Source organism: Ranitomeya imitator, chromosome 9 (genome assembly GCF_032444005.1).
Source record: "Ranitomeya imitator isolate aRanImi1 chromosome 9, aRanImi1.pri, whole genome shotgun sequence".
Lineage (NCBI taxonomy): Eukaryota > Metazoa > Chordata > Amphibia > Anura > Dendrobatidae > Ranitomeya > Ranitomeya imitator.
Genome location: NC_091290.1, coordinates 67724251 through 67868429, shown reverse-complemented (window position 1 = coordinate 67868429; position 144179 = coordinate 67724251). Strand labels below are relative to the sequence as shown.

General features: G+C 45.2%; 1 protein-coding gene across 1 annotated transcript; it reads left to right on the top strand.

The window, feature by feature from the left end:
• The first annotated feature begins 24565 nt into the window (after nt 1-24565).
• LGR4 (leucine rich repeat containing G protein-coupled receptor 4) lies at nt 24566-134076 on the top strand. Its single transcript, XM_069739704.1, has 18 exons — nt 24566-25006; nt 68240-68311; nt 100482-100553; nt 101171-101242; nt 111116-111331; nt 113188-113259; nt 118172-118240; nt 118325-118396; nt 119641-119712; nt 121354-121422; nt 125130-125201; nt 125284-125349; nt 125464-125535; nt 126377-126448; nt 126875-127000; nt 128439-128560; nt 128945-129022; nt 129834-134076. The coding sequence occupies exons 1-18, from the start codon at nt 24801-24803 to the stop codon at nt 131108-131110; spliced, it is 2877 nt and encodes a 958-aa protein (XP_069595805.1). The 5' UTR covers nt 24566-24800; the 3' UTR covers nt 131111-134076.
• The last annotated feature ends 10103 nt before the right edge of the window (nt 134077-144179 follow it).

The window sequence follows — 144179 nt, the reverse complement described above, 5'->3', positions numbered from 1 at the left end:
ATCATCCGAGAAGACCAAAATATCATCCAAGTATACAATCAGGAATTTATCCAGGTACTCTGGGAAGATGTCATGCATAAAGGACTGAAACACCGATGGAGCATTGGCAAGTCCGAAAGGCATAACTAGGTACTCAAAATGGCCCTCGGGCGTATTAAATGCAGTTTTCCATTCATCGCCCCGCTTAATACGCACAAGATTATACGCACCACGAAGATCTATCTTGGTGAACCAACTAGCCCCCTTGATCCGAGCAAACAAATCAGATAGCAGCGGCAAGGGGTACTGAAATTTGACCGTGATTTTATTTAGAAGGCGGTAATCTATACAAGGTCTCAGCGAACCATCCTTCTTGGCCACAAAAAAGAACCCCGCTCCCAATGGCGACGATGACGGGCGAATATGACCCTTCTCCAAGGACTCCTTCACGTAACTCCGCATAGCGGCGTGCTCAGGTACAGATAAATTAAACAGTCGACCTTTAGGAAACTTACTACCAGGAATCAAATCGATAGCACAATCACAATCCCTATGCGGAGGTAGGGCATTGGACTTGGGCTCATCAAATACATCCCGGTAATCAGACAAGAACTCTGGGACCTCAGAAGGGGTGGATGACGAAATAGACAGAAATGAGACATCACCATGTACCCCCTGACAACCCCAGCTGGACACAGACATTGATTTCCAATCTAATACTGGGTTATGGACTTGTAGCCATGGCAACCCCAACACGACCACATCATGCAGATTATGCAACACCAGAAAGCGAATATCCTCCTGATGTGCAGGAGCCATGCACATGGTCAGCTGGGTCCAGTACTGAGGCTTATTCTTGGCCAAAGGCGTAGCATCAATTCCTCTCAATGGAATAGGACACTGCAAGGGCTCCAAGAAAAACCCACAGCGCCTAGCATACTCCAAGTCCATCAAATTCAGGGCAGCGCCTGAATCCACAAATGCCATGACAGAATAAGATGACAAAGAGCAGATCAAAGTAACGGACAAAAGAAATTTTGACTGTACCGTACCAATAGTGGCAGACCTAGCGAACCGCTTAGTGCGCTTAGGACAATCGGAGATAGCATGAGTGTAATCACCACAGTAGAAACACAGCCCATTCTGACGTCTGTGTTCTTGCCGTTCAACTCTGGTCAAAGTCCTATCACACTGCATGGGCTCAGGTTTATGCTCGGATAATACCGCCAAATGGTGCACAGATTTACGCTTACGCAAGCGTCGACCGATCTGAATGGCTAAAGACATAGACTCATTCAGACCAGCAGGCATGGGAAATCCCACCATGACATCCTTAAGGGCTTCAGAGAGACCCTTTCTGAAGATAGCTGCCAGCGCTCCTTCATTCCATTGAGTGAGCACGGACCACTTTCTAAACTTCTGACAATAAATCTCTATCTCATCCTGACCCTGACACAGAGCCAGCAAATTTTTCTCTGCCTGATCCACCGAATTAGGTTCATCGTACAGCAATCCGAGCGCCAGGAAAAACGCATCAATATTACATAATGCAGGATCTCCTGGCGCAAGGGAAAATGCCCAGTCTTGAGGGTCGCCACGTAATAAAGATATAATGATCTTAACTTGTTGAACTGGGTCACCAGAGGAGCGAGGTTTCAAAGCCAGAAACAGTTTACAATTATTTTTAAAACTCAGAAATTTTGCTCTATCTCCATAAAACAAATCAGGAATAGGAATTCTTGGTTCTAACAAAGAATTCTGAGCCAGAAAGTCTTGAATATTTTGTACTCTTGCAGTGAGATGATCCACACATGAAGACAGACCTTTAATGTCCATCACTACACTTGTGTCCTGAACTACCCAAATGTCTAGGGGAAAAAAAAGGCAAAACACAGTGCAAAGAAAAAAAAATGGTCTCAGAACTTCTTTTTTCCCTCTATTGAGAAGCATTAGTACTTTGGGCCTCCAGTACTGTTATGATTAGGTAATGCAGAACCACAATGGACCTTGAAGTTCAGAACACACAAGTGACCTGACAAAACCCACAAACAACCACGCAGAGGGGCAAAAAGACCCTCCGCACCGACTAACGGTACGGAGGTGCTCCCTCTGCGTCTCAGAGCTTCCAGCAAGCAAGCAAAACCCAAAAAGCAAGCTGGACAGAAAACATAGCAACAAAATAAACACAAGCAGAACTTAGCTTATGCAGAGCAGACGGCCACAGGAATGATCTAGGAGGAAGCAAGACCAATACTAGAACATTGACTGGAGGCCAGGAGCAAAGCACTAGGTGGAGTTAAATAGAGCAGCACCTAACGACTTCACCACATCACCTGAGGAAGGAAACTCAGAAGTCGCAGTACCACTTGTGACCACAGGAGGGAGCTCTGCCACAGAATTCACAACACCCACACACCCCAGCAAACACACACACAGCCCCGCACACCCCAGCAGACACACAGATACACAAACACCCGCACACCCCAGCAGACACACACAGCCTCCCACACCCCAGCAGACACACACACCCCAGCAGACACACACAGACACACACAGCCCTGCACATGCCAGAAGACACACACAGCCCCGCACACCCCAGCAGACACACACAGCCCCGCACACCCCAGCAGACACATACACCCCAGCAGACACACACAGCCCTGCACACGCCAGCAGACACACACAGCCCCGCACACCCCAGCAGACATACACAGCCCCGCACACCCCAGCAGACACATACACCCCAGCAGACACACACACAGACACTCAATGGTTCTCAAAAACCTGAAAAATCTGATCTACAGTAGCTGGGGTATATTCTGACCTGGAGGGGTATAAACTGGACTAGTCCAATTTGTACCCCGGGGTATAGTTTGGGCTAGGCCAGAATATACCCGGGGTATAATCTGGCCCAGAGGGGTATAAACTGGACTAGTCCAATTTATACCCAGGGGTATAGGTTGGGCTAGGCCAGAATATACCCGGGGTATAATCTGGCCTGAGCCACTTTTAATCCCAGGTATATTCTGGGTGGGGGGTTAATCTGACCTGTTACACCGGGTCCCCCTCTGCGGTTTAAAGGGTCCGTATTTCGTCCTTGGGGGACACGTGCACCACGCCTTCTGAGGTTGGTTGGCTTGGGGGCGTCTATGGGCTGGGCCGCATCTGCGGCTGCAGCTGATCGTGACACACACAGACACACAGAGCCCCGCACACCCCAGCAGACACACACAGCCACGGGAGACTAGAAGCTGCCATAATCCAATCGGCTCTGCTACATACAGGCGATGATCTGATCGCCTGTATGTAGCAGACTTGCTCACTTGCTGTAGATAAGCCTCTGATGCCGGTGGCCTTAGCTCATATACAATTTTTGGGGTGACAGATTCCCTTTAAGAATGATAGAATTAATTTAATCATATAATCTACTGAGAAATAGGAATAAAGATCCAAGTGAGGTGGAACCAGGGCCGGACTAGCTATCTGGCAATTCTGGCAAATGCCAGAAGGGCCTGTCTGGTTATGGGCTGCCTTGTCTGCTACGTTGTTAATAGAATCAGTGTTCTCAAGATACCCATATTGTTAAGAGTTACCCCAGCAGGCCACGGGTATCATTAGAAATATTGGTCTTGTAGAAAATCTTCCTTTCCTCCATCCAGGGTAATATTAGTAATATATCCCATCTGGTTCATGGGGACGGGGACAACATGGGTCTGTGTGATTTCAAATGCCAGGCCGGAATTTCAGCCCCAGTCCATACCTGGGTGGAACAATGGGGAAAAAAATGCAATTTCAGCTTTGTTTAGGGGTTTTGCTTTACTGCATATCAGTAAAAATGATCTGACAACTGATTCTTCAGGTCAGTTAGATTACGACTAGAGAATAGCGAACATGAAATTAAAAGTTCGGACTTTGTACAGGACAGCTAGTGTCCGGTGTTAAATGACGAACACAGACTTCTTCCAGAAAGCAATTGCAATGTTCGGAGCTCTGGTGTAACAGGCCAAATTACACCCCGTCCAGATTAAACCCGGTTATAGTTTGGCCCAGGCCAGAGTATGCCCGGGGGATAAACTGTCCTAGGCCAAACTATACCTAAGGGTATAAAATAGCCTAGGCCAAAATATACCTCTCTAGGCTACAATATACTCCACCGGGGATAAACTGTGCTATTCCAAACTATACCTGTTGGTGTAAAATACCCCAGGCCAAACTATTCCCCTCCAGGCTACAATATATTTTAGGAGTCCTTGTAAATGAGATAGATTTTTAGATGCCATTTTTTTTACAACTTAAAGGGACTCTGTCACCTCCAAAATCGTATATGAGCTAAGCCCACAGGCATCAGGGGCTTAGGCTTCTATCACACTTCCGTTGTTTGGCCAACGTCGCAATGAGTCGTTTTGGAGAAAAAAAGCATCCTGCAAAGTTCCCCGCAGGATGTGTTTTTTCTCCATAGAGTTGCATTAGTGACGTATGGCCACACGTCGCATCTGTCGTGCAACGGATGCATCATGTTTTTGCAGTCCGTTGTGATGAAAAAACGTTCAATGTAACGTTTTTTCGTCCGTCGGAACCACCATTTCCGACCACGCATGCGCAGCCGGAACTCCGCCCCGGACTTCATAATGAGCAGGGGATGCGTCGGACAACTGCATCCGCTGCCCACGTTGTGCACAATTTTGCACAACGTCTGTCGGTACGTCGGGCCAACGGTTTGCGACGGCCCCGTACCGACGGAAATGTGAAAGAGGCCTTATCTACAGCATTCTTGAATTCTGTAGATAAGCCCCTGATGTATCCTTAGAGATGAGAAAAAGAGGTTAGATTATACTCACCTAGGGGCGGTCCCACTGCGGTCCGGGTCCAATGGGCATCGCGGTCCGGGGCCTCCTATCTTCTTATGATGACGTCCTCTTCTTGTCTTCATGCTGCTGCTCCGACGCAGGAATACTGTCTGCCCTGTTGAGGGCAGAGCAAATTACTGCAGTGCGCAGGCGCCGAGAAAGGTCAGAGAGCCCCGGCGCCTGCGCACTGCAGTACTTTGCTCTGCCCTCATCAGGGCAGACAAAGTACGCCTGCGCCAGAGCTGCAGCATAAGACAAGAAGAGGACATCATCGAATGAAGATAGGAGGCGCCGGACCGCGACCGCGACACCCATCGGACCGGACCGCAGCAGGACCGCCCCTGGATGAGTATAATCTAACCTCTTTTTCTCATCTTTCAGGATACATCGGGGGCTTATCTACAGCTTTACAGAATGCTGTAGATAAGCCCCTGATGTATCCTTAGAGCTTAGCTTATGTACGATTTTGGGGGTGGCAGGTTCCCTTTAAAAATGATGAACACGTAATTTATACCCCGGAGTATAAATTGGCTTAAACCATAATATATAATCAAACCTAGGCCGCTTTAACCCCGGTTTTAGTCTGGACTTGGGGTATGTTATGCCCTGTTACACCAGGGGAAGTCGAGAGAGAGAAAATGTTTTTCCAGATACAAAGTTTGGTTCTCCATTGTTTTCAATGGGGTTTGAGATCTGATTAATGTTCGGATACAGTTCTGGTACCCGAACCGAACTTTGGACTAAAATTCTTGTGTATATCACTCAATGCTTCTGATATCAAAAGGGGTATGAAATGGCCTAGGCCAATTTATAACTCTGAGTAAACTTAAAGTCCATGAGCAAGCGCTAGACCGAAATGCTGATATGGACTTCCTTATTCCAGGAAAAAAAGACCCAGCTGATCGCACTACTGACTACGTTCTAAGACATTTACCATTGGTACCAGCACCACCTCCAATTTCCCACACAGATGCACCTGCAAGGCAAGGGATGTCACCATCTACTACTGACAAGAACAAACAAAAACTGGACATAAGTAATCATGTATGTACAAAGTTATGAAATGCTGTGCACATCATTGTGTCTGAGGGCAACATATATGTCACCCTACATCTGTTACCCTACATCAATTTTGTGCTCTCCCCAGATTATCATTCTTTCTTCTTTATAGTCTGTTTTTATCATGTTTTCCATATTAAATCACTGTTTTTACTCATGTAGGCACCCTGTTGCATGCAGTGCCCACAATTGCCACCCGTTGTTACAATGAAGATGTTTATAATATTTCTGCCCATACCCATTCTTTGACTATTGTTTGATGTTCTCTTCTTGGCTTTCTTTCTACTACTGAAAGGTAACTTCCAGTGTTAATCCAAAATTTAGGCCACAACCAGCAGACCCTCTAGGGACTAAACCACAGCTAACCCTCATGCCGCATCATTATGTCCTGATACGTCTCAGTCATATAAGCCAGAGAACTTACATTCCCCAGTGATACCACAAGTTAATCCTGCAACTATAATCGGGAGATCGGACATGTCTGACTTTGCCAGATACATGACTCGTAGGGAGTTCATAAACATCAGTCTCTCAAGGTTTGATGATCGTGCCAAGAACTATAGAGGCTGGTGTCACGGCCACTCCTTCCGCTCATTCTTACCCGCTGTGGCGCGCTCCTCCTGCAGGCGCGCATCCTCTCCTTCATTCTTCTCCGCTCCCTGGTTCTCGTCGGGTGCGTGTGCGCACCGCCCACTCCAGCACTTCCTCTTTCTGATTTACAGGCGCTCTGTATCTCCTCTCTATGATCCTGGAGGACCGTGACCCGGAGGTCCTCCATCACGCCATGTATATAAGGCGATTCCTTCCTCTGTTAGTCTGGTGTCTCTGTCCTGTCCTGCTTCCTTTGTGGCTTCCCCCTCGCAGTGCTCCTTTGGTCTCGCCTGTACTCAGCTCTTACCTAACTGTACTTCATCTTACCCCGCTCTGTCCATCCTATGCCTAGCTTCTCTATTTTGTACCTCCTACTACCTGTCTCCGGGTTCCAGCTTCTGCGGCAATAGTCTCCCTTGGGTCTGCCCCTAAAGGTACCTTCACACTGAACAACTTAACAACGATATCGCTAGCGATCCGTGACGTTGCAGTGTCCTGGATAGCGATATCGTTGTGTTTGACACGCAGCAGCGATCAGAATCCTGCTGTGACATCGTTGGTCGGAGCAGAAAGGCCAGAACTTTATTTCGTCGCTGGATCTCCCGCAGACATCGCTGAATCGGCGTGTGTGACGCCGATTCAGCGATGTCTTCACTGGTAACCAGGGTAAACATCGGGTTACTAAGCACAGGGCCGCGCTTAGTAACCCGATGTTTACCCTGGTTACCATTGTAAATGTAAAAAAAAAAAACAGTACATACTTAGGCTACTTTCACACTAGCGTCGGAATCTCCCCGTCGCAATGCGTCGGGCAGAGATTCCGACGCTAGCGTTTAACACACTGCACAACGGAGGCAGCGGATGCATTTCTCCGGCGCATCCGCTGCCCCATTGTGAGGTGCGGGGAGGTGGGGGCGGAGTTCCGGCCGCGCATGCGCGGTCGGAAAAAGCGGTCCGTCAGGAGCAAAAAACATTACATGTAGCGTTTTTTGCTCCCGACGGTCCGCCAAAGCACGACGCATCCGTTGCACGACGGATGCGACGTGTGGTAATCCGTCGCAATGCGTCGTCAATACAAGTCTATGGGGAAAAAACGCATCCTGCAAGCACTTTTGCAGGATGCGTTTTTTCTGCAAAACGACGCATTGTGACGGATTGCAGAAAACGCTAGTGTGAAAGTAGCCTTACATTCCGGTGTCTGTCCCCTCGCCGTCAGCTTCCTGCACTGACTGTGAGCGCTGGCCGGCCGTAAAGCACAGCGGTGATGTCACCGCTGTGCTTTCCGGCCGGTGCTGACACAATGCAGGGAAGCAGACGCCAGGGCACAGACACCGGAATGTAAGTATGTAGTGTTTGGTTTTTTTTACATTTACAATGGTAACCAGGGTAAACATTGGGTTACTAATATTACTAATTATTGAAAGAATATGACTGGCAGACTACATTCTCTTTGGCATCTATAGATGTTGTCAGCTTATATACTCGGATTCCTCAGAAGTCAGGTATTGAAGCCATAGAGAAGGTTTTAAATTTCAACAATATTGATCAGAGTTTGACCTCTTTTATTTTGGAAGGTTTACAGTTTGTACTATCGCATAATACCTTTAAATTTCTTGAAAAGTGGTACATCCAAAAGACCGGTACCGCTATGGGTACGCCGGTCGCATGCGTTTTTGCCAACTTGTTCCTTGCGGTCTTCGAGCACAAATATGTTTACAGCTCCGAAAATCCTTTTCTCAAACACATACGTTGTTTTTTAAGATATGTCGATGACATATTTATTATTTGGGATGGTTCAAAAGAAGGATTTGAAGAGTTTGTAAAGTATTTAAATTGTTCTAATATGGATAATATGCGGTTTACATCTTGTTTTGGAGGAAACAGTTTGGTATTTTTAGATGTAAAAATTGACGTCGTAGATGGACACATTAATACAAGTGTACACAAAAAATTAACAGCCACAAACAGTATGTTGAGCTTTGAGAGTGCCCATCCTTTTCATACCAAACGGGGGTTGCCTTATAGCCAAATGCTCCGTTATCGGAAGATCACAAGCACTGATGGGGTATTTAAGGAACAATTAAAAGATTTGAAGTCCAGTTTTCTGGAGCTAGGTTATCCAAAATCATTACTTGATGAAGCTAAAAAACGAACACAACAGGTCACACAGATTGATCTTCTTAACAAGCAGAAAAGCAGGGCTAAGTTCAGAAGTACTCAGCAGACAAGGACTGACCAAAAAGTGATTTTTAATTTTAAACATAGTTCAATGGACAGAGCTATTCACACAGTCATTAGAAAAAACTGGCATATTTTGCACTCAGATTGGGATTTAACCAGAATGAATATTGGTAATCCCCTATTTGCGTACAAACGCACGAAAAATCTGGGAGATATACTGCTGCAGAATCGTTTAGCACTGGAGGAAAAAAATTGGTTAAAAACCACCTCTAGGTCTGGAAATTATAGGTGCGGAAATTGTAACTATTGCCAGTTTCATCTTACACACAGTCCATTAAGAATAGGTCCGTTACTCCATATTACTAAAGACTTTATCTCTTGCAGGAGTAAATATGTTGTGTATATCCTCTTTTGTCCTTGCCATTTCTATTATATAGGGAAAACTATTCGCCCATTATGTACAAGATTCAGGGAACATTTCAGTTCTATTTCTTCAGGAAAAGGCTGTTTACGTTTGATTAATCATATGCATGATAAACACAATGCCAATCCTAGATTATTGAGTTTTGCTGGACTGGAAATAGTTAAACAGCCCCAAAAAGGAGGAAATCACAACAAGCTTCTCCTTCAGCAGGAACCAAAATGGATCCTGAGGGTTAATGCCCAAGGTCCAATGGGGCTTAATGATAAATTAGATATGTCGGTCTTTTTATAAAAATAAGATTGTTTATAGCATTATATGATTGTATGTTGCTCTGCAATTTTAATGTGATTGTGTTTTTAATTTTGTGTCACTATTTAGGTGGTTACTAATTGTTGATGTTACACAGCTGTTTTTTTTTTTTTCTGTGTTTGTTATTTAAACATTGGCGTTGTATCCCAATCACATACCTGGACCCGTTGAAGCGCAGTCCGTGCGAAACGGCCGTCGTCTGGTTCCCTCCTCGCACCCTCTCGTTTGTACTGCAGCCCTACAGGCATGTCCGCATCCCATTGTATGGATAAATAAAGGACTTTTCTACTTTCATCGCTGGGTGAGTGCCAACTTTTTTCTCTCTGGACGCCCTTATATCAATGTTTCTTCTTCCAAGTCTCCCTTCTTTATCGTCTAAGGGCAACATCCTGGTATTCCTCTGCCGGTACTTCTTGTCTCGGGTGTGCCGGCGGCCGATCTTCTGTCCGAGGAGTTCTCCAGGGTCTGGCGGGAGACCAAAATCGCGTTAGAACAGGCACAGGCCAAGACTAAGAGATATGCTGATAAGAGACGCCTGGATCCTCCGTTATTTCAGCCTGGTGATAAAGTGTTGTTGTCTTCCAAGTTTATTCGTCTTAAAATCCCCTCGTATAAACTGGGTCCATGCTACGTAGGTCCTTTCGAAGTTTTGTCTCGTATCAATGATGTTGCCTACAAATTGAAATTGCCCACCTCACTTCGCATTCCAAACTCTTTTCATGTCTCCCTTCTAAAACCGTCATTTTCAATCAGGTCCATGTTTCTCCTTCTCAAACTCCTTTACCTGTCTCCAACCCAGATGTCTTTGAGGTTAAGGACGTTCTTGCCATGAAAAAGTCTCGAGGTAAAACTCTCTTTTTGGTTGATTCGGGTTTTGGTCCCGAAGAGAGGTCTTGGGAGCCCCGTGAGAACATACAAGCTCCACAGATTTTATCCAGGTTTCTGTCTGGTCTTAGAAAGGAGGGGGGTAAGGGCAGGGGTACTGTCACGGCCACTCCTTCCGCTCATTCTTACCCGCTGCTGTGCGCTCCTCCTGTAGGCGCGCGTCCTCTCCTTCATTCTTCTCCGCTCCCGGGTTCTCGTCGGGTGCGCGTGCGCACCGCCCACTCCAGCACTTCCTCTTTCTGATTTACAGGCGCTCTGTATCTCCTGTCTGTGATCCTGGAGGACCGTGACCCGGAAGTTCTCCAGCACTCCATGTATATAAGGTGATTCCTTCCTCTGCTCCTTGCCTGTCTGTCATTTGTGCTTCTGTGACTCAGGTTCACCTTTGTCTTTGCACTGCCTGTTTTGAGTCTCTGCTCTGTCCAGCCAGTTCAGCTTTTCTGTGTCTCCAAGGCTTCCTTGTCTCCTCGTCCAGTCCAGTCCTCCCGGTGTCCTCTCCGTACTCTGTTAGTCTGGTGTCTCTGTCCTGTCCTGCTTCCTTTGTGTCTTCCCCTTCCCAGTGCTTCTTTGGTCTCGCCTGTACCCAGCTCTTACCTAACTGCTTCTATATTTTGTACCTCCTACTACCTGTCTCCGGGTTCCAGCTTCTGCGGCAATAGTCTCCCTTGCGTCTGCCCCTAACGCTCCCTGTATAGGGGGTGGTCTACCTGGTCAGCTCACCCTTGGGAGGTTCATTGTCGTGGATCTGCGGGTCCACCCCAGGTATTCCAATAGGACTGCACTCGGATGACATCTGAGTGCAGTCTGATTCTCACAGCTGGAAGTCGACCTTTCAAGCGGTAATCCAAGACCTTAACCTCACCGTCAAGAAACAGTTGTATTTGCTTGTTAGCTGTTAGGTCCAGAATCAGCAGAGCACATCAAGACAATAAGAGCAGCTCATGTGGACCATTCATATTCAGGCCTGATTGGAGCATGGGAGAGACTGGAGCAAACCTACGGCAGCTCAGAAGCCATAGAGTGTGTCTTATTTAAGAGATTGCAAACCTTCCTAAAGATCATTAACAAGGATAATCGGAAACTTCAAGATCTTAGCGACCTGCTAAAGGAAATAGAGTTGAAAAAATTAGATTCACATCTTTCAAGACTGAGTTACCTTGACTCTGCTCATGGCGGCAATCCAGTGGTGTCCAAGTTGCCATACAGCAAGCAGGAGAAATAGGCAGACCATGGCTCATGGTAAAAAAGACAGCAGGATGTGTCCTTTCCTCACTTTTCATAATTTTCCAGGTTCATCACTGATCAAGCTAGGAAGAAGAATGATCCCTGCTTTGACTTCACTGAACCTACTCTACCAGCTTCATCATCATCTACAAGTATGATAACTAGTGATGAGCGAGTACACTCGTTGCTCGAGATTTCCCGAGCATGCTGGGGGGTCTCTGAGTATTTTTTAGCGCTCGGAGATTTAGTTTTTGTTGCCGCAGCTGAATGATTTGCATCTGTTAGCCAGCATAAGTACATGTGGGGGTTGCCTGGTTGCTAGGGAATCCCCACATGTAATCAAGCTGGCTAACAGTTGTAAATCATTCAGCTGCGGCGATGAAAATTAAATCTCCGAGCACTAAAAAACACTCGGAGGACGCCCAGCATGCTCGGGAAATCTCGAGTAACGAGTATACTCGCTCATCACTAATGATAACATTACTACCAAACGTAAAGCGTTAAGGGGCACAGTATCCGTGAGAAAGACTGACATTCTACTTACTGCACCTTCCTTCACTAAACCAAGTGCTGTTGCTCCTAAAGTTATAAAGTAGCAAAGCAACTGTATGTGCCATATCCACAAAAGACCTCACCCACTTAAAAAAGTTGTGAACTCAGGGCAAACAGTTTGCAGAAGCGTAGAGATGCTCTCAAGGAGCTTGGGATTGTCATGATCCAGGTCGGGGTTTGCTTCCTGCTTTTCCTTCCTCGGCCTGGCTATGGTGGGGTTAATATTTCCTGCCTCTCTTTGGTTCATGGGTGGCTATTTATTGGTGCTACTCCTGGTAGCATTTGTCATTGATAGTTCCAGTCCCTGGCTTCAGCAGCTGACCCGTATACCCTAGTGATCCTTCTGCCTCTGACTACCTGTATTTGTGCCTGACCCGTTCCTTATCCCTGACTTAGTGTGTGTTTGCTGGTTTCCTACAGTGTGTGACTCAGCTTGAATTCTGAACGCTGCCTCCTGCTTTCCATGTCTGTTACTACGTTTCCCTTCTGGCTTTGACTCTTTGGCTTGCATCTGACTCCGATTTCTGATTTGTCTCTGACCACGTGCATTGCTGTGACTTCTGGTACTTCGTCTTCCTATTTGTTGCTGTCTGGCCTGTCTGACTACTCTGCCGCCTCCTGGTGGCGGCAGAGTACTTTGCACTGTGGTGCTACACGGTGAGTGCTACATTTTCCCCCTTACCTGCACCCCCTGGTGGAGGTTGCGTGCAACTGCCTTGCAGTTACATTACATTATCACTGACCCAAATTATTTAATGGGGATTTTGCACTTTTTTTTCCTTTCTCTGGTATGGATCCGCTCTGTACTCTGGCGGATCAAGTGGCTAACCTTACTCAAATGATGCAGGAGTTATCTGTGGAGCACAGGGCTTTGGTTGCTAAGGCTACTTTCACACTAGCGTCGGACTCAGCTCGTCGCAGTGCGTCGGGCCGAGGTTCCGACGCTAGCAGTGAAATGGAGGCACAACGGAGGCAGCGGATGCATTTTTCCTGCGCATCTGCTGCCCCATTGTAAGGTGCGGGGAGGTGGGGGGTTACATGTAACGTTTTTTGCTCCCGGCGGTCCGCCACAACACGGCGCAACCGTCGCACGACGTTTGCGACGTGTGTCAATGCGTCGCAATGCGTCGCTAATGTTAATCTATGGGGCAAAAACGCATCCTGCAAACAACTTTGCAGGATGCGTTTTTTCCCCTAAACGACGCATTGTGACATATTGAAAAAAACGCCAGTGTGAAAGTAGCCTTACCAGAAGCAGGTGCAGAGTGAGATGGCTGAGACTGTTAAGATAGCCCGGGGGACTCCCTGCGTCAGTAAGTCTGGTGAGATGACTGACGTGTCTCTGCACTCTCCTGAACCGTCGGTGAAACTCCCTGACACCTTCTCTGGTAAGAAGGGTAAGTTTCACATGTTCAGGAAGGGTTGCAAATCACTATTTTCAATTAGACCCCAATCTTCAGGGGATGAGAGTCAGCGTGTGGGGATAATTATATCTTTATTGAGGGAGGGTCCACGGTCTTTGGCTTTTTCCTTCTGGGTAACTATCCTTAAAGTACTGTTAAAAGTGGAACTTGGTGTTCAGAACTGTTTACTCCTACTTTGGCTTTTGTGGACTGTGGGTCATTCCTGAACCTGATTGACTTTAAACTGGTGGCCAACTGTAAGTTAGGGACAGTTAGGTTGGAGACTCCCATAAAGATTGTGGCCATTGATTCTACACCCCTCACCAAGGACCGTGTCAATTTTATTTCTGAAGAATTCATCCTCAAAGTGGGGGCCCTATACCAGGAGCGTATGTCTTGTTTTGTCTTGGATAATCTCCATGCTGGTCTGGTGTTGTGGTTTCCTTGGTTACTACTGCATATTATTGTTACTACCGATTATTGACTGGGGGTCCTGAGATATTGTTAAGTGGGTACCTAATTGTTCTGAAAATTGCCTTACTACTATGTCTATGCTATCCGTCAGTGTGGAGTAGGAATCTGGCTATTAGGAGCAGTGCCTAGTAAAAAGGCTATAAAGGCACAGATGATTGGCCTCGGGGAGACCAAAACATCCAACACCGCGGAGACACCATCACGTGTTTCTCAACGCAGTGATTCCAGAACACTGCCCCCATCCCTTATGGGAAATATGCAGATGCAAGTAAAGAAGCTGCGGAGACACCATCACGTGTTTCTCGACGCAAGCAGTGAATAGTCAGGCACTGCTCCTAATAGCCAGATTCCTACTCCACACTGATGAGGGGCAAAAACCCCGAAACAGCTGTCTGTGGATGGATACCATGCTTGGCATAGGTGGCTTTCCTTCATAGGATGCTGCCCTTCCCGTGGTTGTTCCTTCCCGGGGAAAGGCCTGGCTATTCACTGCTTGCGTCGAGAAACACGTGATGGTGTCTCCGCAGCTTCTTTACTTGCATCTGCATATTTCCCATAAGGGATGGGGGCAGTGTTCTGGAATCACTGCGTTGAGAAACACGTGATGGTGTCTCCGCGGTGTTGGATGTTTTGGTCTCCCCGAGGCCAATCATCTGTGCCTTTATAGCCTTTTTACTAGGCACTGCTCCTAATAGCCAGATTCCTACTCCACACTGATGAGGGGCAAAAACCCCGAAACAGCTGTCTGTGGATGGATACCATGCTTGGCATAGGTGGCTTTCCTTCATAGGATGCTGCCCTTCCCGTGGTTGTTCCTTCCCGGGGAAAGGCCTGGCTATTCACTGCTTGCGTCGAGAAACACGTGATGGTGTCTCCGCAGCTTCTTTACTTGCATCTGCATATTTCCCATAAGGGATGGGGGCAGTGTTCTGGAATCACTGCGTTGAGAAACACGTGATGGTGTCTCCGCGGTGTTGGATGTTTTGGTCTCCCCGAGGCCAATCATCTGTGCCTTTATAGCCTTTTTACTAGGCACTGCTCCTAATAGCCAGATTCCTACTCCACACTGATGAGGGGCAAAAACCCCGAAACAGCTGTCTGTGGATGGATACCATGCTTGGCATAGGTGGCTTTCCTTCATAGGATGCTGCCCTTCCCGTGGTTGTTCCTTCCCGGGGAAAGGCCTGGCTATTCACTGCTTGCGTCGAGAAACACGTGATGGTGTCTCCGCAGCTTCTTTACTTGCATCTGCATATTTCCCATAAGGGATGGGGGCAGTGTTCTGGAATCACTGCGTTGAGAAACACGTGATGGTGTCTCCGCGGTGTTGGATGTTTTGGTCTCCCCGAGGCCAATCATCTGTGCCTTTATAGCCTTTTTACTAGGCACTGCTCCTAATAGCCAGATTTCTACTCCACACTGATGAGGGGCAAAAACCCCAAAACAGCTGTCTGTGGATGGATACCATGCTTGGCATAGGTGGCTTTCCTTCATAGGATGCTGCCCTTCCCGTGGTTGTTCCTTCCCGGGGAAAGGCCGGGCTATTCACTGCTTGCGTCGAGAAACACGTGATGGTGTCTCCGCAGCTTCTTTACTTGCATCTGCATATTTCCCATAAGGGATGGGGGCAGTGTTCTGGAATCACTGCGTTGAGAAACACGTGATGGTGTCTCCGCGGTGTTGGATGTTTTGGTCTCCCCGAGGCCAATCATCTGTGCCTTTATAGCCTTTTTACTAGGCACTGCTCCTAATAGCCAGATTCCTACTCCACACTGATGAGGGGCAAAAACCCCGAAACAGCTGTCTGTGGATGGATACCATGCTTGGCATAGGTGGCTTTCCTTCATAGGATGCTGCCCTTCCCGTGGTTGTTCCTTCCCGGGGAAAGGCCTGGCTATTCACTGCTTGCGTCGAGAAACACGTGATGGTGTCTCCGCAGCTTCTTTACTTGCATCTGCATATTTCCCATAAGGGATGGGGGCAGTGTTCTGGAATCACTGCGTTGAGAAACACGTGATGGTGTCTCCGCGGTGTTGGATGTTTTGGTCTCCCCGAGGCCAATCATCTGTGCCTTTATAGCCTTTTTACTAGGCACTGCTCCTAATAGCCAGATTCCTACTCCACACTGATGAGGGGCAAAAACCCCGAAACAGCTGTCTGTGGATGGATACCATGCTCGGCATAGGTGGCTTTCCTTCATAGGATGCTGCCCTTCCCGTGGTTGTTCCTTCCCGGGGAAAGGCCTGGCTATTCACTGCTTGCGTCGAGAAACACGTGATGGTGTCTCCGCAGCTTCTTTACTTTCATCTGCATATTTCCCATAAGGGATGGGGGCAGTGTTCTGGAATCACTGCGTTGAGAAACACGTGATGGTGTCTCCGCGGTGTTGGATGTTTTGGTCTCCCCGAGGCCAATCATCTGTGCCTTTATAGCCTTTTTACTAGGCACTGCTCCTAATAGCCAGATTCCTACTCCACACTGATGAGGGGCAAAAACCCCGAAACAGCTGTCTGTGGATGGATACCATGCTTGGCATAGGTGGCTTTCCTTCATAGGATGCTGCCCTTCCCGTGGTTGTTCCTTCCCGGGGAAAGGCCTGGCTATTCACTGCTTGCGTCGAGAAACACGTGATGGTGTCTCCGCAGCTTCTTTACTTGCATCTGCATATTTCCCATAAGGGATGGGGGCAGTGTTCTGGAATCACTGCGTTGAGAAACACATGATGGTGTCTCCGCGGTGTTGGATGTTTTGGTCTCCCCGAGGCCAATCATCTGTGCCTTTATATGCTATCCGTCAGTCTGGAGGGTGTTCCGGAGTACCTGAAGGACGTTGACGATGTGTTCTCCGAAAGATAGGCTGAGATTTTACCACCACACCGCCTATTTGATTGTACTGTTGACCTTATTCCCGATGCTAAATTGCCCAAAGCCCACTTGTATAATCTGTCTTGTCTTGAGCGAGTCGCCATGAAAGAATACATCTCTGAGAGTCTCCGAAAAGGGCATCTTCGCCCCTCAGTGTTTCCTGTGGCAGCTGAGTTTTAAAACAAAAAAAAAAGATGATGGTTTGTGTCCATGTCTCAATTTCCGAGAGTTAAATAAAATAACTGTGAGGAATACTTACCCCCTCCCACTTATCCCTGATTTATATAACCAATTGTCTAGGACCAAGTGGTTTTCCAAATTATATCTCTGAGGGGCATACAATCTTATCCGTATACGGGAGGAGGATGAGTGGAAAACCGCATTCCTCACCTCTGAAGGGTTGTTAGAAAATTTGGTTATGCCTTTTGGTCTGACTAATGCGCCAGTTTTCCAGCATTTTATCAACCATGTATTTTCTGATTTTATTGGGCGCTTCATGATAGTTTATCTTGATGACATCCTGGTGTACTTTGCGGAGAAGCAGGTCCACATAAGTCACCTGCGTGCTGTTCTCCAGAGGCTCCAGGAAAACTGTCCTTTTGCTAAACCAGTGAAATGTTTGTTTTTGGTACAGGAATTGTCCTTTCTGAGCTTCATCTTGTCTGCTGAGGGGTTTTGTATGGACCCCAGAAAGGTTCAAGCCATTGTGGACTGGGTGCAACCCAGAGATCTTAAAGGCCTTCAGTGGTTCTTAGGGTTCACTAATTATTGTAGGAAATTTATAAGGGGGTTTTCTCAAATTGTCAAACCCCTCACTGATTTGACCCAAAAGGGGTGTGATATCAAGAGCTGGCCTGCTCCTGCCGCAGCGGCATTTTCGGTGCTAAAGAAATGTTTTATGTCTGCCCCTGTATTGATTCAACCAGATCCATCTGAACCGTTTATTGTGGAGGTGGACGCCTCGAAGGTGGGGGTGAGGGCAATATTGTCCCAGGGACCTACCACTTTAACCAATTTGACTTTGTGCCTTCTTGAAGAAATTCTCTTCTGCAGAAAAGAACTATGATGTAGGTAACAGAGAGTTACTAGCCATTAAACTGGCGTTTGAAGAATGGAGGCATTTTTTGGACGGAGCGGTCCATCAAATCACTGTAATTACAGATCTTAAGAATCTGGTGTACATCAAGTCTGCTAAAAGGTTGACACCCAGACAGGCAAGATGGTCACTTTTCTTCTCACGGTTTCAATTCTCTATTGCCTTTCGACCCGGTTCTAAAAATGTCAAGGCTGATGCCTTGTCTCGTAGTCTGGACCCGATATCACCTCCTGAACCTTCTTCCTCCATTCTTCAACACGGTGTAGTTGTGGCTGGGGTATCTTCAGTATTGGAGCAGGAGATTCGTGAGGCCCAATTTCTTGCCCATCCATCATTGCTGGGTAATAAGCTCTTTGTGCCCATTCAATTTTATCTCAGGATACTCCGGGAGTTTCATGATTCAGCCCTGAGTGGGCATCCTGGAATCTTGGCTACCGTAAAGCTGTCTCTAGGTTGTTTTGGTGGTTCTCGTTGGCCTCGGATGTGGTGAAGTTCACATCCTGTGATGTATGTGCTTAGGCCAAGAATTAACATAGCCGGCCCTAGGAATTGGTGCCATTGCCAATTCCTGATCCATGGACTCATCTGTCCATGGATTTTATCACCGATCTTCTTCCTTCTAGTGGTAAGATGGTCATTAGGGTGGTGTGGACAGATTTAGCAAGCAGGCGCATTTTGTACCTTTAACAGGTCTGCCTAATGCAGAGACGTTAGCTAAATTGTTTGTCGAACATGTGGTGCTGTTGCATGGGCGGCCTGTGAGTATGGTTTCAGACAAGGGAGTGCAGTTTGTATCCAAGTTTTGGAGGGCTTTTTGCAAAAGGTTGGGTATCTGACCTTTTCTTCTGCATATCATCCTGAGACTAATGGTCAGGCAGAGAGGACCAATCAGTCCCTGTAACAAATCTTGCGATATCTGACCACAGCTCGGCAGGACGATTGGTGTTCCTCTTTGCCTGTGGCTGAATTTACTTTTAATAATCACATTAATCAGTCCACAGGCACCTCCCATTTCTTCTGGAATTATGGGTTTCACCCTCATTTTGGGGAATTTTCCCGACTGGATTCAGGGTGTCCTTGGGCTGAACTAGCTGTTCAACAGTTGGGGAGGTGTGCCAGGTGGTCCAGAGGAACATTGGGGAGGCTCAGGGGAGGTATAAATTCTTTGCTGACCAAAGACAATCTGTGGGGCCAGTATTCTGGGTTGGGGATAAGGTCTGGTTGTCCACTAGGAATATTAAGCTTAAAGTTCCTTCAGCTAAGTTGGGGACCAAGTTCATTGGCCCTTATGAGATTATGGAGGTAATCAATCCTGTGGCCTTCCGTTTGCGCCTCTCCCCTTCACTACGGATCCCCAACGTGTTCCATAAAGCTCTTTTATATATGCAAGGGAAAAAGGAAGGGGAAATATTCAGCTCACCAGTCTGAAGCAGAAGTCCTTGTGTGCAAACTTGCACAGGAACAAAAGTCTATATTGACTCAGAATGAAATTCAGGCACGGAGGTGCCTGGATCAGAGGCGTTGTCCACAACAGAAGAAAAAAGGAAGTAAATCCCCAGCGTGAAACTTGGATAAAAGTTCAATTTATTTAGACAAATCCATTAAAATCCTTGTTTCATAGTGGTACAGAAAATGGTAGAGTACATGATGCGACCAATGCGTTTCGACCTGTTAAGGTCTTAATCATGGTATGGTATATGGTCAGAGAAACAAAACATATATAGAAAAAATTAAACACACAACAGGTGCAACCATTAGAATCAGGAAAAAGAGAAGGGAAAAAAAAGGAAAAAAGCAGGTGCACTAATTAAAAGTCCCAACATTGGAACACAAGCAACTGAAATACAATGATTCACAGAAAAATGCAGTAATAGCAGTATGGCACTGTATACAGAATTCCAGATGAAATTAACAATGGAGATAAATATTACCACTGAAGTACATACAGAGGATAATATATAGAGGTATACAAGAAGAACATTCTTTTAATCATATTGTAAAATTAAATCTTGCGTTTGTTCAGACCCAACGGGGTTCTAGTTTGTAATTTAAAAATCCAACAGGATTCACGGTTCAAGACCTTGCGTCTGAAGTCCCCACCTCCACTGGGTTTAAAGACCTTTTCAATGCCCATAACACTAAGTATTAGTTTTCCCAGCATGAAATTGTCTGCAATGATAAGATACCGCAGAAATGTTATGAGCATTAGCGTTGTCGAGTAGTCGAGGGGTTCAAGAGAGGCCTGGATGTCTTCCTGGAGCAGAACAATATTGTATCATACAATTATTAGGTTCTGTAGAAGGACGTAGATCTGGGTATTTATTTATTATGATGGAATATAGGCTGAACTGGATGGACAAATGTCTTTTTTCGGCCTTACTAACTATGTTACTATGTTTGGAGGCCTGGGCAGGTAAGGATCTCTGCCACCTGGTATGTCCTGAAGAAGAGGTTGCAAAAAACCTTGAAACACGTAGAATAAACCACTGTCAAACTTTAATAACTTTCTGTAATTTCATCATTTGGGCAGCGCTGACACAATCCACGTATTCCTTTTGCAGAGTTCTGCTTCATGCAGTCGGTGACCGACTTGTGGATCTGCGGCAGCCCTTATCTACACACGCTTTGAATACCTAATACCAAGTGAGCAGTTTTCTGTCAAACCGCTTACTCTGTTTGTGGGATAAGACGCTATTTTGCGCTTGTGTCTCCCTCTTTCCTCACAATACTAGCATAACAATAAATACACATCAAAACAGATACCAAGAGGAATGAGGGCCCTGCTCGCAAGCTTACAATCTATGAGGTAAAATGGAGACACGAGAGGTGGATGATAACAATTGCTTTAGTTAGTCGGACCGGCCATAGTGTAAGGCTCGGGTGTTCATGTAAAGCTGCATGAACCAGTTAACTGCCTAAGTACAGGTCCTTCTCAAAAAATTAGCATATAGTGTTAAATTTCATTATTTACCATAATGTAATGATTACAATTAAACTTTCATATATTATAGATTCATTATCCACCAACTGAAATTTGTCAGGTCTTTTATTGTTTTAATACTGATGATTTTGGCATACAACTCCTGATAACCCAAAAAACCTGTCTCAATAAATTAGCATATCAAGAAAAGGTTCTCTAAACGACCTATTACCCTAATCTTCTGAATCAACTAATTAACTCTAAACACATGCAAAAGATACCTGAGGCTTATATAAACTCCCTGCCTGGTTCATTACTCAAAACCCCCATCATGGGTAAGACTAGCGACCTGACAGATGTCAAGAAGGCCATCATTGACACCCTCAAGCAAGAGGGTAAGACCCAGAAAGAAATTTCTCAATAGGCTGTTCCCAGAGTGCTGTATCAAGGCACCTCAATGGTAAGTCTGTTGGAAGGAAACAATGTGGCAGAAAACGCTGTACAACGAGAAGAGGAGACCGGACCCTGAGGAAGATTGTGGAGAAGGACCGATTCCAGACCTTGGGGAACCTGAGGAAGCAGTGGACTGGGTCTGGTGTGGAAACATCCAGAGCCACCGTGCACAGGCGTGTGCAGGAAATGGGCTACAGGTGCCGCATTCCCCAGGTAAAGCCACTTTTGAACCATAAACAGCGGCAGAGGCGCCTGACCTGGGCTACAGAGAAGCAGCACTGGACTGTTGCTAAGTGGTCCCAAGTACTTTTTTCTGATAAAAGCAAATTTTGCATGTCATTCGGAAATCAAGGTGCCAGAGTCTGGAGGAAGACTGGGGAGAAGGAAATGCCAAAATGCCTGAAGTCCAGTGTCAAGTACCCACAGTCAGTGATGGTGTGGGGTGCCATGTCAGCTGCTGGTGTTGGTCCACTGTGTTTCATCAAGGACAGGGTCAATGCTTTATGGAGATGAAGATTTCATTTTTTCAGCACGACCTGGCACCTGCTCACAGTGCCAAAACCACTGGTAAATGGTTTACTGACCATGGTATTACTGTGCTCAATTGGCCTGCCAACTCTCCTGACCTGAACCCCATAGAGAATCTGTGGGATATTGTGAAGAGAAAGTTGAGAGACGCAAGACCCAACACTCTGGTTGAGCTTAAGGCCGCTATTGAAGCATCCTGGGCCTCCATAACATCTCAGCAGTGTCACAGGCTGATTGCCTCCATGCCACGCCGCATTGAAGCAGTCATTTCTGCCAAAGGATTCCCGACCAAGTATTGAGTGCATAACTGAACATTATTATTTGATGGTTTTTTGTTTGTTATTAAAAAACACTTTTATTTGATTGGATGGGTGAAATATGCTAATTTATTGAGACAGGTTTTTTGGGTTATCAGGAGTTGTATGCCAAAATCATCAGTATTAAAACAATAAAAGACCTGACAAATTTCAGTTGGTGGATAATGAATCTATAATATATGAAAGTTTAATTGTAATCATTACATTATGGTAAATAATGAAATTTAACACTATATGCTAATTTTTTGAGAAGGACCTGTATGTAGCAGTACAGACACAGAGGGCTAATACTGCATAAAGTGTATGAGAACATGTTGCGAGGAACCTGATTATGGTTTAAGTTTTTTGAATGGGTCACACAGGGATAGTTAGGTTAATGCGTTGAGGCGGTAGGCGGGTCTGAACAAATGTGTTTTTAGGGCATGCTTAAAACTGATTGATCGTATTAACCTGGGTAGTGCATTCCAAAGAATTTGCGCAGCATGTGAAAAGTCTTGGAGACAGGAGTGGGAGGTTCTGATTATTGAGGATTCTAACCTCAGGTCATTAGCAGAGCGGAGGGCACGGGTAGGGTGGTAGACTGAGACCAGAGAGGAGATGTAGGGTGGTGCTGAGCCATGGAGTGCTTTGTGGATGAGGGTAGTAGTTTTGTGCTGGATTCTGGAGTGGATGGGTAACCAGTGTAATGACTGGCACAAGGTAGAGGCATCGGTGTAATGGTTGGTGAGGAATATGATCCTGGCTGCAGCATTCAGGACAGATTGGAGCGGGGAGAGTTTGGTAAGAGGGAGGCCAATTAGTAGTGAGTTACAATAGTCCAGAGAGAATGAATAAGAGAAACAGTAAGGTTATGTGCACACGTTGCGAATTTGTGTGCGGATTTTTCCACACCGTTTTTTAAAAATCTGTGGATTTTCCATGGATTTCCTGTGCGTATTTTACCTGCGGTTTTACACATGCGGATTCCTATTGAGAAGCAGGTGTAAAACGCTGCGGAATCCGCACAGAATTGACATGCTGCGGAAAATACAACGCAGCGTTTCCGTGCGGTATTTTCCGCACCATGGGCACAGCGGATTTGGTTTTCCATGGGTTTACATGGTACTGTAAACCTGATGGAAAACTGCTGCGAATCCGCAGCGGCCAATCCGCTGCCCATCCGCAGGCAAATCTGCAATGTGTGCACATAGCCTTAAGAGTTTTTGCAGAGTCAAAAGTAAGAAAATGTGGAATTCTAGCAATGTTTTCAGATGCAGATAAGAAGAACGAGTCAGTGATCGGATGGGGAGGGGGGGGGGGGGGGGGGGGGAAAGCACGGAATCAAGTATGACCCCAAGGCAGCGGGCATGTTGCTTGGGAGTAATGGTGGAACCGCACACGGAGATGGCAATGTCAGGCAAAGGCAGATAGATCTTTGAATCGTAAGGTGACATCAAGCCGGCTTAGTAATGGAGAGGTGTCAATAAGACACCTATCTATTACTAATCCTAAAGATGTTATAGGGTTAAAAAAAGACAGCCAAAAAAAAAAGAATTTTCATTAAATAACACGCCACACAGTTTTGCCATCTTAATGTTCTGCCAATCCATGCGACCGCCTCAATCTCCTGGAAAAAAAAGAAAAAATAGTAAACCAACACAAATATTCCCTGGTCCAACGCAGTCCATTTAATAACGAGTGTCCCACAACGATCTCCCCTATAGAGCTGTCACATCATGAGATGTGACTGCTCTATAGGCCACAATGGCTCCTGCAGGGTTATCACTGAGGGTTCAATGGGCTCCAACTTTACGGCACTGCTGCGTGAGAATTTTCCCACCAGCGGTGGCACAAGTGACAGCAACCTCTGATGGCGGAGGGTACAGTGCGGAGGATACTTGCTGGCATGGTATCACTGGAGCCCCTGGAGAGCGGTCACATCTGCCACAGCTTAATCAGGGTTACCTGGATAGGGGCCCACTCCGGAGTTTTGCCCCCCTGAAACGAACCCCAAGCTATGCCTCTGGGTACAGCATTGTAAACGGTGCATAAACCGCACAACAACACTACAGGCAGTGTGCACACCTTCTATGCTATGTGTGGGACACCAGCACTTATACTCTGCGTCATCCTCACTACAGCCGGGATGGTCAGGCCGGCCCGGGGGATGGTCAGGCCGGCCGGGGGATGGTCAGGCCGGCCGGGGGATGGTCAGGCCGGCCGGGGGATGGTCAGGCCGGCCGGGGGATGGTCAGGCCGGCCGGGGTACGGCCATCGTGTGACCGGCCGCAGCAGTCAGAGCTCGGTGCACACAGTGCGGCGCCGGGAGTCACCAGTGAGCTGCAGGCAGACATCGGGCCAGCAGCCTGGCCCCTCCTCGTCCCACGGCTCCGCCCCTCGCCGTAAGCCAATCAGGACGCGGGCTGTTGTGTCTGCGCTGGAATTTGCATATGAAAGCGTAGCAGCCAATCGGAGCGGCCGTCCTTATTAGCATGCACCTTGGCTCATTAGCATGAGGAGCAGGCAGCGCGCGGTGGCGGCAGGAGGGAGCGGAATGGCTGCAGCGGTTACATTGTGTCCGGGGGCTCAGTGATCGGCGCTGCTGCTGCTGGCGGAGGCTCTTGTTTGTTAGCGGCCGCCTGAGAGACACAAGTGCGGACTCCGGGAAGCGGGATTGTCGGACGGGACGAGGGGCTCCGGCTGCTGCTGCGGAGGATGACGAGCCGTCCCGGGGGGCTCTGGGCGCCGGGCGCCTTTCTGCTGCTGCTGCTGATCTGCCGCTCCTCAGGTGGGCCCAGCGGGGTCTCCTCACCGCCCCCCTGCCCAGTGCCATGTCGCTGCAACGCGGACAGAGGAGTGGATTGTTCCGGGAGAGGGCTGGTGGCCGTGCCCGAGGGGCTGAGCGTGTTCACCAACATGCTGTAAGTACGGCAGCGGGAGAGGTGATGGCTGGTGCCCCCGTACATTGGTGTGATCACTGGTGCCCCCCGAACACTGGTGCCCCCGTACATTGGTGTGCTCTCTGGTGCCCCCGTACATTGGTGTGATCACTGGTGCCCCCCGAACACTGGTGTGATCACTGGTGCCCCCCGAACACTGGTGCCCCCGTACATTGGTGTGATCACTGGTGCCCCCCGAACACTGGTGCCCCCGTACATTGGTGTGATCACTGGTGCCCCCCGAACACTGGTGCCCCCGTACATTGGTGTGCTCTCTGGTGCCCCCGTACATTGGTGTGCTCTCTGGTGCCCCCCGTACATTGGTGTGATCACTGGTGCCCCCTGTACATTGGTGTGCTCTCTGGTGCCCCCGTACATTGGTGTGCTCTCTGGTGCCCCCCGAACACTGGTGCCCCCGTACATTGGTGTGCTCTCTGGTGCCCCCCGTACATTGGTGTGATCACTGGTGCCCCCGTACATTGGTGTGCTCTCTGGTGCCCCCGTACATTGGTGTGCTCTCTGGTGCCCCCGTACATTGGTGTGCTCTCTGGTGCCCCCGTACATTGGTGTGATCACTGGTGCCCCCGTACATTGGTGTGCTCTCTGGTGCCCCCGTACATTGGTGTGCTCTCTGGTGCCCCCGTACATTGGTGTGATCACTGGTGCCCCCCAAACACTGGTGTGATCACTGGTGCCCCCCGAACACTGGTGCCCCCGTACATTGGTGTGATCACTGGTGCCCCCCGAACACTGGTGCCCCCGTACATTGGTGTGATCACTGGTGCCCCCCGAACACTGGTGCCCCCGTACATTGGTGTGCTCTCTGGTGCCCCCGTACATTGGTGTGCTCTCTGGTGCCCCCCGTACATTGGTGTGATCACTGGTGCCCCCTGTACATTGGTGTGCTCTCTGGTGCCCCCGTACATTGGTGTGCTCTCTGGTGCCCCCCGAACACTGGTGCCCCCGTACATTGGTGTGCTCTCTGGTGCCCCCCGTACATTGGTGTGATCACTGGTGCCCCCGTACATTGGTGTGCTCTCTGGTGCCCCCGTACATTGGTGTGCTCTCTGGTGCCCCCGTACATTGGTGTGCTCTCTGGTGCCCCCGTACATTGGTGTGATCACTGGTGCCCCCGTACATTGGTGTGCTCTCTGGTGCCCCCGTACATTGGTGTGCTCTCTGGTGCCCCCGTACATTGGTGTGATCACTGGTGCCCCCCGAACACTGGTGTGATCACTGGTGCCCCCCGAACACTGGTGCCCCCGTACATTGGTGTGATCACTGGTGCCCCCCGAACACTGGTGCCCCCGTACATTGGTGTGATCACTGGTGCCCCCCGAACACTGGTGCCCCCGTACATTGGTGTGCTCTCTGGTGCCCCCCGTACATTGGTGTGCTCTCTGGTGCCCCCGTACATTGGTGTGCTCTCTGGTGCCCCCCGTACATTGGTGTGATCACTGGTGCCCCCTGTACATTGGTGTGCTCTCTGGTGCCCCCGTACATTGGTGTGCTCTCTGGTGCCCCCCGAACACTGGTGCCCCCGTACATTGGTGTGCTCTCTGGTGCCCCCCGTACATTGGTGTGATCACTGGTGCCCCCGTACATTGGTGTGCTCTCTGGTGCCCCCGTACATTGGTGTGCTCTCTGGTGCCCCCGTACATTGGTGTGATCACTGGTGCCCCCGTACATTGGTGTGCTCTCTGGTGCCCCCGTACATTGGTGTGCTCTCTGGTGCCCCCGTACATTGGTGTGATCACTGGTGCCCCCGTACATTGGTGTGCTCTCTGGTGCCCCCGTACATTGGTGTGCTCTCTGGTGCCCCCGTACATTGGTGTGCTCTCTGGTGCCCCCGTACATTGGTGTGCTCTCTGGTGCCCCCGTACATTGGTGTGCTCTCTGGTGCCCCCGTACATTGGTGTGCTCTCTGGTGCCCCCGTACATTGGTGTGATCACTGGTGCCCCCGTACATTGGTGTGCTCTCTGGTGCCCCCGTACATTGGTGTGCTCTCTGGTGCCCCCGTACATTGGTGTGCTCTCTGGTGCCCCCCGTACGTTGGTGTGATCACTGGTGCCCCCCGTACATTGGTGTGATCACTGGTGCCCCCGTACATTGGTGTGATCACTGGTGCCCCCGTACATTGGTGTGATCACTGGTGCCCCCGTACATTGGTGTGCTCTCTGGTGCCCCCCATGTGCATTGGTGTGCTCTCTGGTGCCCCCCATGTACATTGGTGCGATCTCTGGTGCCCCTCATGTACATTGGTGCGATCTCTGGTGCCCCCCATGTACATTGGTGCGATCTCTGGTGCCCCCCATGTGCATTGGTGCGATCTCTGGTGCCCCCCATATGCTGATGTGGTCACTGGTGCCCCTGGAACAATGGCACACTTTTTGGTGCCCCCTGTACGCTGGGGCAATTTCTGATCCCCGCCCCCCATTCTTTGGTGCGCCCGTATGCTGGTACATTCGTCACTCTTGTCGAGCTGATTGTGGCACATGGACATGTAGGGTTGTGACGTGTGCCCCAGTTGGATCATCTTTTTTGTGTGGCGATTTCTCCAATAAACAATGCCCAATTACTAATGATCAATTGTTTTGATTTGTGTTGGGGCAAACGTTGTCAGGTGGACCCCCGGCATGAAGGAGGCCCCCTGCTGGGCACTGTGCGGCTTCTTTGGTTTGGCTGCTCCATATCCCTAATGGACCTCGGACGGAGGGTTGTGGCGTCCGGCTGACCAGCCGTGTGTCAGACACAACCATCAGGCCGGAGCGCTCACCAGCTCTGTGATTGGCTGCTCATCACTGACCTCTGTGGTTTCAACCAACAATACTGGGGAAAAATCCCACGGACAGATTGCCCAGTTGGCCGGCAGTAGTTTGCCACCTGCTGCCGCCTCTGATTGCTGGCGTATAATTTACAAATGTTTGGTTAAAACGGGTCATTTCCTCCAGCTTTATCTCATGGGCAGCTTCTGCTGTCGCTGGATGGCATCTGCCGCACACAAGGTGAGGTCCATCAGTCATGGTCTTTAGGACCACATTGGTACAACCAGACATTGGCACCTCTGTCTTCTCCTAGAGAAGTCAGATGGAACTTCTACCAGCCTAATGTTGTCATTGACGTTCCCCTGGGGACAGAAGCCATTCGTCCCAGTTGTGGAACTCTTGCTTTGTACCATGGGGGTTCGTCACCATCCCACCCAGCTGGACCTTGGCTGACCTACTGTACCATCCTGGTGACCCGTCCTTGTCTCTGATTGTCTCCTGCTTTGTCTACCTGCTCATCATTGGGTAAAATATCGCATAATTTATGCTACTACAACTCCCAGCAGGTTCTCGCATCCCTATTGGCTTGCAACAAATGGACTTTGACAATTGATCACAAAGCTGAAAAACTCCCAATATTTGTATGTGAATGTCCGGCGAAGTGATATGGGCTCTGGCGGGGGTCCCAGTATTGGCAATGAGTTACTGGGGGATGTTACTTATTCCTCTCTAGCACTGTACATGGCGGCATTACAATAGGTTGGCAGTATAAAATCTCTGTTCACTACATGGTATAACGTATCGCTACGGTGATGTGTCTGATTAATCGGGGGCTCCAATCCTTGGGATAAAGGTACTGTCACAGTAGACGATATCGCTAGCGATCCGTGACGTTGCAGCGTCCTCGCTAGCGATATCGTCCAGTGTGACAGGCAGCAGCGATCAGGCCCCTGCTGGGAGATCGCTGGTCGGGGAAGAAAGTCCAGAACTTTATTTCGTCTGCCCGGCGCTCACAGCCAGACCAGAGAAGCAGAGCGCCGAGGACAGACAGCGGAAGGTAAGTATGTAGCGTTTGTTTTTTTACTTTTTAGGATGGTAACCAGGGTAAACATCGGGTTACTAAGCGCGGCCCTGCGCTTAGTTACCCGATGTTTACCCTGGTTACCGGGGACCTCGGGATCGTTGGTCGCTGGAGAGCTGTCTGTGTGACAGCTCTCCAGCGACCAAACAGCGACGCTGCAGCGATCCGGATCGTTGTCGGTATCGCTGCAGCGTTGCTATGTGTGATGGTACCTTAAGATGGGAACTGTCTTATTGGGGATTTTCTTTCCTGTTCATCAGAAAGTTGGATGATGATCCGTATCCTCCTGGGGTAGTTAACAAGTGGCTAAAGCAGAAATATATATATTATATGTCTCCATTTGTGGCTTCTATTTAAAGCTTCCGCTGTCATCTCCCCCTTACCGGAGTTCCTCTGACTAGTTGGGTGACGGCTGCTGTGCCAGCGGTAATGGAGGGAAGCGTCAGGTTGTTGATGGTCTCTTTGGTAGGTTCTGTGATGGTATGTTATACACACAGTACCTGGTGCAGTCTGAGGGGTTTCATGTAGCTAGTAGTACACCATTCTGCAGTAGTTGAGAGCTGTGCCTTTAAGAAGACGCTGCGGAGATTGAGACGTGAGGAGGCTTTCTGTAGAACACAATATTGTTGAAGTCATTCTGCAATTACCCCCGGTGACCCTGCATCCCACCCAGTTGCTGAGCAGGTGGCTACTTCAGCCAAGCCCTGCAGACCCCCGTAGATACAACGCTGTGGAGGTTGAACCCTGATAAAAGCCCACGGCCAGTCGTTGAGAGCTATTATAGCCTGTGATCAGTAATAGCACAAATAGGTAGTAGACCTCAGGGCACGTTGGTTGGGGGTCCTTGAATTTGTCATATTTTCTGATTCTTGGAGAATTACCACGACGTATCATATCAAATACTCATGTGCTGCGCTTCGCTCGTTACAGTCTGATCATTTCTTGTTAAGGTTTTGTGTTGTAACTCGCATCGTGGATCTATAACTTTGGGTGATGTTCTGCTCTTGTTTCTTCTAGTATTAAGTTATTGCCAATTTTTTGCTCCTGTATCTGTGTAGTGCTGTATCTGTGTAGTTCAGCAGATACTATTTATTCCCCATGTAGGAATCTGTGTCCAGACAAACCTCTCCATTTTGACACTTGGGCTCACACTCATCTGCGTTTAGAAAATCGCTCCGATCTTGGTCCGAAAAGTCAAACGAGTGTCCTGCGTGTACAATGTGATTTATTTATTTTCTTTCTTACCTGGCATCCATATGACATCCGTATGAAAGGTGTTTTTAATATCAGCTTTTACATACAGAAATGCTGTCCTTTCAAGCTAATTTACTAGTTTCAAGCTTTATACATATCTGTATATAGCTATACAAATATGGATGGATGCATAGATGTATTTGAGATACATGATCAGTGCAACTTAATGTACAGGTAGTTAGCTTATAATTAAATACATAAAAAAAAAGTCATGTGGTCCCCTGAATTTTTAATAACCAGTTGAGCGAAAATGGACAGCTGGGGGCTGATGTTTATAGCCTGGGAAGGGGGTAATGAACATGAAGGTTCCCAGGCTATTACTATTAGCTTACAGCTCTCTACTTAGCCTTTAAAAATAAAAAAAGAAAAGGAAAAAAGAACGGCACTGAGTAGCGTTCTTGACTCACTGTTGTGGTAGAGTAGTCTCTGAATCACAGGCATCAAAGCAGGAACACAGTTCACGGTATTGATGGTGCATGCCATGAAATGCACATGAGGAAATCCAATAGAAGAGAAAAAAAATGCAGCAACACTTCAAAATCCAGTGATGAGAAAACCTTAGTCCTTTATTTCAAACGAAATGCATGGACAAGGTAAAGCAAGCAGGTACAGGGCAGATGATACAGGCAGAGAAACAGGACGACAGTCGTTTCGCGTTATGGAAGCGTGCATAACACGAAACGGCCGTCCTGTTTCTCTGCCTGTATCATCTGCCCTGAACCTGCTTGCTTTACCTTGTCCATGCATTTCGTTTGAAATAAAGGACTAAGGTTTTCTCATCACTGGATTTTGAAGTGTTGCTGCATTTTTTTTTTTTCTCTTCTATTGGATTTATTCTACTTAGCCTTTACTTGTTATTAAAATGAAGGGGGGCAAAACCATGACGTGCGGTTCCCCCTAAAATGAAATAACTAGCAAAGGCTTAGCGTAGTTTTAAGTGCAGGAGTTGGTGCATTTTATGGATTCACCATTTCTAGTGCTGCTGAGGACTGATACTCTATAACAACGCTCAGAGAAAAACATGAGTCCCATGTAATACCAATTACTGTCAGATTGACTAAATGTATATTCCCATGTATTTAAAGGACTAGTAAGTATATACTCCTGCAATACTATTTAACACAAGAAAAGAATGGAGTTCCATACACATAGAAATGTAATAAAAAATACATAACCGTTATTGAAAAATGCAAGAAACATAAGACAATATAAATAGAAATAAAAAGGACGAACAACCTAGTAGGGACGCAAGTAAAGCCTCAGCACAGCCAATAAGTATACGTGCACTCTCGCCAAGACCTACAATGTATGCTGCTCTATAATGACCATGTAACATCCAGTTAGTATATAACAGTGTGTATGCAGATCACTGGATGCCCATATATATATATATATATGCCCTAATATTAGTCACAGTGACCAGCACACAGAGAAAGGAATAGAGCAGTCTTACTTAGTATAGTAGAATTGTCTTACCCATGGTGGAGGAAAATGAGGTGCCAAATCGACCCCCCCCCCTCGATTAGGGGGGTCGATTTGGCACCTCATTTTCCTCCACCATGGGTAAGACAATTCTATACTAAGACTGCTCTATTCATTTCTCTGTGTGCTGGTCACTGTGACTAATATTAGGGCATATATATATATATATATGGGCATCCAGTGATCTGCATACACACTGTTATATACTAACTGGATGTTACATGGTCATTATAGAGCAGCATACATTGTAGGTCTTGGCGAGAGTGCACGTATACTTATTGGCTGTGCTGAGGCTTTACTTGCGTCCCTACTAGGTTGTTCGTCCTTTTTATTTCTATTTATATTGTCTTATGTTTCTTGCATTTTTCAATAAAGTTTATCTATTTTTTTTATTACATTTCTATGTGTATGGAACTCCATTATTTTCTTGTGTTAAATGAGGACTGATATTCTTAGTCTGGGAGAAGGCCAATATCCATGGCCCCTTCCTAGCCTATTAATATCAGCCCAAAACTGTCTGCCTAGCCTTTTATGGTATTTAATTATAGGGGAACACTGCGTCCTTTTTTTTTTTTTTTTTTTTGTGGAAGTGGGCACAATTTTAATAACCAGTAAAGTCTAAGAGCACAGCATTGATCTTATATTAATAGCCTGGGAAGCTCCTTGTTTATTACCCCCTTCCCAGGCTATAAACATCAGGTCCCAGCTGTCAACTTTCCCTCAGCTGGTTATTAAATACTAGATGGTGGCCCGATTCTAACGCATCGGGTATTCTAGAATATGCATGTCCACGTAGTATATTGCCCAGGCACGTATGTAACAGGTTAAAGAGATAAAATAAAAAATAAACATATACTCACCTTCCGAGGGAGCCCTTGTAGTCCTGTCACCTGTGTGCGGTGCACACGGCAGCTTCCGGTCCCAGGGTTGGTATGAGCGCAGGACCTGTGATGACATCGCGGTCACATGACCGTGACGTCAGGGAAGGTCCTTCTCGCATACCATCCTTGGCCCCAGAACCTGCCACTTGCACTGCCGAGGAGAGGGCGCAACGACGGAGGGTGAGAATAGCAGGGTTTTTTTTATTTATTTTTTTTAACTATTGATGCTGCATAGGCAACATCAATAGTAAGAAGTTGGACACACAGGGTTAATAGCGGTTACAGAGTGCGTTACCCACGGCATAATGCGGTCCGTTACCGCTGGCATTAACCCTGTGTGAGCGGTGACCGGAGGGGAGTATGCGGGCGCCTGGCACTGTCTGCGGGGAGTAAGGAGCAGCCATTTTCTTCCGGACTGTACCCGTCGCTGATTGGTCACGGCAAAACACCCAATCAGCGATTTGGATTTCCATGACAGACAGAGGCCGCAACCAATGAATATCCGTGACAGAAAGAAAGACAGAAAGACGGAAGTTACCCTTAGACAATTATATAGTAGATTTGGGGAATTACATGCCGTTTTTCTTTTTAATTTATTGCATTATTAGCTAAATACATGAGCATTAAGCTACACACCCAGTGCAATAATTATATATGGCACTGAGCGCTTGCTTTATCTACTCTATTTTTACAGGTCACGCTGTGAGTTTACTGTACTCGGCTTATGAAATGTCAGGCTTTCTATATGGGTGCCTCACAATTGGATAGCACATGCATAGTCCGTGTGCTGTGTGTTTTTTTTTTTTTTTTTGGGGGGGGGATTGCACTCAACTGATTGTAAAGCAGTATGAGCCCTAAGGGTACCGTCTCACAGTGGCACTTTGGTCGCTACGACGGCACGATCCGTGACGTTCCAGCGATATACTTACGATCTCGCTGTGTCTGACACGCTCCTGCGATCAGGGACCCCGCTGAGAATCGTACGTCGTTGCAGATCGTTTGAAACTTTCTTTCGTCGTCTAGTGTCCCGCTGTGGCGGCATGATCGCATGGTGTAACAAAGGTGTGCAGGATATTGTATACGATGTGCGCATAGTAACCAACGGCTTCTACATCGCACATACGTCATGAAGTTATCGCTCCAGCGCCGTGCATTGCAAAGTGTGACCGCAGTCTACGACGCTGGAGCGATAATGGAGCGATGCTGGAGCGTCACGGATTGTGCCGTCGTAGCAACCAAAGTGCCACTGTGAGACGGTTCCTTAAGGGTATGTGCACACGCTGCGGATTTTGCTGCGGGTCTGCAGCAGCGGGTACGCAGCGGTTTCCCATGCATTTACAGTATAATGTAAACCTATGGGAAACGAAATCCGCAGTGCACATGCTGCGGAAAGAAACGCGCGGAAACGCAGCGGTTTACATTCCGCAGCATGTCAATTCTTTGTGCGGGTTTACACCTGCTCCAATAGAAAACTGCAGGTGTAAACCCGCAGCGGAATCCGCAAGAAAAATCCGCAGCCCTCACAGATACGTGTGCGCATCCCCTTACTTATCAGCCTGCCCCTTAGAAGTCCATGTCAAGTTCACTTTTCTTTTTGCCATACACATGTGAATGTTCGGCTTCGCATACAAGTAAATGTTGTTGATTTTCATGGACTGAATCTTCCCGACATCCAGGTTCTATCACATCGCAGTCTGGTCTCGCACGTCCTTTCTTCTTTTTTTACTTATGAGAAATAAAACCCCGGTTCTTGTTCCAGCCCATTCTAGTTTGCTGTAGTGTTAATTTTTCTAATTCTTGTTGCATCCATGTTTTACATACTGGTAATATATGAACAGCACACGGGCGACACATGGCGCTACCCACAACGAGAATCACAGTAGGACATGTGTTTTTGTTAATTTAAATTTTTTTTTTTTTTCATCTGTCACCTCCGTACTCAAAAAAATAGGACACGTGGAAAGGCATATTCCTTGTAATGTTTCCCTGATCTATTAATAAAATGTTCTATCACATTCATATCAAAGTCTACAGCTATACACCATGCACTAAGATATATACAGACACATCCGATCTGATGGGTAAGGGGTCCTGCCAGACAAAGGAACATCTTGACGTGGCTTGTGGACACTTGTGAATTTGTGCACCCAGTGCTTAATTTTAGAGGTATATTCTATATGGCAGTTTATGTTCAGACTTTTGGTGAGTTTTTGATGTTGCAGTATTTCTGTACCTATTATGTAAACTGGGTTACTTAAATTTTTGCAGTGGTTTTTTTTAATTTATTTATTTTTTTTAATCTGGTTTTTGAGTATGTATTTTACGCTGCTTGTTGGTGTCGTTATTTAAATAAAGCTGCTTTGTTTTTGACACTTCCTGGTATCTTTGTTTGACAGTCATGTGGATAGTGTTTTTTTTTTTTTTTTTTTATTATGCGCTTCCATTGCGGAAAAACTTAGAACGCACATGCCTTTTTTTTTAATCCTGCTCCGATTGGATCGTGATTGAACAGTAGAAAAATCACAGCATTCTGGAATTGCAAGCCAAATTTGCATCATCCTCACCCATCTACAGGTGCTTCTCACAAAATTAGAACATCATCAAAAAGTTGATTTATTTCAGTTCTTCAGTACAAAAAGTGAAACTCTTATATTATACAGTCATTAGTGATCTATTTCATGTGTTTATTTCTGTTAATGTTGATGATTATGGCTTACAGCCAATGAGAACCCAAAAGTCATTATCACAGTAAATTAGGATACTTTGTAACACCAGCTTGAAAAATGATTTTAAAATCCAAAATGTTGGCCTACTGAAATGTATGTTCAGTAAATGCACTCCATTCTTGATCAGGGCTCCTTTTGGCATCAATTACTGCATCAGTCTGGTGTGGCATGGAGGCGGTCAGCCTGTGCACTGCTGAGGTGTTATGGAAGCCCAGGTTGCTTTGATAGCAGCGTTCAGCTCGTCTGCATTGTTGGGTCTGGTGTCTCTCATCTTCCTCTTGACATCTACTCCATAGATTCACAGGAGGCTGTGGAGTATCCCACGGTTTAGGCATAACTGTAAAATCACAGACCAGGCAGTTATTTTCCTGTATATAGTAATATAGTCAATTTCTCGCCCCCCCCCCCCCCCCCCAGAAAAAAAAAAAGTATAATCTGCCTGTCCTAAATGGCAACTTGTTTGGCATAGGCCGTGTCTGTGGAACATGTCCATTTGTCAAGAATAATGAGTACACACTGGAATGCATCAACTAAACGTAGAGCCAGTACAGGATGGGAACAGACCTAACATGTCTGGGAGACCTCCTGATTGCCCCCGTAAATGGATGTCACATTTCATCTTGCCTGGACCATGTTCATGGTGTCCCCTTCTTATGTTAGCATGCATGTTGATGTCTGGAGCACAGCTCCACCGTCCGGTGTATGGCCTGTTGTGGCCCTGTAGGGTGGGCCGTGTAACTTGCGGCTGTCCCCTTGACTGACTAAGGTACTGTGAAATGTTCCATGACTGCTGTTGAACCACAGGGGTCTGTGAAGGAACTCTGGAAGTTGATTTATTGCTGTGAGGCTTTCTTGAGGCTCGTGTATCTCCTGTGTCAGTTCACTTCCTCCAAGTGGTGTGAACAAGCAGCTATAAAAGCTTCACTTTGTGTCTGTAGCAGACGGTATTCTCACTGTTTCTGGTGTTGGCACTCCCTGTCTGCTCCTGGTGGCATGGTATTAAGACTGGAATCATAAGGGGCTCAGGGACGTCGCATCATGGAAAATGTCAATTCTTCACCTGAAGATTCTTGTCAGGTCTTTTTTATTCTGTACTTTTGTATCTCCATGTTTAATGTTAATCTGTAGGGGCATCTAAAGGGAGAACTGGATAACACTGTAGCCTCCTACCTGTATGATCCACTACTAGCACTATGTCTGAGGCCTGCTGTCCGTAAGGTGCTGGAGTCCACAAATCTAGTACTGGAGTCCCTAAGTGTTAGGGCAAACTATAGACCAGTCGCTGGAAATGGAGACATGGCAAAGCGGCTCTAAACTGTTCTGGTGTCTGACCTCACTAGTGTGTATGACTAACCAGAAAAAAAATGAACTGGAGTAGAAGTTGGTATGCATGCAAAATATAGGAGCATGTTCACACTGGCCATTAAACGGACAAAACCTAAGACAGAAACAAAATAAAGAGGCAATGGTGCATATAAATAAATTGGATACCTAGTTTTTGATTAAAAAAACAAAAAAAACAAAACACGAAAGCCATTCCACCAGCGTCAAGATGTACCTAACTTGAACTGGTCCTAACCTCAACTACTAAAACCTTACCATGCATCATAGGGACATCTGTGTGAATAAGGGCTGAGCAGGATTGTGTACTGAACATGGAGGCTTCCCATTTTCTAGGTGTTCATGTTTGGGACCCGGTCCTACTCTTCCCTTATTCACACGGATGTCCGTTTGATGCTTGGTAAGGTTTCAGTACCAGAGATTAGGACCATCCCAAATGTGGGTACTCCTTGACGATGGTGAGATTGTTATATGCTTTTTTTTACTACTTTTGTCTATTGTGGACTGCAATATAATGAGGCCATCATACATATAGGAGGAATATTGGCCAGCCATTAAGACATCTGTGTAGGAAGGGTCTTTTTTTTTTTTTTTTTCAGTATTCCTAGCCCTTTGTTCTCGGGAGATAAGCCGCAGTTAGAGGGGTCTGTCAGCAGTGTGTGTTGGGGTGGGCGGAGAAGGAGCATTGAGCTGACAGCTATCTGAACTGTGCCCATCTTCATGGTTTAAGTGTACATGCAATTAATAATGCACTGTTTCTAGTTATAAATAGAGAACTCCTTGGGGTATGAGCACTAAACTTCTTCTAGACACCAGTATACAAGCCAACTTTCTCAAGCAGAAGCCACCTGGAGAATGGTAACACTTGCTGTGTTTAGAAACTTGAAGTGGTTAAGAAAACAAAAAACTCAACTTGTCCTTGCTATGATCAGGCTTTTATTTTTGCAGTGCGTATGTTCATTCTTTTTAGCATTTTTCAGGTGGGTGGTGGGTTATGGAGCGGACCCACTTGAAAGAAGTTCTGCACACCTGCTGTAAAGGAGTGGTCTCTTTCCTTACCTTGAGGGTCATATTAAGTTCTCAGAGATGGTTGCCACATCCAGCCGGGCCACCGTCATCCACTCGTTGTCAAAGACAGCCCTGACTACCGATATAATAACGACCAAATGGTCCCTGCAGAAAGCACCTTGTGCCACCCTCCGCTGTTGGCAGTATACTTACATCTAGGGGTTCACACTTTACCCCCATTCAGAATTCGCCCATGAATCACTCCCACCCAACTGTCACACCCAACACCCCTCTAACTAATATCTTCCTTGCCCCAGTTTATCATATTTGTGTCAATATTTATGCTGGGGACCCCTGCTCTAAAGGATTATGCAGACGTCTGTGGACCTCAGGCCATAATGCTTGGACTGGCCGGATCATGAATGTGTCCTGTGGCTGTGATTCTCCGGTCGGGAAAGCCACGGCCAGTCTGTGCAGAGTGCAAATTAGTTTGATCTTGGATCACTGACGTCTGGATGAGCCCTTCCTAGGCTAAATTCGTAGGTTCATGCCCTGTCCAGGCACCCATTTGCTGTCCGGTTACATCCCGGACCCGTTCATATGTATCCTGTCTGTAAATTGTACTAAACTCGGACCCCTATGTGTGTTTTTTAGATGGTTGCTATGAATGAGCCTATAAGCTAGCGTATGCTATCAGATTGAGGAACCTGTGTAAATGGGGCCTTCGTTATAGCAGGGTTGTTTTGTAGGAGCAGGGTATGACGTGCCTACCTTTTGTGTCCGGCCTCTGCATTATAGGGCACGATACGTCCCGTGGCTCCCCCGAGGACCCTGCAGAGCTTGCATTCTCGTGGCCAGAAGTCTTCTACACCCGATCGTTGCTATAAATGACTTCAATTTGAGTTTTGTTCTTTACTCCAGATGCGATACAGGTCGACAGCTTGGCAGCCGGGTGATTTATTCTTTTTCTTTCCCTTTGCTTTCCATTACTAGCAGTCCTCTTAATTCTCCTGTGGTATTTGCTCTTTCCATTTCTATGGGTCTCTGCAGCCCAGAAATGCAAGTTCAGACTCTGTTCAATAAAAACCTGAATTACTTTACTATCTTTTAACGAAGCTATGGATTTATCTGCACAAAAGACGCTTATATTAAACCTACAATTAGGCGGAAAGTCATCTGGTGATATTATTGGCTGGTCTTATATGGGATTTAATATCTACACGCGACCTCAATACACAGATCTATGGTATATTGTGTGTTATCATGAAATCTCCATGACGACGTTTGATTAGAGTCCAAAACTTGGTGATTGGAATCCATATGTAGATGGATGGCCCCCCTGACCATCGGTAATGACTGTAGATGTGTGGCCTATTGTTCCTTGTGTGTGTATGGGGGTGCCGGCTGGCCATCGGTAATGACTGTGGATGTGTGGCCTATTGTTCCTTGTGTGTGTGTGTGTATGGGGGTGCCGGCTGGCCATCGGTAATGACTGTAGATGTGTGGCCTATTGTTCCTTGTGTGTGTATGGGGGTGCCGGCTGGCCATCGGTAATGACTGTAGATGTGTGGCCTATTGTTCCTTGTGTGTGTGTGTGTATGGGGGTGCCGGCTGGCCATCGGTAATGACTGTAGATGTGTGGCCTATTGTTCCTTGTGTGTGTATGGGGGTGCCGGCTGGCCATCGGTAATGACTGTAGATGTGTGGCCTATTGTTCCTTGTGTGTGTGTGTATGGGGGTGCCGGCTGGCCATCGGTAATGACGGTGGCTGTGTGGCCTATTCCTCCTGGCCAAGTGTGTATGGGGCGACTGCTGACTGATGGTCTGGATAAATGTCGCTCGTGCATGTCTGATTTTTGGATTGGCGATCGCATTGTTCATCCCACTGGTTGACGTGTCAGTCGGCGGCTCTCTCGTGGAGTGCTTGGCTGAGCGAGTACTCCGGTGTATGGGAGAGAGTCAGGGGAGATGGATCTGAACATCAGCCGAGTGCGGTCTAATGTGTACGGCCGCCCTGAAGGGCAACGCTTAATGGGAAAAATATGCAAACGTTCTCTTCTGGAAATGAAACGTTCTAGTGCGAGCTAATGGAGAGCGCCACCTTGTAAAACCGTTAATAACAGTATGTGCATATGGTCAGCATTTACAGCAGGTTTTTCTGCGCTAAGTTTGCAGGAAAAATGCTCTGTAAAATACACAGATTACTTTTGTTTTGTTTTTTTGCTCCCATTCGTTTGCAAGGGTGAAAAAGAATTGACCTTCTGCAGATTTGGGAAAAAAAATGGTTTTGTTCATAATCCGTAAGGAAAACGTAAGCAGCGTGTGCACGAGAGTTCAGAAAAGTGAAAGGGATTTCTAAAAATTCCTGCAGTGTTTGACAAATTTGCTCAGACAAAAAGCGGTAATGTTAGCAAGTGAAGAGGACACCAGGGAGTCACTGTTTAATATCTAGGCTATGTGAGGCCTCCTGTTCCTGTAAGCGGTGTCCGTACATCTTGGGTCCAACCTTGTATTTATCCTGCTCATTCCGTACATCTTATTCTTCACCTTGCTGTGTGTGGTCTTGGCTTTAATTCTTGAAATCTGCCATATTGATTCCTCCTCTGCACTTCATATACAATGGCTGTGGCTTTAGCTTCAGGAATTTTCGGGCTTTCTTAAAAGCCTCAGCAACAAAAGGCCGGTGCACGGAGACCTTATGTACTCGGGTGCTACTACTGCTGTATATCTTGGCGATCTCTCTGACTTGGTGGATCACTATTGTAGCAGAGGAATTTCTAGGTAAACAAGCAAGCAGCGACAAGTCGGCCACTCGTAAGCGCTCCACACGCTCATCAGCGCGCGCTCGCCTGGATACTTCACCTCCTGCTTTCATCTTCTCTACTGCGTTCTTGTGTCTTTAGTTACCAGGATCACGCTATACAACTCTCACGGGTTCAGTTGTGCAAGAAATTTTGTTTTCCATTTTTTTTTTTTTCCACCTTTTCTATAGAAATCTTTTATCCCTTTCTGCCAGGGAGAAGCTGCAGTCGGGGACCTGCCTCGGACTAGTCATTGTGAATTGTAAAGTGCTGTATAGCTACTATTATTGTCTGAGATGCCTTGTTAAACTACTTTCACACTAGTGTTTTTTTTAATACGTCGCAATGCGTCGTTTAGGGGAAAAAACGCATCCTGCAAAGTTGTTTGCAGGATGCGTTTTTGCCCCATAGACTAACATTACTGACGTATTGACACACGGCGCGACTGTTGTGGCGGACCGCCGGGAGCAAAAAACGTTGAATGTAACGTTTTTTGTTGCCGACGGACCGCTTTTTCTGACCGCGCATGCGCGGCCGGAACTCCGCCCCCACCTCCCCGCACCTCACAACGGGGCAGCGGATGCGCCGGAGAAATGCATCCGCTGCACCCGTTGTGCGGCGCATCAAACGCTAGCGTCGGAATCTCGGCCCGACGCAATGCGACGGGCCGAATCCGACGCTAGTGTGAAAGTGGCCTTACTTATCGGGCTGTAATAACGCTGCCTGTGGACCGGGTAGCGCAAATCGCCAGACAGGTTCCCTTAAAGTTCTGAATGGCTGATTGTCAAATCGTACAGAAATATAGAACGATCTAAGCTATACTTCTATACCATAAAGAGTTTTAGATTTTTTTTTTTTTTGACTGTCAGGTAATCCAGCATATTAGATAATCTGACACATAGCGGAATTCTTCATTGTGTTCAAGAATATAGACTATGGGTAGCGTTCATTGTTTTAGGGTTGTTTTGTTTTTGTTTTGTTTTTTTGATTTTACTCATTTTTCATTTATTTTTTTTATAGAAATCTTGTGATGTTTATTGCACCATACGACTCATGAATTTTTCACGAATGAAAACTTTTTTTCTTTCTCCCATCTTTAACCAGTATCGTAACTTTTTGCTCTAAAATGTTGTTGCACATTTTGCTCAAAGACTTCTGGTGGGCATAAGATAATTCTGGGGGTGGGATAGAGGGCATTTTGGAAAGTCGTAAATGATGAATCTGCTGGAAGCTCCAAACCTCACCCACACTGGTGAACTAAAATCCGAGACCGTCAAACACAAATCGGTGATGCAATAATGCAATAAAAAAAAGTGTAAATCGGCCAAAAACCAGGCATTAAGACAATGCTGGTTCTGGTCCTAAATATTTTATTATTGTCCTCCTCCGCTACACAGATACAAGGTTACTTAATCCAATGATGCACTGAAAGAAAAATACTGATTTGTCTCACACAAGGATACAAATTGACAATTGTCTGCAAATGAGTCTTGTTGCATCACCTTCCTTTAGAGAGGAAAGGAAACAATGGGGCACAAGGTGCCATGAAATGCAGCTACTACTGTGCCAGAGGCGAACGTGCCACCCAAGTGTTACCTCCTGTGTGGCACAGCTTGGCTTTAGCATCTCACATCGGTCTCCTACCTTCTCCGCCTGTATGGGTCTACTAAGCGTGGCCCTGCACTTAGTAACCCGATGTTTACCCTGGTTACCCAGGGACTTCGGCATCGTTGGTCGCTGGAGAGCGGTCTGTGTGACGGCTCTCCAGCGACCACACAGCGACGCTGCAGCGTCACTAAATGTGACGGTACCTTTATGTGTATGTCTGATCGGGGGGGATTGTAAACCCTTTGAATTAAGCGGTTGTTGGGTTTTGTGAGCAGCTCTGTGTCACAGTAAATTGTCGCTTTTAATCTTTTTTTTTTTTTTTTTTTTTTTTTTTTAAGTTGTCTATGCCAGGTGGGGATGAGCTGTGATCAGGGAAGGTTCGGGCACCTTGGCACATGGGTGGCTTGGGGGGGGGGGAGGGGGTGGTATAAGCTTCATTATTCTAAAGCCTTCCCAAAAGCCACGGCCACTGCAGACTTTCGATAAGCAAAAAAAGAAGAAAAGCCAGCTCACCGTTTCCAACGGAGCACGGAGCTTGGTCCTGACGAGACGTATGGCAATAAAAAAAAACATGATGTTCCAGCTCGAACTTGATAAAAATGAAAAAACTTTAATGAAAAACATTAAAAACAAATTGCACAAATGCTCCTTTAGACAACACCATGACCCAAGTGAGTGAAGCAACTCGTTTCGACCGTACTGCGGTCTTTGTCAAAGCTTTGTTTTTTTCTACTGCAGACTTTCCACAGCAGATCACACATTCAGTGTCCATATTAATGCTCAGCTGATCGTCTGCGCACAAATCCAGACTGTGGGAACGTACCCTGAACTGTGCCTTTGAGGCCTGTACTGATGACACTGCACCCACCACCACCGACCGGCTTCATTGCTTACCAGGCACCGCGCTCTGCACCTTGTAGTGGCTGGACCTGACCTTTTTGGCTTCAGTCTCCTCTACTTAAATGGGACTAGACTGCAAAGGGCTGCAGTACAAGATGCGACCATTATGCCGTGCACGAGTTTCTCCTGAGATGCAATTTACAGTTTTTTCTTGTTCCTTTCATTATCATCTTGGTTACACATGGCTGTCCTGACCCAGGCCCTCAGTAGGAGGCTTATGTGGCTTTGCATTCATTTAGATGTCTTATTTGCAAAGCAAACACATGGGATATTTCACTGCTGTCCGTCCTGGCAGAGTGTGGGGCTGGGCGGGAAGGCGGGCAGCACTCTATTACAAGTGGTTATTAATGTGCCAAGGACTTGGGTACAAAGAGCACTGGGCTGCAGATGCCACAGTCTGAATTCACACACCAGTTTGTTATACATACTGCATTGGCGATTTTATTACATACAAGGGTTTCATTGGGATTTTTTAATGGCTCAGTGGCAGTACCACTCTATGCCCTCCCCCCCCCCCCCCCTCTTTTTTTTTTTTTTTAACTCCTATATTATCACTGGAGGAAAGCCATAGAAATCCATATTCCGGATTCTCCCCTATTATTGAGAGCTTAAAACAAATGCAAAAAGTCATATTTTGTTCCGGAAGGCCTGTGTGGCACATGGACTGCCCATTGATGTGAATGAGGCCTATGTAAGGCTTTTGCTTCCCCAGCGGTGGTACTACAGGGAAAATGAACACTTGCCGCTGGGTCCCATCTACAGATTGCAGGTGATCACTGGGGTGTCAGCAGAAGAATCTGCTTATTGTTGGGAACACTTTCAAAGGCGCCGTATGTGCGTGTCGGCGTGTGTGCAACACAACTGGATTTTTTTTTTTTAAATTCACTGACTCGGCAGTGAATCGGTTAAAAACAACTAGTCAGACTTTGGCATACTAAAGTCTGTCATTAATATGTCATCCATTTTATACAGATCCCCTTTGGATGGACTTTAGAAATGTTGTCCAGGCTTTTCACAAGTCTGCAGTCATAATGTGTGCTGAGAGAACTCTCCATTGCCGGCGCCCGGTGGTGAGACCTTTTAGTTATGTGACTGCGAGTACGCGATATGCATGCTCCCCGTCACAATCTGACTACACTGTGTTCCAAATTATTATGCAAATAATATTTCCTCATATTTTCTCTAAATTACCTATCTGAATTGCAGTCATTGTTGTTTTCCAGTCATCTACTATTCTAGTATAATTGCAATGTTTTGGAACAAACTGCCTATGAAAACAGTATCTTTAAAAAAAATAAAAAATAAATAAACACTCAAAATGCATGTTCCAAATTATTATGCACAGAGTTTTCAACCTTTTTTTATTTTTGAACAAAAAAATGGTCAATTGTGAAGTTATAAGCATTATCAGCTTATTACAAAATGAAATCAAACAGTTTTCAAGTGAAAACTTTATTCTAGGTGATGTTACATTTGCACATAGGACCCCTTGTTCGAAAGAAGCTTCTGAACTCTCTCGTCCATTGAATTTGTCAGTTTCTGCTTCAATTGTTTTGCATGTGGACAGAATACCCTCCCAGAGCTGTGGCTTAGATGTGAACTGCCTCCCACCATCATAGACACTCCTTTTGATGATGCTCCAGAGGTTCTCAATGGGGTTGAGGTCAGGGGAAGATGGTGGCCACACCATAAGTTTGTCCTCTTTTATGCCCATAGCAACCAGAGATGCAGATGTTTTTTGCAGCATGAGACGGTGCATTATCATGCATGAAAATGATCTTGTTGCGGAAAGCACGGTTCTTCCTCTTGAACCATGGCAGGAAGTGTTGTTTTAGAAACTCCACATAGATTATGGAGTTCATCTTTACCCCTTCAGGGATCATAAAGGGGCCGACAATCTCTCTCCCCATGATTCCAGCCCAAAACATTACTCCACCTCCTCCTTGGTGGCGCCTTAGCCGTGTCTTCATGGGGTGTCCATCAACCAGCCATTCCCCAATCCATCCATCTGGACCATCGAGCGTTGCACGGCACTCATCGGTGAACAAAACAGTTTGGAAGTCAGTCTTCATGTATCGTTTGGCCCACTGGAGCCGTTTCTGCTTGTGTGCAGTGGATAGAGATGGTCGTCAGGATGGCTTACGCACAGCTGCAAACCTCTGAAGGACCCTGCATCTTGTTGTTCTGGGGACATTGTAGTCACCAGCAGCTTCAAAAACTTGTCTGCTGCTATGACAAGGCATTTTTGCAGCTGCTCTTTTAACCTTGCGCAATTGCCTGTTGGAAAGTGTCCTCAATTTTTCCTTATCGGCACGCACGTGTGTGCTGGGAATCGGCTACATACTTCTTGATGCGATGATCACAATGAAGTGTCTTGGCAATGTTGATTGTAGTCATGCCTTGATCTAAATACTCCACAATTTGTTGCTTCTCAGCAGCCGACACATCCTTTTTCTTTCCCATTTTGGCCAAAAATGTAGGCTGCTTAATAATGTGGAACAGCCTTCTTAAGTAGTTTTGCCTTTTCTTTGGACACAACTGCCAAACTAATTTGCACAGGTATCTGCAATTGCTTTCAGTGATATAAAGAGCCCTGACACACATCACCGTCAATGAGTTTAAATGACAAAAAAAATTCTAACCTTATCACTCCTAAACTTTGTGCATAATAATTTGGAACACCGTGTAGACGTGTGCTTAATGCAAGTGTATTGAGGAAGGTTGCAGACGTCTAGTCGGAATGTGGCCATGAGAATGTAGGTCACATGCTTGTGGTTGCAGGACTGCTCAGTCTCGTCGCCACCACTGGAGAAGCCTCTCGATGCATGATGTTTGATTCACAAATCTGCAATCGCATAATGGCTGCAGACTTTTTTGTGAAATGCCTTAAATGACAGTGTGATTCGCAAAACAGGACTTGAGTTTCATGCACCCGAGACACTGATCTGTGTTTAATTCTGATGTGTATGGATGAATGAAACTATGGATAAGAAAAAAAGGACCGCACACGGATGTGTGAATGTAGCCTAGCAGAAAAAATACATTTGAAAGCCGATGACCTCTTTAACAATCTTCCAGATGGTGTGTTAAGGGGAGGTTTCCTAGAAGCTGAAGTGATCCAATGTTGTCACTGTTCTGGTGGATTTCCTTGCTAGTGATGACTTAATGTCTGGGCATTTTCCAGTTGGACCATGTGTCCAGGACTCCTTTTATTGCAGTCCCCTCCCTGCAGCCCACCAATTAGTGCCTTGAATTTTAGAGCTGTATACAGCTATTAGGATTGTCAGATTGTGTCAATGTCAAGTACGTTGTCAGCGAAGTATGGTATTTCTGCTTTGGGAAGGGCAGCACAGGGAACACTGCTGTTTGCTCTGTGCACAATGTGTTCAGCAGCCTGTTAATATTTTACCTAAGTTGTGTAGGACAAGTGTATTGTGACCTTCCTCAGTCTCCCAGTGTGCGGTGTGTGCAGACTTTATTTTTTTTTCACAAGATTGTAGTTACTTGTTATTAATTTGCTAGTGTCTATATCCTCCTGCAAGTCAGAAGCTTTCTTCCAGAAGCCTTGTCAAGGATAGCTCCGTGTGCTGCCAGAACGGTGGCCAACCCACCAGCTCCCAATACAAGGCAGTGGGTGCCATTGGCATCTGTTATGATGGGTCTGACATTGCATTGTTATGACGGACTACACACACTTTGTAGTGCGCCTGCGGTTGTCCATGGGCATGACCGCACTAGTCACGTCACCAAGATCTTGTCCTCGCATATAGAGGTCAGTCCCACCTGGGGCACATGATAAATTGTCTTGAGGGAGCCAAAGTTCCCAGACGAACCCCACTCAACCTGAGGATAGCCTAAAAATAAGACCTGTAGATGGTGTAATTTAGTCAAATTCAAACCCATCGCAGTAGGACAACAGGAAGAGCCACAGAGTCACCGTCCTGCACTGTGGACTTCACTTTTCCAAACTGTCTGCAAGATACTGTCCTGTGTTGCTCTTATCATTCAGTGTGTCATCTTTCTGGTGCAGTCTGGGAGTTGTAAGCTGAATATCAATTGGTTGTTGTAGACTAAGGAAGTTTGGAGTCGGTTTTGGTGAACATGGCCGTGTAATGGGCCACATGTACACTTTTCAGTATTTGGCCAGTATTTTACCTCCTGTATTTTTACCCTCTCCTGGTTTTGGCTTGCAAATACGAAGTGGTGACGTTTTTCTGTTATACTTTTCCTCTGATTGTTCCTCTCCTGGTTTTGGCTTTCAAATACTGAGGTAAAATACTGACCAAATACGGAGCGTGTTAATGTGGCCTCTAGCTGAGGCCAAATGTTCTCCTTGCCAGGCAGCATTTCCCTTTCTAGCCCCCATTACAATCACATCTCCTCTACTCCACGGCTTACTGAGAGATTTCCTCACCATAATTACCTTCCCTGCCCTTTGGCCTTTGTAACATTTGTTTGGAGAAACTTTGTTGCTCGGTGAGCATTTCCAAACAAGGCAGCGCCTCAAGCCGTCCTGAGACGTGATTTATGCCTCTCACAAAGTGTGCTGGGCCTCACTGCCTCTCACACGTTCTGCACTGGCTTGTAAACTTCCCTTTGTGAATAGGCCACAAGCAAATCAATTTTTGTCAAATATCTACCAAAAGCAAATAAATGGTGTCATCGGCCTCATGAGGCAATTGTTTTCCCGAATGTTTTGCTTCCTGAAAATCTTGTTTGAGGCCAATCAAGTTTTTGTGGCTGATGACCAGAGATAAAAAAAAAATTAGTTTTAGCTCACCCCATGCCTAATAAAGCTATTTATACAGTAAGGCTGGATGCACACTAGTGAATTTCACGGTCCATAGAGGGAGAGCAAAATGCTCAGGCCGACCCCAGGTCTCTCAACCTGAAATTGCAGCCCCATAGACACAGTCCATATAAGCACCATGAAATGCGCTCATGTGTACCCAGCCGTAAGCTGCGGCACCTAGCCACACATGGCTTGGCCCTATGGAACGGGGCTAATGTGCAAATCCATAGCCGTGCAAACCTGTACATGTCCAGGGTCAGGTCTGACTTTCTGGCTTCTCTTGCTGGTTCTGTACAGGCTGTGTAGGCGTTGCAGAACTGGTGTCCATCTTTTTGAATTTTACAGTGAACGTTTGCATTGGAGGTATCCCGATAAGTCCTGACACTGTAATTTATCATGGACACCTCTGTTTCGATTAACATGCCCAGATTAGTCTAGCTGGTACATGATCATCTGAAGTCTCTCTGCCATTTTTGATATTTCATGTTTGAGCGATGATCTAGAAGTTCTCTTGCTCTGTGGTGCATTTTGTTGTCTTGGCCACCACCTGCTGTTGTAAGCTTTTGCTCATCTACTGGGGTCATTGCTTGCCCTAGATTAAATGTATTGCTTTCAAGTAAAACCCCATTTAGTTTTTAGTGTGATTGTGGGTCTTCTATGTCTTGTCCCGGTACAACCTTCATCTAAAATATTGATGTAATTCCGGTGTTTGGCAAGTTTTGTGTACACAAGTCTATGTCGTCTTTTGGCTCCAATCACACCATGGACCATATGCTGTCCATCGTGTTATTTATTTTTTTTCCTTTTGTTTCATCGGTCAGTACACGAACCCATAGTTTTTTATGGATTTGTACACAGCCATAAATCCATAAGACTCACAGGACCTTTTCTTACCGATGTTTGGCTACAGAAGTCATTGGGAACCCGTGAAGCATGGATGCAAATCTGAATGGCTTTGTTTTACTTCCACGTTTCACGGATCAGTTGCTGGGTGATGATTTTTGACTCCTTTCAGGGGTCTTTCTATTGGTTTGGGAGCAATCCTCTTCTTTTTCGGTGAGGGGAAAAAAACTGATGCAACTAGGAAGACACCTGAGGTTATGTGCACATGGTGCGGATTTTGCTGTGGACCTGCAGCAGTTTTCCATGAGTTTACAGTACCATCTAAACCTGTGGAAAACAAATCCGCAGTGCACATGCTGCGGGAAAAAAACGTGCGGAAACACCGTGGTTTACATTCCGCAGCATGTCAATTCTTTGTGCGGATTCCACTGCGGTTTACACCTGCTCCATAATAGGAATCCGCGCAAAAATCTCGGTAATTCCGCAGTGAATCCGCAGGTAAACCGCACTGTGGTTTACCTGCGGATTTACAAAAACAGGTGTGAAAAAATCCGCAGACATCCCACCTACGTGTGCACATACCCCAAGTGGTCAGTTGCATTGGCTGTACATCCCTATATATTCTGAAGTTCTCTCTAAGCTGCCATTGACGGTTGTTGTTGAGATTTTTATTCTTTTTTTAACCATGTTTTTTATCAAGTGCTGTCAATTGTAATAGCTGAAAGCTTCAGCACTGAGCTGTGAGAAATGTGACTTCTTACACTATAATTAGCGTGTTTGTGGGTTCTTATAAAACCAAGAAACCTTATAAGGGTCAATCCGGGCTAAATTGTTTCTTGCTCACATACCCTGGTTCCAGTCCAAGTATTTCTGGGTAGCAGCGAGTCATCAAGGTGTTTGTTCCAGTTTTCTGGAGCAAAATACCTTGAAATGTTGGCAAAATTTTTTAGGAACTCTGAAGTTTCACCAAAAAATTTGACTTCTGGAAGGTGTTTATTTTTTTTGTTGTTTTTGTTTTTTTATGGCCTGGTCAAACTCCATCAAATGCATCAATGTATGCCAACGGGAGTAAGACTTAAGGTGGAAGTGCACAGCAATTGTAAGATGCCCCTTTTAATGCGGTGCCATCAGTAAGGCTGGAGTGCACACCAGCCTATCTTAATGAATGGACCTACGTGTTGTGAAATGGGAAAGGCAGCCATATTATGGGCTAAAGCAGATTCAGATGTGTGCAGATGGCCAATTTCAGCAACTTCCTCAGGGCGCGATGACGAGCGGTTTTGTTAAATCCAAGGGTAGTGCTATGTTGATAAATCCAGACTTAATATTTTTGCTCCTTTGTTTTGTTTTCCCTCCGTTTTGGCAAGGATCTAAAAATCTGTTTGCACTCGTACCCTTTTGACTTTTCGGTAACCCTCCTTGAGAGTACGTTTCTGAGCGTCATGTGGATAAATGGACGATCAAGTGGTGTTAAGTGCACATGTGTATTCAGGCAGAAGTTCACAAGGTGTGCCGTGCATCCAGGCATTTCTGGCATCTGCTCTGCTGGTTATTGATGAACTTTCTGCTTATCTAAGGGTAGATTTGTAACCCTGCTTCATTAGGACGCTGTCCATATCTCCAGGAGACCTTCTTTAGAACAAATGTTTGTTTGTTTGTTTTTTTTCAGATTTTTTTTTTTTTTTTTTAACTTCCATAACGAACAGGTCAAATGATGAGAAAGTCACGGACATGTGAACACATTAGCCACCTGTAACTTGTAGATCAAACCCGAAACTCCATGCTAGATCAGCTACTGAGAAGGATCTGAATCCTATTTTTCAGAGACAAACCCTGATGCTGGTCTGGATCTGACTGTACGCAGCTCTACTCCAGAGCTATGTGTCCCCATGCCAACAGACTCCAAGCAACGTGTAAACAAAATAATCAGACTTTAGTTGTAATTATAGAGGCAATAAAAGTGGTTGCCAAACTGCACATACCCTTTTTGCACTGATACTACTGTTTTTAGCCACCTGTGCGGTCAGTGTTCCCCGGAAGCCCGTCATCCGGTGCCACAGATTGCAGCGATGTTGGCCGCCTTGTTCCCAAGCTTAGCCTTGGTTTGAGCTCATTAGCTGCAGAGAGGTGTTACTCACTCTACTTCCCAGTCATACATACATCAGGAATGATTGACACTGGAGGTGACATGTCCCCCAGTGATGGCCGAGAGCAGTTTATGCTGTGATTTATGTGCGTTGTCTTTGAATAAAGAAACCTAACCCCAACATTGCTGTAATCTGAGACTATCTTCTTGACTTTTTCACATAGCCATCACAAAGTGGGTGCGGAAAGCCTTTATCTGATGGTGGAGCCCGCAGTATAATGTCGTAGCCTGTGGCAATGGATCTGTTCAGGAGCGTCATGGTAAAAGTAGTACATCTGAAGTCCTCACACGAGCGCTTGCACTTGGTGGTCTGTATCTTGCCTGTCAACGCTTTGTCAGTGTGTTAGGAGTTAATTAATGGGGTTGTCCAGGATTAGAAACACATGGCCACTTTCAGAACCAGCACCACTCCTGACTAAGGCTTGTCTGGTATTACAGCCTGGCACAAATGCAGGGAATCAAGCTGACCCATGGTCAAGGGTGGTGCTGTTGTTGGAAAAGTGGACATGTTCTTCTAGTTTTGGACAGCCTCATTAAGTGTCAAAAGAAAAGGTTTTACTTTGTGCGTTTTAAGGCAGGGCTGTGGAGTCGGTCGGAGCTCATTTTGGTGGAGTCTATGTCTTGGAAACTGAGGAGTCTGGGGTTTGGCTTACCCGCGGCCATTTTCCTGAAGCCCCGTGCAGCAGAGCACTCCATCTGCGCACGCGCGGCCTCAGGAAGATGGCCGCCCCCACCGATGACAAGGCTAATAGCACGCTTTTACTTCACCTGTGCGCAGTGGATTCGGCACTTGGACATGCGCACACCACTACGCCACCAACGGAAAGCTGGGGAAGAAACAGCGATGTCACCACGCCCACCTGACCTGACCAGCCTGATTGACAGGCGAAAACGGCGACTTTGGTAATGTATTTCACAGCATAGGTGGGGAATCGGGGTACACTACATACACTATTGTAACGCACAGCGCAGGCCCTATTTAACAGTATTTTTATCTCAATCTGAAAAAACGGGGTGACAGGTTCCCTTTAAAATGTCAGTTATTCCAATGGAAAAAAAATCCAACAAATGTTGATTAATAAAGAGCTAAAACCCCGCTACAATGAGGAGGTTTCCCATCGAGCCTAGAGAAGGCATACCATCAGGGATGTAGAATAACCTCCCCTAATCAGAAGTACTACCTGACTGGGAGGATGGCGTCCCCACCTCATTGGAGCCTCTCCCTGCGAAATCCTGGACTGCCTAGTTAGATGCTCATAGTGATGCACAGGAGATGCCTCTTCCAGAGCCGAGACTTTAAGGCTGTGTGCACTGATGTGGAATTTGTGCAGATCCGCAGCGGATTTTTCCGCGCAGAAACGCAGTTCCGCACAGTGATTTGCAGTACAATGTAAATTGAGGAAAAAAAAACCCTGTGCGAATGGTGCGGAAAAAATCCACATGAAAACCGCTGCGGAACAAAAGAAGTAGCATGCTACTTTTGTGCGCAACTGCAGCGTTTCTGACCCCTTCCATTATAGAAATCCGCAGGGGTAAAAACCGCAGAAAATCCGTGGCAAATCCGCACCTGCGGTTTCTGCCAGGAGATGCGGATTTTGTGTGGAAAATTCTGCACCCCAACCCGCAAGGTGTGCACATAGCCTAAATGTCGCACAGAAGCCCAGATAGAAATTCCCAAATAATCTGAATGTCTAATCTGAACACAGAACCTGCAGCAGATACATTAGATGAATCCTACTAGTGCCTAGGTTTCTTTCTGACAACGTAGGCTGGCACCCTAAAGATAGACGCAAGTGGCATACTCCTCCAACATAGTCTGTTCCTGCTGAGCCCTATAAAACCTAAAAATAAAGGTGCTTTCATGTGTAAGGCACAATAAGCCCATTATTAGCCATAATCAAGCAGAGGGACATAGGATGCGCCCTAGACTAAATGTGTAAAGCCAAAAATATCTGTATACAGATTGGTTAATGGATATGCTATGTAATCTATAGGTGCACTGCTGCGGAGTGGAGATGTCAGACCACTTCAGACCTCACCCCTGTGGCTATACAAGTGTGCGTGTCCCTGCTGCCGCCGGCAGGACGAGTATGCGTGTCCCTGTGGTCGCCGGCTATATAAGGGTGTGTCCCTGCTGCCGCCGGCTGGACGAGTGTGCGTGTCCTTATGGTCGCTGGCTATACGTGTGTGTGTGTGTGTGTGTCCTTGCTGCCGCCAGCTGGACAAGTGTGTGTGTGTCCCTGCTGCTGCCACCGGCTGGACGAGCGTGCGTGTCTGTGGTCCGCTGGCTGGACGAGCGTGCGTGTCCCTGCGGCCGCCGGCTGGACGGGCATGCGTGTTCCTATGATTGGTGGCTTCAGCAGTCACATCTGCGCAAACTGCTGGAGCACTGACCACAGGGGTGAATGCGAGTTCTTGTATTTTTAACCCCATGGCGCCTACTGCTGCTGAATTTACACTGATCAGAGACCCCCCCCCCCCCCCCTCACAATTCCCCCCTATTCCTAAACATTAGATCTTATTTCTCTAGTCACCTTCCACGACAGTCACCTTGGAGGATGTCTCCCCTCCCTAATGGGGGACAGGAACACAAGGCGGTTAAATAACCCTCCCCTTCCTGCTGTCTCCAGTGGTTTTCCTGTCCCCCAGTGGGGCATGAAGAGGTCCTGCAGGTGCTGTCGTGGCCGGTGAACGGAGCACCTGGATTTGCTTACCGCCAGGCAGTCGAGATCGGGCGGTGATCCTCCACCTCCACGGTGACGTGCTCTCGGGGTCCTCGCTGAGCTCCCCGGTGTCCTCCCTCTCCAGTGTCTGTGGAGTTCCAGGTTCGCGCGTGCCAGATGTGATGTCATCGCACTTCCGATTTGCGGCCTGGGGCTCTGCACTGGAACGCACGCTGTCTTTGGTGTTCCATGAGGTCGGTGGCCACCGGGGGGATTCGCCGACAGGATAGGGTCGTTTCAAGCCTCCCTATGGACCGAAGGGGGAGGAGCAGATATCGCTGGGGACCTCGATACCTTCATATCCTGGTCTGGGCCTCCAGGTAAGACGCTGTTCACTGTCTCTCTGACTGTATACAGCATGACCATGGACGGCGACAAAGCCTCTGCCTTATCTGCAGATCCCAGCGTTCACCCTCCTGCCGTGAGTAGCTGGGCTGGTCCCTTTACTGTTCAGGCATGTTTTGAATGGGTTACTTAGTATACCTCTCTCTTTTAGGGAGAAAAGGTCTCTGCCCCAAAGCGTAAACCTAGCTGCAAGTGGTGTTTGTGGCTCCCGGCTACCCTCCGCCTATAAGAAGACCCTGTGTCAACCTTGTACGTATGACCTATTACGTGCTGAACAGCCCTCCCTCTTGGACAGCATTAAAAGCTTGATTAAACAGGAGGTACAATCTTCCATGGCGGCCTTCTCCCAACCTCAAGTGTCGCATCCCCCCCCCCCCCCCCCCCCTTCCTAAAAAGAGGAAGATGGCCCCAGTTGATACTCATTCTGACTCGGGTGAGGTCCATTCTTCTGAGTCAGGAGATGATTGGGGGAATGAGGGCTCCACATCCACCCCTAAAGCGGATGGGGAAAAAATATTACTTTTCCTCTGAAGATATGGATGAGCAAGTCTCCATAGGAAGAAGCACCATGGGGGTTGAGAAAGTGGAGGAAAAACATTCCGTACAGGATGCAATTTTTGGGGGCCTGAAACCCAAGTCTAAAAAACTGTTCCCTATACATGAAAATGTTCAAAATCTCATTTTTCAAAAGTGGGCTTCCCCAGAGAAGGGCCTTGGTGTCCCTTCAGACTCTAAAAACCGGTTTCCCTTAGAGGGTGATAATTCTATTTGGGAGGTTTCCAAAGTGGGCGTTCAGGTCTCTAAAGTCACCAAAAAGATGTCCCTCCCATTTGAGGACTCTTCTCAATTAAAAGATCCAATGGATCGAAAGATCGAGAGCCACCTAAAGAAGTCCTGGGAGTCCTCTACAAATCTTCTTAAGGTAAATATTGCTTCTACTTGCGTCACCAAGGCCCTGGTCTTCTGGCTTCGCAAATTAGAGGAACATCTCTCCCAGGGTACTTCCAGAGAGGAAATCCTGTTCCCCCTTCTTCAAAAGGCTCCGGGATTCTTAGCCAATGCTTCAGGAGAGTCTGTTCGTGTGGCCGCATGGTCCCTAGTTCTCTCGAATTCAGCCAGGAGAGCTCTTTGGCTGAAATCTTGTGGAGGCGACATTACCTCTAAGACAAAACTCTGCACCATCCCCTTTCAGGGTCACCATGTGTTCGAGCCAATACTGGATGATATCCTGGATAAGGACTCTGATAGAAAGAAATCGCTTCCTGAACAAAAGGTTACTAGGAAGCGTTTTTTTTGTCTCCCTCGTGACCATTCCTCCCAGAAGGACTTTAGGGGAAAAGGTAAAGCGGGTCGTTGGAGCTACCCAACAGGGGTTAGAGGCAGGAATATCCTCGTTCCTCAACAGCAACAGACTCAGGACAAATGGTGACTCTTCGGTCAGGGGCCGGCTCTCACGGTTTCTCACCCAATGGCAGTCCATATCCACGAACCAGTGGATCCTCCACACGTTACAATTCAGACTAAAATTGGAATTCGAGATCTCCCCCCATTGCCTGAGAATTACCCCGGAACAAGCCGCAGACCTCCTCGACTCCTTTCTCACTCAAATCCAGGAACTTCTGTATCTGAGGTTCAAGATGGAGTCAGTCAAGACCGCAATCCCGCCTATTGGGCAAAACTGGGTGATGGCAACGGTAGACCTAAGGGACGCCTATTGTCACGTTCCAATCCATCCAGATCACAGGAAGTTCCTCAGGTTCGCAATCTCCCACAACCACAAGATCACTCACTACCAGTTCAATGTCCTTCCCTTCGGAGTATCCTCGGCCCCGATGGTATTCTCGAAAATCATGAGAGAAGCAGTTATCTTCCTTGTTCATCAGGGAATCTGCCTGGTCCCTTACCTAGACGATCTTCTTATTATGGCTCCTTCAACATCTCAGCTAAACCAAGATGTATCAAAAACTCTAGATATTCTCGAGTCCCTGGGCTGGATCCCGAATCTCCTAAAGTTGGACCTACAGCCTTCCACGAGGAAGAAATTCCTGGGGTTTCTCTTAGATTCAGAGAAAAGGATGTCCTTCCTTCCCGAAGATCGTTAGCACGACCTTTGCCAAAGATTCTCAAGATTCAAGCAACAAAGATCCCCAACCCTGAGGGAATCCATGTCCATTCTAGGATCCCTAACTTTGTGCATTCAGGCAGTATCCTGGGCCCAGGCACACACAGGCCCTCCAGACTCACGTTCTCCTACATTCTCGGAAGTATCAGAACACCCTGTCCAGGAGAATCCCTCTTCCCGGACATGTGAAGTCAACCCTGTCATGGTGGCTAAAAGGCCGGAACCTTCGGCGACCGGTAAGCTGGGATCAGCTCCCTCTGAAAGTGCTTCACAAAGATGCCAGCCGAAGAGGTTGGGGTGCCGTGGTGGATCAAACATATTTTCAGGGTCTATGGCCCACAGACATAAGTTTCAGATCCTCCAACCTGAGGGAACTAAAGGCAGTAGAGGAAGCTCTGTTAGCTTCCTCATCTCTAGTCCAAGGGCACCATATTCGTGTCTACTCATACAACGTGACGACTGTGGCTTATCATCTTCATCAAGGGGGCACGAAGTATACCAGTCTGAAGCTACTTGCAGCACGGATATTTCTCTGGGCGGAGAAACACCTCCTTTCAATCTCCGCGGTACATCTGAAGGGTTCAGACAACACCAAAGCGCACTTCCTCAGCAGGAAAGACATATATCCGGGAGAATGGTGCCTGAACCAGGAGGTTTTCCTAACCTTAACCTCGAGATGGGGAACCCCGGAGGTCAACTTGTTTGGGAATGCTCAAAACGCAAAGTCAGAAACATATTTCTCCCTCAGCCTTGTGCAGGGGGCTCTGGGAATGGATGCTCATTCATCCATGGACCTTCAACTTGGCTTACGCCTTTCCACCAATTCTGATGTTGTCAAAGACACTGCAGAAAATCCGGTCAGACAGAGTCACAACAATCCTGATTGCCCCATTGTGGCCAGGGCGGAGCTGGTACAGCACCTTAAGGGGAATGACCAAGGAAGGTCCCATTCTTCTTCCTCAAAGATCCGATCTCCTCTTCCAAGGTCCCCTCCTTTATCCGGATCTCAAAAAATTGAATCTAGCTGCCTGGCTACGGAGACCAACATTCTAAAAGCCAGAGGTCTCTCCGATAGGGTTATCTAAACTCTCCAAAAGAGTAGGAAACCGGTGAGTAATGCCATCTGTAACAAAGTATGGAAGGAGTTCTCTTCCTGGTGTCTTCCCAGTGTCCCTGATCCCTTCCACCCCAACATTTCTCAAATCTTAGACTTCCTCCAGAAGGGGTTAGATCTTGGGCTGTCCCCGAGTACTCTAAAAGTTCAGGTATCGGCCCTTAGTTCCTTTTTTGACCAAGATCTAGCTGGCCACCGCTGGATCAAAAGATTCAGCAAGTAGACTACGTCCTAGTCTCCCTAGTTGGGTCCCTCTTTGGGACCTAAATTTAGTACTCAATAGTTTAACTCCACCACCTTTTTGAGCCCTTGTCTTCTCTACCCCTTAAAATCCTAACACTTAAAATGGTGTTACTAGTCGCAATTACCACAGCTAGGCGTGTAGGAGAATTGCAGGCCTTGTCAATTCAAGAACCCTTCCTATCCATAAACTCGGATAGCATAATCCTACGACTAGACCCTGCCTTTATGCCCAAAGTCATTTCAGATTTTCATAGGGGTCAGGATGTGGTTTTGCCCTCATTTTGAAAACTTCCATACCCTGGATGTCCGCAGGGTAGTTCTCCATTACCTGGAGCAGTCCAAGACTTGGAGGGTCGACCAGAATCTAACCAGTTCTCAGGACAGAATAAAGGGGGGAAAAAAGTGGCTAAAAGCACGATTGCAAGCTGGATAAAACAAGCCATCTGGGTTGCATATTCGGCCAAAGATCTCCCTCCACCGATCTCTCTGAAGGCCCATTCTACCCAGTCGGTTTCCACGTCATGGGCAGCAAGAGGAAACGCCTCATCAGAACAGATATGCAGAGCCGCCACATGGTCTTCTGTTCATACCTTCACCAGACATTACAGGCTAAATTTCGACAGGGATCTGACCTTCAGCAGACGTGTTCTACAGGCCGTGGTCCCTCCCTAAAGAAATTAACGTTGGTATATCTCCAAGGTGACTGTCGTGGAAGATGACTAGAGAAAATAGAATTAAACTTAACGGTAATTCGTTTTCTAGGAACCTTCCACGAGCGGACGAATTTCCCTACCTATCTGATATTTCACTGGATGATTCCTGCACTTTAGTGGTAACTATTCACGCTGCTATGGCAAGAAAAAACACTGGAGATAGAGGTTAAATAACCCTCCCCTTCCTGCTTTGTGTTCCTGTCCCCCATTAGGGCGGGGAGACATCCTCCAAAGTGACTGTCGTGGAAGGTTCCTAAAAGCTGAATTACCGGTAAGTCGAATTCTATTTTTTCAGATCCATCACAGTTGCTTATTGTATTATTATGTTTATCAACGTAGCTTAATTTTTTATGAAACTCACCTGACTATAAAATGGGCTTATTAGTTTCCTCACTACATAAATACTGATTTATAACTGGAGCCTGTCATATATTGCTGTTTGTTTACATTTTTTTATTTATAAAGAATTTTGTTACCATACTCTAAAATGTATGTGTATAAAATACTGCATATGCCCCCTGATTTTTAGAGACCCTTGTGATTTTTCTCCCCTTAAACTTAAATTCAGCAAACAGGCGTGTAATTGGTCATTGAACAGAGCCAGTGGGGGGCTTTGTGTGCCCCTTAATTAAGGGCTTTGTATGCCTCCACAAAAGAGGCTAAAGAAAGTCTGATTCCAGCTCATTGTTGGCTGTCCCTATGGGCCTGGTGCGCTGGCCCGCGATCGGTGCCCTGTGAGCTTTCTGCACATAACTGACACTTTTGTTTGTGGGTAACGGAGGTGAAAAAAGCCAATTATTGGCGCTTTTTTTGTGAAAGGCAGCTGCAGTGGGATGGGAAACAGGAAAATATTCTGGGATCTGTGATTTGGGCTGAACTTTATGTATTTTCATGCTTTTTGTTTTTTAAACTGAAGAATTATGTTCTATATTTTGAGCCTTGTAGATCTAGAATTGGTGGTTGTATTAGTTTGTCAAACCAGACAAATGGGGGGCTTGTACACACTGGCAAGGTGGGCATACAAGCCTTCCATACTGCTTCATCTAAATACTATTTTAGGTTTTCTCATTATCCTCAGTGAAGAACTTAACATTTTTGAATAAAGTCAGGCTTGTAATAAGAAAAAGATGACAGAATATGCTCACAGCATTATTCAGGTGAGCGAGGACCGCTAGCCATTAGTAGGACCCACAAGCTTTCAATAAAATAGGACGTCCACTTTTACGTCTGGATTTTGAGGGGAAAATATGCGAGATCAAGAGCTTACAGACTTACAGGGATTTGTGTGTGTGTGTATGGATATGCATATATTTATAAATTATTGTTATTATTAGTACAGGCATGGCCAAAAGTGTTGGCACTCATAAAATTGTTTAAAAAAAATGAGTGTTCTCCCAGAAAATTGTTGTATTTACACAAGCTTTGTTATACACACATTTATTTCCTTTGTGTGTATTGGAACAATACAAAAAAGAGAAGGGGGGGGGGGGAGGCAAATTTGGATATAGTATCGCACATGACCCCAAAAATTACCAGACAATTGTTGGCACCTTTCCAAAATTGTGGGTATGATTCTGTGAGGCTCGTTCAAGCTCACCTGTGGCAAGTAACAGGTGTGGGCAATATAAAAAATCACACCTGAAACTAGATAAAAAGGGAGACGTTGACTTAATCTTTGCATTGTGTGTCTCTCCTGCTCTAACAAAACATTGGTAGCTAACCCAGCTTTTTATATGGAAGTGACTTTTCTTATTGTTCAGTGTGACGGTACCTTATCGCTAGCGATCCGTGACGTTGCAGCGTCCTGGCTAGCGATATCGTTCAGTTTGACAGGCAGCAGCGATCTGGATCCTGCTGTGCCATCGTTGGTCGGAGCAGAAAGTCCAGCACTTTATTTCGTCGCTGGATCTCCGGCAGACATCGATTCAGCGATGTCTTCACTGGTAACCAGGGTAAACACCGGGTTACTAAGCGCAGGGCCGCGCTTAGTAACCCGATGTTTACCCTGGTTACCAGCGTAAACGTAAAATAAAACCAAACACTACATACTTACATTCCGGTTTCTGTCCCCCAGCGCTGTGCTTTCCTGCACTGGCTGTGAGCGCTGGCCAGCCGTAAAGCACAGCGGTGACGTCACCGCACTGCTTTACGGCTGGCCGGCGCTGACAGTTCAGGAAAGCACAGCGCCGGAGGACAGACACCGGAATGTAAGTATGTAGTGTTTGTTTTTACGTTTACGCTGGTAACCAGGGTAAACATCGGGTTACTAAGCGCGGCCTTGCGCTTAGTAACCCGATGTTTACCCTGGTTACCAGGGGACAGGCATCGTTGGTCGCTGGAGAGCTGTCTGTGTGACAGCTCTCCAGCGACGCTGCAGCGATCGGGATCGTAGTCTAGATCGCTGCAGCGTCACTTAATGTGACGGTACCTTTACCTCTGCTCCTAAATCCCTTACCCCAAATCCAGTAAATTAAAAACCCTCTCTGCAATGTATTGTTACTGGGGCAGACTTCCTGAGACTTGAAAATTATTGAGGCCAGGCACATCTGTGACACATACCTGGCATACAGGACTCCTGCTTTCTTATTAAATCATTTATATAATATACTTTGCACAAAAAGGAAAAAGGGGCATGAACCGCACGTCCAAAAACCATAAGGTGATCTAAAACCGGTAGGCAAAAATTTATATAACTGAATGAGGTTTTCAGTTTAACATTCTGACCAGAGTGTATAAAGCCCACTGCCACGTCACGGCAAACCTCGTAGTGGGTCCTACCGCCCTAATGGAGCGGAGCCGTGCGGCGACCACCGCCACAGCGGCCATGCACCAGCAGGGCGGACGGCCTGTTGCCCCACAGCACCCATGCTGTGAGACTGGGCTTCATACAGTCTGATCAGAATGTTAAACTGAAAACCTCATATTCGGTTATATAAATTTTTACCTAGCGGCTTTAGATCAACTTATGATTTTTGGAGGTGCGGTTCATGTGTGTTTTTTTTTTTTTTTTTTTTTTTTTTTTTTCCTATTTATATAATATATCCTCCAACGGGTCTTGCAGCAGCCAGTGCCCACCTCAGAGCACTGGCTGAAAGTTGCTAGTGTATTTGGGACTCCCCAAATTGGATACTGTGTGTGTGTGTGTGTGTGTGTGTGTGTGTATATATATATAGATATAGAGATAGCTAGATATATGTATAATTTTTTTTTTATTGTTCATACAAAACTGTGCTTTGGTATTCAAGTCTTCAGTGAAGGGGAAAGACTCTTTTAATACTGTTGCCCATGTCTGATTTTCAGCTACAGCTTTAAAGCTGTGCAGAAGCAGTGACCACACAACCTCCTACATGGCTCGTGCACCCAGTAACCTACCTCTTGGAGCAAAGTTTTGTGTGTTTTTTTTTTTTTTTTTTTTTTTTTTTTTACATTTATTTATTGCTGTCACTGGTCAATCTGAAATGAAAGGTGGCCCTTGAAGTGGTCTTAACTGTGACACTGTGCGTTTTTTATTTTAGAAAAATTGATGCCAAAGGTATGTGGCAGCCTTCTGTCGTCTGTCCTCCTTAAAATGAAACTTTCCTAATGGGACAATTGGCTTTCTTTTGTTTGTTTTGTCAATATACCTTCCTTAAAAAAAAAAAAAAAAAAAAAAAAAAAAAAAAAATTCACTTCTGCAGTGTAGAAAAATGACTGAGTAAATGTCCTCTTACATTGTATTTCGTGGATTTTTTTTTTTTTTTTGCCTGTGGGGGCGTCCCTCTCGGTAGGATAGGTTTGATATGAACTATAACCAAGCTGCTGCTTTCTGCATTGGCTATACATCTCCTGTCCGTGAGACTTCTCGTGTCTGCAGTCACATTTAACATCATATAGAATTAATTTTAGTGCCCATTTGCTTTCTGAATGCAAAAGTGAATTGGATTTAAGAATTCAGCTTGAACTTTAGCGGAAAAAAAATGTCTGCGTGTTTTGGTACATGGCCTTATTTATCCGCACATACTGACTAATTTTTCACACTGACCATTCACAGCGTGGCGTTTTAGTACGGCCCTCTGGACCCGGCCTCACTCTTGATCTGGTCAGTGTTTGGTATCGCTGCTTGGTCCTATACACTTGAATGGGGAAGAGATGTAAACAAGAGAAATAAATAAGTGTTATGTTTGTTTTTTTGGCAAAACTCTTTTTCTATAGAACATGTTTGTAGACCACCTAATATATTTACACGTTGCGGGTTTTTTTTTTTTCCCCACCTAGGCAAAACCTGCTCTCTTGGCAGTAAAGAAGCTGCTAACAAAGATCCGGTTTTGTTGTCTCTTGTGAATGTTGATAAAGTTTAGTGGCGCAAACAAAAGCCTGATTTAACTTCCTTTAGGTTTTTGCACCAAAAAAAGCAGCAAAACCTGATAAATGCGTTTTTGCACTTATCCATTGTTTCCTATGGATGAAAAAAAAGCTGAAAAGTGACACGCTGGAGTTCACAAAAACGCAGCAGTTTTCCAAATCCCAGGAAAATAAAACCAAGGTGTGTGCATGAGATTTCTGAAATCTTAAGAGTTTGGTGTTGTAAAGTGCAGCTTAAGGCTTATGTATGAACGTTGCATTTTTGCTGTGTTTTTTTATAATGCAAATTTTAAGCTGCGTTTTACGGTACGTCATATCTGAGAAGTAGATAGAAAAGAATCCGGCACTCTGACAGGTGGTTTTAAGCAGAAATAATCTAAATGTGGTCCAAACTCAGTGTATATAAGTGAGGTTTCGGGCATTTAGACCTTTATCCAACACACACTGAAGTGTGGGACCACGACGGTAGATGCAGATAAACTGCGCAGGAATAAGTGCGACTGATTTGTGACGAGGTAAACGCATGGCCACACTTTCTCCAGCGCGGTCTCTCTGCATCTAGCGCCACGGTCCTGCACGTTAGTGTGTGTTTGATAAAGGTCTAAATGCCTGAGACATCTTATACCACATTATTAAAGATATTTTCTGCTTACAATCCCCAGCGAGTGCCTGATTCTTTCCTTCTGAAACCAAAACCAAGCATCCACTGTAATCAGGAGTGCCATACTCTCCATTAATAGCCAATAAATATTCATATCCATTATTTTTGGTGGGGTATCTGTGTTAGGCTTCTTTCACACTAGCGTCGGAATCTCTCCGTCGGGGAGAGATTCCGACGCTAGCGTTCAGCGCATTGCACAATGGAGGCAGCGGATGCATTTCTTCGGCGCATCCGCTGTCCCATTGTAAGGTGCGGGGAGGTGGGGGCGGAGTTCTGGCCCCGCATGCGTGGTCGGAAAAAGCGGTCCGTCAGGAGCAAAAAACGTTACATGTAGCGTTTTTTGCTCCCGACTGTCCGCAGAAGCACGACGCATCCGTCGCTCGACGGATGCGACGTGTGGCAATCCGTCGCAAATGCGTCGTTAATACAAGTCTATGGGGAAAAAACGCATCCTGCAAGCACTTTCGCAGGATGCGTTTTTTCTGCAAAACGACGCATTGTGACGGATTGCAGAAAACGCTAGTGTGAAAGTAGCCTTAGAATTGCTGTTGGTGACTCGGTAGTGGATCTTTTATTTGTGGAGTCTTCTCCTCCAGCAGTCTTGCAGAAGAGACCTTTGTCACCAGGGAAGCTGTAGAGAATCATTTGTAATAATCTGCTGTCTTCTCTTTTTTCCTCTGGGGCTATTTACTGTTTTTCTTCTCCCTCTCTTGCTAGTCTAGTAATGTGAGTCTTATCTTAAATACCTGACCCCTGAATTCATTATCTCCAACCTTTGCAGTGTGAATGGAATACATTCAGTGTGCGGCTGGGGGGTAATGGATCGGGGTGGAGCCCTCCCTTTCACATCAATGGGCATTTAACCCTTGTGTAACCAGATGGAAAACTATGGGAACCAGTTGTCACTTTTTTTTTTTTTTTTTTTTATATTTTCCCTTTGCATGCAACATTTAAAAATCCAATTTGTTCTTGTAAACTAGCTTTATCCACACCATGTTCTCCAGTAGGCTACCAATACAAACTTTCTATACAAGTACCTAATGCTTCAGCATCAGATCTGGTATCTGTGATATAGGAGCCTCTCACAGGGGTTGGTCCGCACCTCCTCCACTTTATTATGTACCGTACTTATTTTTTCTTATCTTTTGTATTGAAGGCTCTAACAGAAGCGTTGCATAATCGCGCAAATTCTTTTAGTAAAGCTCTATTAGAGTAGGTGCACACTAGGTTTTAACATGTGTGGATTTGAATTCTGTCTGCGTTTGTGGATCCTGTGTTATCAGCGGGGTATAGAGGTGGTGTAACCAGGGCTGTGGAGTCAGCACGCCAAATCACCAACTCAGACATCTCAATTTCCCTGACCTCTGACTCCACAGCACTGCATCACTAGTAATAGTAGGAGCAGCAGCAGCAGCAGCTTTTTGCACACATTATCATCGTTGTCCCCAATGGGGCTCACAATCTAAATTCCGTATCTGTAGGTCTTTGGAATGAGCATGTACATAAAGTGCAGCATAGATTCATCTAAACTAAAAGCTTAGATCCGGAACACACCTTTTATAGGACATTTCAGAATTTTCCCAAATTCTTATGAAAACATTTACAGCACGTCCTGCATTTTAACTGTACCCAATTTATTCTATATTTTCAGGCCGGCGTCACACTACCGTGTTTTACGGACGTAAGAGAGGTGCTGAAAATGCGGCTTGCATACGGTACAATGCTTCTCTATGCCCCAGCTCCTATCTGCTGTATTTTACTGATCCGTATTATACGGTCTTCTACGGCTGTAGAAAATCGCAGCATGCAGTTTGTCACCGTATCGCGCAAAAAATACGCCAATGAAAGTCTATGGGGGCAAGAAAAATACGGATTACACACGGACCAGCAGTGTGACTTGCGAGAAATACGCAGCGGTGTTCTATAGAAAAGCCGGTAATTCAGTGCGGTGTACAGTAAAATCACACTGACAGGTTAGAATAGAATAGGTAGAATAAATGTCTATATGTGTGTATATATGTGTATGTATGTATAGGTGTGTGTGTGTGTGTGTATCTATCTACCTATCTATATGTATCTATCTATCGGTCTGTCTGTCTGTATCTATCTATATGTATCTATCTATATGTATCTATCTATATGTATCTATCTATATGTATCTATCTATATGTATCTATCTATATGTATCTATCTATATGTATCTATCTATATGTATCTATCTATATGTATCTATCTATATGTATCTATCTATATGTATCTATCTATATGTATCTATCTATATGTATCTATCTATATGTATCTATCTATATGTATCTATCTATATGTATCTATCTATATGTATCTATCTATATGTATCTATCTATATGTATCTATCTATATGTATCTATCTATATGTATCTATCTATATGTATCTATCTATATGTATCTATCTATATGTATCTATCTATATGTATCTATCTATATGTATCTATCTATATGTATCTATCTATATGTATCTATCTATATGTATCTATCTATATGTATCTATCTATATGTATCTATCTATATGTATCTATCTATATGTATCTATCTATATGTATCTATCTATATGTATCTGTCTGTCTGTCTCTATCTATATGTATATATCTATATATATAATCTATATTTACACACTAGATGGTGGCCCGATTCTAACACATTGGGGATTCTAGAATATGCATGTCCACGTAGTGTATTGCACAGCGACTGAGTATACAGCACAGAGCCACGTAGTATAGAGACTTAAAAAAATAAAAATAAACACATACTCACCTTCCGAAGGCCTGAGATTACCTCAGCACATCAACTGCTGGAATGCCAAAGGTCTGCAATGCTGGAATTGCTGCAAAGGGAGCACTCTGCCGAAAGCAAAGTTTGAAGGAGAAAATTATGATTTCAAGTAAAAATCTTCTTTTTCTAAAACCTTGTCAATGTCTGGACTAGATTTTCAATTAATTTGGCAACTCATTTGATTAATAAAAAGTATGAGCATTCATGGAAAACACAAAATTGTCTGGGTGACCCTAAACTTTGGAACTATAGTGTACAACTCTTATATACAGCCGTAATAATTTCCTTTTTACTCTTGCTTTGTTTTTGTAGGAAGACTCTCTTCCTTTGTCTGTCCATGTATGAACAATCTGGTATCCTATGGACAGTGTGCAGCAAAAATAATCTTGTATCCTAAAAACTGCGACATTGGTCAAGAACATTCTGACTATAGGACCGTGGCCACCACAAACCGTAACTTTAAAGCCCATTGATCATCTATATTTTTAGGGTTATCGGGCTCTGGGGTGTATGGTTTAGTGTTCTACATTTTTTTTTTTTTTTTTTTTTTTAATGTTAAGTATGAATCGTACACTTCATCTTTATTCGTCTGGTAGACAGTGAAGATGAGAAAAATTGAGATCCAGAAGATATAATTAATTTGTTTTTTTTAAATCAAACCAGCCATGTAGGTTTGCACATGGAACATTCAGGGTCAAGGATTGTTGCTGCCCTTAAAAAAAAATTAGCTAAAAAATGAAATAATTTAAATTGTCCAGTCTCCTACATAACTGAACTTATTCAATCAATTTGGAGCTTTTTCTAGGGTGTCCTCTGAATTTGTAAGTGTAGTGTTAGGTTGATCACGGCCATCTGTTTAATGCTACCAGTAGTATATGGCATAATGTCAACCCATTATAGCATGTAACCAAACCCATTATGTTTTTTTTTTTTTTTCTTCTAAATGATATTGGGCATGCTTTAGCTGAGAGGGTGAAAGGGATACGGCTTAGCCTGAAGGGATGTACATACCCCTCCTATGCGCTCCTGACTTATCAAGTCAGTTTGAAGTTTAAATCTCACTTTGTGCTTCTGTGCACTTTTTTGCTCCTGTCTGACCAATATTATTTTTATTTTTTTTTTAATATTCTGCTTTCTACATCAGTGCAGCTGCATGTGTGGTTTTACATAATTAACTGGTTGTATCAGAGCTCACTCCTCGGCAGTGCAGAACTGTTTGTTGCCTGCAACTGACAGATCAGTGATGTGAAACTGTAAATGCTGCTCTATTGATGCATACAGCAGAAGATAATCCTCTGCAATGTGCATCAATGGAGCAGCATTTCCAATCATGTTTTTCTCCGCAGCAGGCGGCAAACATGACTCAACTTCAGCCACTGTGCACAACCAATCCTGAAGTATATCCTCATTCTTTTCAGTCCACTCTATGTACAGCCTCATTCAACAGTATATCACCACTCTTGGTTACCAGCTCTCAAGCACACCACTGCTTTATGGGATGGGTGCCGTCCTGTAATGGAGGCTCTGCCTTTTCATGTGACAGATTTTTATAGTAGAAAAATAATCTTGTTCCAGAAACAGTAATGCTGACAAAAAGCAGCTGAGGGTGTCTGTATTGTACACTATCAACCAGGACCACTGGAGCTACAGGTCCGTTCCAATGGAAACTGGAGGGTAAACAGCCTGAAGGTGCACCCTTTGGGGGTGGTATATGCAAAACAAGCAGATAAAATAAAAAAAATTGCCATGTTGGCACAAGTAAATACAAATAACACTTTGTTATTTGGGAATAACTCTTTAAATGTTTTGCTGGAAATGATGAAAGTTCTGACTTGGCACCATTCTGCTGCTTATGTGGAAACCCAAAATACCAACACATTTAGGTTTTCACAGCACTAAATTCAACACGGCAGCCCTATATTTACTTGCACTATAAATCATAACTGGATACTAATTTAAGATCCAGAACACATGTTTGTCCACAGCTGACCCTGTTCTTATGTTATGGGTTTTTTTTTTTTTTTTCACGGTCCGTAGATTGCTGACATCTAGACTTTGTGTTTTTGGAATGAAAACCTATTTTTAAAATTGTTGTGTTGGCACTTTTTAAATGCTATCTTTCAAAATTAGATTTACTCTTTACCAGTATGTAAATGTCTGAGGAATTGCCGTCTGCGCTGGTACACTAGGAGTTTGCTGTGGGGTTTGTCCCTTTTGGCGGCCTGGATGCAGAACTGTTCTTCTCGTCTAATCAGTGGTGACTTCCATCTACTTTTCTTATAGATTTGCATCTTTTTTTTTTTTGTTTAATCTCACTTTAAGGAATTGTCTTGCTTGTGTAAAACACAAAATAGATGTACAACGGGGTCATCCTTTTGCCATTGCTAGTGATTGTTCTGTGTATATATTTGTTTCTTGATTATCGTAATAGAAATCGCTGCACAGCTTGTGTTTTTTAAAATGTTTAAATATTTAGATCCTAATACATTTTTTTTTTTTTGTCCCGTTTATTTTAGGGATATCAGCATGAACAACATAACAAAGTTGCCAGAAGGTGCATTTAAAGGCTTACCCTATCTTGTAGAATTGTAAGTATGTTCTTCATTAGATCAGAATTTTTTTTAAATAAATAAATATATATTATTATTATTATTATTATTTATAGATGTAAATTGTGGAAGAGTTCCAAAGTTTGGCAATACATGAAGTTCCTCCTGAACTATAGTCTCTATCTGTAGGCTCTTAATGTACCATACATATACCGTAGTTAGAAATTAAAGTCAAGGATTCCAACTGTGTAGCCCTTAACAAGGACCATCCTCTTGGTCCAGCATTAGTTCTTCTAAGATAGGGTTTGCATATTAAGTCGTTTAAACTGTAATTCTTCGAAATATTGACCCTAAAGGCAACGAATCAGAGCATTGGGTTAATGGCTGTTGGGTGAACTATTCTTTGGGCGACCGTCTTCTCAGCCGAGGTTCAAATACACAGGACCGCTTGCTTGCCCAAGTGCTTCTCTGTGCTCTATGAGAAAGCCATCTACTGACAGATCGACCGTCAGTCTGAAATCTGACATACACTATCAACTTCTCTCCCGACAGTTGGCCACACGTCGCCCAAATACAATGTTGTCAAACCCATCGATATTGGTGGGTTCAGCCTACATTTGTTTGTCTATGGGGGCTTTTGGACTAACATCAGCTGAAACAATCGATATCGGTGGAATTGGTTGATCATCTAATGTTCCTTGGAGGCCTCAGTACTCTCCCTTGATGGATGTTGAATGGGAAGATAAATGCCATGTCTGATTTTGGCAAGCCAGAGTATTGTCAGCTGCACTTTCATGGAGAACATGAGTGCTCAACAGAGTGAGTGCTCCTCTGTATGGAGGACCTGGGAGAAATGGCTGCTGTCGAAAGTTGGTTCTTCAGCTATCCGTTTGTATAGTGAACGTTTTATACTTGGTGCTTATAAGCAGCGTAGTCAAGTTTGAGGCAGGCAAAAACATTGGACCTGATTTCTCAAAGTAGTGGTAGTAGACCTCCATGGATTTTCAACATTAAAGCTGGAACCTTTTTTTTTTTTTTTGTTTCATAAACGAGTAATACAATTTCTCCATATGTATCGGCAACCGGATGTACTGAGCCGTAAAACGTTCTATGTTGGGCCAATTCTGATTGTTTTGTATTTGTCCATGTGTGTTCAAAATGGCATAAAGTGAAGGTAATTGGTGTTTACGTGATCTAAGTGGGTGGGGGCGTTCTCAATGCAGGCTGTGTATATGGAAGAGTTTGCAAGATTGCTTTTCCAACTGATTCCAATTAGCCCGTCGTCCTGCCATTGTATTTATGCGATGAGAATGTTGCTTCATTCTGTCAAAATCAGATGAAAAATTAGCTTCTTTGATATTTACACAGTGGATAAGGAAGCACGTTCTAATTAGTGCCGCACAAATGGCTAAAATGTGATTTTTTCTGTTTTTCTATCCTTTTAAGGACGAGCGCCTTCTCGGCCATGGATGGTGTTAATTTAAGCTGGACTGGCGTGACCTAGTTAGAGCATTTGGAAATATCACACAAGTTGTGAGAAATCCACTCTCATGCATAACAAAGGGTGTGACGAGGGTGGAATTTTTAATTAGCACCTATTAGTGGAACAAATCTCCTAGCACGTCGAGTAGTTGGGAAAAGGAAAAGATGCACTGTACTGGTTATTATATTAAAGGGGAGGTCTAGCGTAGAAAACCCAACTTATACCGTACATCTTATTAAGGAGTTGTCCCCTTTTTAAAGGGAACCTGTCGTCTGATACAAACTGTGGGCAGCATTAATTAGATCCTGGCTACATAATTGCAGCCCGGTATCTATCTACCTACAATTATATTATTATTAAGTGTGAAACAACTGGAATGATGTCTTATATTCTAGGTTCTTCAAAGTAGCCACCTTTTGCTTTGATGACTGCTTTGCACACTCTTGGCATTCTCTTGATGAGCTTCAAGAGGTAGTCACTGGGAATGGTTTTCACTTCACAGGTGTGCCCTGTCAGGTTTACTAAGTGGGATTTCTTGCCTTATAAATGGGGTTGGGACCATCAGTTGTGTTGAGCAGAAGTCTGGTGGATACACAGCCGATAGTCCTACTGAATAGACTGTTAGAATTTGTATTATGGCAAGAAAAAAGCAGCTACGTAAGGAAAAACGAGTGGCCATCATTACTTTTAAGAAATGAAGGTCAGTCAGTCCGAAAAAATGGGAAAACTTTGAAAGTGTCCCCAAGTGCAGTTGCAAAAACCATCAAGCGCTACAAAGAAACTGGCTCACATGAGGACCGCCCAGGAAAGGAAGACCAAGAGTCACCTCTGCTTCTGAGGAGAAGTTTATCCGAGTCACCAGCCTCAGAAATCGCAGGTTAAAAGCTCAGATTAGAGACCAGGTCAATGCCACACAGAGTTCTAGCAGCAGACACATCTCTACAACAACTGTTAAGAGGAGACTTTTGTGCAGCAGGCCTTCATAGTAAAATAGCTGCTAGGAAACCACTGCTAAGGACAGGCAACAAGCAGAAGAGACTTGTTTGGGCTAAAGAACACAAGGAATGGACATTAGACCAGTGGAAATCTGTGCTTTGGTCTGATGAGTCCAAATTTGAGATCTTTGGTTCCAACCACCGTGTCTTTGTGCGACGCAGAAAAGGTGAACGGATGGACTCTACATGTCTGGATGAGGCGTGATGGTGTGGGGGTGCTTTCATGGTGACACTGTTGGGGATTTATTCAAAATTGGAGGCATACTGACCCAGCGTGGCTACCACAACATCTTGCAGCGGCATGCTATTCCATCCGGTTTGTGTTTAGTTGGACCATCATTTATTTTTCAACAGGACAATAGCCCCAAACACAACTCCAGGCTGTGTAAGTGCTATTTGACTAAGAAGGAGAGTGATGGGGTGCTATGTCGGATGACCTGGCCTCCAGTCACCAGACCTGAACCCAATCGAGATGGTTTGGGATGAGCTGGACCGCAGAGTGAAGGCAAAAGAGCCAACAAGTGCTAAGCATCTCTGGGAACTCCTTCAAGATTGTTGGATGACCATTCCTGGTGACTACCTCTTGAAGCTCATCAAGAGAATGCCAAGAGTGTGCAAAGCAGTCATCAAAGCAAAAGGTGGCTACTTTGAAGAACCTAGAATATAATACATATTTCCATTACGTCCCTCAGGACAGCACCATGGGGGACATCCTTCCTTGACCTATAGCGGGACAGGATCATAGAGATCCCACCTCCACCCTCCAGTGTTTTTCCTGTTCCTACAGGGACGGTTATATGAGAGGTTGCTCCTAGAGCGAAGATAGCCTGTGGATTCTCTTCCCCCTGTCAAGTGGTCTGTGGCCGACACCTCACTGGGTAGAGGTCCCTCAGCTATCAGTGCTGTACCAGATATAATCAGAGTTCGGGGGTCTCAGCCTTCCCTTTCCCCGGTCAGATGGACCGTGGCCGACTCCTCTTTGAGAGGTTCCTCGGCCAACAGTCAGCCTGTGCAATGGGCTTAGGGGGATCGTGCGGCAGGTCCAATCCTTCCCCCATCAAGTAGCCCAGGGTGGAAACTCCCCAGTGGGGAGTCCCTCAGCCCCAGAGACCAGTCAAGCGAACGGGCTCCTGGGTAGAGCCGCTTTCTCACGGTGGGGGGCTCTCGGCTCAGATGCCGACCGGAAAAACACCGCTACTTCCGAAAGTCGTGTGGTGAAGGCCGTTGCGCTTCCGGTGATGTCAGAGAGGGGCGCCGGCACATACGATCAGCATGCGTTCCGCGATGGAACACGGAAGGGGGCACAGGAGAGGAAATCATTGACCGTAATGCCGAATTCCTGACAAGACGACGCTTCCTTCCATGGTAGGCTCTCGGCGTTACCAGCTCCCCTTGTCTTCTAGCAGGTATGGAGCCAGCACAGGTGAGTGCATGGTTTAATGTTGCACTGATGGCCTGGGCCTCTGGGCTGACTAGTCTCAGGCCTTTGTGCCAAAGCTGTACCTGGAACTCATTTGCAGCTAGGCCTTGGACCTCTAGGCTATGATAGGGCCATATGTCCAGGCTACATCTCATGACTGGACTTCAGTTAGTTGCAGGTCTTGTCTGCACAGAGCCTTACGATTGGGCTTCAGAGTGACTTTTTGGAAGCATGCTTTCAATTTTCTGGTTCAATAAACAAGTGTTTCACTTTTCTTTGCAACTTAACTACCCCATCCATAGGAGGACACAAGGTGTTAATTCAGCACATTGTCCCCATGAAGACTGTCCTCCAGCTGCTGCTCATTAATTAGCTCCTTCTGGTGGAGTCAGTCTGACAAATGAGATGTACTGTTCATAGTGGAGATTTATCTGGAACTCTGATAGATTCCTCTTTTGCTTTAAAGTGTAAGTCTGGTCTCTTGTTTGGCACCTTCAAGCATGGCCTAGTCATACTGTGCATCATAGTGCCTCTATGCATCATATTGAGTGCCTCCATGCATAATACTGCATCATAGTGCCTCCGTGCATCATACTGCTTCTATGCATCATATTAAGTGCCTCTGTGCATGATACTGGAACATAGTGCCTCTATGCATCATATTGAGTGCCTCTGTGGCACCATACTGTTTCATAGGGACTTTGTGCATCATATTGCTTCATAGTTCCTATATGCATCATGGCGCTTCATAGTTACTTCATGTATCATATTGCATCATATTGCTTCATGGTTCCTATATGCATCATACAGGAAAGATATATATCTTGGCACCGTGTTAGCCAGTAGATAGAAAAATAACAACAAGGATGAACTCTCATCGCCATACAATAAGAGAAAAAAGAATGGATCTACCTGTGGCAATACATTTGTCTCCCAAATCATAACATTATGGACATGAAATTACTTGTGTTAAAAGGTAGCTTCAAATCTCAGACAGAAGAGTCTGGGAATATAGACTGATGACGACCTTTGACAGTCTTAATGCAGGAATGAATGTGTCACACGGATTTACCGTATATACTCGAGTATAAGCCAAGATTTTCAGCCCAAATTTTTGGGCTGAAAGTGCCCCTCTCAGCTTATACTCGAGTCCTGATCGGCGGTGGGGTCGGCGGGTGAGGGGGAGAGAGGCGGACGCATACTCACCTAGTCCTGGCGCTCCCCCAGCCATCCCACGGTCTTCGGTGCCGCAGCTCTTCCCCTGTTCAGCGGTCACGTGGGACCGATCATTAAAGTTGTGAATATGGACTCCACTCCCATAGGGGTGGAGCCGCATATTCATTCCTCTAATGAGCGGTAACGGTGACCGCTGACAGAGGAAGAGGCTGCAGCACCCGGAGACCAGCTGTCCGGGATAAGGAGCCAGGGACGCCGGGAGCAGGTAAGTATGTCAGTTACCTGTCCACGTTCCACCCGCCGGGCGCCGCTCCGTCTTCCGCGTCCTCTTGCCCTGACTGTTCAGGTCAGAGGGCGCGATGACGTACTAGTGTGCGCCGCCCTCTTCCTGAACAGTCAGTGCGGAAAGACGCCGAGACGGGACGCTGAGGAGCTGCAAGCAAGAGAGGTGAGTATGTCATTTTATTTTTTTCTTTATTGCAGCAGCAGCATTATATATTGCACAGATTTATATGGAGCATCTATGGGGCCATACTGAACAGTGCAGAGCATTATATATGGCACAGCTTTATGTGGAGCATCTATGGGGCCATAATGAACAGTGCAGAGCATACAGTTAGGGCCAGAAATATTTGGACAGCGACACAAGTTTTGTTATTTTAGCTGTTTACAAATACATGTTCAGAAATACAATTATATATATAATATGTGCTGAAAGTGCACACTCCCAGCTGCAATATGATAGTTTCCACATCCAAATCGGAGAAAGGGTTTAGGAATCATAGCTCTGTAATGCATAGCGTCCTCTTTTTCAAGGGACCAAAAGTAATTGGACAATGGACTCTAAGGGCTGCAATTAACTCTGAAGGCGTCTCCCTCGTTAACCTGTAATCAATGAAGTAGTTAAAAGGTCAGGGGTGGATTCCAGGTGTGTGGTTTTGCATTTGGAAGCTGTTGCTGTGAGCAGACAACATGCGGTCAAAGAAACTCTCAATTGAGGTGAAGCAGAACATCCTGAGGCTGAAAAAAAAGAAAAAATCCATCAGAGAGATAGCAGACGTGCTTGGAGTAGCAAAATCAACAGTTGGGTACATTCTGCGAAAAAAGGAATTGACTGGTGAGCTTGGGAACTCAAAAAGGCCTGGGCGTCCACGGATGACAACAGTGGTGGATGATCGCCGCATACTTAATTTGGTGAAGAAGAACCCGTTCACAACATCAACTGAAGTCCAGAACACTCTCAGTGAAGTAGGTGTATCTGTCTCTAAGTCAACAGTAAAGAGAAGACTCCATGACAGTAAATACAAAGGGTTCACATCTAGATGCAAACCATTCATCAATAACAAAAATAGACAGGCCAGAGTTAAATTTGCAGAAAAACACCTCAAGAAGCCAGCTCAGTTCTGGAAAAGTATTCTATGGACAGATGAGACAAAGATCAACCTGTACCAGAATGATGGGAAGAAAAAAGTTTGGAGAAGAAAGGGAACGGCACATGATCCAAGGCACACCACATCCTCTGTAAAACATGGTGGAGGCAACGTGATGGCATGGGCATGCATGGCTTTCAATGGCACTGGGTCACTTGTGTTTATTGATGACATAAGAGCAGACAAGAGTAGCCGGATGAATTCTGAAGTGTACCGGGATATACTTTCAGCCCAGATTCAGCCAAATGCTGCAAAGTTGATTGGACGGCGCTTCATAGTACAGATGGACAATGACCCCAAGCATACATCCAAAGCTACCCAGGAGTTCATGAGTGCCAAAAAGTGGCACATTCTGCAATGGCCAAGTCCATCTCCAGATCTAAACCCAATTGAGCATGCATTTCACTTGCTCAAATCCAGACTTAAGACGGAAAGACCCACAAACAAGCAAGACCTGAAGGCTGCGGCTGTAAATGCCTGGCAAAGCATTAAGAAGGAGGAAACCCAGCGTTTGGTGATGTCCATGGGTTCCAGACTTAAGGCAGTGATTGCCTCCAAAGGATTTGCAACAAAATATTGAAAATAAAAATATTTTGTTTGGGTTATGTTTTTGTCCAATTACTTTTGACCTCCTAAAATGTGGAGTGTTTGTAAAGAAATGTGTACAATTCCTACATTTTCTATCAGATATTTTTGTTCAACCCTTCAAATTAAACGTTACAATCTGCACTTGAATTCTGTTGTAGAGGTTTCATTTCAAATCCAATGTGGTGGCATGCAGAGCCCAACTCGCGAAAATTGTGTCACTGTCCAAATATTTCTGGCCCTAACTGTATATGGCACAGCTTTATGAGGAGCATCTATGGGGCCATAATGAACAGTGCAGAGCATTATATGTGGCACAGCTTTATATGGAGCATCTATGGAGCAATAATGAACGGTATAGAGCATCTATTTTTATTTTTGAAATTCACCGGTAGCTGCTGCATTTTCCACCCTAGGCTTATACTCGAGTCAAGTTTTCCCAGTTTTTTGTGGCAAAATTAGGGAGGTTGGCTTGTACTCGGGTTGGCTTATACTCGAGTATATACGGTATGTCTTTTTACATCAACTAAGGAACTTGCCCCTCAGACTGAGGGGTCATCACAACAGAGACTCTAATCAGAGGACAATAAAACATTCCTTATCTAAGAACTGGCCCAATATTTATGGACATAACTGTTTATCACTGATGGTAATTCTGCTTCATGTCACCTGTCTTATCCATGGTTTTTCCCCTTTTTTTTTCTGTGCTATGTTGTGCATAAATATGTGATTCTTCAGAATTTGTTTTAGTCTTTGCCTGGTGAAGAGACCTGTGTAGTCTCGAAAGCTTGCAATTTGTTACTATCTTTTCAGTTAGCCATTAAAAGGTATCAACCACCGAGGACTCTCAATTCTAAATATTTTTATATGCATCATAGTGCTCATATTGCCTTTGTGCATCATATTGCATCTTATTGCTCCATGGTTCCTATATGCATCATAGCGCTTCATATTGTCTTTGTGCATTATATTACAGCATATTGCTTCATAGTTCCTATATGCATCATATTGCTTCATTGCTCCTATATGCGTCATAGCGCTTCATAGTTACTTCATGCATCGTATTGAATCAGATTACTTAATAGTGCCTTTGGACATCATATTGCATTATATTGCTTCATAGTTCCTATATGCATCATATTGCATCATAGGGTTCCGGTGCCCTTTGCCTCAGGGGGTATCATTAGTGTGCCGGGCTTGGTGCCTTTTTCGCCTCTGGCTGTGAGCCACTGGGTTAGACCTTCTGTCTGGTGCCTTGTCGTGTGGCCGCACATTGTATCATCGGCCTACCACTTCACATTTTGTCTTGGGCCTTAACTCTGGGTATCGAGTCCTTGTGTTTTTGGACCCAGATCCAGCTTCTGTTACTTCATTCTTTACAACAGGGCTTAGTCAAGCAAACCGATATGCTTGAATTGGCTTAGTAAAATTTGCATTTCTTCTGTTTGGAACAGATTTCTCAGGTACGTTCTACCTTGAGTGCTAAAGGCAAGTCTATTACATATTTAGCTTTAAAGGGAACCTGTCACCCTGAAATTCGCGGGTGAGGTAAGCCCACCGACATCATGGGCTTATCTGCAGCATTCTGTAATGCTGTAGATAAGCCCCCGATGTTACCTGAAAGAGGAGAAAAAGACGTTATATTATACTCACCCAGGGGCGGTCCCGCTGCTGGTCAAGTCGGATGGGTGTCTCCGGTCCGCTGTGGCGCCTCCCATCTTCATTACAAGACGTCCTCTTCTGATCTTCAGCCACGGCTCCGGCGCAGGCGTACTTTGCTCTGCCCTGTTGAGGGCAGGCAAAGTACTGCAGTGCGCAGGCGCCGGGCCTCTGACCTTTCCGGCGCCTGCGCACTGCAGTACGATCCTCTGCCCTCAACAGTACGCCTGCGCCGGAGCTGTGGCTGAAGATCAGAAGAGGACGTCTTGTAATGAAGATGGGAGGCGCCGCAGCGGACCGGAGACACCCATCCGACCTGACCAGCAGCGGGACCGCCCCTGGGTGAGTATAATATAACGTCTTTTTCTCCTCTTTCAGGTAACATCAGGGGCTTATCTACAGCATTACAGAATGCTGCAGATAAGCCCCTGATGCCGGTGGGCTTACCTCACCCGCGATTTTCGGGGTGACAGGTTCCCTTTAAAAGATGACATACTTCTTTTTGGTACATCCTTTTTGGCAGAGGATCCCATTCTCGCGGCTCCTAAGATAAATGAAACTGGATCCAGGGCTCTTAGGCCATGTGCACACGTACAGTATTTTTCATGGTTTTTTTTCGCGTTTTTTCGCTATAAAACGTGATAACGCAAAAACGCTTACATATGCCTCCTATTATTTACAATGTATTTCGCATTTCTTGTTCAAATGTTGCCTTTTTTTCCACGAAAAAATCGCATCGCGGGGAAAAAAAAGCAACATGTTGATTACATTTGCGGAACTGCGGTGACTCCGCACACCTAGGAATGCATTGATCTGTTTACTTTCCGCATGGGGCTGTGCACACCATACGGGAAGTAAGCAGATTATGTGCGGTTGGTACCCAGGGTGGAGGAGAGGAGACTCTCCTCCACAGACTGGGCACCATATAATTGGTTAAAAAAAAAGAATTAAAATAAAAAACAGTGATATACTCACCTTCGATGTCTTCCTGCCTCTCAGCGCTGCATGCTGCCGCTTCCGTTCCTATAGATGCTGTGTGAAGGACCTGCGATGACGTCGCCGTCTTGTGATTGGTCGCGTGACCGCTCATGTGGCCGCGACGTCATCGAAGGTCCTGCACACACCCCATCTATAGGAACGGACGCCGCTGAGGAGATCGGCTGTCTGCGGGTGAGTATAACCATTTTTTTTTTAAAATTTTATTATTTTTAAACATTCTATCCTTTACTATTGATGCGGCATGAGCTGCATCTATAGTAAAAAGTTGGTCTCACTTGTCAAACACTATGTTTGACAAGTGTGACGAACCTGTCAGTCAGTTTTCCAAGCGATGCTACAGATCGCTTGGAAAACGTTAGCATTCTGCAAGCTAATTACGCTTGCAAAATGCTAAGAAAACCGGGGAAAAAAACGCAAAAAAAAAATTGCGGATTTCTTGCAGAAAATTTCCGGTTTTCTTCAGAAAATTTCTGCAAGAAATCCTGACGTGTGCACAAACCCTTACTGTTAAGACCCCATAGTCTCACTGCCTCACAGTAGATAATCTCGCTCTGTGATGAGGAAAAAACCTACTTTTCTCTAGCCATGGAATATGGTTACTCCCACAATGGCAGTCTGAGTGTATAAAGATCCCTGAGAAGATTGCCTCTTGGGATATGTAAGTGCGTATATGTGTATATATGCTGATATGGACAAATAAGTTGACACATACTTATAATGTCTGGACTAATGACTCGTATAAATGCAGTTTTGAATAATTTCAAGTGTCGGGATCCTTATTTCCTGGCCATAGTGGATCTCTGTGGAGAACCTGTCCTGCATGATGAAAACAACTCATTTATTTAGTTACCACTATGTAATGCTTAGTTTCTCCTGTGGTGCTGCGGGGAAATAAAACACTAATTGCAAAGCTTTCTGGCAATACAGCTAATCGCTAGAGATCCTTTTGTGGGCACACTATGTCCAAACGATAATTGTTGGGATATTTCTGCTCTGAAGCGTGTAGACTTGTGAATGCAGCGCTGGACAGGCTGAAGGATACGTTAAAGATATACAATATAGCATATTCATAAAACGATGTCTGAAGGTGGAGTTACTTTCTAAGCTGGAGAGTCGCCCTGTCAGGGGCCTTTATAATGGCTGATGCGAATATGACTCGGGAGGTTTTTTTGTGTTTTTCCTTCCTATAAAAAGTTGTCTATATTAAAGGGAATCTGTCGCCCCTTTTTTCGATATGAGATAAAAATAGTGTTCAATTTAGCGTGAGCTCTGCATTACCGTAGTACCTTTCATATCCCCTGATTCCCCACCTTTGCTGAGAAAATACCTTTGTAATCTCTCCGGCGTCCTATGCAAATTACCCCGTTCCGATGGGCGGGCCTATTGGTAGTCTCCTCCCACCTCCTGCCTTGCACTACGCATTTATTTTTCTTCTTTACTGCGTTGGCGTTGTTTGCCTGCGCATTGAAATGTCCTCTCGCGTGTGCGCAGTATGTTTTGCCCAACAGTAGGCAAAGCATAAAACTCATTATTGCGCATGCGCCGGCATTTTCCATGACGTTCTGTGCCCCGGAAGTCTTTCCATGCAAAGTCCAGGAACTCAAGATTTCCACGTCAATACTTCCGGGGCATAGAGCATAGCCGGCACATGCGCAATAATTTTATGCTTTGCCCACAGTTGGTCAAAGCATACTGCGCAGGGGCTTAGAGGCCTATTCAATGCGCACGCGCAGAAACAGTACGATATCTGTGCTATTCACAGATCTCGTTACGTCCAGCACGCCGAGGAGCGGGGGCAGAGATGGCAAATAGGCCCCGCCCATCGGACCGGACCCTGGTAATTTACATAGGATGCTGGAGAAATTACAAAGGTATTTTCTCAGCAAAGGTGGGGAATCGGGGAATATAAAAGGTACTGCGGTAAAGCAGAGCTCATGCTAAATTGGACGATATTTTTTTTATCGCATATCAAAAAAAAGGGGTGACAGACTCCCTTTAAGGCACAGAACACCAGCTCGTCCTGTCACTTTAATAGCCGTCTTTACCACTCCTCATGTTCTATCTCCTCTCCTTGGCCAAGGTGTGGCTCATGAAATGTGGCCACACACAAAGTTGCTTTTCTTCGCTTTCCAACCACCTCCCTGCGCCATCCTACTCCTCGCCTAGCGTGTGCCTCCTGTACCGCAGCGCGCAACTCTTGGTGGTCTGAGTGTCTGTTTTGGCTGATGCAGCCTTACAGACATCCAGTAAATTGCTTCCAGATGGACGTCTCTTGGGCAGACAATAGAGAAATGTTAAAAGCTTTTTTAGATTGCAGCATGCAGTCATTTAATGGCCTCTTGGCAGGTTATTGATTCGGCACATGCTTGCTACTTTTATCTTTTAGTAACTGATAATTTGGCAGGTTTGAGATGGTCGGACTCACCAGCTCCATCTTTACAGCTACTTCATGTTTCCTCTACAGCTCGTCTCTAGCAGATCTTAAAGCCCAATTCCCCCCACACTGTTGGTGCCTCCATAGTGAGCTTCTATGGGATGGAAATGACCTTTTATCAGCCATCCATAGAATTGGTGATAAGTCACTAGTTGATGGAGAGGAGAACAGGACTCGGAAATGGCTAATTGGAATGGTTTATAAATTTGTGTGGCGACAGTCTACTTGGATTTCTTTCTGGTGTTTTTCTTTTTTTATTTTTATGCAATGTCACCAGTTCTCAGTATTACTTGGTGGGTTGGTCTTGATCTTGAACTAATTAATCATTCAACACCTAGGGTGACTAAAACATGATTGGAAATATTCATCCTAAATGTACTATGGAGAAAGAACCATTGAGGAACCTGCATGATGAAATGCTGAAAACCTTGGTAGAATTCCTGGACCTGAAATGTTCTCACAAGTCTTAAGCCTTAGGCTGAGTATTCTCCGTGAGCTCCAGACAGCGACAGGGAAGGTGATAATTCAGTCCGGTCAGGTTCTCTCAACCTACAAGGTGTTATGATGGTGCCTGCAATGTTTGCCTTCAGTTTCGCAATATGTGCTCAGCGATTTCTGCCCTACATACGGACAAGTGTGTACTTATTACATGCTCCTACGCTTTACACCTTCAACTTGTGTTTTTCTGAACACTGAATTGATCTCTACTCCATACCTGCCAGGTGCCTACATGTCATGTTCTCCTAATGCTCTCCATCTTGGAGCGCAGAACAAGGTGGGACTACTTAAAAGGGATTACCACACAGAGAACAGGTTCAGCATTGCTTTAGTGGTGTCATTTTTCCTGTAAGATTGACTATGTAAATGCAATGTGTAACGATCACTTACAATAAATATATGTAGTGTTCTCCCTTTCAGTGTGTAGGGGGTTAGGTAGGGCCGGCGTCAGCACCCGGGCAAGGTCTGGGGCCCTGATCAGGCAGGGGGCCCACTTGCCGTCGGGGACACTGGTGCACTATAGTGCCGGCCCCCACGAGAGGACTCCCCGCCTGCTCCGGGCCCCGGCACTTGCGATACTTACCTCTCCCGGTTCCAGCGCTGCAGCGTCTTCAATCCTCTGACTGTGACGTTCAGGTCAGAGGGCGCGATGACGTTACCAGTGTGCGCCCTCTGCCTGAGCAGTCGCCGCACAGAGAGCAGGAAGACGCCGTCGGTGAGGAGTCCAGAGCAGAGCAGCGTCAAGCAACGAGAGGTGAGCATTTCATTTTTTTTTTAAATATTTGGAGCAATATATGGGGACCACCAGAGGGGACCCATATATGGAGCATTATATGGGGTGGATTCTATATGGAGCATCTTATGGGGCCAATTCTATAGGGAGCATTATATGGGGCCAATTACATATGGAGCAGTATATGGGGCCAATAATATATGAAGCATCTTATGGGACTAATTATATATGGAGCATTTTATATGGCCAATTATATATGAAGCATTATATGGGGCCCATTATACATGGAGCATCTTATGGGGCCAATTATTTTTGGAGCATTATATGGGGCCCATTCTGTATGGAGCAATATCTGGGACTCAGTATACTGTATGGGGCCGATCATATACTGTATGGAGCATTATATGAGGCCCATTATATATGGAGCAATAGATGGGGCCCATCATATACTGTATGGAGAATTATATGTGGCTCCCTATACTTTATGGAGCATTATATGGGGTCAATTCCGTATGGAGCAATATATGCGGCTCATTCTGTATGGAGCACTCTGTGGTGCCCATTATTCTGTTTGGAGCAATATATGGGGCTCATTATTCTGTATAGAAGAGTATGTGGTGCCAATTATACTGTATGGAGCACTATATGGGGCCATTATACTGTATGGGGCAGTATATGGAACTCATTATTCTGTTTGGAGCAATATATGGTGCTCATTATTCTGTATAGAGGACTACACTGTCCGGTTTCTGAGCTAATGTAGAATGTACAATAGATATCACTCCTGTAATGTAAGTGAAATCTTTGGCATTGTACTTTACCTATATTCCTCTGCTGTATCGGTGCATTATGAATTGTGATATGTGTTAAAGGGGCCCACCGGGACTCTTTCGCCCAGGGCCCATGAAAACCTGGAGCCGGCCCTGGGGTTAGGGGTTGCCCTAGGTCTTGGGTCCGCCACTAATCGCTCTAAAGACTGTACAAAACATGGCAGAAGCCTTCAGCACTTGCATGAGACTCTTGAGCGGATCTGTACACCTCTGTGCATGCTCTCTTATTCAGGAGCTCAGAGTGGTGTACAGATCCACAGAAGTCTCATGCAGGTGCTGAGGGGCCTCCGACTCCAGGACTGCGCCTGCCTGTATAATACCTTGAATATATCACGTCAGCCCTGCCATTTCATTTTGCCTTCATTTTTCATCTATTTTTAATGGAAGCCAATTAAACACCTGGCTGTGTTGAGAAACCTGCAGAGGACTGAACCCGGGGCTATCGTACCCATATTTAAATGAGGAGGATATACGTGCGTGCGTGTTTTATGCACATACATACGTTACTACTTGGCAAAGGGCCTAGGAGCAGGTCTTGTAAAAAATCACAATAATTATTTTTATTAACCTCCTTTATAAACTGTAAAACTACTGACTGGACTTTATTTTTATTTTTTCCCCTTCTGCTGTAATTTTAACAGATGAAAAATGCTGTTAGATTTTTCTTCCCGAAACCTAAACCCCAGCTACAGTTTTGCTAATCCCCATTCGTAGTTCAGCAAATTTCTCAGCTGGGAAGCTGCAAAAATCACATGGACACTTCAGTGTTCTCTTACAGCAGAGCTACAGTTTGCACATGGAGTCATATATGGAATGAATCTATTACATGTCTAGGAAGAGTTTGGGTTATTAATTATTTTTTATTTTTTTTTTAATTCTAGCTTAAGGCTGTGTGTACCCGTTGCAGATTGTTTGCGTTTTTTCCACTATAAAAACGGATAAACGCATACATACCCATCCCATCATTTAGAATGCATTCCGCAATTTTTGTGTTTTTTTTCCGCAAAAAAAACGCATTGCAGTAAAAAACGCAGCATGTTCATTAATTTTGCGGATTTTATTTGCGGGGTTCCCACTATATTATTGCATTGGGAAATCTCCGGGAAAAAAACCAAACGCAAAAAATCCGCGAAAAAAACGCATGCTGGATTCGTGCAGAAAATGTCTGGTTTTGCTCAGGATATTTCTGCAAGAAATCTTGACGTGTGCACATAGCGTAAAGGTTTTTTCCACAATCGCAATCTATTTTACATCACTCAAAAATGTAAAAAAATTAAAGTCTTAGCCATTTTTTTTTCTCCAGCTCCATACCGATCTGTGAATCCATGGCAACAGACTACATAACATTCCTACGTAGTCTGATCTTATACGTTGTCTTCTATTCCATTTCACAAGTCAACTTACTTTTGCAGACCTTTTTCTTGTAACTTATAAATTATAGGAGACATTAATATGTGGATCCACATGGGCCTTCATAGATAATGTTTACAATTAGTTTATTAAAAAATCAATTATTTTGGGTTAAGTTTTACTTCTAATTGCTCAAATTCATCCAAAGTAAAAGTACTTAAAGTATCAATCACTTATGACTGTGCGTTTTATTTAAGAAAATGGCTGGCAGCCACAGTCTTGTGATTTATACTAAATATATTTTATAACAGCAAAAATGCACTGGCAGGGTGAAAGACCCGACGTTCACAAGTCAGTCCTCTACCACACTCCTCACCATGAAAGTGTGCGATCTTGCAGGTTGGAACTAATCCAGCATTACACAACGCTGCACTTGGCGACCTCTGAATAGGATCCCTGCGACTCTCCTGACCTCCCAGCATTCCCGGCTCTTCTTCTGATTGGTCGGGTTGGTGTGAGTTCATGTATGTATCGCGCAGCAATGATGTCACGCCAGCCCTCACTAATAAAAAGAAGAGTCAGGAACGCTGGGCGGTAAATATTCGCAGGCGTCCTGTCCAGCAGTCACCATTTACTGACCTGGCCGATGGACCTAGCGCTCTGTAAATCAATCTTCCTAGCTCTAATCCTGTCGCATCTTTTGTTAAGCAGTTACCAGTCAGTAATCGCTCTCACTAACTGTGCAGTAAATGATCAGGCAGCTCTGGATTAGTGCAAAGCACAAGATTTCACAATAAAGTGAGAGATTGATGCTGCCACCACCATATTTCACTGTGAGGATGGTGTTCTTGGGGTGATGAGCTGTTGGTTTAGCGCCAGACATGGCGTTTGCCTTGGTGGCCAAAAGGTTAAATGTCGGTCTCATCTGACCACAGCACCTTCCTCAATACAGTTGAAGAATCTCCCACATGTGTTTTGGCAAACACAAAACGAGCCTTAAAATTTTTGTTTGTAAATAAATACCGTATATACTCGAGTATAAGCCGAGATTTTCAGCCCAAATTTTTGGGCTGAAAGTGCCCCTCTCGGCTTATACTCGAGTCAAGGTGGGTGGCAGGGTCGGCGGGTGAGGGGGAGAGGGCGCTGAGGCATACTTACCTAGTCCCAGCGATCCTAGCGCTCCCCCTGCCGTCCCACGGTCTTCTGTGCTGCAGCGTCTTCCCCTCTTCAGCAGTCACGTGGGACCGCTCATTAGAAAAATGAATAGGCGGCTCCACCTCCCATAGGGATGGAGCCGCCTATTCATTTCTCTAATCAGCGGTGACCGCTGATAGAGAAAGAGGCTGCGGCACCGAAGACCAGGCAGAGGGAGCCGGACGTCGGGACCAGGTAAGTATGTAATATTCACCTGTCCGCGTTCCAGCCGCCGGGCGTCGCTCCATCTTCCCGGCGCCGCTCCATCTTCCCGGCGTCTGCGCTCTGACTGTTCAGGTCAGAGGGCGCGATGACGCATATAGTGTGCGCGGCGCCCTCTGCCTGATCAGTCAGAGCAGAGACGCCGGGAAGATGGAGGCGCCTGGACCGGACGCCGGGAGCTGCAAGCAAGACAGGTGAGTATGTGTTTTTTTGTTTTTTTTACTGCAGCAGCAGCAGCACAGATTTATGTGGAGCATCTATGGGGAAATATGAACGGTGCAGAGCACTGTATATGGGGCACAGCTATGGGGCACAATGAACGGTGCAGAGCACTATATGGGGCACAATGAACTGTGCAGAGCACTGTATATGGGGCACAATGAACGGTGCAGAGCACTATATGGGGCACAGCTATGGGGCACAATGAACGGTGCAGAGCACTATATGGGGCACAGCTATGGGGCACAATGAACGGTGCAGAGCACTGTATATGGGGCACATCTATGGGGCACAATGAACGGTGCAGAGCACTGTATATGGGGCACAGCTATGGGGCACAATGAACGGTGCAGAGCACTGTATATGGGGCACAGCTATGGGGCACAATGAACGGTGCAGAGCACTATATGGGGCACAGCTATGGGGCACAATGAACGGTGCAGAGCACTGTATATGGAGCACAGCTATGGGGCACAATGAACGGCGCAGAGCACTATATGGGGCACAGCTATGGGGCACAATGAACGGTGCAGAGCACTGTATATGGGGCACAGCTATGGGGCGCAATGAACGGTGCAGAGCACTATATGGGGCACAGCTATGGGGAAATAATGATCTATTTTTATTTTTGAAATTCACCGGTAGTTGCTGCATTTCCACCCTAGGCTTATACTCGAGTCAATAAGTTTTCCCAGTTTTTTGTGGCAAAATTAGGGGGTCGGCTTATACTTGGGTCGGCTTATACTCGAGTATATACGGTACTTTTTTTTTCTTCTAACTCTTCCATAAAGGCCATCTCTATGGGGTCTACGGCTTATTGTGGTTGTATGGACAGATACTCCAGTCTCTGCTCGGGAACTCTTCAGCTCCTTCCGATTACCTTTTGGTCTCTGCTGCCTCTCTGATGCCCTCTAAGAGTTTTGGTGGTCCGCCCTCTCTTGACAGGTTTGTTGCGGTACCATGTTCTTTCCATTTCTTGATAATGGATTTGATGGTGCTCGAGGGAATCATCAGAGATTGGATTATTTTTTTTATTTTATTATTTTTTGTAACCCAATCCTGTCTTGTAATTCTCAGCAACTTCGTACCTAATGTGTTTGGAGATCGCCTTGGTTTGGTTAGTGGTGCCTCTTGCTTATGGTGTGACCAGTAAAGGTAACGTGTATATACCTATGACGCGGTGGCATGACACATGATGCCCGGCGCCCAATCTGCGATGGCGTCACTGTCTTCGCCTTCAGACAAAGTGAACATGAAGAGGAACTCCGGGATGAGCTGTAGCAAGGACTTCCTCTTCATGTTCAGTTTGTCTAAAGGCGAAGACAGTGACGCCATCGCAGATTGGGCGCCGGACATCACGTGTCATGCCACCGCATCACAGGACCGCGAGTGCCTGTACCACTGGAACGGCGCTGGCACAGGAGAGGAGTATAGGCGTTATTATTTTATCGGGGCTGAACATTTAGTTTAAGAAGGGGCTGTCCTAGTAGTCTTTTTAAGACTCAGGTGGTAATGTAACAATATAGGTAAAAAGTCGAGTGAATATTGTAACTCTTGCAGTTGTTGGATAGCCCTTTTTAAGTGTTCACTTTCTTGAACACTCTTGTGAAAATTAGCCCATATATATAATTGCCCCAAAATTGGGTATTCTCCATGAGCTAATCCATTAGCTACGGATATAAGTTTGCAGGTAATGTCTTGATGTTAAAGGTTTAATATGTCACTTAAAAAAAAAAAAAAAAAAAAGTGCCTGCAGGCTAAGAAATGTCTCATCTTCCGTTTCCTCAATCCTAAAGGCATTATTTATATGATCTGAAGAGCTTGTGTCTAGTGCTAATAGTGCACATCCCCTCCCCGCCTCTAATTATGAGGTTCTTGACCCTTATAAGCAGTAAGTCCGTCAACGGCCCACGAATATTTGGCAGGCATGTTAGAAAAACCTTTTGCATACTCGGCCAGTTGTATCCTGTTTCCTGGAAGATTGCCAGAGTGAGGAGAAGCGGATGCTGGGTGCCTTCTCTCCTTCGCAGGCTGAATAAACAGGAGTTGCCTTGAGGTAGGCCACTCGCATCTACTGAAAGTCATGCAACGGTTCCTGGTCCCAGCACGTCAACCCCTCACAATCACGTGAGGTCATTGGTTAAATGTGTGAAGCAGTGCGGGGACTTTACCTCCCAATATCCACACTGTTATGTCTAGAGCCAAAGTATAGTCTGATCCCAGCGGAGGAAAATGGGACCTGAATGCAGCAACCTTCATTAAAGGGAATCTCTCAGAAGGCTTTGTTATGTTATCTTAAGACCGCAGGAGATAGAGACAGATTTCAGTGAGGCTGTGTGCTGTTTACTTACAATGAAACCTTTATCACCAGGAGATTATCACTGCCTGGGACTATTTACTATGGCCCGCCTCTTAAAAAAAAAAAAAAAAAAAAAAAAACACAGCTCATTGTAATTATACACTGTTCAAAAAAATAAAGGGAACATTTGTAACTCTAAAGGTACCGTCACACTAAGCGACGCTGCAGCGATACCGACAACGATGTCGATCGCTGCAGCGTCGCTGGAGAGCTGTCACACAGACCGCTCTCCAGCGACCAACGATCCCGAAGTCCCCTGGTAACCAGGGTAAACATCGGGTTACTAAGCGCAGGGCCGCACTTAGTAACCCGATGTTTACCCTGGTTACCCGCGTAAAGGTTAAAAAAACGAACACTACATACTTACCTTCCGTGTCTGTCCTCCGGCGCTCTGCTTTCCTCTGCACTGTCAGCGCCGGTCAGCCGGAAAGCACAGCGGTGACGTCACCGCTGTGCTTTCCAGCTGGCTGGCACTCACAGCCAGTGCAGAGAAGCAGAGCGCCGGGGACAGACAGCGGTAGGTAAGTATGTAGTGTTCGTTTTTTTAACGTGTACGCTGGTAACCAGGGTAAACATCAGGTTACTAAGCGCGGCCCTGCGCTTAGTAACCCGATGTTTACCCTGGTTACCAGTGAAGACATCGCTGAATCGGCGTCACACACGCCGATCCAGCGATGTCTGCAGGGAGTCCAGCGACGAAATAAAGTTCTGGACTTTCCTCAGCGACCAACGATCTCCCAGCAGGGGCCTGATCGTTGGTCGCTGTCACGCATAACGATTTCCTTAACGATATCGTTGCTACGTCACAAAAAACAACGATATCGTTATGTGTGACGGTACCTTAAGCCAATCACACTTCTGTGAAATCAACCTGTGCAGTTATGAAGCAACACTGATTGTGAATCAAAGATGTCCACAAGTGGGTGCTGGGCTTACAGGTCGAAACCCTGGAGGGTGATAAGGTACCGTCACACTGGGCAACTTTTGAACGATAACGATAGCGATCCGTGACGTTGCAGCGTCCTGGCTAGCGATATCATTGTGTTTGACACGCAGCAGCGATCAGGATCCTGCTGTGACATCGCTGGTCGGAGCTAGAAGGCCAGAACTTTATTTTGTCGTCAGGTCACCCGCTGTCATCGCTGGATCTCCCGCTGTCATCGCTGGATCGGCGTGTGTGACACCAATCCAGCGATGTCTTCACTGGTAACCAGGGTAAACATTGGGTTACTAAGCGCAGGGCCGCGCTTAGTAACCCGATATTTACCCTGGTTACCATTGTAAAAGTTAAAAAATAAAAATAAAAAAACAGTACATACTCACAATCGGGTGTCTCACGTCCCCTGCCGTCGGCTTCCCGCACTGACTGTGAGCACCGGCCGTAAAGCACAGCGGTGACGTCACTGCTGTGCTCTGCTTTACGGCCGGCGCTCACACAGTCCGTGCGGGAAGCTGACGGCGAGGGACGTGACAGACACCGGAATGTGAGTATGTACTGTTCTTTTTTTTTTTTTTTTTTTTTTTTTTACTTTTACAATGGTAACCAGGGTAAATATCGGGTTACTAAGCGCGGCCCTGCACTTAGTAACCCGATGTTTACCCTGGTTACCCGGGGACCTCGGCATCGTTGGTCGCTGGAGAGCTGTCTGTGTGACAGCTCCCCAGCGACCACACAAGGACTTACCAACGATCACAGCCAGGTCGTATCGCTGGTCGTGATCGTTGGAAAGTTGATCAGTGTGAAGGTACCTATAGGCATTTGCAAGAGAACACCCAAGATTGGCAGATTCGACATTGGCGCCCTGTGCTTTTTACAGATGAAAGAAGGTTCACACTGAGCACATGTGACAGACGTCCGAGTCTGGAGACTCCATGGAGAGCGATCTGCTGCCTGCAACATCCTTCATCATGACCGGCTGGCAGTGGGTCAGTAATGGTGTGGGGTGGCATTTCTTTGTAGGGCCGCACAGCCCTCCATGTGCTCACCAGAGGTAGCCTGACTGCCATTAGGTGCCGAGATGAGATCCTCAGACCCCTTGTGAGCCCATATGCTGGTGCGGTTGGCCCTGGGTTCCTCCTAATGCAGGACAATGCCAGACCTCATGTGGCTGGAGTGTGTCAGCAGTTCCTGCAAGATGAAGGCATTGAAGCTATGGACTGGCTCGCCTGTTCCCCAGACCTGAATCCTATTGAACACATCTGGGACATCATGTCTCGCACCATCCACCAACGTCACGTTGCACCACAGACTGTCCAGGAGTTGGCGGATGCTTTGGTCCAGGTCTGGGAGGAGACCATCCGCCGCCTCATCAGGAGCATGCCCAGGCATTGTAGGCAGGTCATACAGGCACATGGAGGCCACACACACTACTGGGAATTATTTCCTTATCTTGAGGCATTTCCACTGAAGTTGGATCAGTCTGTAATCTGATGTTCATCTTTTGATTTTGAGCATCATTCCAACTCCAGACCTCCATGGAATATTAATCGTGACTTACATTGATCATTTTTGTTTTATTATTCTCAACACATTCCACTATGTAATGAATAAAGATTTACAACTGGAATATTTCATTCAGTGATACCTAGGATGTACTAGTGATGAGTGAATGTGCTCGGATAAGGTGCGATTCGAGCATGCCAGAGTGTCTTCGGCGTGCTTAAATAATATTTTCGAGTTCCCGCCCCTGTATGTCTCACGGATGTTGGGCAGCTGCAACACATGCAGGAATTGCCTAGGAAATGGACAACCCCTGCATGTGAGTCGTGCAGCCGCGGGGACTCGGACTTATATTTTAATCATGCCGAAGACACTCGGCACATGAGGATAGTGCCTTATCCGAGCACGTTCGCGTACCACTTACTGTTGTTTAATAAAGTAAATGGTGCTAGTGTCTTTAAAAAAAAAAAAAAAAAAAAAAACTTTTTTTTTTTTTGCTAGCATTTTTAGTGGGGTTTTGCAACTTTTTTTTTTTTTTTTAAATTTCTTTCTAACATCAGGCATCATGTGAATCCAGCATAAAGGTGTCGTCAACTGTTAGGCTAGGTTCCCATTGCGTTAATGGGACCGCGCTAACGGACAGCGTTGCACGGCGAAATTGACGCCGTGCAACGCGTCCGTTAGCGCGCCCATTAACAGCAATGGTGACGCGCATCACTAGCGCGTGCCATTTTTGGCACGTGCTAGCGATGTGCCGGTGTTTTGTGGCGCGCCGCGGACGCTGCTTGCAACGTCCGCGGCGCGCCCGAGGTCCGTTCCCCGCTCTCGCAGATCGGAGATCTGCGAGAGCAGGGACGTTTAACGCGACCCCATAAAACAACATTGCGTTAGCGCAATCTGCTGGCGCTAGGCGCTAAACGGATTGCTCTAAAGCAATATGAACCTAGCCTTAGAAGTTTCTTTCTTTTTTTATCTGCATATTAGAAATGAAGTTGATTTGTAGCCATGAATAGGAGCCACACAATCTGGCCATGGGATACCACGGATGAATAATGGAGAGATTAGGGTTTGTTTAAATAATTGCATATATAATTATTCAGAGTTGCAAAACATGAACTTCTGTACTTTCCGCCCCCAAAACACAATTCATCAAAGTTTTGCAAGATAGTCAGTCAGTTTGGGAGATGGAAACCTGGGCAATTTGGTGGAAATCGTATGTTGTCTCTCTTCTATAACCGTCTGTCCAATCTATAGACTTGGTCCGGACCAGGCAATTTGTAGTGTACTCGTCCTGTTCCTACACTTCGGATAGGAGGAACTGCCGCTAAGTGCCAGATGTAAGCGCAATTAGCTCGTAATTATAAGCACATCCCCTCTAATGGCCGTGTAAGTGGTGAGACTTGCCCTGTGAGCCCCCACTTCTGCATCGGGGAAGGAGACGCTCAGCTTACCGTGTAACGCGATCCCGTGTTGGCAGCCTGGTGGCGGGATTACTAGGTGTGCCACATTTTAGCACTTGTCTGATTCCGCACTCAGGAAGGGGCTTGTGATATTTAAGCCTTGGTGCAAGCAAAGGTTGGACCACACAGAAAATGTTTACCGGGAAGTAAGACAAGCAGAAGAAAAGGAGCCAAGAGGAAGGACGCGGCGAGATAAACGCACATCGAGAAAAGATTATTCTGTTAGTTGATCTTCGTAGATTGCCAGAATCCGTACTCTTCACCCTCCTTGGGGTCTTAGACCCTGCGTGACTCAGAAATGAGAGCATGGAGTTCTTCTGGGGTTTTTTGTTTGTTTTTTTTCATCAGCTATTTAGTTTCAAAGAGATGGGCTCTTTTTTATTTAGTGCTAATATTTCTGTCCTTTACCAAGGGGATGTGGCGCAGTCTAAAGACCCGTCCCCAGAGAATCCGGTGCCCTACGCCCCCTTGTAAAGGCCAAAGATACTAAGAGCTGATATCTCTGGAACCACATGGCGGTTTTTATAAAAATTAAAAAATGTAATACTCGGACGGTGTGAATAAAATGAGGGCAAGAGCCGTCCACTCTTGACATATTTATCCTTTTTGTCTCTCCATAAGGCTATGTTCACACTTAACGTTTTTGCAGCGTTTTTTTTTTTAATGCAGATGTTTTTGTGCAAATTTTCAGCTGCATTTCACAGTAGCCGCAAAGCGAGATTTCAGAACTCTCGTACACATTGTTTTTTTTTATTTTTTTATTTTCCTGACTATCTTGTCAAAGACCACGTTTTCCAAAAAAGCAGCTATGTCCCTTCTTTTCAGCATTTTTGCAGCGTTTTTCACCCATTTCTAAGCAATAGGTAGTGCAAGAATCACTGCAGAAAATGCAGATGTCGGGTTTCAGTGCCAAAGCTTAATGATGTTGAATTAGATTATTTTTGTATGCACTAAACCACTAACGGGACCAATGTACCCTGACAAAAAAGCCTCAAGAACTGTGGCACACTCTCCTCAAAACTTTTTTTAGCGTTGCTTCAAAAACGCAACGTGTGAACATAGTCTAAAGAAACATTTCACTTTTTTTTCCCTCCTTTAACTGCTCCCACCCACCCGATTGTGCCCCACATTCTGCACTGCTCTTTAGTACAGTGTTCTTATATAGCCCACACTTTATGGTGATTCCTAGCTTGCATCATGCATGGTATTCCTTTGTGATCTGCTATTAATCCCATGTTGTCAGTACTGCACCACATAACGAGCGAGAGCCAGTACCATCTCTAATTGCTGGGGTGACCGTGTGATTCTGCTTCCCTCTATTCTTTTACATAAGTATTCAGTAAAGGGAGACCGAGCTGTGATTTCCTACATTACGGTGACTGGCACTGTGCAGTCATCATCATTACCTTTGATAAGAACTTGTGCAGTCATCATCATTACCTTTGATAAGAACGTCTGCCTCCACTGTGGAGAACGTTTGGTGATGGATTCCATGCCGTTGCATCATACACTTGTATTGACTGAGATGCTGACCCCCTCCAGAGATTCTGCCATACAATTCCGAGCTACATAGTACAGACTTTATTTTTCAACAGTTGTAACTAATGGTCAACCCAGTGATGGGAAAGGATCTTGGGTCTTGTGACCACATTACCTGATATTGAAGAGATATTTTTCAATTAAACTGCTTTTCTTTTTATTATCCAATTTGTTACTTTTTTTAAAAATGAAAAAAGAAAAAAAAAAAAATCTCATACATTTAAGTGTCCTTTGGATTGGCTGAAGAAACACCAGAGGTTGTACACATGAAAAATAAACTTTTGTAATATTTTATTGGAGAAATCCGCTTTTCTGCTCCTGGATTGCTCTTTCAATGTCCATATTTTCCGGTAAAGTGGGTCTTCAGTGATAGACTTTTGCATTACTGAGATAGGAGAAGACAGTTTGTACTCGAGATCTGTGGAGAACTGCAAGTGGTTTCCGAGAACTTGCAGCAGAATGTATATTACAAAGTTGGTTATTTTCAGGCCTATTTTTTTAATAAAAATTAAACGATAACTACTCTTTTTAAGGGGGAAGTCAAGGACTTTTGTATCGTTGGCCTACCCTTGGGATATGTCGTCAATCCAGATCTGTGGGTGTGCGACATCTGCCAGTCATGCAGTTGGAGTTTTGCAGCTCCACAATTGATCACATCCGGCCACAGCCAACATCAGGAACAGTTAATCGATAGAGGTGCCGGGTGTCGGGGGCGTGGCCTGAGAGTCCATGTGAGCGGACGTGCGGCTGTGAGCTCCCGCCGCTGTATATTGTAAAATCCTGCAGAGCCGCTGCTGTTTGGTCCCTGCGGGGGCTTACTGGCTGCGGGGAGACTTGGAGAGGCCGGCGGTGCTGTTCGGTAGCGCTGGAACCGACGAACATGACCAGGAGACGGCAGAAGGACGCGGGAGCCGGGGATGCAGGCGCAATCCAAGATGTCGCCGACTTGAGGGAAAAGGCAGACAAGGAGAACGCCGCATGCAGAAAGCGCATGGAGGTAGCGGCAAAGCTCCAGCAGTTTGCGAGAGCGGAGGCCGCAGAGGAGGGAGCCGGAGCTGATACCGAAGAGGAGGAGGAGGAGGAGAGCCCAGCAGGAGAACATGAGGTACAACAGGGGAGAAAGGAGAGTAAAATGGCGGTGGCAGAAGGGGGACCCGAGGAAATGGCGCCAGAAGCTGAGCCTACCCTAAGAGACGTTTTTGCGCTAGTCTCTTCATGTAAACAATCTCTGACCATACAGATACAGGAGGTTAAGGGGGACACAGCCCAGATAAACGCAGCCATGCAGAAGATTGACAAACGTGTGGGGGAGGTAGAGGAGAGAGTGAGCACTGCAGAAGACCATATAGTGCAGCTGCAAAAAGCAGAGAAAAAGTTCACTCAAGCAATAGCTGAATTGGCTGCGAAAAATGAGGACCTTGAGAACAGGTCCAGAAGAAATAATATTCGCATAGTGGGCATCCCTGAAAAAGCTGAAGGGAGGAATCCAACGGAATATATTGAAAAATGGCTGTTAGAGACATTTGGAGATATGGCGCTAACAAAAGTGTTCGCGGTAGAAAGAGCGCATAGGGTCCCGCCGAAACCACCTGTCCCTGGAGCGAATCCCCGTACCATGCTCGCCAAAATTCTAAACTATAGAGACAGAGACATTATCCTGAAGAAGGCCAGAGACATGACGGATCTGACAGTTGAAGGTCAAAAGATTGCTATATACCCAGACTATTCTACTCTGGTGCAGAAACAACGGATGATGTTCACGGGTATCAAGAGACGGCTGAGGGAATTGGGTGTGCAGTATTCCATGATGTTCCCAGCAAGACTGAGGGTGGTGGCGTTTGATAAAATTCATTTTTTCCAGAAGCCGGAGGACGCTACCCAGTGGATCGATATTAATGCTAAAAAGCTTAAAGGAAAAGGAGACTGAAACTGTGGGAAGAGTCTGAAGTTGTTTACTTATCTGTCAGTTGGAAAAGAGTCATGTGATTGACAAGCCAAGGGGTATGGGGGGGGAAGAAGGGAAAGGGATGGTGTAATGGCTGCTGGGAAAGGGGGAGGAAGGGTTTGCGACATATTTTAAGTTTATGCAGACTTCTTGTGTGTGCAAATAATTCTAAGTTAAAATGTTTTGAGAACGTTATTTTTCAAAATGTCTGAAATCCTGTTATGTACAGTGGTGGGAGGAGGGTTGGGAAGGTAATGCCAAACGGAGTGTTCGCTATGGGCGATGATGCCCCACTCTTGGAAAGAGGTGGAATGGTTAGATGTGAGGGGGGAAGGGTGGGAGGGGGAGTTGGGAGGTGGGGGGGGGGGGAGGGTAGTTAGACAGCCTGAGCTCAAAATTGATGATACTTATAGTGAAGATGAGCCAAGTGATGGGGACCCGTTTTAAGATTTTGTGCTGGAATGTGAGAGGCCTAGGGGAGAAATCTAGACGTGCTGCGTGTTTGCAATATGCAAGAGACCAAAGGGCCTCAATGATATGCTTGCTGGAGACGCATTTGGTAAGGGAAAAAGTGGATGTTTTGAATAGACGATGGATCCAGAGGGGATATCATTCTACCTTCTCCACGTATGCAAGAGGAGTCTCAATCTTGGTTCCAGCGGGAGTTCAGTATGAGGAGGTGAAGGTATATGTGGACGTGGAGGGACAGTATGTACTATTACGGTGTATACTGTATGGAGTGATGCTGTGTGTTGCCGCGATGTATATTCCGCCTCCCTACTCTAGCAGGAAGATTAGAGAAGTAATGGAGCGAGTGGAAAAATGGGGACCGACACCGTTAATAATTATCGGAGATCTAAATAACATCTGTGATGAATATTGGGATAAAAATAAAAATACTCAGAATAGGTCGGAGGGACACATAACAACATTTGGCACCTATATACAGGAGATAGGTTTGATTGATCTGTGGAGGGTTAGACATGTGGGGGAGAGAGGGTACTCATGTTATTCACCGGCACATGCCACACTCTCTAGGATTGATATGGCTCTGGGTAACAGGATTTTGGACACATTGGTTGGGGAGGTGAGATATCTGCCAAGGGCCTTGTCGGACCATAGTCCAATTGAAGTAGAGGTTAGATTGGAGGGGGCTCGCTCGCTAAGTGGGAGAGAATGGAAGATTCATCCTAATTGGCTACAGAGTATTGAGTTGGAAAGTATAGGACGGGAGGTGGCGGAATTCTTTCTCTTAAATGATGGAAGCGCCGACGCTCTTACAATTTGGGATGCAATGAAGGCGTACCTGAGGGGACTACTGTTTAGGGACATTAGTAGGTGTAAGCGGAGGACGAGAGAGGTAGAAAAAGCGGCAGTTGAGGAGTTGAAGGAAGCAGAGGATGGGATGGCCACACTGGGAACCCCTGAGGCAGAGAGAAGAATGAAAAACGCACAAAATCATTTGGAAAAAATTCTGCTAGGCAAAGCTGAGAGGAAACGAGATTTCCAAAGGGTATTGTTCTATCAGGAGGGAGAAACAGTGGGACATATGCTGTCGGTAGTGGCTGCTGCTCAGAGAGGTTCTTCATATATACACTCTTTGGATTCTGCTAGTGGAGGTAAAATAACGGAAACACCTGAAATTTTGAGAGCCTTTGCGGACTTCTATGCAGATTTGTATTCCTCTCGGGTTGGTGAATCGGTCGAGGATGCACTGACTTTCTTGGAAGGTCTGGATTTGCCGAGACTGAGTGAGGCAGATAGGGAGAGCCTTGAGGCCCCTATCACTGAGGAGGAATTGAGTCGGGCATTGATGTCTATGGCCAATGGGAAGGCGCCTGGGGTCGATGGGTTACCCGCTGAGATCTATAAAGGGTTGGCAGAAGTGTTGATTCCTAGATTAAAAATGGTATTGGAGGAAGCTAGGTCTTGTGGGCGCTTGCCAGCCTCTATGAGAGAGGCCATAATAGTGGTCATTCCAAAGGAGGATAAGGACTTGGGGAAACCGGAGTCGTACCGCCCAATTTCTTTACTAACAATTGATGTCAAGCTTCTGGCCAAGGTGTTGGCTCTCCGCCTCTCTAGTGTTATTGCGAGTCTGGTGCATTCGGACCAATCTGGCTTTATGCCGGATAGATCAACGGCGATCAATTTGCGGAGGTTATATGTAAATTTGCAGGTAGAGTCTGATAACTGTGGTCGAAGAGTGATTGTATCGCTAGATGCACACAAGGCGTTTGACAGCGTCGAATGGGGGTACCTCTGGCAGGTGCTGGAATGTATGGGGTTTGGCCCGCAGTTTGTGGCCTGGATACAGCTGTTGTACTCATTACCATCCGCCAGAATTAGAGTAAATGGGGAGCTATCTCGTCCTATAGGGCTGGCTAGGGGTACTAGGCAGGGATGCCCGCTTTCACCCCTCCTGTTCGCGTTGGCTGTAGAACCTCTTGCTGCTAAGATTCGGCAGTCGGATGGGGTCCCTGGGTTTAGGTATGGCAAAGTAGAGGAAAAAATAGCGTTATATGCGGATGATGTTTTGCTGTTCCTGGAGGATCCAGACAATTCACTAAGAGGGGCCGTTGAAATTGTTGAGAGATTTGGTACTGTGTCGGGACTAACAATTAATTGGGATAAGACGGTTCTTTTTAGAGTGGATGACGTAGGAGAGAATGTGAGTGAGGATGTTGGGGATGAGAGGCTGAAGGTGGTTTCCCAATTTAAATATCTTGGAATATGGATTTCGGTGCCGGTGGCGGAGTTTCTGCAAAGAAATTTGACTCCTGTTATGGGGGTACTCAAGGCAAAGGTAGACGCCTGGAATAAGCTACATCTATCGGTCGTCGGTAGGGTAAACCTTATTAAAATGGTCCTTATGCCCAAAATTCTTTATGTTCTGCATAACGCACCAATTTGGATCCCTCGGGGGAAGTTCAGGCAGATTAATGCCCTCTTTAGAAGTTTGATATGGGGTAGACAATATCCACGTATTAGCTTGGAGACGCTTCAACGACCCAAGGAAGATGGTGGTTTGGCTTTGCCCAACCCGGAAATATACTTCCTTGCGGCCCAGAGCCAGCATTTGAAGGGCTGGGCGCGAGGGGCGTCATCCAGTGCAGTACAACAGCTATTGGAAGAGGTGACGGACCGACGACCGATGGCTAGGTGTTTGGAGGATGGCTCATTGGGCGCGCTGGGGAAAATATACCCAACCCTGTTCCTGATTCGTAAATTATGGAATAGATTAAGGCAGATTCGTGGGGTTACAGGGTTGACTAAATTCACACCGATATGGTCTAACCACAACTTAAAGGATTTTGAGGCCCTGGGAGGATTGATGGAATGGCAGAATAAGGGAATTTGCTTTGTTCACCAGATAATCCAGCAGCAGGAGCTGAAGTCCTTTTCCCAATTGCAGGAAGAATTTGGTTTGCGATCCACAGGGGAATATCAGTATGCGCAGATGAGACATGCCTTTAGAGCTCAGAATAAGAAGGCTGATATCAGGGTTCAAGATGATATAGTGTTGGAGTATGTGTGTGGTGAGGGTACTACAAGGGGAGTTATTTCCACTCTGTATAAGGACCTTATGCACACATTTCTGCTAGATTTCCCTATAAAGGCGAGAGCTAAGTGGGAGAGAGAAGTGGGGCCGATGGAAAATGAAACCTGGGAATCGGTGATGGAGTGGGTTCCGCGACTATCCTTGAGTGAACCATATAGGCTCTCGCAGCTATACATTTTGCATAGGGTATATAAATCTCCGGAAGTGTTATACAAAGCGGGATTGCGTGCCAATTCTGGGTGTCCGAGGTGTGCGAGTGAGAAGGCAGGAATATATCACATGATGTGGACGTGTCCGAGACTGGCTGCCTTTTGGGTGGTGGTTTTGAGCCGAGTTGAAGCAGCGTATAAGTGCAGAGTTGTTAGAGACCCGATAGTATGTGTGCTGGGATATGTGGAAGAAATTGGAGTTGACAATACTTGGAAGATTGCAATTGCTAGGCTACTCTACATGGCCAGGAAAGTAATAGCACGAAACTGGATAAACGCGGAACCACCTGTGAGAAGGGAATTTCTCCAATATGTTCAACATGGTCTAAAATTGGAAAAGGGGGTGTACAGTAAAAGGGGGAAAATAGAACTCTTTAATAAAATATGGTCTCCTTGGCTTGATTTGGATTGAGGAGTATAGGCGTCGTGTTTCCTAAGACCTGGAAGAGGATAAATTACAAGAGGCAGATAATGCCTCGGTGGGGTGGAGATTGAGACTGAGCTGTCTTATGGGGGAGGGGGGTAGTTGGGGTAATGTTGGGGTTTATTAAAGTAAGAAAATGTGTATCTGATATAATGCAATGTAAATGGCATTCTGTTGTTCTCCTTTTTTTATATTGTTAATAAAAATCTATTTAAATTAAAAAAGAGGTGCCGGGTGTCGCCAACGCTACCAATGACCTGTTCAAAGTACCAGAGAACCTTTTTAGGGTGGACCTATGCAGCTGCCTGTGTTATTTACTATAGACCACGTAAAAATAATGTCCGTTTCTATGTAGTTTTTCGTAAAACTACATTTGACCATTTGTCGATATTGTTTGTGCTGTGGGCTCCCAATGTAATGGGACCCCCTGTTGGCATATATTTGCCCTCTAAAGTGTATGGGCACATTTATAAGTCCCTATCCACTTTCCCCACTCTGTACTCACTACATGCAGAGTATCTATTCATCACTTGTCAACGAGTCCTGTGATTCCGCGGAGTCAATAAATCTCCGTTCAGCAGGTAGTTTTATGGCTGAACCACATCTTCCGGGTTTAGTGGTTTTTATAAACGCAAAAAAACATAAACCTACAAATACGTGCATTCAATAAAAAATCAGTAAGAACCCATACCTGCCTTTCTAATCAGAAAGCAAAGTAACATGTCAGGTGGTTGTTATAACTGGGATAATTCAATGCCTTATTGCTAATTGATGATCAATATTAATAATGAGCCCTTTTAGATGAGGCTGCTGAAGTGTCCCTGTTCCTCATCCTGCTGCACCAGCCGTCCTCATTGCCACTTCCCAGCCTCATTATTGTACAATGTCTCTTTTCTGCCGTTTACTGTTGTGATATAATAAGTTGCATGTTCTTGACAATCAATTAGTGATGTCTCCAAACTAACTTTTATTTTTGTGAGCTCATTATTTAAAGTACATTTTTTTTTTTCCTTGCCTCAATTATTATTACAATTTTTCTTCCAGACGGCTGGCGGGCAATGACCTCTCTTTCATCCATCCCATGGCCTTGTCTGGCCTGAGAGAACTCAAAGTTCTGTAAGTAATTGTGCAGTTTTGTTAGTAATTACATGCTTGCCCTCCTCTGTCAGCGCAGCAAGGCTCTCTGTAACCGCCATCGGCCCGGGGGAAATTGCTTGTCCTCCTGTGACACCGCACCCCCCCTTCACTAATGTTTAGTAGTTGTCCTTCTGGCCTGTAATGGTTGTGAACCTTGGTCACCAATAAACTATGTTCAGGCGACCTCTTCCCGAGCTCCGCGTGGTAACATTAGCCTGGGCTTCCAGAGAAGTGGGCACCTTGTGTTTACAATGGGCACGTTTTGGCATTTTGGGCCTCTACAAACCCATTTGCCGAATGTATCTAGAGCATACGCCATAAGTGCTTTCTGCTCTGATCTACCACCAGATGCCGGAGCAATCTTCATTTTATCCTTGGTATGTTAATGTTCTCATTCACATAAAATGACTAAGATTGGCCGTCCGGAGGGCACGTGAGTGACGTGTGCCCTCTCCTGCCGTCTAGCGGTTTGTTAAAGATTGGTGTCATTTCAAGGACCTTGGTGCCGTCCCATTGACACTTGAGAAACGTTTCATGAAATGTTTGCTCTAATACTAATGATCTGCCCCTCATTTTCCATTTTCTTTTTTATGTAGGACTCTTCAAAACAACCAGCTGAAGACTGTCCCTAGTGATGCTCTGAAGGTCCTGGGATCCCTTCAATCCCTGTAAGTCGTTTTATAATATTGGTGTGTAACAGATTTTTAAATGTATTGGGCTTTGTTCAATAATATATGTTAATATTTATATAAATAATTATTTATATAAATTTTATTATACAGGCACACCATTTTTATAGGAAAGGTTTAAAAAATCTCCAGTTGCCTTCCCTGACCTCTGATGGACGGATGTGTTGTATTCCAGTGTACCGAGTGGTTTCTGTTGCCCATTGTAATGAAAACCTTCTCTAGTGCCGATCTTCATTCATACGGCACGTTGATGCATGCCGGCCATCCATATGCCATAGAGACGCTCTTACCACACATCGATCGGATCTATAAAGGCCCTATGGATAGATTTGGGGCAAACTCCCGGAGCTGTCCCAGCACATGCACCAAATGTAGTCACATAATGTGATTTGAGTAAAGCCTTAACCTGATATTGTGCAAAGGAAATGATAGTAACTTTGTTTTAGGTTTTTTTTTACGTATCCAGATCCTTGAAAGAGAGCACGAGTAATCCGCTGCTAAAATTATCCAGAAGTCTAGACTCCGCTAATTACAAATTTGCCGCGGGTCGCCCATAAGGCATTCGCTCTGCTTTGTGAGGACACTTAATTTTAGAGTGACCGCTCTTAAGTCCCATGATTTGGCCGTCCGCGTCTTCATTATGGAAAGTGAGTGTTGCCGTGTTGGTGGTTGTGGTGGCAGCGGGTGCAGCTGCAGGAGTCTGGATTTAGATTGCCGTATAATAAGTAAATGTTCTGACGGCCGGGGACCGCTGCCCTTTCCCAGTTTAGAATGTACAGATAAAGTATGGAAGATGCTTGTGAGGTTTCCAGACCAACGCTATAATTTAATCTATGCAAAGATCTATTTCGGCTCTCCTCCCAGCCATCATTGCTGTGTGTTTGGAAACTTCTCCAGTCCCAGTCCGAATGCGGTAACCGGCAGCTGTGGGGACGGGTTATATTAAAAGGCATCTGCATCTCCGTGCTAAATTCATAAAGGAACTTGGATGAAGTAAGAATTACTCCAGAACAGCCCATATCCGGCATAGGTGGCCCAGATTATTTATTTTTTAAATGTTAACTCTTAAAGTTTCCATGTCGTCATATTGTGAATTGAAGCTCCTTGTTATAGAGGTGCTTAGCTGATTTATAAGATTTTATAGGAAAATATTCACTAGAACTTTCATCAAATTAATGTTGACAGGAGTCCAGGGGACAGTATTGCTCAGTAATTACAGCATTTCCAGTATCAGGGCAAATTGGGCAACATTGGGGCTCGGAGGTTAGCACTGTAGCTTTACAGTGTAGGGGCTCTGGTTTCAAATCCCACCAAGGACTTTGTGTGTTCTCCCCTTGTTTGCGAGGGTTTCCTCCAACTCCACAAATACATATACCGATAGAGAATTTTTTGGCTAGTGAGCCCCAATGGGGACAGTGAGGATGTTATGTAAAGCGCTGTGGAATTAATGGCGCAACATACTCGAGTAAAATAAATGGCTATAACTCACGGAGTAGGACCTCTCAATGGACTCCTATGGCCAGGATGAGCAGAGATTTTAAATCCGTAAATTACATTATACTGAACATTTTCCCATAAAAATCTATCACTGTTCATCTCTTCGTGCTCTGTTAGGCATTTTCAGTGTGACCTATTCCCTTTAAATGGATTGTCCGCTTCTAGGCCAACCCCTTCCCAATTTATTTTTTTTTTTCTTATCGGGGTAAAGTGTGGGATATTACAAGGAGTCAGAGCAGACCAGAAAAGAAGCCTCCGCTCTGTAGAAGTGATGTCAGCAGAGGCTTCTAAATCCCCAGTAGAAACGGTATGTGACCATTCTGTGCTGGGGAAGAATGGAGCTGGACACAACAGGCAGGTAAGTTGCAAAGACCTGCCTGTTAGGATTTAAAGGGCATATCCGTGACGTATTTTTCGCACCATAAGACGCACTTTTCCCCAAAAACATTTGGGAGGAAAATGGGGTGGTGTGTGTCTTATGGTGCGAACGCAGGCTTACTGGGGAGGAGGTTGCGGCAGCGGAATCGGCGGCCGAGGTGTGGCGATGTGGTGCAGAGTGTGCCTGAGCAGGGTCCCTTCCTCAGGATGCAGGTGGCCAAAATGTGTCCACGCTGCTATCCGGTGTCCACAGCGAGCACATCACCGGTTTCCCTGGGGCCATATTCCTGAAGCCGTGGGCCGCCAGAGGATTTAGGAAAATGGCTGTCGGAGGCCGCACGTGCACAGGTTTAGATCTCGGTGGCACTCTGCTTCAGGAAAATGGCTGCCGAGATCTCAATCTGCACATGAGTGGCCTCCGGCGCCAATTTCCTGAAGTCTCCAGCGGCCCACGGCTTCAGAAAGATGGCTGCATGGAAACCGATGATGCGCTCGCCGTGGACACATTTCAGCTGCGACATCCTGAGGAGGGGACCCTGCTCCAGTGCTCTGCTTCACCGCCGGCACAGGACCCTCAGCATCGTACCCCGGGACTGCAGCATTGCCCCACTCTTGACCCACCTGTACCACCACAGGCCCTCGGGTAAGATACGGTACCTTAAATTCGGACAATAAGATGGACCCCCATCTCATAATCTTTTTTTCTGCTATTTTCCACCCCAAAATGTGGGGGTGCGTCTTATGGTCCGATGCATCTTAGTCCGAAAAATACAGTAACAAATATATCTTAGCACTATTTACTTATATTCATAGCCATTTGTAGTAGATGCAACAGCCATCAACGTAAGATTGTAATATTAGAAGATATATAATGTTTTTTTTGTGACAAGATATTTGCATATTATAGGTTTCTATAAAATTAAAAAATCTGGAAGATATGATGCTATAAATATTCTAGCATGTCATAGATATGTGTCGGAAATTACATTAATTGGGTGCATGAGATTTGCTGCTTCTCCTCCTGAAATTTGGTGGATGCCCAATGTTGAGTCCACACATTCTTAAGAATCTTTCAGAGATGTCCTACAAATAGATATTTTTAACCTCCTGACATTTTTGACAATGATAGACCATGGTCCCCTATCATGCTTGTGGTGATGCTTACCTGGTGCTCCTGCCAGTCTTTGTATATTTGGCTCTATTAATGTGTCACCTTGACTTTGGCCGCAGTGACTTGACTGCCCCACTTGCCTCATCGTTTCTTCGAATAACTGGCTGCAGTGATCTATTGTGAAAACCCCACATTATTCCTGTGGCAAAATAAAGCCGGTAGGGGACCTGACATTTGCTGGTATCAGATTGGTAAATTTGAGCATTCCCTTTTTTTCTTTTTTTTTTAATTTATTTATTTTCTAAATTTTATTTTGTCAGATGCTTATAAAAATATTTCATTGGGATAAAACCCTTTTTGTAGACACAAAGGGATTTGAGTGATGTGCACGTGGACACCGCTAGTATGATGCTCTTACATGTTCATGGCCGTCACACTTGGGTGGGTTTTCTCTATAAATTACGGTAATAGTAAAGTTATTGGGATAGAGGAATTTGCATATATCAAGTATTTTATATAATTTCTGAATACTCGTGTTGTGCAAGACGTAGATCATTTACTTTGACTCTGTGCATTCCCTTATTCCCAATGTTTTCATGCTGTCCTCCTATCCAAACACCTTGACATCCCTGGTATCCAACGAGAACGTGTTCTTTTGAAAGATACTCTTGTTGAGAATGACACTGTTTTTATGTTAACAGGGCTCTGTTGAGCCAACTTTTTTCAAGTTTGCAGGTTTGGCACTTTGGGTCGTGTTCCACAAGACCTACCAGGTTGTCTGATCCAAACCAAATCCTCCTAGAGGTCTCGATGTTTGCACAGTTACAGAGCTCCTGCCAAGCAACAGCCGTTGAGTACACAATGGAAATTACTGAACTCTCTGCCTTTTAATTTAATTCTTCAATTTGTTTTTTGAGGAGCAAATAAAATGAGCCATAAATTTACACACATCGAATTTAGCCAATGGCAGAAGTATTATAGAATTGTAATTTAATAAAATTCCAACAATTTCGTCTGGTTAACATGCTATAGTCACTTTTTGTGGATTCATTCTCTTTTAACTACCCATGACTGAGATCACTACTTTTTTTTTTTTTTAGTATAATTGTTTTGTATTTTTTAAGTATTTATGAGCTATGCCAGTGATAAACTGTATTCTATTCTTAGAGTTGGCTGCAATATACAATGTACTTCATGCAGCATCTCTAAAATTGAAGGTCCTTTTAATGTGGTGGGTTTATTTTGGATGTTACACTGTAGGGGAAAAAAGACATTGAGGACCTCAAAGCCACAGCAGAACAGTTTCTGGTAGGCTAGTCTGCAACTTTTTGGGATTGAGTGAGCACCTGCTATGATTTAGCAAGCACAAGAGCCTAACTAAATAACGGAGTTAGTCCAGGAGAATATTTTAAAACCAAAAGTATTTTATTTAAATAATTAGGAGAAAGATTAACAAGGCAGTATAAATATACAATATATCCATCAGTTAGAGAGGCTCAGGTGTGAAGACCAAACCACATCCCAATATGTGGGCAGAACCAAGGGAGTGCTTACCCATGGATGTCTCTGCGGGATAGGTCTAGTGCAGCCCCGACACGCATTTCGTGTGGGCTTCCTCGGGGAGCTAGTATTTTATTAGTTCAAGAGGGCAAAATGTCTTTTACAGTGATGGCCTCTTGTGGTTTTTCCACATAGAAACCACTATCCTTTTCCTTATGTAAAGGAAACCTATCCATTGGGTTTTACACCACATAAACCACCACCAATGGTTCAGGCTTATAGACTAGTGTTGAATGGTTCCAAGGGAGCATGTTGTTTTGGGGACTTGTAGAGTTGATTGACCATGGATGGACACCCAACCCCACTTATTAACACTAGGCCATGCTTGTCTGTAGTTACGGCACTTTGTTGACATTTGATGGGTTTATCCCACCGGAAAATCCTCTCTTTGATCTTCAGGGGAGGTTCATGAATTTGGAATATGAAGACAGAGGGACAGGTTTTTTCTCGTTCCCTTTTGACGAAGCCTGGGGCCTTTTGTATCCCGAGATATTTTAATGCACCTCTGTTTAAATACTCCTTTCTCCTGTGAAGGCAAAAATGATTCATCAATTCAGGATTATTTATTTGCATTAGGTAAGAAGCATGCAGGTGTCATTACGTAAGGGAGTCATGTCCCAGGTCACTGCTTTGCATCAACAGTGTATTTTGAGAATATCTCTTGGCTTGTAAAAATAATTCTGACACATTTATAATCCTTCGAGCAATGTGTCAGAGTGACAGAAAGCTTGATGTGAAGGGAATTAGTGTTTTCTACATGGTCTACCCTTTAGGATAGCGAGGAATGCAAAGTTATCATTAGGCCTGTCTTGGTTATTTACTATCAAAGTATAGTTCTTTGGGTGATGGGAGGTGTAGTCAGTAAATCCATTTGCCGCACAATATTTTAGTTTTTCTTTTTCTTTTACATTTCATTGAATGTTGTATGGCTACAAGGTTCACCACTAACCTCCAGGGCGGTGAATACAAGAAAATGTGTGAAAATACATTTATTTTGCTTTGAGGAATTATTTTTTTTATTTTTTTTTAAATTAAGAGACTTTAGACTTCAGCCCACCTGATGCTACGGTGTAAAGTGGTCCCAGAAGAGGTTGTTCCCATTGGCTCAATATAAAGCTGTGCCCATTCAGATGCGCCAAGCAGTCATGGTAATAGTAAAAATTTGACGTCTCACTGTCGTGCACAGGGACAAGGCTGTTGCCATCAATCATTCAATTGCAGAGAATTCCTGGCACTTGCATTATAATACTTAACTATATTCTGTGCTTTATTCAGCCATTCAATATATAAAAGTGAATGTGGCAATAGCTATACATTGTCAGGATGCGTTTTTGACCCATCCCGAGCCTTTGACCATTGCTAATTACTATGCGCTTATCTGAGTTATAAAGGCACTCGTCCCCTCTGATATCGGTCATTTACATGAGCCAGCGGAGTCCTATTGATTGGCGCCATCAGCATGGGATGGGTGCTATTATAACACGGAGATGGGCACGTACGAATTAGCAGAAAGGCTCAGGATCGTATCGGCGAAATTCTTCCTAATATATGGATATTGGCATGGTCACTCTGTATGTGAATGGCTGAATAAATCACAACATTTGGTTTAGCTTTAGAACGCAAGAGAAATAAATTTTCATTGATAGTAGTGGCAGAGTCTGAGGAGATGATCGTAGACCTCTCCTGGCTATGGCCACCTTCCATAAGAAGCTTGGAAATAAGGCAGTTTTAGAATGTGATCTATTGCATTGGAGGGAACATACCGATTTATGAGGTCTGTCTGTCATCCGCCAGAAAAAAAGAACCCTTAAACCAGGTGGACTTTATTAATCAATGTGGGCCCCTCCGCTGCCCTTTGTGTAACCAATGCAGCTGATCACTACTTCAGTTTGCTCATAAAACGACAGTCGGGATGTTGGAGTGGTCATGTGAACACGGCCTCAGACAAATATTTTTTTGCCAACCCACAAATCGTATCTGTCTTACACTCAAGATAAGATGGATGACAACTCTGCAACTGGAGTTGAAGCTCCAATTTACCTCAGACAAAGGAGAAAAACCAACATGTCTACAGCTGTTTCACAGATTTCATATGGCCGCCTGACAGGCCGGATAATGCACACAGTCATCAGCTTTTGTTTTTCTTTTTGAATGGAAGAAAATTACAAGTGTTGCCCGTTCGATCTTCATTTCTCTGCTGACAGTAGGGTAGATTGGATCTGTAAATGATCTCTGGGTGCTTTGTTTTGAGAAGCCTAATGCTTGGGCAGCGCGGCCATTAATCACTGGGCTGACGGGAAAGTGCAGGTGTTTTCTGTTTAACTAGGAGGAAGCCTGTCGGAATTGTAACCTAGGTTCTGTCACAGGGGCATCAGCCCAAGTTTCCTCCTTAACCCTTTTCAAGCCGGAGGGGTCTACCCATGCTTTGTTCTCAAGCGTAACGTCATCATTTCCCAGTTCAAAGTATCCCGTAACTGAGGATTAATTAAAACATCCAGTGAAATGTGATAGCCTAGGTGGGGCGCTGGTTTAAGGCTTAGCTCTTTGTTATAAACGTGGCTGTGATCTTACTGAATGATGATTTAGAATTTGTTCGATTGATGTTATTTAGGCTCCAAAACACACACAAACAGGCTGTTGTGAAGCCGAGATGAAGCGCCAGGGTAGGACGTGTCCTCATAGAGACATGTTTGTAGGACGCGCCTTTGATGTTACTAACCGATGCTGACGACGTCCTGTTTATTGGTCTGAACTGAATTAAGTAAATGAAGTAACTTTCACGCTGCGTTTCCCCTGCACGTCACGCTGCGTTTCCCCTGCGCGCTTACCGCATGTGCCTGGAACGTTTCTGGCCCAGAAGCTGAAAATGCCCATACGCTGATGGGGGCCAAAACTATTCTCTTGGGCACACATTGGGTGTGCCATTTGAGTTTTCTTTTTTGCACTTTGGATAGCATGACAAGCTGCAGTTTTACATACAGAAGTATTCAGTATAAAACATAGGGTGTACTTTTTTTTCCCCCCCAGCATGGGAGCCTATAAGTGAATGATACAATTGGGGAGGCATATTTTAAAATATCTGAGGTTTCCATTTGGAACAGAATCCTTAAACTGGTTCTGTAAATGATGTGAAAAGCGCCTCCGAGCCTCTTTTGGAAATGAATTGTATGGTTTAAGAAAATCTATTTTTTTTTTTTGCAGATAAAGCATTCAGGTTTATGCACAGTTCATTTTGCACTGTTATGGGAGCTTGTCCGTCACATAAAACTATTGAAAGTCTCTTCATACTTATTTTTAGTGAAAATCAAATTTTCCACTTGTCCCGTCAAGCTTTCGATCATTTATTAGCATCAGGTTTCGAAAAAGAAGTGACCTGAGCATTGTACAGGTGACTTCTGCTGGGAGGTCACTCCATACTTTTACAATTGGAAGGCTACAAAACACACCTGGGCAGTCTTCTATATATTTTTTTTTTTTTTTTTTAAGTGTTTGTAAGGAGCTTTAACTTAAAAAATGCTAGTATTTTAATTATTTGCAAATGAATGTAAAAAAATTGCTCAAGAAAACACTAGTGCTTTTAAACTACACAATAAAAACAATGCTGCAAGAAACTCCTTGTGGCCAAAAGCAAAATGCCAGTGTTACGTGATACATTTTTTCTTTTTTTTTTTAAAAAGAAAAATCTCATTGGCGTTGAAACCATAAGGAAGAAGTAAAGGGTGGTGTGAACATACTCTTAGGGAAGTATAACATGACTGTATAACTCTGATCGCAATGCTCGAACTGGCCATCAGCTCTTCCGACCCAGGCGTGATGGCTGCATCGAGATACGTGCTGTCATGCTCGGGTCGGGAGAGCCGACGGCCAGTCTGATCATTGCGTTGTGATCCTCGTTGGAGTTGTATGACCATCTGACCATTAGTGTTCAGAATTAGAGCCATTGATGGCTGGAGGGCACAGTGATGAGGAGTGTGGAAGGACCAGTCTGTGATTTATATGGACATCTCATTGGGTTTCAGTGGGCTCCATGTAATGCTTGATGAAAATCAAGTGACCTAGCCTAAAGATGCAAAAGTCCTGGAGGAGTTACTAATCAACAATTTACTAGTTATACTAGTTAAGTGTGGTCTGTAACCTGTCGATCTCAATTATGCTGAGGGCTAGAAGGCAACAATTTGGAGACCTCCTCTGTAAAATGACGATGGTCGTTGATGAAGGGGCCCATGCATTTTCCCTGTTTGCTGTTTCTGTTGCGCAGAGTTACTCGGCAATGAAGGGTGTGCAGGTGAAATGAGATCTGTCCAGGTAGTAAAACTGCAGTGCATGGTGACCAAACTCACGGGTCTGGTACAATCCAATGCCAGCATTGTAATGATGCAATCTGTGCACAGCGTGGTCACTTCTTCTATGTTTAGACTAAGATTTGTGCCCTCATGCCTGTAACTATTCTCTAGAATAAGCCTTTCCGTTTATATGGTCGATGCTTGGAATTGTATGTCCCCATGTGACGTGTCAGGTAAAGTAGTCACGTACTACATCTAACTAGAAGGTCTTGAGCAAACGTGATAAAATATTAGAAGAATAAAAAAATTAAAAAAATCCATATGTAGATTGTATGTCAAATCCATTTTATACGTAAACCTACATTTTAGTTTCTGTCCATCTGCTGTTCATTGGCATGCAATCTAATGTTCCCTGTTATCGGGCATTTCCTTCTCTGGCGAGGAGCTTCTTTGTCACAGCTAACTAATGCATTCAATCTTGATAGTTAAGTAATGAGTTGTGTTCATCCATAGATCTCCCTGTCACTTGCATGTAATATTTAAGGTCCCCATGAACATTAGATTAATATAGGAAAAATTCACCAATATTGATGGGTTTGGTTGACTGTCTAATGTGGGGCCTGCCAAGTGTTCCCAGATAGCACACAAATGGGTCAGCAGTCCGACATGTGACCGGTCTGATCCTTCTGTCTCCCAACACCTAAGACATGCTGCCGTAGATGGTTACCTTCCACTTTGGGATGTTACTCCACAAAAGTCTGAGGAGTCTGTGACTACAGCATGTCCACAGGCTGGCAAGTGTTAGGAGGCTACTAAACTGCTCCATGTACAAAGAGGATACGTTAGATGCATGTGTGCACATTTATGTAAGCCAATACACCACTTCCTTTACTATACTATGCCATGTGTACGCTTTGGCTTGCCAATTTGTTTTTTTCAAACACTCAAATTATTTATTTTATGGCTTCCTGTCTGGTAAACTTGTACTGAAGGATTCTGATGAATTGAATGTCTCTCTTACAGGCGACTAGATGCTAACCACATTGTCAGCGTGCCAGATGACAGCTTCGAGGGTCTTATGCAGCTCCGGCATCTATGGCTGGATGACAACAGCTTAACAGAGGTGCCTGTTCGCCCACTCAGCAATCTTCCATCCCTTCAGGCCTTAACACTGGCACTAAACAAAATCACACACATACTGGACTATGCCTTCTCCAATCTCTCCAGCCTGGTTGTTTTGTAAGTAATCTCTAATTACATATAGAAGTATTTAGGGAGTTGCTATATAAGTTTTAGATATATAGACTATATAAAGGAAACATGTGCATCTTTCATTAATTCTCACATTTTCTGTCTGTCTCTTGCTCTGTTTCCCCTCCTCTGATCTTGCTCGCTCTGGTTCCTCCCCCCCCCCCCTCTAGCTCGCTCTGGTTCCTCCTCTTCCCCCCTCTTACTCGCTCTGGTTCCTTCCCTCCCCCCTCTTGCTTGCTCTGGTTTCTTCCCTCCCCCCCCCCCCCCCCCTCTTGCTCGCCCTGGTTCCTCCTCTTCCCCCCTCTTACTTGCTCTGGTTCCTTCCCTCCCCCCTCTTGCTTGCTCTGGTTCCTTCCCTCCCCCCCTCTTGCTCGCCCTGGTTCCTCCTCTTCCCCCCCTGTTGCTCACTCTGGTTCCTTCCTCTCCCTCCTCTTGCTCGCTCTCGTTCCTCCTCTCCCCCCTCTTGCTCGCTCTGGTTCCTTCTCTTCGCCCCTTTTGCTCGCTCTGGTTCCTCTTACTCTCTTTGGTTCCTCCTCTTACTCGCCCTGGTTCCTCCTCTCCCTCCTCTTGCTCGCCCTGGTTCCTCCTCTCCCCCTCTTGCTCGCTCTGGTTCCTCCTCTCCCCCCTCTTGCTGGCTCTGGTTCCTCCTCTCCCTCCTCTTGCTCTCTCTGGTTCCTCCTCTCCCCCCTCTTACTCGCACTGGTTCCTCCTCTCCCTCCTCTTGCTCTCTCTGGTTCCTCCTCTCCCTCCTCTTGCTGGCTCTGGTTCCTCCTCTCCCTCCTCTTGCTCGCTCTGGTTCCTCCTCTCCCTCCTCTTGCTCGCTCTGGTTCCTCCTCTCCCTCCACTTGCTCGCTCTGGTTCCTCCTCTCCCCCATCTTGCTCGCTCTGGTTCCTCCTCTCCCCCATCTTGCTCGCTCTGGTTCCTCCTCTCCCTCCTCTTGCTCGCTCTGGTTCCTCCTCTTGCTCTCTAGTTCCTCCTCTCCCTCCTCTTGCTCGCTCTGGTTCCTCCTCTCCCTCCACTTGCTCGCTCTGGTTCCTCCTCTCCCCCCTCTTACTTGCTCTGGTTCCTCCTCTCTCCCCTCTTGCTCGCTCTGGTTCCTCCTCTCCCCCCTCTTACTGGCTCTGGTTTCTCCTCTCCCTCCTCTTGCTGGCTCTGGTTCCTCCTCTCCCTCCACTTGCTCGCTCTGGTTCCTCCTCTCCCCCCTCTTGCTCGCTCTGGTTCCTCCTCTTCCCCCCTCTTACTTGCTCTGGTTCCTCCTCTCCCCCCTCTTGCTCGCTCTGGTTCCTCCTCTCCCCCCTCTTACTGGCTCTGGTTCCTCCTCTCCCTCCTCTTGCTCGCCCTGGTTCCTCCTCTTGCTCGCTCTGGTTCCTCCTCTCCCTCCTCTCGCTCGCTCTGGTTCCTCCTCTCCCCCCTCTTGCTCGCTCTGGTTCCTCCTCTCGCTCGCTCTGGTTCCTCCTCTCCCCCCTCTTGCTCGCTCTGGTTCCTCCTCTCCCTCCTCTCGCTCCTCTCGCTCGCTCTGGTTCCTCCTCTCCCCCCTCTTGCTCGCTCTGGTTCCTCCTCTCCCTCCTCTCGCTCGCTCTGGTTCCTCCTCTCCCCCCTCTTGCTCGCTCTGGTTCCTCCTCTCCCCCCTCTTGCTCGCTCTGGTTCCTCCTCTCCCTCCTCTTGCTCGCTCTGGTTCTTCCCCCCCCCCTTGTTCTCACTCACCTGCTCATGCATTCTTGCACTTCCAATCTCTCTTGCACTCACCTATCTAGATTGTATTCTTGTTAGATCTGTAAGCAGTAACATAATTTCAGAAGCCATCATTTTACTTTTTCTTCAAATATTCAATTCTCATTTCCAGACACCTTCACAACAACAAAATCAAAACCCTTGGCCCTCACTGCTTTGATGGACTGGATAGCCTGGAAGCGCTGTAAGTACAGTCACTATTTAGCTTGTCCTTCTGCAATGTTTAGTTGTCGGCTTATTTTTTTTTTCTTTTCCTATTGTCAGTACAGGTGCGTGGTCAGGGCACAATTTTTTCATTATAGATCCGTTACTTGAGGGTATTGGACTCCTGGGTCGACTTTAATCACTAGCACCGATACTTTAGCATTCTCTTTATTGTGCGCAGGAAGAGATGACTTTCTAGATGACCTTTCTTGGGGAATACATGTACACTGTTTCACCATTGCTTTTGTTTAGGGAGGCATGAGATTTTGGAACCTCTAGTTTTCTCTGCTGTGTAAAAGACGACAACCTCTGTAGTTCATGAAGAGGAGGATCAGGACTGAATGTTACACAAGTGAAATATTGGGAAAGGAAAATGGTACGGCACAGTGTAGTAATTCACATTCCTGGAACCAGCCATGGTTTTTATTTCTGGACAGTCCCTTTAAAGTTGCAGCCATCTATGCAGTATTATTAAAGTGTAACCTTGCCGCACTGGGGGCTGCCTGTGGACAAATCTGACCAAGGGCCACATCTGCATGGGGCTTGTATGTTCTCTTCGTATTTGGGTCCATTTTCAAAGTTGGCAATTTTTTTTTTTTTTTTTTTTTAACAGCACATTATTTCTTGAAAAAATATAATTAGTAATTTTGCAATACACACTGGCTATTGGTGGTCATACTGTCACTTTTGAGGAAGAGTTTTAAGTAGGCTCCATAGTTAGAGGTAGGATTATAAGAGGCAACACCTCTAATTACACAGGATCCACTAATAGATGACGTCACCGCTCTCCTGCTCCCCCTCTCATCACAATGACTCTTGCACATGCTCATTAGACACCACAATACAAATGAAGGGATCAGGAGTCCACCATTGTGGCTAATGTTCATGTGTTCTCTTCTGAAGCGGGACGTTTGTCTAAAATGTGGCCAGTGTGAAAACTGCACGATTTCTGTTTTGTTTTTAACAACGTTGTATGGGGATAAAAAAAAGTTTTCCACAAAAATCTGATTTCAGCAATAGGTCACTTTCTGATGGCTTCCCTATAAATCACACCAAAAAATGTGATTCCACCTTGCCATAGCGAATACTTTAATAATATTATTGTTCTCCTATTCCATTGTCCCTAATGTGCATGTATGAGAGACACAGAAATACAACGGTGATCCCTATTAGTGACAGGTACTGATGTGAATGGTGAATTTCTGTACAGCGCTGCGCTATATGTTGGTGCCATATAAGAAATGAAGACCTTCTCCTGTGACTTATCCACACCAAATGTAGGCCTGCGTCCTAGAGTAGTAGTTCTGCTGTATTGTATGTATTACATGTGCTTCAACCAGACTTTTGTTCCTCTTGACTTGTTAAACATAAAGGTATCTATCTTTCCTTCTGTCCCTTACCCTACGCAGCCCCCATTAGGCTACTTTCACACTAGCGTCGGTACGGGGCCGTCACCATACGCAAACTGCGAAAAAAATGAACAACGTGGGCAGCGGATGCAGTTTTACAATGCATGCGCTGCCCCATTGTAATGTCCGGGGAGGAGGGGGGGCGGAGTTCCGGCTGCGCATGCGCAGTAAGAAATGGCGGACACGACGTGCAAAAAAACGTTACATGCAATGGTTATTTTTGTGCTGACGGTCCGCCAAAACACGACGCATCTGTCGCATGACGGATGCGACGTGTGGCCATACGTCACAATGCGTTGGCTAATACAAGTCTATGGAGAAAAAAAACGCATCCTGCGGGCAGCTTTGCATGATGTGGTTTTTCTCCAAAATGACGCATTGTGATGTACGTCGCACATCGCTAGTGTGAAAGTAGCCTTACTGCTGTCGCCTCACACGGAAGCCGTAGGAGGGATACAGAACATTCATAACTTCTGAAAACTAGGAAAGCCCATCCCTTTATCAGTCCATGTAACCACGGTCACATCTCTTCCAATTCACCCCCGGCAGAAAGTCGCACAGCGGAGGAGGATACAAGACATTTAGGGGGGATATGATCAGTAAACACGACAGTGCCATTCTCCTGATCAGAGACTATATGCGTCGCGGGTTGCTCCACCCGGAGGCTGCGTCGCGGGTTGCTCCACCCGGAGGCTGCGTCGCGGGTTGCTCCACCCGGAGGCTGCGTCGCGGGTTGCTCCACCCGGAGGCTGCGTCGCGGGTTGCTCCACCCGGAGGCTGCGTCGCGGGTTGCTCCACCCGGAGGCTGCGTCGCGGGTTGCTCCACCCGGAGGCTGCGTCGCGGGTTGCTCCACCCGGAGGCTGCGTCGCGGGTTGCTCCACCCGGAGGCTGCGTCGCGGGTTGCTCCACCCGGAGGCTGCGTCGCGGGTTGCTCCACCCGGAGGCTGCGTCGCGGGTTGCTCCACCCGGAGGCTGCGTCGCGGGTTGCTCCACCCGGAGGCTGCGTCGCGGGTTGCTCCACCCGGAGGCTGCGTCGCGGGTTGCTCCACCCGGAGGCTGCGTCGCGGGTTGCTCCACCCGGAGGCTGCGTCGCGGGTTGCTCCACCCGGAGGCTGCGTCGCGGGTTGCTCCACCCGGAGGCTGCGTCGCGGGTTGCTCCACCCCTGATTTTACAATTTATATTAGGGGTCGCACATGGCTGAGGCCAGATGACCCTATTCCTTATCCTGCAGAAAGCAATCAACATTGCTACAGAAGGCAAATGGTGGTTTGTTTTTTTTCTTTTTTATAAATGAAACCCTTTTGCTAAGAAATATTTTTAGCCAAAATTACATGTATTTAAATAAACACTATTTAACACGAAGTTGAGAAAGTGTTTGTTTTTGGTTGTTTTTTTTTTTTTCCTTTCTCTTCTGTGTGGGTGGGACAAAAATGGGAAAATAAACCACTAGATACAAACACAAGAAAAATACATTTATGTTTGAATAAATAAAGCTCCTTAAACCGCGCGCCCAGACACGGGCACGCGCGCCCTGCATTATCGGAGCTCGATGCCTCGGCTGCATACATCAGTGATAACTCCACTCTTCTCCTCACGCCTTTTGCACGGTCACCTCTGCTACTTTCCTCCCAGAATGTGCGTCCTCTGCGTTCTCGCATTTCCATGCAGCACATGAAGCCGCTGGTCTGAACTGAGCTGACCCCTGGCCATTGTTTTTCTGGATCAGATATAAACTGTACACTGAAGGAAGTAATTAAACATGGAAAGACAAATAGTGTGGTGTACCCAGGGGATAAAGGATACCACAGATTTTCATTTACACGCCAGCCCTTCCACTGTGTTTTAGGCGGATGTGTAGGAGAATAATCTGCCTTTTTGTTATTCTATTCAGTATATATTTAGTATATCGGCACTTTGTCTGTTTGCTTGGGACAATAAATATAGGAAGTCAATGTAGTGAAGCTGTCATCTGTAAAGGACCTATTGTTGAAGGCAGGTTTGTCTTAAAGCATTGCCAAAAAAATTTTTTTTTAATTCATTTTTCCCCTTTACATCTTGCAGTTGTCACTGGGCCAGACTCGCTCCTTTACAGCAGTTTTGTTCTCATCAGAGGCAGGATTACAGTGACTGATAACACCTCAATACCCTGCTGATAACACAGGATCCGGCAATCACAACAGCTGATGTCACAGCTCCCTGCTCCTCCTCCCTTCACAATCACCTTTGCACATGCTTAATACAAAAGATGGGGTCTGGATCTGACTATTGAGGCTATGTTCATGATGGTGTTTCCCGAAACAATAAGATGTCCGTTAAAAACAGCAGCCAATGTGAAAATGGCAAAATTTCTAGTTATTTATGTAAATGGCATGTTTTATTTACAAAGTGAAATATGACGTGTTAAAATAAATGTATGCCCTTTGGCAAAAATATTTAAAATCTACATTTAACACAAGAACCTGATTCAAATAGTGAGTAATGTTCTCATGATGACGTCCTGTTTAAAAGATGAACGTTCCCTTTTTAGCTACGTTATAAGGACTTACACATATACATTAGTCTATCATAGGCCAAACCTGCTGCTAGCAGTGGGCATGGCTGACTACTTAGTATTGGGGTGCCCAACTCCTGTCCCACAGAATGTTATTAGGACTTACACGTATACATTAGTCTATCATAGGCCAAACCTGCTGCTAGCAGTGGGCATGGCTGACTACTTAGTATTGGGGTGCCCAACTCCTGCCCCACAGAATGTTGTTAGGACTTACACGTATACATTAGTCTATCATAGGCCAAACCTGCTGCTAGCAGTGGGCATGGCTGACTACTTAGTATTGGGGTGCCCAACTCCTGCCCCACAGAATGTTGTTAGGAGTTACACTTATAAATTAGTCTATCATAGGCCGAACCTGCCACTAGCAGTGGGCTTGGCTGACTACTTAGTATTGGGGCGCCCAACTCCCGCCCCACAGAATGTTAGGGGAGATGAGGAGCTGGCATATCCGATTTTTGGACTGCCGATCCCTTTATTCTTGGCAGGATGCGCCAGCATTTGAAAACTGCAGTGTTTTGGAAACCTGCAGCATAACAACAATTCTTTTAGCATTTTTTGATCCATAGAAAGCAATGAGAAAGTGTAACAACACTGCGAGAAAACCAATTGCGTTTTTTCACAGTATTTTTGTAGGGTCTTGGTTTAATTGAACTACCTTTATCCAACATGTACTGTAGATACAGCACACGTCACCCACCCTAGATGAATGGGTGTTTTGAGCGCAGCATTTTTACTGCCAAAAGTGGAGGCTCTGACTTTAGGAAAAAAACGCAGCAAAATTGTTGTGTGTGAACATAGCCTTAATGTGACTAGGCCAAAGTCTCCGACCTGGTTGTGAACCCTCTAATATCAGGATGTCGGCGAGGGTTTTCTTTTGTAACCGTAGGTGCTCAAAGATTAATTGTGAATTTTGTTTCATACTTTCAGTGATCTGAACTACAATAACCTTGTGGAGTTTCCTGATGTCATCAAGTCGCTGAGCAATTTAAAGGAGCTGTAAGTCCTGTGCTCCGGTGTGCGGGACATCGCCCGGGTGTAATATCGGTGACGCTCTAAATGTCTCCATGTTTGTGTATTTAGGGGCTTCCACAGCAACTCCATTACCACCATTCCTGATGGAGCCTTTGAGAAAAACCCTTTACTAAAAAGCATGTAAGTATCTGCGGCCCGGCCGCCGACATTCTAGGTTAATATTTAATTGTGGTTTCATAGTAAAGTGGAGCGACCAGTTCACACCTGCCGAGTGCTGTGCTTGTATGAGATTGTGTCTGCAGCCTCCTAGATTTGTCACCAATCCGACACGTTAACCCTTTCTAAACTGGGACTTTGCTTATGTATTGAAAATATCAAAACAAGAGAGCTAAACTGTCCATTGTTATCTCCCAGCATGGCCCCCAAAGGTTGGTGGGTAGACTTCTGTCCATGCAGACAGTTGTATGGCTGCACAAACCATCTCTGCCGTGGAGCTTCCCAATTAAAGGATTATTAAAAAAAGAAAAAAAAAAAGAGGGTATCCTTTTTTGTGTGGTAGGAGCTAACTTGCTGATCACGTAGGGTCTCATCGTTGGGACCCCAAAGTGAGCCTGAGATTGGAGCTTTGGACATCCGAAGACATTGCTCTACAGCGCTAACCTCAGTGACGCAGCGGAGGTGCATGTGTGCAGTCTGCTCTCCATTCATTGTCTATAGTACCAGCCGAGCACTGCACTCAGCAGTACCATGGACAATGAATAGATTTGAGGCCACACATGGGCATCTGCTCCTTTCAGGTTGGCGCTGCAGAGCAACGGTCTAAGGGGTTCTACAGCCGGGATCCATGAGGGGTCCAAGCTGTCTGACATTCATTGATGGTTATTCCCCCACCTTTGGATAGGGGATCATTGTTGTTTTTTGCAATAGCCCTTTAAAACAACTGTTTAAGTAGGAGGTAGATATAAGCCCAAACCACTGGTTGTAAATGCATGTCAGATTGTTAACCCTTATTCTGTTCTCTCTTTGGTGTGATTTATGATTTTTTTTTTTTCATTTTATTGTTTTTATTCTTTTGATCAGAGGACGCTGAGATGTGACATTTTACTACAGGCGTAGAGCCTCTGGCCACAGATCTCGACTACAGGTCCTGGCACAAGCGGTGCTGGTGTCTGCTCACCAGTAATTCTTTACTGGTCAGTGCTTTACTGGTGAGCCAAGGCCAGCACAGCTTGTGCCAGGACCTATAGTTGAGATTTGTGGCCAGCGGCTCTACGCCTGTAGTAAAATGTCACATCTCGGTGTCCTCTGGTAAAAAGAATTAAGGACATGCTGGGGTTTGTGGTGTCTCCGCTGCTGAAGAGCCTCAGGTTGCAGACTCGTGTTCTATATTGTTACTGAGTTGCTGGATTTTTTTTCTTTTTCAGACAACTTTATGATAATCCCTTGTCCTTCGTTGGGAATTCGGCTTTCCAGAACTTATCAGACCTGCGCTTCTTGTAAGTACTTGTCTCCCCTCTACTAGGACGTGTGAAGTGAGATACTTGACCCAGCCGTGGTCCGTCTGCCTTCTGTTACTACTGCATGCTTTATATTCACCCCATGACCTCTGCAATGGTTGAGCTAAAGGGATTTTCTGGTTGTATGAAAATTAAAGCTTAATCAGATGGTAGAAAATGGGGGGGGGGGGGGGGGGAGTGGAGCCGCTGACCATGGCAGCCAATTGGGTTACTACTCGACATTTTCCAAGAGACCTCTTAAAAATGGGAGATGGAGGCTCTGGTAGTGAAGGGAAACTACACGATTTCATTTGCACCAGTTTTAATAAATCTGTTTTGACTCCTCATATTCAAAATGAAGTGGTGAATATGAAGGTGCTGGTAACTTGTCTGTCTCTATACAGCGGAGCACTCCTGTGTGGTCGTAGGGCCGCGGCCAGTCTTATCTGGTGCTGGCCGATCTCTGGGAGAACAGGACAGGCAGTCTGAAATTGATTGTCGGGGGCGATATGGATCCAGCACATCCAATCGTCTGAGGCTCCCATGTTACTGTCAGCCAAACCTGTTATCAGCGGGTTCAGCTGCCATCAATCTCATATGTATGTGGCCGTCACACTCCTTATAGATGAGCGTGCTCCTCACTTGTATCCAGTCTGGCCATCCTCTGCGAGGTCATAAGAGGCCCAACATGTCATCTGAACCCGAGCGCTCCGAGTATGGGGCAGACTCGCCGACGGTCCGTAAGTCACGTATGTATGTGGCCGTCACACTCCTTATAGATGAGCGTGCTCCTCACTTGTATTCAGTCTGGCCATCCTCTGCGAGGTCATAAGAGGCCCAACATGTCATCTGAACCCGAGCGCTCCGAGTATGGGGCAGACTCGCCGACGGTTCGTAAGTCACGTATGTATGTGGCCGTCAAACTCCTTATAGATGAGCGTGCTCCTCACTTGTATCCAGTCTGGCCATCCTCTGCAAGGTCATAAGCGGCCCAACATGTCATCTGAACCCGAGCGCTCCGAGTATGGGGCAGACTCGCCGACGGTCCGTAAGTCACGTATGTATGTGGCCGTCACACTCCTTATAGATGAGCGTGCTCCTCACTTGTATCCAGTCTGGCCATCCTCTGCGAGGTCATAAGCGGCCCAACATGTCATCTGAACCCGAGCGCTCCGAGTATGGGGCAGACTCGCCGACGGTCCGTAAGTCACGTATGTATGTGGCCGTCAAACTCCTTATAGATGAGCGTGCTCCTCACTTGTATCCAGTCTGGCCATCCTCTGCGAGGTCATAAGCGGCCCAACCCGAGCGCTCAGAAAATGGGGCAGACTCCCCGACGGTCCGTAAGTCACGTATGTATGTGGCCGTCACACTCCTTATAGATGAGCGTGCTCCTCACTTGTATCCAGTCTGGCCATCCTCTGCAAGGTCATAAGCGGCCCAACCCGAGCGCTCAGAAAATGGGGCAGACTCCCCGACGGTCCGTAGGTCTTGTGCACATGTTGCCATGTTTTTCCCAACAACCAGTGCTCCAACCAGTAAACCCTAAAATCTTAATTTGCTGTTTACTAATTGTGTAGTTATATACCGTATATCTAATTGTCAAGCAGTTGCTAATGACTCCTTTTTTTTATCCACAAGGGTGATCAGAGGGGCGTCTGATATCCAGTGGTTTCCAAACCTGACGGGAACGATTAATCTTGAGAGTCTGTGAGTGTTTATTTTACTTTCCGGTTTGTTTTGTTTCTTTCCTCCACCATGTAAGCTCGGCTCATCTCTTACTATCTGGGCTCAGGCCCGCTCTTACCAAGACCTAAACATACAATCGGGCCTCTTCTCCAGTTTCATCCAAAGCTGCACTGGCTGCTTCCTAATCCATCAGCACCGTCCTGACAGACCAGAGCGCACACTTTGTAGTGTTGTCTTCTGACTAATGTTCAATGACTGGTCTAACAGGAACCTGTCACCGGAGTCACCCTGCCCAAACCATGGATGGCATGAATCAGAGCTTGGCTGCAATATTACAGTCATGCATACAGTACAGACCAAAAGTTTGGACACACCTTCTCATTTAAAGATTTTCTGTATTTTCATGAGTATGAAAATTGTACATTCACAATGAAGGCATCAAAACTATGAAGGAACACATGTGGAATTATATACTTAACAAAAAAGTGTGAAACAACTGAAAATATGTCTTATATTCTAGGTTCTTCAAAGTAGCCACCTTTTGCTTTGATGACTGCTTTGCACACTCTTGGCATTCTCTTGATGAACTTCAAGAGGTAGTCACCAGGAATGGTCTTCCAACAATCTTGAAGGAGTTCCCAGAGATACTTAGCACTTGTTGGCCCTTTTGCCTTCACTATGCGGTCCAGCTCACCCCAAACCATCTCGATTAGGTTCAGGTCTGGTGACTGTGGAGGCCAGGTCATCTGGTGTAGCCCCCCATCACTCTCCTTTTTGGTCAGATAGCCCTTACACAGCCTGGAGGTGTTTTTGGGGTCATTGTCCTGTTGAAAATAAATGATGGTCCAACTAAACGCAAACCGGATGGAATAGCATGCCGCTGCAAGATGCTGTGGTAGCCATGCTGGTTCAGTATGCCTTCAATTTTGAATAAATCTCCAACAGTGTCACCAGCAAAGCACCCCCACACCATCACACCTCCCCCTCCATGCTTCACGGTGGGAACCAGGCATGTAGAGTCCATCCGTTCACCTTTTCTGCATCGCACAAAGACACGGTGGTTGGAACCAAAGATCTGAAATTTGGACTCATCAGACCAAAGAACAGATTTCCATTGCTCTAATGTCCATTCCTTGTGTTCTTTGGCCCAAACAAGTCTCTTCTGATTGTTGCCTGTCCTTAGCAGTGGTTTCCTAGCAGCTATTTTACCATGAAGGCCTGCTGCACAAAGTCTCCTCTTAACAGTTGTTGTAGAGATGTGTCTGCTGCTAGAACTGTGTGTGGCATTGACCTGGTCTCTAATCTGAGCTGCTGTTAACCTGCGATTTCTGAGGCTGGTGACTCGGATAAACTTATCCTCAGAAGCAGAGGTGACTCTTGGTCTTCCTTTCCTGGGGCGGTCCTCATGTGAGCCAGTTTCTTTGTAGCGCTTGATGGTTTTTGCAACTGCACTTGGGGACACTTTCAAAGTTTTCCCAATTTTTCGGACTGACTGACCTTCATTTCTTAAAGTAATGATGGCCACTTGTTTTTCTTTACCTGGCTGCTTTTTTTCTTGCCATAATACAAATTCTTACAGTCTATTCAGTAGGACTATCAGCTGTGTATCCACCAGACTTCTGCTCAGCACAAGTGACGGTCCCAACCCCATTTATAAGGCAAGAAATCCCACTTACTAAACCTGACAGTGCACATCTGTGAAGTGAAACCCATTCCCGATGACTACCTCTTGAAGCTCATCAAGAGAATGCCAAGAGTGTGCTAAGCAGTCATCAAAGCAAAAAGTGGCTACTGTGAAGAACCTAGAATATAAGACATAATTTCAGTTGTCTCACACTTTTCTGCTAAGTATATAATTCCACATGTGATAATTCATAGTTTTGATGCCTTCAGTGTGAATGTACAATTATCATAGTCATGAAAATACAGAAAAATCTTTAAATGAGGTGTGTCCAAACTTTTGGTATGTACTGTATATTTTTATTTTTTTCTGAAATGCTTTGGTGTTTCAGATAAAATTATAGGTTTATAGGAACCATTATGGCTGAAGACGAGCATAGTCTGGCTCCACACCCAGCCTCCTCTTCCCAGGTGATTGACACGTTGCTCGCTGTGCAGGAGACCTGTCAATCACCTGTAGCAGCGCTGGATTTATAAAGCATGTTTTGTGTGACGTGCCTGAGCATTTCAGGGAAAAAAACACCTGGCTGCATTAGTGCAGGGAGGATCTGATTCTTGGCGCCTGCCGTTCTGTCGGTATGAATCGGGGACTCTGCACAGAATGACTGATCAGACCAAGCACAGGGGCCAATCCTTTTATATACACTTTCTCACCTGCTTGTTTTGTCTCCTCCCTTCTTTGGTTCTATGAAGCCGGAGATGACCATTAAAGAGGAGGTGGCGATAGATGGAAAACGAGCAGTTGGGAAGGTGTGATAAATGATTGGCCCCACCTGGAAGAACCAAGTGGTGGGACTTAGTTTGAACAGTCATTCTGTGCTGACATTCCCTTTAAATACTAACTCTCCTGTGTACCATGATGACTGTGAAGGCAGAAGATGGTGGGAGGGAATATAATTTGTAAGGACAGAGGGGATTGGAGGAAAAATATGAAAATTGTCCAGAATGGGGAAAAAGTGTTTTCCCCCGGAGCAGCGCTGCATGTGTCCATGGGTTGTGACTGGTATTAGTCGGGTGAAGGAAGCTGCAGAGCCAGACACACATCATGCACGACATTTAACACTTTTTTTTTCTATTTTCCCTTCTAATGCTGAACTTTTATTTGAAACCAGTTTATTTTTTTTTATAATGCAGCTTTATATGTGACGGTAATGTAAAGCTATTTGTGTAGAACAAGTTTATTCCTCCATGGTGGAAATGCCATCTTGAGCTGTGCTAATGGTACCGTTACACTAAACGATTTACCAATGATCATGACCAGCGATACGACCTGGCCGTGATCGTTGGTAAGTCGTTGTGTGGTCGCTGGAGAGCTGTCACTCAGACAGCTCCCCAGCGACCAACGATGCCGGTAACCAGGGTAAACATCGGGTTACTAAGCGCAGGGCCGCGCTTAGTAATCCGATATTTACCCTGGTTACCATTGTAAATGTAAAAAAAAAAAAACTACATACTCACATTCCGGTGTCTGTCACGTCCCCTGGCGTCACCTTCCCGCACTGACTGAGCGCCAGCCGTAGAGCAGAGCACAGCGGTGACGTCACCGCTGTGCTTTACGGCCGGCCGGCGCTCAGTTAGTGCGGGAAGCTGACAGCGAGGGACGTGACAGACACCAGAATGTAAGTATGTAGTTTTGTTTTTTGTTTTTTTACATTTACAATGGTAACCAGGGTAAATATCGGGTTACTAAGTGCGGCCCTGCGCTTAGTAACCCGATATTTACCCTGGTTACCAGTGAACACATCGCTGGATCGGCGTCACACACGCCGATTCAGCGATGACAGCGGGTGATCAGCGACCAAAAAAAAGGTCCTGATCATTCCCAGCGACCAACGATCTCCCAGCAGGGGCCTGATCGTTGGTCGCTGTCACACATAACAATTTCGTTAACGATATCGTTGCTACGTCACAAAAAGCAACGATATCGTTAAAGAAATCGTTGTGTGAAGGTACCTTAAGTTACTGGTCGGCATCTGCCCTACCATCTGCGCCTTCTCACTTATTTAATCTCCACATCTCACTTCATACACTTCTTCTGTGTTGTCCAGGACCTTGACAGGCACCAAGATAAGAAGCGTCCCACTGAACCTGTGCCAGGAGCAGAAAATGCTGCGATCTCTGTGAGTCCAGATCTGGGGCTGCTACTTCTAACCCTCACGTCTTCTTTGATCTTCCTTTCCATGCGTTTGTTTTTTCTTCCAGGGACCTCTCCTACAATGAGATTACATCACTGACCGGACTGAAGGGCTGCGGCTTTCTGGAAGAAGTGTAAGGAGCGATTGAACTGAATGATGTGGCCATGTATATTCTTATCATGCGTTCCACCGTTCTCTTAGCGGAGGTTATAATTCTCTTTAATAGACATTTTTGTTTCTTTTATAGTTCCCTGCAGCACAATCAAATCACAGAGGTTCAAAACGAGTCTTTGCAAGGCCTGACCTCCCTCCGCACGCTGTGAGTACTTGATACCACTATCCTCCTTAGGGTTTTATACGCTCTCTCATCACTAGAAGCTGTGCATGCTCATGCTATCACACTGCCTCCACCATGTTTCACAGCGGATGTGTGGGTCACGAGCTGTTCCAAGCCTTCTCTATACTTTCTTATTCCCATCATTCTGGTGCAGATTTATCTTCATTTAATCTGTCCATTGAATACATTTCCAGAACTGGGTTGGCTTCTTTAGATGTTTTTTGGCATAGTCTAATTGGAACTTTCTATTTTTAAGGCTGAGTAATGGTTTGCACCTTGTGGTGAACTCTCTGTATTTGCTCTCATGAAGACTTCACTTTATGGTAGACTTAGATAATGAAACACATCCTGGAGGGTGTTCTTCACTTGGGAGGATGTTGTGAATTTTTTTTTTCACCATGGATATGATTCTGCAATTATCCACCATTGTTGTATTCCTTGGACGTCCAGGCCTTTTTAGTTTCCAAGCTCACCAGTGCACCCCCACAATGTACCAAACTGTTGATTTGGCCATTCCTAACATTTCTGCTATCTCTCTGATGGATTGCTTTTAGCCTAATGATGGTCCATTTCTCTTCCATTGAAAGCTCTCTTTGACCGCATGTTGTGGGTTCACAGCAGCAGATTCCAAAAGCAAATGCCACACCTGAATTGGCTCCAGACTTTTTACCTGCTTAATTGATTGATTAACAATGCAAAAGAGCTTTTGAGATAATTATCCAATTACTTTTGGTCCCTGTAAGCCTCTCATATAGATCTCTCACCAAGTATAAAAGCAATGGCCTCCATAACGTCGAATTCTTCTTGTTTGTCTCTTTTGCAGGGACCTCAGTAGAAATGCAATCAGCCGGATCCATGGTGACTCTTTCAGCACTCTGACGTCTATATCTAGACTGTAAGTGACCAGTCCAAGATCGTCACTTCTTCATCTTAAAACCGACTCTAATACATGTTAATAATTTTCCCCGCTTCTCATTTTTGAATTACTGTATACAGTAATCTGCCTTTGTATGCTAAGAGGATTTACCTTCTCGAAGTATTTAATGAGATTATATCCCCCAGGGTAATCGCCAGAAATCAGCGCAATTTACCGTTGAAATAACAAATGTGCTTTGAAAGGGGCATTTCAGTCAGATTAAGGGTTTTGTGGCGTTAGATAGAAATGTCAAGTGCATGTGCTGAGCCGACTGGTGGAATCTCTCAGTATTAAACGACTTAATTACCTAATAAGAAAGTCTGACCGCCGGCGCCCAAAGTGCCCACGCTGTGTATTTGTATTGTCTTTTCTTCTGCTGATTATGTTGCCTATTGATATTTTCAGAGACCTGAGTTTTAATCAGTTGTCGTCATTTCCAACTGGGGGACTTCATGGATTAACTCAGCTAAAACTCACAGGAAATCCAACGTTCAGAGACTCGCTGTCGACTAAAGACTTCCTGAAGCTGCAGTGAGTGATGCTCAGTATATCGGTGGGACTCTGTACACACGCACATCATTCTCGCTGCTCGACAATTCTCCAAAACGTTTCTTTAGACTTTTACACATTGCATAGATTCCTTTGTTGTTAAACATTCAGTGAGGTCCTTACCCTTGGGACCCCCATCAAGCAGCAGAACAAAGGACCATGGTGCTTCATTGTTGGTCCAGGTGAGTGTGGCTGTGCCTGGTGATGATCCTCTGCCAGCCACCGAGAACCGTACAAAGCTGCCGGACTAGACACAGCCACCCACACGTGGACTTTCCTCTGCCTGGATGAACAAAGAAGAGCCCGGTGTTCTGACTGACCGGGCTGGTGAAGGTCAGGCAATGACCATACATTGCTGGCCGATCCTGAGGATTGACCATTGATTGAATAACCTCGATAGCTCCTGTTAAAGTGATGGCTAGCTTTTATTTGTCATAGACCAGCGTATTAATACAGAATCTGTAATATGCCATTCATTTAATGTGAGTCTCAGGTCTTGGACTAAGTGGCCTGCAAACCCGCTTTGGCATAATGCAGAGATGTATATACCTATAAGCCACAAACATTAAGGGGGTTTTCAGTGTAAGATCTTTGTCACCTGTCCACTGGTTAGCTGACAAATGTTAGATTGGCACTTATACTTCTCCTTCCTCTGCTTCCTCACATCTGCACTTTGTTTGCAACTCCACTAGAGATTAGATTAGTAGGGGAGCGCACATTGAAGTTTCTCACCATATAAACTTCTTAGGGCTCATGTAGATGAAGTCAATAATCTGGTAGAGCATTCATTACAACTCTTAGCTGCCGATTGTCGTCTCGTCCAAACATCTGAGCTTTCACTGGTCAAACCAGCGAAATGCTTGGTCATTGGGTGGTTGGATCGTTCATGCTGGCAATAAGATGCTATGTAGCACATAACCCATGTAAACAGGAGGTGTACGGCAGATAATGCAACTGTTGTGTGTGCAATATCCTTAACGATCTTTGTCTGCCTGTCTAATTAGACCACTAGACGACTGCTTGACTTTTATGTAGTCAAGCAAAGGTAGATTAATGGCTTCTTCTGAATGGTCCCTTCCTCTCCATGTTAGCTGGTGGGTGAGGACTGCAGTCTCCGTTCCAGTGGTCAGTGTGAACATGACCATTTACCCAGTGTATACGTCATGTTTTCAAATTAAATACCTCATTGTGTACAAGGAAAAAAATGCTCAGCTTATTGTGGGTCGGCCTAGTTCACTTTAGAAGCGGATATGTTTGATAAGCCATGTCTGCTCGGTCAGTGTATTCTGAAAATACATTGCAATGACACACGCAGTGCCCACATCTGAGGGTTACAGTGAATACATTTCTCACACATCCTCTCTATTTTAGCTTTTGATTAAATGAAAATGTTGACTTGACTTCCCCCTCTTTGCTTTAGGTCGGTGTCTGTTCCTTACGCTTACCAGTGTTGTGCGTTTTCTGCATGTGATTCTTATGTGACCCCCACTGTGGATGATGACGGGTCAAAGTACCAGAAGCTTTTGCAGGATCACGAGAAAGGTACTTGCCTAAATGTGCGCCGAAAAAATGTAAATTAAAAAAATTAAATATACATACATACATACATACATACATACATACATACATACATACATACATACTATGAACTTGACCTGCTGATTCCAAACGTATGTTCAAAATGATGTGCCAGCGGTTTTTCGACAAGTGCCCCATCCCCTTGATTGTTTTCATGGGCACAGTGCTGTACATGTGATTGTGACTACCAGGTACCGCAGCTCGGGCCAGATCATGTAAACGGAGCTGCAGTGTCTATGTAGACACAGCAATGAGATGAGATCAGACCCCAGAACATAAGTAACACTTCTGTAGTATTTTGGAGCGATATTGTCCGCGGAGTAAGAACAAATGTACTCTCTCACATAGGTGCCGTTGAAGATGACATGATCTCGGAGGAGGTTAAAGACCATGTGCAAACCGTTGTTCACTGCAATCCTTCTACAGGTAAGTGTCCTTTAGATTCCCCCTAGTAGTGTACATTAGTGTTGTAGATTTCACTTTTATCTCTAGGCAGAACCAAGGAGTTGGGTGCATTAATTTCTAAATGCCTATACATGGTAGTCCAATGATACAATTGGTGGGTACGGGCGACTTTTTAAAAGGGTATTCTTAAGTTTTGAAGTAATGCATTACCCACAGGAAAGTGGATAATTTCCCGATTACTGGGGATCTGACCACTGGGATCCCCATTAATCCCAGGAACCGAGGATCTGAAGAGCCCCATGTGGGTGGTGCAGTGTTCGATCATGTACATTCATTCTTAATGGACCGTTGGATGTAGCTGACCACTGCGCTTTCCTAGTCTTCTGCACTCACATAAGAGTGAACTGAGTTGCAGTGCATGTGATCACACTGCGCTCTTCAGGGCCCCGATTCCCTTGATCTGAGAGTGCCCAGTAGAAGGACCCCCAGCAATTAGGACATTGTCTTCCATCCCAGGATAGGTGATAACTTCCAAACTTGGGAACTAATGTACATGGGGGAAAAGAATGGTTATTGTAACGCCACAAAAATTAGGCCAATTATCAAGTCATTATTTTGATCAGGCCAAGGTATGGTATAGTGAGCTTGTGGCAGAATACGACAGACCTGGTTATTGGAAAGTCTAGGATGAATGACCAGAATGCATAATGATTCCAGCTATAGTTGCAATACAATTTTTTTTACCCAACTCCCCAATGTTGCACCCTTTCCTTAGATATATACCACTTGGAAATCCCCAGACTGTCTAATTTTCCCATGCCTTGTTTTTTAGGTGCTTTTAAACCCTGTGAATTCCTCCTTGGTAGCTGGATGATTCGGCTGACTGTATGGTTCATCTTTTTGCTGGCTGTCGTCTTCAATGTCATCGTCATCATGACCATGTTTGCTTCCTGCTCCACCATGTCCTCATCCAAGCTCTTTGTCGGTCTCATCGCCGTCTCCAATCTCTTCATGGGCATCTATACAGGAATTCTGACTGTATTGGACACGGCCTCTTGGGGACAGTTTGCACAGTTTGGCATCTGGTGGGAAACTGGCAGTGGATGTAAAGTAGCTGGGTTCCTTGCAATTTTCTCTTCAGAGAGTGCCATTTTCTTCTTGACCTTGGCAGCCATTGAACGGAGCTTGTCTGCAAAGGATATCATTAAGAAGGAAAAGAGCCAACATTTAAAGAAATTTCAGATTGCCTCAGTCATCGCTCTGTCGCTTGCAATAGGAACGGGATGTCTGCCTTTGTTTCACGTTGGAGAATTTTCTTCTTCTCCTCTGTGTCTGCCTTTCCCAACAGGAGAGACGCCATCTTTAGGTTTTACAGTTACACTAGTTCTTCTAAACTCCTTGGCATTTTTGGTGATGGTTATAACCTATACAAAACTATATTGCACTTTGGAGAAAGAAGACCTCTCTGAGAATGCCGAGTCCAGCATGATCAAACATGTCGCCTGGCTCATCTTCACCAATTGCATCTTCTTCTGCCCTGTCGCCTTCTTTTCATTTGCACCACTCATCACTGCAATATCCATAACCCCTGAAATCATGAAGTCTGTGACTTTGATATTTTTTCCTTTGCCAGCCTGCCTCAACCCTGTGCTGTATGTATTTTTCAACCCCAAGTTTAAGGAAGACTGGAAGCTGCTACGGTGGCACTTGACCAAGAGACGTGGCTCCGTTGCAGTTGCGACCAACGCCCAGAGGGGATGCGTGACTCAGGATTTTTACTATGACTTTGGAATGTATTCTCACCTACAAGGCAACTATGCAGTGTGTGATTACTGTGAGTCTGTCCTCCTAAAGAATCCTCCACCTTGTAAACACTTAATAAAGTCTCACAGTTGTCCAACATTGGCCGTCGTGCCCTGCCATCGGTCAGAAAATTACTGGTCAGACATTGGAACTCAGTCTGCCCACTCGGACTGCGCAGATGAAGAAGATTCATTTGTGTCCGATAGCTCTGACCAGGTCCAGGCATGTGGTCGAGCCTGCTTCTACCAGAGTCGTGGCTTCCCATTGGTTCGCTACGCATATAATATACCAAGAATGAAGGACTGAGCGGATGATGGGCCTGTTCATATGGAATATAGTTGTGGTCGAAGAGCACAATCCATTACCGACCGAACATCAAAGGGAGCACTTTTATATAAGCATGTCACTTGTAAGAAGGGAAGACGACAAGGGATGTCAGGACTCTTAAGCGCAACCCTTTGTTGTCTACTTGTCGGTGTATTTTGCACTGCAAGCAGTTACATGCCTGTGCAGGAGACAGAAGTCTAAAGACTTTGACTGTTTGGACTACAAATAATATGTAAACCAAAATTTTCTCTGCAATTGTTTTGTTATGTCTGTCTTCTAATCTACGTATCATGTTGTCTTTTTCTACAGTGTGATGTCTGTATGTTAGCGCCGAGTCGTCTCATAGATCGGCCGTGTCGCATCGTGCTGATGTTGAGGGAACGTCATTGTATGAAGACAGCTGTGGTCTTCAGCAGCAAAGTTGCCTCTGTTTCATAGCTCAGAATAACTTACTACAGGGCCTAAAAGGGACAGTCTGTAACCTGAAGGGTGATTTCTAATGTCTGTACACCAGATCTGTCCCAGCTAGCCGCGCTATGATGCCCCCTTATGTGTACTGGCACCCCTGTGGGACCCATGTCAAGCAGGAGTGTGCTCTAAATTAACAGCTGTCTTGTAGGTAAGCGTAGACCAAAAATAAAATTACAGTATTATAGAAGGGGTTAACCCTTACAAGGGCTAGAAATACTAGTGACGGTAGTGGGTTTTCTAGTAATGGGGGAATAGTGCTTGTTGCCCACCCTGCACGATCTGGTTACACTTACGATCCTTGTAGCTTTTGGGAGATCTCCAGTAGGGCCGGGGTCACACTTGCGAGTGTGATGCGAGAAACTGACGCATCAATACCTGGCACTGCAGCTGGCACTCGGGACTGGAGTGGCCGGCTGCATGTATTTTTATGCAGCTGCACGCTCCGGGCCTGAGTGCCGGCAGCAGTGTCGGGTATTTACACTCGCAAGTGTGACCCCAGCCTATGTGACAGATACAGTGGCTACATATTGCAAACATTATGTTTTGTAGCAATACTGACCTAATGATGTGAGACAATGTTACTTGTGCCTTATTAATGATCCAAGGGGTCCCACTTGGGCACCCACACTGTGGTCCGAGCCATCTCTTCTTACCATACTTTTCAGCGTATCAGAAAGGCCCTAAGTGACAATTACCAGGCCATCATCTATGATGGAACAGTTTACCATACTAGTATCCGGGTGCTTAGTGGAGATCCACTCACCTATGGAAAGACACAAAACATAGCACAAATAGTGAAAAGGGCCTGCAAAAAGGTGCCTATATTTGCCATGTGGAAAGTTCTCCACACCGTTGTACACTCTTCTGTCTGTGGACTCCTTTGAGGCTAAACCTTGTTTCCGTGAACACTGCCAAAATGTATACAGACTCCATAGACTGGACCACAACTTTTCTACCACCTTGGGAACGTATAAAGCACATCTCTATCTTGGCACCCAGTATTCATTTTTATGGAGGGAATAAAAAGTGGAGACAACCATTTTAGGGTATCTTTGGCGTAGGAACCAAGCGGCTAAAGTCCATTTACTACTTTTGTTGACTCTGCAGCGAAATTGAAGTATTAGGCTACGTTCACATTAGCGTCTTTGGGCGCAGCGTCATTGACGGATACCGACGCATGCGTCATGCGCCCCTATCTTTAACATGGGGGGCGCATGGACATGCGCCGGTATGCGTTGTCAAGCGTTGTACAACGCAGGCATCATTTCGGCACACCAGACAGGGCGCGGCCGACGCTACATGTTGCATTTTTCCTGCGCCAAATTTCCGGTAAACAACACGTGCAACGCACTTGCGTCGTAAATGCGCCAAAAAAACCACATTACTGTTTATGTAAAACGCATAGGGCGCAGGTGCCAGCGTTGACCCGCGTTGTTCGACGCATGCGCCTTTTGAGTAAAAAACAAGTGATGAAGTGTCTAGACAGTGACAAGACCACCCCATAGATATAAAAAAAGGGTGATTGCATTGTATTTCACTTGCCTGCACGTCTGAAAACAGAGTACACGAGACACAGCGTTGACCGCATGCGTAAAAAAACGCTGTTGTGTATGCGTTTTGGGTTGCGTCAACGACGCTGCGCCCAAAGACGCTAATGTGAACGTAGACTTACACGGCACCCATGAATGAATGGGATGTCTCCATAGTGCGTAGACTCGTCTTGTCCTCCAGAGACACTATTTGTAGCTGCTTTAGCTTATAGATGCGTCCTAGACCACAAACCCTTTATTAGCTGAAGATGCCTTCATGGCATATTTGGAAATGGGTTTTCAGATCGGGTAACACTTTCACAATCACTGTCACAATTTCACAATCCTTATTTTATTTTTTTTAGCACTTAATTTGAATAAGTCTGAATTTTTTTTTTCAAATGTATTCTAAATCTTTAGCCTCAATCTGAAATAAGTGGTAAAGTTAAATACAGATTTCTATTTTGTTTAGGACATTTGTTTCTGACCTTAATTCTTTAGATGCGTGATGGGTGCACACAAATGGCACAATTTGTTAAACCCCTTATTTCTCCCCATGACCTTCCCTTTCCTTCCCCTCCATTTTGTTTTAGAGACATTCCGATCTTAACCTTGAAGCTAGATTGAAGTTTTACAAATCAAGCTGTATATAGTGAGCATATTTTTTTATCTTTCTATTCTAAATTATTTGATAGAGCACAAGGTTGGGATGTATAGCTTCAGTTTTTTATTTTGTCAATTAAAGCTACCTCCTTTAAACTATATTGGCTGCCAGTAGCAGAATGAATCAGTTTATATACTTTCTCGCCTTGTAAATAAGCTCTTTTGTACATAGCAGCTGTACAAGTTGTTGTATATTAATCACGGGAGGGGGTTTTACTTTGTATATTGTAATTTTTGTTTTTATATGAAAAGCTTTTAACAAGTAAAGAATTATTTCCATTTTGTGTGTTCTCTTCTTGGGTGAATTGTAATGGTTTGGGCACACTTGATTTGTTTCAGTATGTATATAATAAGACCCTCATGGCAGAATCCAGAGATTGGTGAGTTTGATATAAATATGTTGAAGACTGCACATTGTCAGCAAAATGTTTCATATGGGGTTGCTGGAGGACCCTTTATTGTCCCCTAAACGTTTGGCACTGCGCAGAGATTTCTGTTGAAAATTTTTTGGCACAATATTCTAGACAAGGCTCCATTTATATGAATGACGGTATTGCGCCACGCTGAGACTTTCATCCTGAAACTCTGTTGCAGCACACAACTACAGCCATTGTAGTAATTATCCCAATAACTTTGCATGTTCGACTGTTCATTAGGACTCAGGCAGGTCATGATTTAAGGTACATCTCTGGAGGGGGGGTGGGGGGGCATTTCAGGACTGGTATTAGTAAACTGATCTAGGCCACACTTTTTCCAGCAGCAATGCCAGATGCCGCCTGTGTACAAGCATGGGGCTGCTGCTAGAAAATAGTGTTTTCCAGGATGGTAAAGGGTTTGATTTTAACCCTTACTGTCACGTGACATACCTGTAAAAGACTAAGTAGTGGAGCTTGCTCTATACATGGCAAGTGCTGGATGTGTTATGCTGGCAGGTTTAAATCCCTCTTTGGGGCTTAGAAAAAAAAGCAAAAAGTAAATGATAAAAAAAAAATTCACTTTCACAGAAAGGTGTGTGTTGTGTGGCTGTTTTTTTATTTTGCAATACTTATCTCATATCGGAGAAGCAAAAAAAATGGCAATATCGAGGTTTTCTTTTGTAATTATATACAGTACAGACCAAAAGTTTGGACACACCTTCTCATTTAAAGATTTTCTGTATTTTCATGACTATGAAAATTGTAAATTCACATTGAAGGCATCAAAACTATGAATTAACACGTGGAATTATATACTTAATTTCAGTTGTGTCACACTTTTTTGTTATGTCTTATATTGTAGGTTCTTCAAAGTAGCCACCTTTTGCTTTGATGACTGCTTTGCACACTCTTGGCATTCTCTTGATGAGCTTCAAGAGGTAGTCACCGGAGATGGATTTCACTTCACAGGTGTGCCCTGTCAATAAGTGTGATTTCTTGCCTTATAAATGGGGTTGGGACCATCCGTTGTGTTGTGCAGAAGTCTGGTGGATACACAGCTGATAGTCCTACTGAATAGACTGTTAGTTGCTTTTTTCTTGCCATAATACAAATTCTAAGTAAAGAAAAACGAGTGGCCATCATTACTTAAGAAATGAAAGTCCGTCTGAAAAATTGGGAAAACTTTGAAAGTGTCCCCAAGTGCAGTTGCAAAAACCATCAAGCGCTACAAAGAAACTGGCTCACATGAGGACCGCCCCAGGAAAGGAAGACCAAGAGTCACCTCTGCTTCTGAGGATAAGTTTTTCCGAGTCACGAGCCTCAGAAATCGCAGGTTAACAGCAGCTCAGATTAGAGACCAGGTCAATGCCACACAGAGTTCTAGCAGCAGACATATCTCTACAACAACTGTTAGGCCGGAGTCGCACTACAGCGAGATACGGATGAGTCTCACAGGTTAAAAACAAGCTCTGGCACCGGAGCGGAGTGTGCGGCTCCATGTATTGCTATTCGGCCGCATGCTCTGCTCTGGAGTGCAGGTGCCAGAGCTTGGTTTTAACCTGCGAGACTCGGCCATATCTCGCTGTGTGCGATCCCGGCCTTAAGAGGAGACTTTGTGCAGCAGGCCTTCATGGTAAAATAGCTGCTAGTAAAACCACTGCTAAGGACCGGCAACAAGCAGAAGAGACTTGTTTGGGCTAAAGAACACAAGGAATGGACATTAGACCAGTGAAAATCTGCTTTGGTCTGAAGAGTCCAAATTTAAGATCTTTGGTTCCAACCACCGTGTCTTTGTGTGATGCAGAAAAGGTGAGCGGATGGACTCTACATGCCTGGTTCCCACCGTGAAGCATGGAGGAGGGGGTGTGATGGTCTGGGGGTGCTTTGCTGGTGACACTGTTGGGGATTTATTCAAAATTGAAGGCATACTGAACCAGCATGGCTACCACAGCATCTTGCAGCGGCATGCTATTCCATCCGGTTTGCGTTTAGTTGGACCATAATTTGTTTTTCAACAGGACAATGACCCCAAACACACCTCCAGGCTGTGTAAGAGCTATTTGACCAAGAAGGAGAGTGATGGGGTGCTACGCCAGATGACCTGATGATTTGGGGTGAGCTGGACCGCAGAGTGAAGGCAAAAGGGCCAACAAGTGCTAAGTATCTCTGGGAACTCCTTCAAGATTGTTGGAAGACCATTCCCGGTGACTACCTCTTGAAGCTCATCAAGAGAATGCCAAGAGTGTGCAAAGCGGTCATCAAAGCAAAAGGTGGCTACTTTGAAGAACCTAGAATATAAGACATAATTTCAGTTGTTTCACACTTTTTTGTTAAGTATATAATTCCACGTGTTCATTCATAGTCTTGATGCCTTCAGTGTGAATGTACAATTTTCATAGTCATGAAAATACAGAAAAATCTTTAAATGAGAAGGCGTGTCCAAACTTTTGGTCTGTACTATGTGTATGTGTGTATATATACATACATACATACACATTTCCAAAAAAGCAGGCAGCACTCCATTTTCTTAAATATAATATGCAGGATTTATTTAACCCCTTAATGACAGCCAATACGTCTTTTAACTGACCTGACATATAAGAGACTAGCCTCCCCATACAGGTGACAATCCAGTAGCTGTCAGCTGTCCACTACAGCTGGCAATTTGCTGTATCAGCCACGATCAGTGTTTGCACCGTCCAACTCTGTTTAACCCCTTAGATGCTGCTGTCAATAGTGACTACATCATTATAAATGGATAACAGAGTGTAGGGGCTTCCTCTTTATCCCCATTGGTGCCCTCAGATCTTCATTTTGTGGTCCTGATGTTTGCCCTGGCAATTCATGACCAAATGGCGACCTTAGAGTCTGACGGCTGTAGTAATCTGTTCAGAAGTTAGAGACATTTAGGTGGTAAAAATACACATTTTCATTTCTGTTATGCCACTTTGCATTAATTCCTGTAAAGCACCTGAAGGGTTAATAAACTACCTGACTGCAGTTTTCAATATATCAGGGGGTGCTGTTTTTAAAATGGTATCATGTTTGGTGGTCTCTCAATATGAGACCCCTAAAGTCACTTCAAACATAGAGAAGACCCTAAAAAAATAAATTTTGTAAATTTCCTTGAAAAAATGAAAAATTTCTGCTACATTTTTAATTCTCCTAAAATGCTAACAAAATAAAATAACATTTTACAAATGGTGCTGATGTAAAGCCGACATGTGGCAAATGTTATTTATTAATGGTTTACTGTGGTATGGCCATCTGGATTAAAGGGATAATCATTCAAAGTTTGAAAATTGCTAATTTTTTTTACTTTTTCTCAAATTTTTTATATTTTTTTATAAATAAACACAAAACATATTGACCTAAATTTACCATTATCATAAAGTATAATGTGTCACGAAAAAACAATCTCAAAATCACTGGGATTTGTTGAAGCGTTGCAGAGTTATTACGACATAAAGTGACACTGGTCAGATTTAAAAAATTTGGCTCCGTCACTAAGGGGTTAAACCCACATGTCTCTGCGACGTTTTGGCTCTGAATGAGCCTTTCTCTAACTTTAATTGGCTGTGATTAAGGGATGGTGGGATTGTATATATGGATGTGTATGTGTGTGTGTGTGTATATGTATATATATATATATATATATATATATATATACAGTGGGGCAAAAAAGTATTTAGTCAGTCAGCAATAGTGCAAGTTCCACCACTTAAAAAGATGAGAGGCGTCTGTAATTTACATCATAGGTAGACCTCAACTATGGGAGACAAACTGAGAAAAAAAAATCCAGAAAATCACATTGTCTGTATTTTTAACATTTTATTTGCATATTATGGTGGAAAATAAGTATTTGGTCAGAAACAAACAATCAAGATTTCTGGCTCTCACAGACCTGTAACTTCTTCTTTAAGAGTCTCCTCTTTCCTCCACTCATTACCTGTAGTAATGGCACCTGTTTAAACTTGTTATCAGTATAAAAAGACACCTGTGCACACCCTCAAACAGTCTGACTCCAAACTCCACTATGGTGAAGACCAAAGAGCTGTCAAAGGACACCAGAAACAAAATTGTAGCCCTGCACCAGGCTGGGAAGACTGAATCTGCAATAGCCAACCAGCTTGGAGTGAAGAAATCAACAGTGGGAGCAATAATTAGAAAATGGAAGACATACAAGACCACTGATAATCTCCCTCGATCTGGGGCTCCATGCAAAATCCCACCCCGTGGGGTCAGAATGATCACAAGAACGGTGAGCAAAAATCCCAGAACCACGCGGGGGGACCTAGTGAATGAACTGCAGAGAGCTGGGACCAATGTAACAAGGCCTACCATAAGTTACACACTACGCCACCATGGACTCAGATCCTGCAGTGCCAGACGTGTCCCACTGCTTAAGCCAGTACATGTCCGGGCCCGTCTGAAGTTTGCTAGAGAGCATTTGGATGATCCAGAGGAGTTTTGGGAGAATGTCCTATGGTCTGATGAAACCAAACTGGAACTGTTTGGTAGAAACACAACTTGTCGCGTTTGGAGGAAAAAGAATACTGAGTTGCATCCATACCTACTGTAAAGCATGGTGGTGGAAACATCATGCTTTGGGGCTGTTTCTCTGCAAAGGGGCCAGGACGACTGATCCGGGTACATGAAAGAATGAATGGGGCCATGTATCGTGAGATTTTGAGTGCAAACCTCCTTCCATCAGCAAGGGCATTGAAGATGAAACATGGCAGGGTCTTTAACATGACAATGATCCAAAGCACACCGCCAGGGCAACGAAGGAGTGGCTTCGTAAGAAGCATTTCAAGGTCCTGGAGTGGCCTAGCCAGTCGCCAGATCTGAACCCTATAGAAAACCTTTGGAAGGAGTTGACAGTCCGTGTTGCCAAGCGAAAAGCCAAAAACATCACTGCTCTAGAGGAGATCTGCATGGAGGAATGGGCCAACATACCAACAACAGTGTGTGGCAACCTTGTGAAGACTTACAGAAAACGTTTGACCTCTGTCATTGGCAACAAAGGATATATTACAAAGTATTGAGATGAAATTTTGTTTCTGACCAAATACTTATTTTCCACCATAATATGCAAATAAAATGTTAAAAAAACAGACAATGTGATTTTCTGGATTTTTTTTTCTCAGTTTGTCTCCCATAGTTGAGGTCTACCTATGATGTAAATTACAGACGCCTCTCATCTTTTTAAGTGGTGGAACTTGCACTATTGCTGACTGACTAAATACTTTTTTGCCCCACTGTATATATATATATATATATATGTATATATATATATATATATATATATACATATATTTATATATACATATATTTATACATACATATATTTATACATACATATATTTATATATACATACATATATTTATATATATATATACATATATTTATATATATATATATATATATATATACATATATTTATATATATATATATATTTATATATATTTTCTCATCCAACAGCAAAATTGAAGAAACCTTGATATATAATTCAAGTTTACAAAAAAAACTAAATAAACAAGCCCTCCAATTGCTCTCCTGATGTGAAAAAGAGGTATAGGTGAAAAAAATTAAAATAACGGTAGCACAAAGCACATTTTATTAAGGTTTACAGTTTTTTTTTATTATATACAGTAAAATATATAAGAAACTTATTTCTCTGGAATAAGACGTCAGGTCACAGATATCAAGGTATCATTTTAGTCAGCTTCCTATGACCTGCATACCTATATAGACAGCTTAAGAGGGTTGATCCTAATGACAAATTCCCTTTAAAGTGTTAATCCCAGAATCCGTTAATCCTTTTTCATGTTTGCATATATCACGCATATGGGATCATTTGCTGATTATTGAGGCCCAAAGTGATCCTCAGAAAGAGAATTCACTGTCTACGGGACTGTTGGAAGTGGCCATACATGTACTCTATCGCCAACAGTTTCATAGACAATAGAGTGGAGCATGCACATTTCCACTGGGTTCTGGAGAGCCCTGTTCTTGGGCTTGCTGGGGAGCCCCCTCCCACAATCAGTGTTATTCCTTATGCTATGCACAGTGGATAACTTTTTGTTAGGGGGGAATAACCCTTTAAATTGAATGTCCATTTCCTAATTAGCGCTCCCATTTTTCACCACTGCCTGATCATACATACCTGTGGAGAGGTTTGCGATTGTAGCATATGTCTTTTATTGCAGGTGGCGAATCCAATCCGTGTTTTATGTAAAGAAGGCTTACTGTGTAGTTGTCCCTCCCGTGTTTCCAGTCACGCTGACCCCGGCTTCATTCCAGATTGTCAATGAGCAAACATATATTTCAGCTGCTAACAATGACCACTTTGCAGGTGCATATATTAGCGGCTAAACACGGCGCGGGCATTCCAGATTTATTTCATGCTCTACTAGAGCATAGATACGAGCAATTTATAAAATGTTCATTTATTTCACATGTAATGGTGCATATAGCTATAATACAACTGGCCAAGATCAAACCAGACTGGGATTGTTCACTTGTCCTCATCAGACCTGGTTCTTCCAGTCATATCTTGACTTGCACAAACAAGCTATTATTTTTTTTAATCGTTTTTTTTATTGTAAATGTGAATGAAAGGTTCACCTAGTATTTGATATCAATAAGACGTATAAAATCAAACCAAGGAGGCAAAGACCCAACCAAAATATGATGAGACTTCCATTGCTGTAAATTAGAAGGAACCGGATTGACCCGATGGGTTAAATTGGCATTACATAGGTTCTATCTAGAAATGTTCTTATGAAAGTTATTATTTCCAGGATCCCTTCTGATTTCATCTTTATGGTGTTTAACTGCTATACAGGAAGTTCGATGGCAGTGTATATTTCATAGAATGGTAGAGTTGGAAGGGTCCTCCATGGTCATCGTATCCGACCCCCTGCTCAATGCAGGATTCACTAAACCATCTCAGACAGATGTCTGCCCAGCCTCTGCCTGAAGACTTCCATTGAAGGAGAACTCACCACCTCTCGTGGCCGCCTGTTCCACTCACTGATCACCGTCACTGTCAGTTTTTTCTAATATCTAATCTGTATCTTCTCCTTTTCAGTTTCATTCCGTTGCTTCTTGAGTTTCCATGTACAAATGAGAAAGATGATCCCTCTACATATTTGTATTCAATAAATTGTATACCCATTTCAAGGTGGTGTATTATGCATATTTTCATCTATACTTTAACCCCTTAGAGAAATGGAGTACCCCCGGTACCGCCGCCATCCCCGTACCTTCCTGCTCTGTCCTCCAGCCCTCCGCATCATCTTCCTGGAAGAAAATGGTGAGCGCATGCACAGTGCGCCCCCGGGATCTGTCAGACGGCACCCGGCAACAATAGGAGATTTTTACTATTAGTTCATTTTGATCACTGTGAAATCAAACCCCCCTTAGTTAGACAAAAATAATACATTTAAAAAATTTTATTTTTTTTTATTGCAGATACGGTTGGGGTTAGGGTTGTGTTGGGGTTACGGTAGTGGCTAGGGTTAGGGGTGTGTTGGAGTTGGGGGGTTTCCACTGTTTAGGAACATCAGGGGGTCTCCAAATGCAACATGGTACCTGCCATCAATTCTAGCCAATTTTGCGTTCAAAAAGTCAAATGGTGCTTTTGGGTATTTTGTTATATTGAACCCCCAAAGTCACCTCAACTGTGAGGTGGTCCCAAAAAAAAAAAAAAAAGGGTTTTGTTGGAAAAATGAGAAATCGCTGTTCAAATTTCAACCCTTATAACGTCCTAACAAAAAAAAAAAATTGTTTCCAAAATTGTGCTGATGTAAAGATGACATGTGGGAAATGTTGTTTATTAACTATTTTATGCGATATGACTCTGATTTAGAGGCCCAAAAATTAAGTTGTAAAATTTTCAAAGCTTTTGCCAAATTTCGATTTTTTTTTTTTTTTTTTTTTTTCATATCAAAGAAATTTTACCACCAACATGAAGCACTCCAGAGCTATAACCTCATGAAGTGACAGTGGTCAGAATTCTAAAAATTGGCCTGGTCATTAAGGTCAAAATTGGCTCGGTCACTAAGGGGTTAAAAAAGAAAGTTATGAAGACGCCATTCAGACCTCTGTTTTCTTCACATATGTGAGGGAAAAAAAGGGTGATTTTCATCAGTATTTTGCGTCATATTCTTATTAGTTTTCGGTCAGTGTACCCGATTTTACCATTACTTTCTTTGCAAAGCTTCTCCTACTTGTCTAATCTTTATGTCCGAATTTCATATTTCCTTAGACTTGAATATGACTTGATCCGTCACTCAAATCTATATTAGGCCTGTTTCACACGTCAGTGTCTCCGGTACGTGAGGAAACTGTCACCTCACGTACCGGAGACACTGACACACGTAGACTCATTAAAATCAATGCATCTGTACAGATGTCATTGATTTTTTGCAGACCGTGTCTCCGTGTGCCAAACACGGAGACATGTCAGTGTTCGTGGGAGCGCACGTATTACACGGACCCATTAAAGTCAATGGGTCCGTGTAAAACACGTACCGCACATGGACGTTGTCCGTGTGCAGTCCGTGTGCCGTGCAGGAGACAGCGCTACATTAAGCGCTGTCCCCCCCACTGGTGCTGAAGCCGCCATTCATATCTTCCCTGCAGCAGCGTTTGCTGTAGAGAAGATATGAATAAGTGTGTTTAAAATAAAGATCTATGCCCCCCGCCCTCCCACCCCCTGTGCCTCCCCCTCCCCCCCCCCGCTGTTCTGAAAATAATCACCCGGCTCGCTCCCTCGCCGGCGCTGCTTCCTCTCCTGGCCGCATCTTCTCCTGTATGCGGTCACGTGGGGCCGCCGATTACAATCATGAATATGCAGCTCCACCTCCCAAAGGGGTGGAGCCACATATTCATTACTGTAAATGAGCGGCCCCACGTGACCGCTCATACAGTACAAGGTGCGGACAGGACAGGGCGCTGTGAGGGATCCAGAAGCTAGGTGAGTATTTTAATCACAGCGGTGGTGGCGCAAAGGGGTTGGAAGGGGCTTGGGGACCTGGATATTGATTTTACACACTAATATTCATATCTTCTCTACAGCAAATGCTGCTGCAGGGAAGATATGAATGGGGCTTCAGCACGATGCCGGGGACAGCGCTGTCTCCGGCACGGTGTGTGTGGTACCCAGTGGGCACACGGGCGGCACACTGATGTGCCACAGAAACGCACCGGCACACGGACACGGATAATTACGGTACCGATTTTTCCGGTACCGGAAATATCTGGACATGTGAGACTGCCCTCAGACGTGGTTTTTGTGTTTTGTTTTTTTTGTTTTGTTTTGTTCTTTTACATATGACCATGTGTTCATTAACCCCTCTCTGACCTTGGACGTACTATCCCGTCGAGGTGATCTGGGCCTATCTGACCCTCGACGGGATAGTACGTCATAGCGATCGGCCATGCTCACAGTCCGCCCCCGGCACATTAACCCCCGGCACACCGCGATCAAACATGATCGCGGTGTGCCGGCGGTATAGGGAAGCGTCGCGCAGGGAGGGGGCTCCTAGGGGGCTTCCCTGAGACCCCCGCAGCAATGCGATGCGATCGCGTTGCTGCGAGGGTCTCCTTCACCTCCCTCCCTACAGCAGGCTCGGATCCAAAATAGAGGTGGCTTACCAAGTGCCTGCTCAGAGCAGGCACTGTGAAGCCTGCAGCTGTGCATGTCAGATCGCTGATCTGACACACTGCACAGCAAGGTGTCAGATCAGCGATCTTGCACTATAACATGATGTCCCCAACCACCAACCCACCCCCCCCAGGGGGCAATGTTATAGTGTAAAAAAATATATATATATTCCAATGTGTAAAAAAAAAAATCCCCCCCCAAAAAATATTCTTCCTATAAATACATTTCTTTATCTAAATAAAAAAAAACAATAAAAGTACACATTTAGTATCGCCGCGTCCGTAACGACCC

Bases quoted from the DNA above. Each gene is read 5' to 3' on its own strand.
- LGR4 (XM_069739704.1), top strand. From the start codon at position 24,801: ATGACGAGCCGTCCCGGGGGGCTCTGGGCGCCGGGCGCCTTTCTGCTG. The intron at 125,202-125,283 runs GTGAGTCCAGAT...TTTTTCTTCCAG, and splicing joins CAGAAAATGCTGCGATCTCT to GGACCTCTCCTACAATGAGA. The intron at 126,449-126,874 runs GTAAGTGACCAG...TGATATTTTCAG, and splicing joins CTGACGTCTATATCTAGACT to AGACCTGAGTTTTAATCAGT.